At 55.8% G+C, this 136,488-nt stretch overlaps 7 protein-coding genes, 1 long non-coding RNA gene and 1 pseudogene across 16 annotated transcripts; 3 read left to right on the top strand and 6 right to left on the bottom strand.

The window, feature by feature from the left end:
* The first annotated feature begins 10,515 nt into the window (after nucleotides 1-10,515).
* Nucleotides 10,516-38,688, top strand: LOC143172208 (carbonic anhydrase 9-like). The gene is given in 9 exon segments (XM_076361449.1): nucleotides 10,516-10,540; nucleotides 32,527-32,697; nucleotides 34,919-35,061; nucleotides 35,816-35,839; nucleotides 35,842-35,914; nucleotides 36,215-36,270; nucleotides 36,632-36,784; nucleotides 36,933-37,074; nucleotides 38,657-38,688. Coding segments are annotated over 9 exon segments (819 nt in total).
* A 994-nt stretch (nucleotides 38,689-39,682) lies between these two features.
* Nucleotides 39,683-44,591, bottom strand: LOC143171924 (gamma-secretase subunit Aph-1b-like). Of its 2 annotated transcripts, XM_076361107.1 has the most exons (7): nucleotides 44,394-44,591; nucleotides 43,182-43,352; nucleotides 42,061-42,134; nucleotides 41,781-41,903; nucleotides 41,304-41,431; nucleotides 40,896-41,019; nucleotides 40,547-40,654 (listed from the first exon to the last, which is right to left on the bottom strand). In XM_076361107.1, exons 1-7 carry the CDS (start codon nucleotides 44,504-44,506, stop codon nucleotides 40,617-40,619), a joined length of 771 nt encoding a protein of 256 aa, XP_076217222.1. In that variant the 5' UTR covers nucleotides 44,507-44,591; the 3' UTR covers nucleotides 40,547-40,616. The 2 variants fall into 2 exon arrangements, with proteins under 2 accessions (XP_076217223.1, XP_076217222.1); XM_076361108.1 differs by lacking the exon at nucleotides 41,304-41,431 and having other exon boundaries at nucleotides 39,683-40,654.
* A 3,142-nt stretch (nucleotides 44,592-47,733) lies between these two features.
* Nucleotides 47,734-62,181, bottom strand: LOC143171873 (tropomyosin beta chain). 7 transcript variants are annotated; one of them, XM_076361001.1, is made up of 9 exons: nucleotides 61,996-62,181; nucleotides 61,004-61,129; nucleotides 54,325-54,458; nucleotides 53,129-53,246; nucleotides 52,935-53,005; nucleotides 52,618-52,693; nucleotides 51,901-51,963; nucleotides 51,109-51,178; nucleotides 47,734-48,039 (listed from the first exon to the last, which is right to left on the bottom strand). In XM_076361001.1, exons 1-9 carry the CDS (start codon nucleotides 62,107-62,109, stop codon nucleotides 47,957-47,959), a joined length of 855 nt encoding a protein of 284 aa, XP_076217116.1. In that variant the 5' UTR covers nucleotides 62,110-62,181; the 3' UTR covers nucleotides 47,734-47,956. The 7 variants fall into 7 exon arrangements, with proteins under 7 accessions (XP_076217116.1, XP_076217114.1, XP_076217118.1 ...); XM_076360999.1 differs by lacking the exon at nucleotides 52,618-52,693 and adding an exon at nucleotides 52,093-52,168 and having other exon boundaries at nucleotides 61,996-62,175; XM_076361000.1 differs by lacking the exon at nucleotides 47,734-48,039 and adding an exon at nucleotides 49,980-50,790 and having other exon boundaries at nucleotides 61,996-62,177.
* A 3,370-nt stretch (nucleotides 62,182-65,551) lies between these two features.
* Nucleotides 65,552-100,814, bottom strand: LOC143171887 (talin-1-like). 2 transcript variants are annotated; one of them, XM_076361050.1, is made up of 57 exons: nucleotides 100,770-100,814; nucleotides 94,763-94,926; nucleotides 92,404-92,501; nucleotides 92,041-92,170; nucleotides 91,690-91,842; nucleotides 91,231-91,373; nucleotides 90,680-90,807; nucleotides 90,132-90,192; nucleotides 89,733-89,837; nucleotides 89,258-89,413; nucleotides 88,913-89,014; nucleotides 88,623-88,699; nucleotides 88,261-88,441; nucleotides 87,504-87,617; nucleotides 87,065-87,173; nucleotides 86,345-86,553; nucleotides 86,129-86,227; nucleotides 84,097-84,264; nucleotides 83,431-83,725; nucleotides 83,163-83,329; nucleotides 82,663-82,791; nucleotides 82,205-82,318; nucleotides 81,863-81,976; nucleotides 81,563-81,697; nucleotides 81,274-81,402; nucleotides 81,061-81,163; nucleotides 80,774-80,982; nucleotides 80,566-80,685; nucleotides 80,202-80,399; nucleotides 79,727-79,866; nucleotides 79,534-79,627; nucleotides 79,274-79,363; nucleotides 78,976-79,098; nucleotides 78,663-78,806; nucleotides 78,178-78,339; nucleotides 77,949-78,089; nucleotides 77,511-77,692; nucleotides 77,028-77,160; nucleotides 76,805-76,906; nucleotides 76,521-76,691; nucleotides 76,181-76,330; nucleotides 75,958-76,059; nucleotides 75,714-75,833; nucleotides 75,278-75,424; nucleotides 74,174-74,340; nucleotides 73,746-73,929; nucleotides 73,360-73,485; nucleotides 72,983-73,099; nucleotides 72,717-72,902; nucleotides 72,495-72,602; nucleotides 69,393-69,498; nucleotides 69,127-69,251; nucleotides 68,696-68,821; nucleotides 68,497-68,559; nucleotides 68,058-68,240; nucleotides 67,204-67,329; nucleotides 65,552-66,574 (listed from the first exon to the last, which is right to left on the bottom strand). In XM_076361050.1, exons 2-57 carry the CDS (start codon nucleotides 94,890-94,892, stop codon nucleotides 66,443-66,445), a joined length of 7,626 nt encoding a protein of 2,541 aa, XP_076217165.1. In that variant the 5' UTR covers nucleotides 94,893-94,926; nucleotides 100,770-100,814; the 3' UTR covers nucleotides 65,552-66,442. The 2 variants fall into 2 exon arrangements, with proteins under 2 accessions (XP_076217165.1, XP_076217166.1); XM_076361051.1 differs by having other exon boundaries at nucleotides 72,717-72,872.
* Nucleotides 100,815-101,209: 395 nt separating this feature from the next.
* On the top strand, nucleotides 101,210-106,169 carry LOC143171947 (cyclic AMP-responsive element-binding protein 3-like). Its single transcript, XM_076361131.1, has 10 exons — nucleotides 101,210-101,240; nucleotides 102,317-102,454; nucleotides 102,533-102,806; nucleotides 103,079-103,191; nucleotides 103,420-103,512; nucleotides 104,096-104,202; nucleotides 104,700-104,768; nucleotides 104,925-105,009; nucleotides 105,148-105,229; nucleotides 105,681-106,169. The coding sequence occupies exons 2-10, from the start codon at nucleotides 102,317-102,319 to the stop codon at nucleotides 106,052-106,054; spliced, it is 1,335 nt and encodes a 444-aa protein (XP_076217246.1). The 5' UTR covers nucleotides 101,210-101,240; the 3' UTR covers nucleotides 106,055-106,169.
* A 4,213-nt stretch (nucleotides 106,170-110,382) lies between these two features.
* Nucleotides 110,383-111,923, bottom strand: LOC143172149 (avidin-like; annotated as a pseudogene).
* A 2,018-nt stretch (nucleotides 111,924-113,941) lies between these two features.
* Nucleotides 113,942-118,198, bottom strand: LOC143172148 (avidin-like). Its single transcript, XM_076361409.1, has 5 exons — nucleotides 118,127-118,198; nucleotides 117,000-117,213; nucleotides 116,421-116,541; nucleotides 116,094-116,153; nucleotides 113,942-113,981 (listed from the first exon to the last, which is right to left on the bottom strand). Exons 1-5 carry the CDS (start codon nucleotides 118,196-118,198, stop codon nucleotides 113,942-113,944), a joined length of 507 nt encoding a protein of 168 aa, XP_076217524.1.
* Nucleotides 118,199-123,841: 5,643 nt separating this feature from the next.
* LOC143172207 (avidin-like) lies at nucleotides 123,842-125,744 on the bottom strand. The gene is made up of 5 exons (XM_076361448.1): nucleotides 125,668-125,744; nucleotides 124,778-124,822; nucleotides 124,451-124,593; nucleotides 123,986-124,106; nucleotides 123,842-123,904 (listed from the first exon to the last, which is right to left on the bottom strand). The coding sequence occupies exons 1-5, from the start codon at nucleotides 125,742-125,744 to the stop codon at nucleotides 123,871-123,873; spliced, it is 420 nt and encodes a 139-aa protein (XP_076217563.1). The 3' UTR covers nucleotides 123,842-123,870.
* A 1,065-nt stretch (nucleotides 125,745-126,809) lies between these two features.
* Nucleotides 126,810-135,284, top strand: LOC143172133 (uncharacterized). Its single transcript, XR_012997302.1, has 2 exons — nucleotides 126,810-127,402; nucleotides 133,457-135,284. It is a non-coding gene; the product is annotated as an uncharacterized LOC143172133 (long non-coding RNA).
* Nucleotides 135,285-136,488: the final 1,204 nt, after the last annotated feature.

The following is a 136,488-nucleotide window of genomic DNA, read 5'->3' as shown; positions in this document are numbered from 1 at the left end:
CTCTTCTGTACAGGTTGTTGCACTGCTGAAGCATCTGAGCAGCTTCTAGCTATGCACCGCACAGTATGACAAACATCAGACTGTCATATGCTGTGCCTTGTTCTCATCCGTGGGGAGGATGTGTGGGTAGTGGGGAATGAGAGGATGCAGCTTTCAGTTCATCTGCTTTAGTACCTGGTAAAGTAGGTGGGATAATGCAATGTCTCTAATGCTCTTGATAAACCCTGTGATGGCTGATTATGGAAAAGGTTATCCTGTGGGCTGACACCAAGGAAATATAGTCTACTGCAAAGAAGAGCTTTGCTTTTATTGAGTAGTTGTTGTGGTTTAACCCGGCAGGCAGCTAACCACCACACAGCTGTTTGCTCACTCCCCCCCCACCAGTGGGATGGGGGAATCGGGGAAAAAAAAAAAGTAAAATTCGTGGGTTGAAATAAAGACAGTTTAATAGGACAGAAAAGGAAGGGGAAATAATAATAATAATGATAAAAGAATATACAAAGCAAGTGATGCACAATGCAATTGCTCACCACCCGCTGACCGATGCCCAGCCAGTCCCCGAGCAGTGGTTGCCGCCCCCCGGCTAACTCCCCCCAGTTTATATACTGAGCATGACATCACATGGTATGGAATATCCCTTTGGCCAGTTTGGGTCAGCTGTCCTGGCTGTGCCCCCTCCCAGCTTCTCACTGGCAGAGCATGAGAAGCTGAAAAGTCCTTGACTAGTGTAAGCACTACTTAGCAACAACTAAAATATCGGTGTGTTATCAACATTATTCCCATCCTAAATCCAAAACACAGCACTATACCAGCTACTAGAAAGAAAATTAACTCTATCCTGGGTGAAACCAGGACACCAGGGAAGCTGAAAACTTGCTGATTGACAAGCCTTTGGATTGCTTCCTTGTTCGGATCAGCCAGAGCTGACCAGGCTACACCCTGATGTACAGGTAATGAGCCTTGCAGAGAAGGAGAAAGAAGGTCCTAAACTGAGCTATGCATGGCTGGAGGAGTTAACCTCCTCCACAGAGGAGTCCATTGAGGATGATGCTCAGCCTCTCCTGTTGTGGGTGCCTCAGACAGTTTGGAGTAGCAGACAGGACGCTGCGGAGTATGTCTCTTGCCAAAAACTAGATCTGTTTGTGGGTGGGGTGCTGTGGCTCCAAGGCATGCAGGATGCAGGTCCTGCTTGGGCTGTGCTATATGGCTGAGTGGGCAAATCGGGTTGGAAGAAGCATTGACTGGAGCAGAGGAGATGAGTCTAGAGGAGGGCCTGAGGAGAGGCAATCAAAGTGCTACAAGGGCATGGTCTTCATACAGCATCAGGAAAGGGGTAGGGCAGAGTTGTAATATGGACGACAGGCATGGGAGGCAGTACAGTCTGCTGGGGTTTGGATCCGGCTGCCAGGGTTCTCCTGCCCCTGTCACTGACTTTGGGGAAAATTCTGCTCCTCCAGCACCTATTAGCACAGCGTGTGACACTCCAGGATGGAGCATCTCCTGCATCTTTGTGATATTTGTTACTGTGGCTCCTGATCACACCTGGTCTCTTCAGACAACAAGTGCAGAAAGCAATGACTGGGTCCTGGAGAGATGCTGCGGCCCCGTGCCATGACTATTTCTGTCTGTCCATCTCCCCAGGGGTGAAGGCCACTGCAGACACTACACGATCGAGATGCAGCCCAATGCACGCTATGTCATTCTGGGGGAAGACCAGGCTCACGCCTTGCTCACTGAACTGGTTCAGTATCACCAGACTGTGGGCATCCAGCCCTTCATGGAGATACTGACTGTTCCCTGTAGGCAGGTTAATGTCGAGGATCTGCAGCAGGAAAAGGGGATGGGGCATGGACTGTGTCCTGAGCTGATAGAGTCACTGTGGCAGCATCTCTCTTGGGGGTGTCCCATTCTGGCCAAGCAGCTTGGCCTCTTCTGCACACACCAGGGAACGCTACTAGCTGGGCACTGGGGAGTCCTGGGGTGGGGGAGAGGCCCTGGCGGGTGGGTGACACTTCCCTGCCCCCTGAATGTCAGCAGTGGTCACAGCTGGGTTATTCTTCTTTGTGCTATTTGGGGTGTGTGGAGGGTCTGCAAGCCGCTGCTGAATCCGCTCTTCCCTCCCTCAGAAAAGCAGTGAGAGTTTGGATTACGAAGACCTGGAGTGCCTCAGGCTGGGTCCACCAGTGGCCGAGGAGGAGGAGACCCCTCCAGAGGAGCAGCCCTGCCTCTCCGGGCCTCCTGCTGGCAGACCCGCTCTGCAGTCAGGAGCAGCCACGGTTCTCAGACGTGTGTGGTTCAGGAGGACCAAGAATTGCCAAGAGCAACAGAGCCTGGACAAGAGCAGGACAAAGCCAAGCCCAGGCAAGGAGGGAGGCAGCCAGTGGGCCTTCCCTCGCCTCCACTCTTCCATGCGCCTGGCGATGCAGGAAATCCAGCAGGTGAGCTGGGGCAGCTCCAGCCTTCCAGTGCATATCCTCTGCTGCAGCCTCGTCACCCATGGCTGTGGTGGGACACATGGAGCTGCCTTGCCCAGGGGCAGGAGAGGAGGCTTCCACAAGTAGCGCTTGGTTTCCTAGCTCCTGGGTCACAGGTTTTATTCAGTGGTCTTGGGATCAAGACTGTGCTCATTGAAAGTGCCAGGCTGGGGGAGACCCTGGGAGAGGCTCGCTGAGATGCCCAAAGAAAAGTCCACAACACAAGGGGCTGTGATGTGGCCAGCCACCCAGTCAGTGCTCCTCTAATGCTATCTTTCTGCTTCTCACTGCAGTTCTCTTCCATTCCCTTGAATGGCTCCTGTACAGAGCTGCAGTTGAGCCCTCAGCATTGAGGATGTACAGCCCAAGTGACATGGTAAGAGGAGATGACGCACAGGAGGGCAGACAGCAATTTCAGCTTCCCTGGGAAATGGAGGAGCAAAGGGGCTCTTCCCCTCCTACCTGCTCCACCTGGAGCATCTCTTGGCCAACAACTACCTAGAAATATAGCAGGAAAAACAGAGAGCAACTGCCAGCTTCTGTTCCAGGACTGCAAAGAGACCAGGAAAAATGGGAACAATCAGCATAAGGTTGGGTTCGTAGCACCTGTAGTGCACAGTGTGCTTGCAGTACAATAACAAGGCTGCTAGAGGGAGTTCACAGTTTGTTAAAGGCTGCAATTCAGAGGCCTGGGGCTGAAAGGATGACTACTATCAGAAAGCATATCTGCATGCTACAACAGTCAGCTGCAGTGGCTTAATGTTGTGGAGAGAGGCACATATCAGAAGTGGGTGCTGGGCAGAGAGCCCGGGGGGGGGGGCGGTAGCAGAGGCAATGAGCCGAAGGCAAGGCTGAGAACATAAGAAAAGGCAGCAGTCTGTGAGGATTTTAAATAAGGACTTTAAACAAGGTCTCAGCAGCTGGAGATACAGCTGGCTACTGAGGCTGTAACATACTGGGCGGGTTATAGGAGTATATGAAGGGGGCCAGGAAGGGCCTTCTGACACAGCTGGCTATGCCCAATGTGCTAATTGTCTAGTGGATGCACAGCTCCCCTGTGCAGCCAGTGGGTAAATCCCTGTCCCATTTGGTTGCTGAAGTCAGGAGGAAGCAGTAGTGGAGCTGTTGTACACCTCTGGAAAAATCTGGATTTGTAACAGCTGGAAGTGGAGAGGGATCAGAAAAGCATGCTGTTGGCCGCAGACTCACTGGGGGGCTTGCAGCCCTGCACCGGGATTGCCAAGTTCCCTGCGTGGTTCCGCTCCCAGGAATTCGTGTTGGAGCAAAGCATTTTAGCTGGAGCCTGTCTTGTCTTCCTCTTGATGGCTGAGAAAATCCTCTCCTTGAAGTGTTTAAATCAATTGCTTCATTCCTGTATGTGGGTATTGATGTACCCAGGGGATGCTCCTTGTGCCTGAGGTTAGGCAGAAGACAGACAAAACTTGTGGGATCTGCATAGATGACTGCAAGTGTGTCATACTGGGCTTGCTGAATGGAGCTCTCCTTTTATGTCCTCCACTGAGTTATGTTTCCTGACTTTTTTGCAGGTCAAAGTGGCTCAGCCCTATCCTCTTCCAGTGCTGCTGGGCCTTGCATAACTGGGTAAACATAGCCAGACATACAGCAGCCTTTTTTTAGACAGGACTGCTGCAGAAATGAACTTTCTTCAGCACTCAGATGGTCTCAGTGGCTCAGACTGCAGTATCTGGACCAGTCTCATTCTGGCAGAGGGGAGAGGATGGGAACAGTCACACTCTGCACAGATCCATAGTGCCTGACAGTCTGCATGTCAATACTTCAACGTGCCTGGAGCCCCCTCGCCTTGCACTGTTAATAGTCACAAACTGGATATCTCCCAACAACATGTTCTCTCACAGATACCTGTACTGATTTCCTACCTCTTTCTCCTCAAATCTTCTGTCTCTGTTTTGGTCCTGTGTATCCGCTGCTCTGGGTGCAAGGGAAGCTGGGCTTGGGCTTGGGCTTGGGCTTGGGAGGTCCTTGGGTGTGTCTTTTTTTGCTGAGTGAAGGAGCACTTGAACAAGAGCTGAGACAAGGGATAAGATCATCTTTCTGCAGAGGGAATTTCCTGCCCTTGCATCAGTGTGCTGGCATGGTGCTCCCCATTCCTTAGCCAGAGCTCGTCAGGGAATCATTGGTGAAACCCTCTTGTTCATCCTGGTTGGAATCACTACAAGTCCGGGCTGGACAACATGCTGCTTACGCTGAGGGTAGAGGGCTTGAAACCTACAGGTCCATGCTACTTATGTATTTTCTACCTTTTAAAAAAAAAAAAAAATCTCTTTTCAATTAAATTCTTCCTCTAAGGAGAAGCTCAGTGTTTTCTTTGTTTCTGTTACCTGCAGTCAGTTCAGCCACGGACTACAAATGGAGGAGAATGGCTAACGCCTCTGAGGGTAGACACAGGATCATGTGAAGTGTCTCAGTGGAGAAGCTGAAGGCTCATGAGTCAGTAATCCTGGTGTACAACTGCCACCTGTAATAGTGCTCTCCTCCCACGCCAACCTCATCTCCTCATGTATGCCATGGGCAAGACCTCCCCTTTGCAGCCTGCGCTGAGCTCCTTCTGGCTCAGCATTTCCCCTGGCAGATCCCTGTGCACTGGAGGACAGCCATGCTGCCCACCCTGCTTCACCCCTTCCTGGGAGGCATGAGTGCGGCCGAGTTCCTGTTGCATAGACTAGCACTGTGGCCAGAGAAGCTTATTAATGTGATACAGGATGCTTGTGGCAGATCTTAGCTCTTCCTTTAACCACTGGACTACTTTCCCTCCCCTGTGCTCTCCAGAGCAGTAGTACTGAGCTGCACTGGGTCACAACGGAGCACTGCTGGGGACCAGGCAGGGAAGCAGTGGTTGTTTTAGCCTGATGTCCTGGCTCTCCCCAGCATTGCCTTGCAGCGTTAACACACCTTTTCTCTTCCTTGTGCTGGGTTTTGGCAGCTGCTTTGAGGCTGTTCAGGACAGAACCAGTCTAGGCAGTCAAAGGCTGCTGTTTGCAGAGTCTTCCTGGCTAAGCCCAGGGGCATTTTGCTGGGCAGCTTTGGCCCCTGTGCCAATGTTCTTGGCTTCCTCCACCACTGGGCAGCTGGAAAGCCTGCCTTCTGGGTAGCACGTAGAACTGCTTCATGGCCAAAACATTTCTAAGAACTCACTAATGCACAGAACTGAGACATGTATGAGAAATGCATTTCAGTAACGGAGCTGATCTGTAACTCTTTCCTAGTTCCTGTGCCACAGAGCATGGTGTAAGCCCAGGGCTAAGATCCAGCTGCAAAACGCTGTTCGCTCCTGTAGCCTGGCAGAGATAATGCTGAACCAAGGAGGGCTGTGAAGAGCTTTCCCCCAGCAGCTGCCTCCAGTACCTCCTGGGTGCTGCTGCAGGCACAGCTCACAAGCGATGCTGGGGGGAACATCAGGGGAGGGTCAGGACACTTCTCTGGTGGCTATGCATGGCACATCTCCCAGCAAGCTTCCCAAAACCAAAGCAGATTGATCACAGATTTCTTTTGCCCCTGATTCGATGGGTGGGAAGTAGAATCACAACGTGGGCAGCCAGGAGCCTGGCATGGACCTGGGCAGTACATCTGGGCTGGCAGGTCAGGTTTCTTCCATGTCGACTACTTCTGCTTTTTCTGTGACATGGCAAGAGGAAACCAAGGGAAGAGAAGGGTGAGAAGCTGCTAGGCTGAGGAGGTTATGCAGCACTGGAGGCATTGGCATGATTTCTACAAGGCTCTGGTTTGCAGGAGCATTAGCAAACACTCAGTGATCTGCCTATATGCAAGGTCTAGCCAAGCTTCTGGAGGGCAGTCTGGCTAGTGCTGGGCTGCTGTAGGGAGAAATGTGTGCCAGAAATGGGGAAAAGCTGGGAGAAGAGCTGGGAATACAGTAGGCTGCTGAAGTATAAAATGCAGATTTGACATCTCTAGTGTGGTCTTTGCATGCATGCTTTCAGCTCATGGCCAAAGTCAGGCTCTGGAGCTTCAGCTCTGTGTGAGAACGTGTTACACTGAGGATTTCTTTCATCTTCTCCATGAAGATGACCTTCTCCATTGAAAAGGAGCAGCTGCATGAGCAGCCCTATCTCATTTCCTACGGTAGCAGCTTGCCTTGTGGCACTCAGAAAGTTATATCTTAGAAAAAGCAAAGAGCAAATTGTGTAAGCCAAGGTGGAAGGCCGTTCATGTTATATCATGTTATAGTTCAGCTGGCGTGTGATGAACTGAATGGGCTGTACTCACATAAAAGGCAAATATCGGGCTGTATCAGGCTGTGTGAACAGGGGCAGCACCCAGAAGAGGGCCTGGCAGCCCACAGGTCCCCTGAGCACTGCATTTCATGCCCCATGGGACTTCAGCTGAACTCAGAGAGGAAGGTCAGGAAGAGAAGCCCAGGCATGGGGAACTGGGCAGAGCCGGCACCCAGGAAGGCAGGGAGAGCAGCAAGAAGGATCTGCAATCCACAGGAGTGAGAACTGGAAGTGCTAGAGGGACCTCTGGGCTTGGAGGCTTGGGAGGTATTTTATTTCATAATCTGTCTGTGCCTTCCTAGTCATCCGTGTCCCCCCCCGCCCCCATCCCTGCAACTGGTGCTTCAGTGCATCCTTTAGAGAGCTTCCCTAACCTGCCTCCCGGCTTTTGCAGAAACTTATCTCCCTCTGTGCTTTACATCTGAATGATCTTGGCTGCAAACAACATTTTAGATAATCACCTCTAGGCTAAGATCTACTCCAGATCAGTCTTGTTCTGCCCAAACTAAAGCTCTGGCTTGCCTTTGGCCCTTGAGGTAGCTGGCCAACAACTCCCCATCAGGCTGGCTAAACCAGAAATTTTCATTCTTCTCTCCTTCCATTCTCAACCCTTCTTGCTCCCCCTTTTCCCAGCTCTGCTTTTTCCTCTCCTCTCCTCTCCTCTCCTCTCCTCTCCTCTCCTCTCCTCTCCTCTGTCTGGCCATCATCTTTGATGTAGACTTGAGGTTTAGGAACGTGAACCCATGACCCAAGGACCAGTACAGCTCAATCTCTTTTCACAAAACTGGCAGCCCTTGTGTTGTTTGCTTTCTTCCTGGGCAACGCTATGGTGTATGTTGACATGTTTCCTTCCCCAAATGTGTTTTAAAGACCTATTTGGCCCTCAGCCTGGACAAGGCTCTCCACGCTGCCCTTAGCCTCACTCCAGCCTATGTAAAGTGACTGTGAGTGTTGTAACAGCATCTCTGAGATACCATCTTTTCTATCTTCTAGTTAACACTGTTGTCCAGACCAAATACTCACATGGTATGCCATTGCTTTGCAGCAACATTTAGGACAGGCTACTTGACCAGGGCTTTGCTTCTCAACTTGTTTTTCCTGGTGCATCACAAGAGCATAGAAACTACTGTCTGAGATGTAGGGGTCAAACCAGCACAGGATTCTGGCCATGAAGGTGGCCAGTGGGGTATGCTTGGAGCAGATTGAAGAGCAGTGTAGGCATAAAGCCATGCTTCCTCTGGTACGTGTTTCGAGCAATATTCAGTTTAGTCATACCCTGAACAAAGTAACCTTCTGTCTAGCAGTCCTTGCTGGGTTGCTCTTCCATAAAAGCATCTGATTGCTTTTGATAAATTCTAGACTATTTGCCTCCATAACAGCCTTAGGCAATTAATTCCTCAGACTTACGATGCATAGTGAAGAAGTACTTAAATTTGTTTGGTTTTTAACCTGCTATGTCATTATTTAATCAATATGCCCTTGTTTCTATACTATAAAACATCACAAGTAATCGTTTCCAAAACACCTCCCTCACTGCACATGATTTTATATACATCTGTTTCTCTCCCTTGGCTGTCTTCTGTCCTATGCATTTGATTTTCTTTTTTCCCTTTTCTGCCCCTTCTTAATTCCACTGTATCTTCTCTGAGAGGGAAAGGAGAAAACACAGAGCCGACCCCCAGGCCACTTCCCTGAGTGGGGGTAACTGGTCTGAACTCTCTCCTTATGCAGGTAGAGCTTCTCCTTGTAAATTACTTTACATCTACCAACACTGACTCTGTCAATTTATCGTCCAGCTATTCATTGTGAGATCTTTCTTGAACTTTGCAGTGAGTGCTCATTTTCACTACACTGCAGACCTTGGCCTCACCAGCAAACTGTCCCATCACTGTTCACACCCTTTCCCAGACCATTTAGGAATACAGCAAAAACCACAAGCCCTGGCACAGATCCTGGTGGGACAGCACTGGTACATTCCTGTCTTAAACACTGACCATTTTCCATTCACTATCTTCTGCCTTGTTATTAACCATGGGAATAAACATGTCGTGGAGAAGAGGGATTAAGGACATTTGGTGTAGGACCTTGCTGAAAGTGTTTTGGGCATCCAAGTACATCCATCTATCCAGCCACACCCATGAAACAGGATTCCTCACTCCTTCAAGGAGTGAGACATGACTTCCTTCTGCTAGAGTGGGGTTGTTTCTTCCCCTTTAATCCCATTTCTCTATGTGCCCAGGAATGCTATTCCTAATTCCCAGTGTGGAACTCAGATTCACAAGCCATAGGTCCCCAAATTTACCTAAAGCCCTTAAAAAAACAAAGCCCCAACACTGGCATCTCATTTGCCTCCTGTCATTCCTCTGGTTTCAGGCTGAATTAAGCAGTAGGTTGCATGCTCCATAGCAGCTGAGAGATCTGTGTTTAGGTTCCTCCAGAACTCTTGGATAAATGCCATCTATGTCATTTACTGTTAGTGTTATAAATTTGTTTTGAAACATACCCTGCTGATGCTTTCACTTGAAGCAGATTATCCCATTCGTCCCTGTAAAAGGAGGCTGCAGTGTGGGAATTTCCCTTTGTTCCTTGATAGCGTGGACAACTCGTGCTTTTCTGCTATGCCTCTATCTTCTCTGAATGGTCTTTCACACCTCTGTTATCTGTTCACTCTCTGGCAAGCAGTGTGGAAATGTTTTTTGTATTGGGGTGGTTTGTGGTTTGGGGTTTTTTTAGTTTTTCAGCTTTAATAACTTGCCATTCGCAGCCAACTTTACACGGCAGATTACACACCACTTAAGATTTCATCAGTTTCACCTTGAGCTCCTTTAAAGCCATTTTGGAGGAGGTTGGGACATTAAGCATCCAATGAAGGTGCAGGATTAAAGCCCAAAGCAGCACCATGGTCCTGCATCCAGCAGCAAAGCTATGGCCAGTCCTTAGCCCCTTCTGCGGTACGTTCACACCTGAATGAGGCTCTGGGCAGTTACTGACCCCGCTACCATTGCATTTTAGGATGCTGCTGACTACAGGCCCACAGATGGGCATGTTCACAGCAGGGTCCCTGGAGGAAGTGTAGTGTTTCTGAGGCTCGCAGCTGCTCTGGGACAGGGTAGGCTGGGCTGGAGGTTTTTCAGCTTGGGTTTTGGTCTATGCTTTGAGCTTGCCATGTCTGGGGTCAGCTCTTAGCATCACAGATCCTGGCAGTTAACAGCTGGGGGAACCCCTGGTGCAGTGCAGATTTTGTTCCCAAAGCTGTGCTTGGCTTCCAGTCAAGCAAAAATGTTTAGCAAATTAGGAAGAAAGACCACTTCACAGTGTCAGGAGTCCTGGGAGAGCATTTCGAAGGGCTTCTCCTGCTGCTTTTGTGCCTCGGAGGTGTCTGCCAGCAACTGAGCCCTGCTGTGTCCGTTGTGGTGGGCATCAGCACAGCTGCTGAGTCTCTGCCAAAGGCATCATCTCACCCAAATATTGTCCGGGCTGGAGTGACAGCAACCACACAGCAAGGGCCTGCCAAGCTGAGGCTGTGCCAGCCTCACCCCACTGCATGTACTGTGCTGGTAGGAGCACAGGGCGAAAGTGGCAGGTACTGTGGGAGCTCTGCACAGCCCAAGGACAGTGCAGTGGCTCCCCTGGAGGAACTGAGGCTGTGACGCCATGCAGATCCCAGTTAGGAGTAGGCAGTTATCATTTTATTTTAAGGCTGTAAGAGATAACTTGTTTATTTGTATGCCTACAGGTTTGCTGTTATCCCGGATGGGGAGTGAAGGGGAATGGACTGCAATCCCAACGGGATAGGTAAGGCCAAGTACTTGCCAGTGCAAGGACACAGAAACACTTCTGCAGAAGCCAGCCTGGATCCAGCATGGTCACCCCTGATCCAGAGCTACTACACCTAACACTAGCTGTTTCCTGCAGAGCTGTTTTTATGTGTGCACTGTGCTCCCTAATGCTGAAGTTGCATGGGGGGGGTGTTAGCATGGGTGCTACTCCGGCTCCAAGCCAGCTCTGCACCATGCTGCTTGCATCGGCCAGGAGTGTGGGGCACCACATGGCCTCTGCACAGAGCTGCACAGGTGTCTTGGTGCACAATCCCCAGCGTTTTGAGATGGAATTGCACAGATACTTGATTCAGCTCTTGTGAAAAAGCAGCTGAGCTTTTTCTAGCCTGGAAAGCAAACTATGAAGATGTTTACTGTGTCTTGGCTGTGGATGGAGCCACCTCTGTGTCTTCACATCCACAGCATGGTTAATCTGCAACTGTCCTCAAACAAGGGAGAGTTGGAGTTTTGGAGGGGACTTTGTATTTGAGATAGTGCTGCAAAACATGACCCTGTGCCATCGCCGACAACATTCAGTAACATTTGCCTTTAGCTTTCAACTGCAGTTCTGTTCTGGTTTCATCCAAATTGAGGTGCTTCTGTTCTGGTTCTCAGTAACTAAATGCAGGACTTCCAGCTCTAGTTCCACTTCTCCATAACTAAATTTTTCATTCCTCTGTAACCTGTCTCAGAGAAAGAAGAAAGAAAGCTTCTCTGGAAGCATCCGATTTCTCTGAAGAAGCTTCATAGGACATGGGGAGTGGCATGTTTGTGTCAAGGGCTCCAAGAAGATGTGCCATTTTTTCTCAAGACCCGTGCGATCAGCCTGTCTAGTGCATGCATCCTCTAGCTCTGTAGCTTCTGTGACCTGCTGCAAACACAGGCCATTCCTCCAGTCCTGGGGTGGAAGAAACTTGGCCAGTTTTCATCCAGATGGCTAACGGCTGAGACAGGGGACAGCAGTGCTAACACTGCATCAAAGGCTTAATGAATTCCAAAATCATGTGCTCCACGTGACAGCATTAATGCTCCCCTTCAGCAGCTCTTTTGAAATTCAGTTAAAAACACACTTGTCTGACAAGTTCCCAGAGCTCGTTACTGCTCTTTTGATCCTGTTATCCCCTCGTGGTTCTGCTGCAGCAAGAGCGAGAGGCCGGGGCTGGGTCTCTGCTGGGCTGAGCGCTGAATGGGCCCCACAGCTGTCCCCTAGCATTAGCCTGGCAGTGGGCAGCAGAGCAAGGAGAGCAATGCTGCCAAGGCTGCCCTGCCGACAGGCAGCTCACAGAGGACCCGGGAGTCCCAGCTCTGGGGTGGGGTTTCCTTGTTGTTTTGCTGGGGTTTGCTAACTTCAGTTTTTCTCAGACAGATTTTTATCCTCCATTGAGGATACAGTTTGAGAAAGAGGCTGGTCTGCAGCTTAATAATAAATGGCCTAGGTTTCTCTGCTGTCCTGCTTGAAAATCAGCAGCGTGTGTAGATGACTTTGCAGTTGTCCAGGTTTTGTACTTAACACCTGGTGCATTCTGCCTGCACTGGCCAAACTCAGTGTGATGTTTTACAGATCTTTTCTACTTCCTCTTCTCATATATATGTATATACACATATATGTATATATGTAAAATAGTCATGTAGTTCTGTGTTCTTTCTAAGTTTCAGTGATTAACATCTTTGTTCAATTTTATCTTCTCACTGTGTTGACACTGGTTTGTTATACTGTGTGCAAGAGCAATTAGCACTTGAATGAGTCCCTCCCTGCCTCTCCCCAGTCCAAAACAACCCGGTTGCTCTTCCTTTGCCCCCTTCGTGTAAACTGTATCCCTTTCTGTAGGGACTGCTGCCAAAGGAGATGGTTGATCTAGTTGGCCTTGAGTAGGAGAGGAGAGTCTGCTGTTTGCAGAGGGTTTTTCTTTGGCAGTTGGGGACTGTCTTTAGGTTTGAATTTGTAGCATGCTTCCCCAGAGCTTTGGCTTGGCAGAGTCCTATCTCTGCCATCCTGGTAGGAGCTGAAAGGTCTAGAGCTTCTTGGAAGGGACAATGTCAGTCCAGATCAAATGCAAAGGGTCTCCATTGCTCTCCAGTGTTGGATGCATATAATGTCCGTCAGCAACAACAGCTGGATATAGCACCGAGGAGCTCTTCTGTGGGAAGAGGTAGATAAATTAGGGCATTAAGTCTCAGCTCTGTGATTGCCTGACTTAATGACTTAATTTGTTATTGCTAAGTGTTTTGCTAACTCTTTTCCCCTCTAACAAAATGGGTTCTGATTTGTCAGATAAATAAAATGCTGGAAGACTGATTGTGGGAGGAGGGAAATACCAGCATCTGATGTAACTAAAACCGTACTCTCTGCATTCCTGCTATAATTATACCTGCTAGAGAAGAGTCTCTGCATAACAAGAAGGTCTATTTAAATTGCCACCAGGAAAGGACTCGTCAATTCACGGTGTCTTAAGCCCGTAAGAGACCACAGGAATACCTGCCCAGACCTCTCAGATGGCCCAGGGGAAAGCTTTCATGCAGTCTTCACCACATCGCATGAGGCCTCCTCCCGGGGCTCAGGAGGACCCAGAGTACGTCGGCTCTGCTGCTGACTGGTGGCTTATGCCAGGTCATTCTTCTGTCTTCTCAGACTGTCCACTTGAGGCCATGGGCAGAGCCCTCTGGAGCGGGCAGGTGCTGAAGACTTGCCACCGTCAAAGTTTTGGGGGTTGGTTTGCTTTTAACCTTTAAAATGACACCGTAAATTCTGCAGCGGGTTTAATGCCAAGTCGCAGAGATCAAGGTGTTCACAGGAGCTGTAGAGCTAGGGCAGTTGTGCTCCTGCTGCCCTTCTCCACACAGCACGATCCCACCCTTCGCCTGGGCTGCTTCGGCAGTGCGGCAGCCTACGCCAAGTGCCCTGGGCCACCTCCCCGTTCAGGGACAGTCTCCTGCTTTGGTGGCTCTGGGCTGTCCTGGCATCACTTGAGCAGCAGTGGGAACTGGTTGCTCCTATCTGCACGGTGCAGAGCATCTGCCCTACTTCTGCTCCCCTAGGCAGCTGTGTTCCTACCAGCTGCAGCTGCCTACTGATACCACCCATGCATCTCTCTCTCCTGGGAGCACATTGCTACAGCGCCTGCACAGACTTGCAGTCTTGCTGTTTTGGGCTTTTCCACTTGCTTGGCAGGTCAGGGCAGATGGACACTGGTATCGTGTGGGGCTATGGGTTTTCTTATGCTGCCCCTGATTCCCTCCATCTTGCATTCCTGCCTGGGGCAGCAACATTGGTTACACTTACCACAGTATGTTGCAGTGTATTGGGTTTGCGTGGCAAGGTTTTGGTAGCGGGGAGGCTACAGGGGTGGCTTCTGTGAGAAGATGCCAGAAGCTTCCCCTATGTCCGACAGAGCCAGTGCCAGCCGGCTCCAAGACAGACCCGCTGCTGGCCAAGGCTGAGCCAATCAGCGATGGTGGTAGCGCCTCTGTGATAACATATTTAAGAAGGGGAAAAAAAACCTGCACAAGAGAAACTGCAGCCGGAGAGAGGAGTGAGAATATATGAGAGAAACAACTCTGCAGACACCAAGGTCAGTGAAGAAGGAGGGGGAGAAGGTGCTCCAGGCGCAGGAGCAGAGATTGGTTCCAAAACACAGCACTGTACCAGCTACTAGGAAGAAAATTAACTCTATCCCAGCCGAAACCAGGACAAGAACCGAGATGAAAGAGTACTAGATCTCCCTTGACCCTGCGGTACCCTGGCCTGCTATGTGTTAAAGAGACCTCCTATTTTCTGTCTGCTGGCTTCCATGCAAGCAGCACCAGAGATGCTCAGAGCATCTGAGCTCCAGAGCTCAGCTTCTGGAGATTTTTGACAGCTGAACAGTTCCCTCCCCTTGTGAAATGCCCTGCTAGGCTGACTGTCAGGAGCTGCTGGTGGGAGTTCTGCAGAAACTGGCTCTAGGTGGGGGTAATCTCTGTTTTGGAGGTTAATACAAGGGCCCTCTGGTAAAATCCCAGCTGCACTCAAAAGCTGTCAAAGTGAGGATTAACTGTGAGGCCTGAGTGGCCTGGATCTCTTTGAAAGCATGGCCCATGAAAGCCAAGCATGTGGGCAGGGGGCAGGGCAGGCTTAAGAAATGAAGGAGTTTTTCCTGGAAATCCATGTGCTGGAAAATGGTCTTGAGTCCTATAAGCAGAATGGTATGAATTCCTACCAGGATGCTGTGCCAGGAGGAGCTAATGCTTTTCCAGCCAAGGATCCTGGACCAGTAAATGGGAACAGGGAAGGGATTCTTCCTCCATGAGCAGTTTTGGTGAGGCTGAGACTGACGTAAAGGGTCCTGTTCTGGTGTCTACACCTTTGAAATAACTTTGATGGAAAATTGGAGAGGGCACAGAAAAAATTACAGACTGCTCTAAGGCTGGGAAAATGCCCTTCAGAGAGAAATTTAAAGGGCTTCTTTTGATTAGTTTATCAAGGTGACTATTGAGAGGTTCTTTGTTAGGATATGGGAAAATACATGGCGACTGTTCAGAATCCTGAACTAACAGCAAGGCAGAACGAGAACCAACAGTTTGGTGTTACGGTCAGACTAATGAAAAACGGATACGAAGCATGTCATTTCAACATCCATTGGAGATTCCTAAGGGAAATCCTAAGTCCCCTTAAGTTTTTGGAGCTCTGTCGTTTGAAGGTTTCTGATCAAACTATGTGTTTCCCAGAAGCGAAGCTTTAATCACACACAAGCTACTGGGCTCAGTACCAGGGGTGACTGGATAAGCTGACGCATAGCCAGGCAGAATGGTCTAGTGAGTCTTTTTACAGCTGTAAGTCTATAACTGCAAACTCTGCTTGTTCTGCCATGGGTGTATCCTACCCCCCCATCCCAGGTACTTCCTATTTTGTTTTAACTGCTTTAGGTCAATAAGACACTGTCACAGGAATTCAGAGTTGTTATTTTTAACTTGCTGTCCCACAAATTCCCCTTCCTTTAGATATCTGGCTTGTGGTCTTATGGCCCCAACAGAGGTTTTGTTAGACGATTTCCCTTTTTGGAGAAACTCTTAAGGAAGAAAAAGTCACCACGCAGGACAAAGTATCCCGATGCCAGTGATCTGCCTGAGTAGCTCTAACCAGCATCAAATATCTTCTCAGTAGTGAAACATGTTTGGTTTCTAGGGGTATGGAGTTTGCAGTTCTGGGGAAATGTTTACCAGGAAGCATTTCACAACTTTCTGTAAATTACAGACAAGATCCTCAACTCTGCTTATTTCTTATTCATTGAGATGTCATTTCTCTTTCCCTAATGCCAGTTCACACTGTGACAACAGATGGGGGAGTAACTTGGTAGTTTCCTGTGACTATAACACACTTCAGAGTTTGCTAGTGGCTTCTAACAGAAGCCACTTGTACCAGCCACTGCTCAATTTAGACATCCAGGGAACTAGCCTGAGTCGATGGTCATTAACATTGTTTCTTAGACGTGGGGAAATTATTGTATACAAGCTGGTTACAGAAAATAACCTTATATTGAGTGATAAAAAATTAATTACATAAAGTAGAAGGTTAAAAATGTTTACAATCAAGATTCTTAATTTCAAGGACAGCAGTTAGAGAAATAAATTACAGAAACTAGTTAATGAAGTCACCTGGATTGAGAAGCATGAGGACTTGGCATGGAATAGAGTGGAATGGAATTTTTTTGTTCACTTAGTACAAAAGCTGTCTGAAACATGTGTCCTGAATAATGTGTAAATATTTTAGGGGGCCAACTCCAGCCCTCAGTGGTTGTATAACTACAGTGAATGATACTGAGAATGAACAAAGAATCTGCTAGCAGCAGTAAAAGCAGTGGATCAGCAAAGGATGCTGTGGCTTGGAGGTGAAGATGCGCACGGAAAAACCTAAGAATCGTTCCCAGGCAAGACCCTACAGAGGAAACTCTAATACTCCACAAAAGGATCTTTAGTAGTATTTGAAGGGGATTGGGGGAACAACAGAGGGGAGATGGCCCCTATGTAAAGAATAAAAATTAAACTTCAGGTGTGACTCCACAACTGAAGTATTTGCCTCCGTGTTGCTAGACATAGGAACAGAAGCAGAGGACCCAACAAAAAGCAAGTATAAGAACAGACCACCCCATCCAGAATAAAGCTCAGAGATTAAGGCATTCAAATGGCTTGGAGTTCACAACCTGAGAGCTGAAAGAAGAAACAATCAGCTTGCAGGTCTGGTGTCCAGCTGGAGGTGGTGCCACAGGAGAGAATAATAAATGTACCTCTCTTTCAGTGGAGAAAAGGGATCTAGATATCTTTAGATGAAGGAAAGTTATAGAATAAGCAGGAAGAAGGATAAAATGGAATACATATTTGCTAAAATTATTTTGTACCAAACTAATCTAGTATCTCTCTGGACAAAGGAAATGTTCTGGGTTACTTTACCAGGATTTCAATAAGTTATTTGATATAATTTCAGGTGTGAGTATTAATTAAAGTGAAGAGGATAAGGACTGTAAAGTAAAGATTTAATAAAACAGGGAAAAATAACAGGTTATCTCCAGAAAAGAGGCACTGAGCAGTAAAGAAGATATTACTGAAGTTCCTCAAAGATTGGTTTTAGGACCCACTTTCATAAATACTGTTGTTAGGGACCTTCACAAAGTGTGAGAATGTGCCAATTAAATGAAGCTGGGAAACACTGCTGTTGCAGTTGAAAATCAAGCTATTGCAGCAGGGTTGTGAAGACTGTCTGTAGTAGCATGAAACCTCATATTCCTGAGTGCTGATGAGCTGCTAATGAGAACTCCTGATATAAACTAGCATAGGAAAACAAAAAAGAAGAGCAGGCAAACCACTTGATTGTGTGCTTGCTATGAGCAGTTTCACGTGTAGCAGGAGAAGTATTTTCCATACAGATTAAATGTATAGTTTAGCATGTGTACATTCAGAAAAGATTAACTAAAACTTAAAGAGTTGCAGAGGGTTAATGGGATCGGGAGAAGAAGGGGCATTTATTTTCTGATAAGCTAAGCTCTTTTGGACTTCTGTCTAACCTTTCAAAACACAGTTTGAGAAGGGATAGAGTTGCTGCCTATAAATACATCAGGGAATAAATGCTACCAAAAGGGCAGCCTTCACATAGGAACAAATAAATACATTTTAATGGAAAAATCAAAGACGATTCATAAACACTGAGGTTTTATAATAAACCCAAGGAAGTACAGGGCAGGAGGAGGACTACTGCTTTCCATGTATAGCTCGAGCAAGTCATGAGGGAGGCCACGTAGTTGCTTTTTACCAAAGGGGGATTGGACTCGGTGCCCAGGCAAGTGCTGTCAGTCCTAATTTGCACATAGCTATAGGTAAAATCTTGTTCTGTTTGCTGTAATTAAAAAGATTGACTTATTCACTGCTTGAGAGAGATTATGGTGCAGCTCACTGTTCTTGGAAGTGTTTGCCAGCTCCAATTCTTCACATTTTTATCCTGCTGGGACAATGCTATAGCTGGTGTTTGCCAGCAGCTGCTGGGGGGGTTGCTTGCCTACCTGGAACAGACTGACACGGGGGTCCAGAGGCTCCTATGTAGAACTTGCCTGAAGTCAGACTTTCTAGTTTCCAGAAGTTTTGGTATTTTGAAATTCAGATTTGGAAGCAAATCTCTTAAAAATAAAATAAAATTCAGTTTCTCATTACTCAAGATTTTTTTTGTTTTTACTGATAGGTAACAATGAATGTGTAAATATTATACATTGTAATTGTATATAGAAACACAAAAATGTATATTTTTAAACAATCCCTACTAGAGCTGCTAGAATTCATAGCTCCAAAGCAGCTGCCATGCCACAGGGGTGGCCCTGGTCCAGGAGCTCTCAGGCCAACCAGTTCCTCTGGCTACTTGCTTCCTACAATTTGGTTACAGAGAAGAGCTGACCAGGATCTGGCCAGACTGGGTTTAGAGCCCCATAACACAGAGGTGCTGGAGTTATTCTGAAATTAGGAACTATTATCCTGGAAAATCAGGGGACATCAACGAGCTGATTAACACTCTCGCCTCCTACCCTTAGGCACTGTAAGTTGGTTATTTGCTGGAGATAAGCTATGCACTGCAGCAGTGGAGGGCTTGGGGGGGCTGACGTTACAAGCACAATAATATACAGTGTGATGGAGCATTTGCTACAGGGATGTGCTGGGTTTCCCATGTAACATGTGTGAGGGTGGCCCCACTCCTTCAATGAATGTCAGCAAGGTGTATACTTTCGCCAGCTCCTGCTAAATTTCCTACCTCTGTAATGAAAAATATACTTACTAGAGCACTTGTTCATCACTGGTCCTTGGAAGCCTCCCTTCAGGTAGCCTAGCTGCTGTCTAGCCTTGTTTTAACAACATATATAATGAGAGTGGTCACCAGGCCATTCCTGTTATGATGGTGGGTCTGCGTGTTCCCATTTTAAGAAGGCACTCGCTTTCTCCAAACGGCTTTCTACATAGAAGTAAACTGCTTGTAAAGTTTGAGCAAAGTCTCTACTTCTCTTTTGGATGCTGAAAAAAGGAAAGCTATAGAGATGAAAGCAAAAACAATTGGAGGGAGACATTTCATGCAACTTTTGCAATTGCAAAGCAGAGTCTAATATCACCTTGAAGGAAAGATTATTATTTAGGCAATTCTAACCAAATCTCAGTAACAAAATACAAACTGCAGGTGCCAGTGTCTGGGATTCACCTCAGTGAATGGCATAGATCGGTCTGGTTTCATCTGGAAGTCATCCAGTGAACATCTAAATCGTGAATAGGCACAACAGCAGCACTGATGAAATAGTGCTCATTGCTGTTACATTAAAAGTAACTGACAATAAGCCCATACAAGAGCTCAGGAATTCCCGTGGGAAAGGATTACTGGTACAAATTTGAATCAGGCCCAGAGTCCTAAAGTTCTTCTAGACATCCAAGCCTCTCCTTAGCATGAGTTAATTTTCCTGGGAATGACGTCTTTTTCATAGAATCATAGAATCATAGAATCATAGAATCATTAAGGTTGGAAAAGACCTCTAAGAACATCGAGTCCAACCGTCAACCCAACACCACCATACCCACTAAACCATGTCCCTAACTGACGCATCTACACATCTTTTAAATACTTCCAGGGATGGGGACTCAACCACTTCCCTGGGCAGCCTGTTCCAATGTTTCACCACTCTTTCAGTAAAGAAATTTTTCCTCACGTCCAATCTAAACCTCCCCGGCGCAACTTGAGGCCATTTCCTCTCGTCCTATCGCTAGTTACTTGGGAGAAGAGACCAACACCCACCTCGCTACAACCTCCTTTCAGGTAGTTGTAGAGAGCGCGATGAGGTCTCCCCTCAGCCTCCTTTTCTGCAAGCTAAACAACCCCAGTTCCCTCAGCCGCTCCTCATAAGACTTGTTCTCCAGACCCCTCACCAGCCTCGTTGCCCTTCTCTGGACACGCTCCAGCACCTCAACGTCCTTCTTGTAGTGAGGGGCCCAAAACTGAACACAGTATTCGAGGTGCGGCCTCACCAGGGCCGAGTACAGGGGCACGATCACTTCCCTACTCCTGCTGGCCACACTATTTCTGATACAGGCCAGGATGCCATTGGCCTTCTTGGCCGCCTGGGCACACTGCCGGCTCACGTTCAGCCGGCTGTCGACCAACACCCCCAGGTCCTGTTCCACCAGGCAGCTTTCCAGCCACTCTTCCCCAAGCCTGTAGCGTTGCATGGGGTTGTTGTGGCCGAAGTGCAGGACCCGGCACTTGGCCTTGCTGAATCTCATACAGTTGGCCTCGGCCCATCGATCCAGCCTGTCCAGATGGATCCAGATGAAGTCAAGTGCACACGACCCATGTGGCGGAAGTTTATAAGGAGCGCACCATCATCATATGCCAACTCATTGGCGGTGATGACCTGGAAAGATGGAGAGGAACAAACGGTGGATGAATTGGCTGGTCAACTCCAGCAATAAAAAGAAAGTCTCTCATCTTCCCTCATCTCGGCTGTGGAGAAACTGTCCCGGGAGTTCCAGCAACTCAGAGAGGATAGGTCCTACTCCCCACCTGTACGGACCAGTATCTCGGCTATTAGGAGTCAGCGTTCTTTTGCTCGAGAGAGAGAGAGTATAAAAGGTACACACCATGGGGTACCCTATGGTTTTACCTGCGTGACCACGGAGAGGGCATGAGGAAGTGGGACGGAAAACCTACCTCAGCCCTAGGGGCACGGGTACATGAGTTGCAAGGGAAAACAATCACAGAAGGGGGTTCTTCCAGGAAAATGGCTGCTCCAGTTTCCAGCGGGCAGTTCCCCAGAGAGAGTAGAAGGGCTGATCTTACTCCTGATCTTAATGAAGAAACTTCTGACTCGTACGTACAAGAAATGAGAAATGAGTACTGTGATGAGGATTAGAGGGGCCCTGCCTCCAGCCAGGGGGAGGAAAGGGACAACCGGGTTTACTGGACTGTGTGGATTCGGTGGCCTGGCACATCAGACCCACAGAAGTATAAGGCTCTAGTAGACACCGGTGCACAGTGTACCCTAATGCCATCAAGCTATATAGGGGCAGAACCCATCTGTATTTCTGGGGTGATGGGGGGATCCCAACAGCTAACTGTATTGGAAGCCGAAGTGAGTCTAACTGGGAATGGGTGGCAGAAGCACCCCATTGTGACTGGCCCAGAGGCTCCGTGCATCCTTGGCATAGACTACCTCAGGAGAGGGTATTTCAAGGACCCAAAAGGGTACTGGTGGGCTTTTGGTATAGCTGCCTTGGAGATGGAGGAAATTAAACAGCTGTCCACCTTGCCTGGTCTCTCGGAGGACCCCTCTGTTGTGGGGTTGCTGAAGGTCGAAGACCAACAGGCGCCAATCGCTACCACCACGGTGCACCGGCGGCAATATCGCACCAACTGAGACTCCCTGATTCCCATCCATGAGCTGATTTGTCGACTGGAGAGCCAAGGAGTGATCAGCAAGACTCGCTCACCCTTTAACAGTCCCATATGGCCAGTGCGGAAGTCTAATGGAGAGTGGAGACTGACAGTAGACTATCGTGGCCTAAATGAAGTCACGCCACCGCTGAGTGCTGCTGTGCCAGACATGCTAGAACTTCAATACGAATTGGAATCAAAGGCAGCCAAGTGGTATGCCACAGTTGATATTGCTAATGCGTTTTTCTCAATTCCTTTGGCAGCAGAGTGCAGGCCACAGTTTGCTTTCACTTGGAGGGGCGTCCAGTACACCTGGAACCGACTGCCCCAGGGGTGGAAACACAGCCCCACCATTTGCCATGGACTGATCCAGACTGCACTGGAACAGGGTGAGGCTCCAGAACACCTGCAATACATTGATGATATCATCGTGTGGGGCAACACAGCAGGAGAAGTTTTTGAAAAAGGGAAGGATATAGTCCAAATCCTGCTGAAGGCTGGTTTTGCCATAAAACAAAGTAAGGTCAAGGGACCTGCACAGGAGATCCAATTTTTAGGAATAAAATGGCAAGATGGACATCGTCAGATCCCAATGGATGTGATCAACAAAATAACAGCCATGTCTCCACCAACTAGCAAAAAGGAAACACAAGCTTTCTTAGGCGTCGTGGGGTTTTGGAGAATGCATATTCCAAATTGCAGTCTGATTGTAAACCCTCTCTATCAAGTGACCCGGAAGAAGAACGATTTCAAATGGGGCCCTGAGCAACGACAAGCTTTTGAACAAATTAAACGGGAGATAGTTCACGCAGTAGCCCTGGGGCCAGTCCGGGCAGGACAAGATGTAAAAAATGTGCTCTACACCGCAGCTGGGGAGAATGGCCCTACCTGGAGCCTCTGGCAGAAAGCACCAGGGGAGACTCGAGGTCGACCCCTAGGGTTTTGGAGTCGGGGATACAGAGGATCCGAGGCCCGCTATACTCCAACTGAAAAAGAGATATTAGCAGCATATGAAGGGGTTTGAGCTGCTTCAGAAGTGATCGGCACTGAAGCACAGCTCCTCCTGGCACCCCGACTGCCGGTGCTAGGCTGGATGTTCAGAGGGAGGGTCCCCTGTACACATCATGCAACTGATGCTACGTGGAGTAAGTGGGTCGCCCTGATCACGCAACGGGCTCGAATAGGAAACCCAGTCGCCCAGGAATCCTGGAAGTGATCATGGATTGGCCAGAGGGCAAAGATTTTGGATTATCGCCAGAGGAGGAGGTGACGCATGCTGAGGAGGCCCCAATGTATAATGAACTACCAGAAAATGAGAAGCAATATGCCCTGTTCACACTGATGGGTCCTGTCGTCTTGTGGGAAAGCATCGGAGGTGGAAAGCTGCTGTATGGAGTCCTATGCGACAAGTTGTAGAAACTGCTGAAGGAGAAGGTGAATCGAGCCAATTTGCAGAAGTAAAGGCCATCCAGCTGGCTTTAGGCATTGCTGACCGAGAGAAGTGACCAGTGCTCTATCCCTATACTGACTCATGGATGGTGGCAAATGCCCTGTGGGGGTGGTTGCAGCAATGGAAGCGGAGCAACTGGCAGCGCAGAGGCAAACCCATCTGGGCTGCCGCATTGTGGCAAGATATTGCTGCCCGGGTAGAGAACCTGGTTGTAAAAGTCCGTCACGTAGATGCTCACGTACCCAAGAGTCGGGCCACTGAAGAACATCAAAACAACCAGCAGGTGGATCAGGCTGCTAAGACTGAAGTGGCTCAGGTGGATCTGGACTGGCAACATAAGGGTGAATTATTTCTAGCTCGGTGGGCCCATGACACCTCAGGTCACCAAGGAAGAGATGCAACATACAGATGGGCTCGTGATCGAGGGGTGGACTTGGCCATGGACACTATTGCGCAGGTTATCCATGAATGTGAAACATGCGCTGCAATCAAGCAAGCCAAGCGTTTAAAGCCCCTCTGGTATGGAGGACGATGGCTGAAATATAAATATGGGGAGGCCTGGCAGATCGATTATATCACACTCCCACAAACCCGCCAAGGCAAGCGCCACGTGCTTACAATGGTGGAGGCAACCACCGGATGGCTGGAAACATATCCCGTGCCCCATGCCACTGCCCGGAACACTCTCCTGGGCCTTGAAAAGCAAGTCCTATGGCGACATGGCACCCCAGAAAGAATTGAGTCAGACAACGGGACTCATTTCCGAAACAACCTCATAGACACCTGGGCCAAAGAGCATGGCATTGAGTGGGTATATCACATCCCCTATCATGCACCAGCCTCTGGGAAAATTGAATGATACAATGGACTGTTAAAGACTACACTGAGAGCAATGGGTGGCGGGACATTCAAACATTGGGATACGCATTTAGCAAAGGCCACCTGGTTAGTCAACACGAGGGGACCTGCCAATCGAGCTGGCCCTGCCCAGTCAGAACTTTTACGTACTGTAGATGGGAATAAAGTCCCTGTAGTGCACATAAAAAATATGTTGGTGTCGTGGTTTAACCTCAGCCGGCAACTAAGCACCACGCAGCCGCTCGCTCACTCCCCCCCGGTGGGATGGGGGAGAGAATCGGAAGGGTAAAAGTGAGAAAACTCATGGGTTGAGATAAAGGCAGTTTAATAGGTAAAGCAAAAGCCACACACGCAAGCAAAGCAAAACAAGGAATTCATTCACTACTTCCCATGGGCAGGCAGGTGTTCAGCCATCTCCAGGAAAGCAGGGCTCCATCACGCGTAACGGTTACTTGGGAAGACAAACGCCATCACTCCAAACGTCCCCCCCTTCCTTCTTCTTCCCCCAGCTTTATATGCTGAGCATGACGTCACATGGTATGGAATATCCCTTTGGCCAAGTTCGGTCAGCTGTCCTGGCTGTGCCCCCTCCCAGCTTCTTGTGCACCTCCAGCCTTCTCAGTCGGTAGAGCATGGGAAGCTGAAAAGTCCTTGACTAGTGTAAACACTACCTAGCAACAACTAAAACATCGGTGTGTTATCAGCATTGTTCTCACCCTAAATCCAAAACACAGCACTGTACCAGCTACTAGGAAGGAAATTAACTCTATCCCTGCTGAAACCAGGACAGTATCCACCCCTTATTCTATACCATCTACGTCATGCTCAAGTCCCATATTTTCCAGTGCAACCTCATTAACCAACCACCCCGCTTTCCATCCTTTGATATAACACACAGATATCATTCCCTTAGTCTATGGACCACCCTTGTGGAATGTCTGTAAAATGTCCAGAAATGTCCATGAAATATCCATTGAGTTCATTTAGTCCGTGACTTTGGGCTCCATCTGTGATGGTGGTCACTCAGGACAGAAGAGGTGGTGTGTTGCGTGGAGTTACTGGGTACCAAAGCCAGCTCAGGTCAGGTCACTGCTGCACTTGCACTGCTTCTTGTAAGGCTTGTCCTCCACTTGTTCGGGTGGTTCCTGCTATAGTAATTCCTATAACACGCAACTCAAATCATGGGTTACAACAATTTAAAGGTATTTCCATTACAATCTCCACCCCTGGTCCCTTTGGGCCAGGTTATAGGGTTTAACATTGCAATGAACTCCTCCCCTTGCTCCTAGCCTGGCTAGCAACAAGGGGTTTCTGCTATAGTAATTCCTATAACATGCAACTCAAATCATGGGTTACAACAATTTAAAGGTGTTTCCATTACAATCTCCACCCCTGGTCCCTTCAGATTAAACCATAGGGTTTAACATTGCAATAAACTCCTCCCCTTGCCCCTGCTCTGGCTTGGACTTATCCACAGACTGCAGTCCCTTAGGGTAGTACCTGCTCCAAATGGAGCCTTATCTATGAGCCACAGTCTCTCCAGGGGTACGCCTGCTGCGGCATAGACTTATCCACAGTCACTTTGAGATGCACCTGTTCCAGCACGGCCTTCTCCATGGGCCACAATGTCTTCAGAGATATACCTGCTCCAGCGTGGCCTTACTCGCAGCCACAGTCCCTTCAGAAGTAAACCTGCTGTAGCACAAACGTAACCGCGGCCACAGACGCTTCGAGATGTACCTGCTCTGGCATGGGCTTATCCACGGCCACAGACGCTTTGGGGTGTCCTGCTCCCGCATGGACTCATCCACAGGTCACAGTCCCTTCGACTCGAGTTCACACTGGAGTTCCAGCCTGTCCAGTACAGCAGCACAGAAACAGCAGGGATGCCCTGGCCATCTGCCAGCCCAGGCACATCGCCATTGCGTTATCAAAATGTTCCCAGGCACAGCAGAATACGATGATAAGCAGTACAGCGGTACAGCAAGCAGTGAAAGCAAAAAACAGCCACTAACGAGCATTGGACTCTAATATACAGTAAGGCAAGCAAGCCCCATGGCAAGCACAGGAGCCTGCCAATTAATAGCTAAACAGCTATAACAGGTATAAATTCGATCTAGCACATTCCAATCAAACCTGTCATTATCTCGAACCCTTCGAGCCCCACGTTGGGCGCCAAAAAGGACTGTCGTGGTTTAACCTCAGCCGGCAACTAAGCACCACGCAGCCGCTCGCTCACTCCCCCCCGGTGGGATGGGGGAGAGAATCGGAAGGGTAAAAGTGAGAAAACTCATGGGTTGAGATAAAGGCAGTTTAATAGGTAAAGCAAAAGCCACACACGCAAGCAAAGCAAAACAAGGAATTCATTCACTACTTCCCATGGGCAGGCAGGTGTTCAGCCATCTCCAGGAAAGCAGGGCTCCATCACGCGTAACGGTTACTTGGGAAGACAAACGCCATCACTCCAAACGTCCCCCCCTTCCTTCTTCTTCCCCCAGCTTTATATGCTGAGCATGACGTCACATGGTATGGAATATCCCTTTGGCCAAGTTCGGTCAGCTGTCCTGGCTGTGCCCCCTCCCAGCTTCTTGTGCACCTCCAGCCTTCTCAGTCGGTAGAGCATGGGAAGCTGAAAAGTCCTTGACTAGTGTAAACACTACCTAGCAACAACTAAAACATCGGTGTGTTATCAGCATTGTTCTCACCCTAAATCCAAAACACAGCACTGTACCAGCTACTAGGAAGGAAATTAACTCTATCCCTGCTGAAACCAGGACAGTTGGGGAAAACAGTTTGGGTTATTCCTGCCTCGGGCAAAGGCAAACCCATCCATGGGATTGCTTTTGCTCAAGGACCTGGGTGCCCTTGGTGGATAATGCGGAAGGATGGGGAAGTCCGATGTGTACTTCAAGGGGATTTGATTTTGGGTGAGAACAGCCAATGATCGGAATTATGTGATGTTAAGTACTAATTATAGTTATAATAGTTATACTAATAATACACAGATATACTAATCATACTAATAATATTATATGCCATACTAATGTTATTACAATAAGAATCACCCAGACTAATGAAGAATAACTTCAGTGAAACCAAGCAAAGCACAGTGATGATGGTACCAGAACTGACTTCAACATGAAACAATCCAACACCACATACCATCTCCGTCTTTCCTGCCCTGGAAGATTATTACGACAGATGGAGCCCGAAGTCATGGATTAAATGAACTCACTATGGGGTGGCCCATAGACTAAGGGAATGATATCTCTGTGTGTGTGTATATATATATATATATAAAAAGAAACGCAGGAAAAGGGGTGGTGATTAATGGAAATGTACTGGAAAATATGGGACTTGAGCATGACGCAGATGGTATAGAATAAGGGGTGGATATTGTCCTGGTTTTGGCAGGTATAGAGTTAATTTCCTTCCTAGTAGCTGGTACAATGCTGTGTTTTGGATTTAGGATGAGAACAAAGTTGATAATGCACTGATGTTTTAGTTGTTGCTAGGTAATGCTTACACTAGCCAAGGACTTTTTAGTTTTCCATGCTCTACCGACTGAGAAGGCTGGAGGTGCACAAGAAGCTAGGAGGGGGGCACAGCCCTATGGCCAAAGAAACATTCCATACCATGTGACGTCATGCTCATTACATAAACTGGGGAAAGCTGGCCGGGGGCGCCGCTGCTCGGGGACTGGCTGGGCATCGGTCGGCGCGTGGTGAGCAATTGTACTGTGCATCACTTGCTTTGTGTATTATTATTATTACATCATTATTGTTGTTGTTGTTGTTATTATTATCATCATTTTATTTCAATTATTAAACTGTTTTTATCTCAACCCATGAATTTTCTCACTTGTGCTCTTCCAATTCTCTCCCCCATCCCACCGTGGGGGAGCGGGGAGGAGTGAGCGAGCGGCTGTGTGGTACTCAGTTGCCGACTGAGGTTAAACCACAACAGGTCTCCAGGCTGGACTTGCAGCCTGTGCTGGGACTTAGACCTGCTCAGGGATTAGCTTGTGTCCTCACCCCTGTCCTCTGTCCCCCTCCCTCCCCATCCTGCCTGGCCCTGCTCTCCCACCATGGCTTGGGGGGCTTCTCCACGGTACCTGTGATGGGCATTGCTGCAGCTCTAGCGCAAATGCATCCCTTCCTGCCACAGTGGTGGGCAAGGCCCCAGCACCATCATTCTGCTTGGGACTAGGGGCTGGCTCAGACCTCCTAATGCCCAGCTCAGTCTTTACAGGGGTCCTATGAGGGGCTGGCGAGGTGAGCCTGGGCTTGCACTGGCCCAAGGTGTGCTAGAAGCAGCCCCTGTGGTGCAAGGGGAGGTTTTGGGGGCATCAGCCATGCTTATCCCAGCTATGGCGCTGCGGAGAAGCAGCAATTTAAGCAGTCTCCCCAGCCGTGTGAGCTGGCTCTTTGCAAGGCTGTACCAGCACAGCTACAGCCGGGAACCCGTCAGACCTGTGGCTGTGGGCTCACATGATCCCAGCAGCACTGTGGCACCTCGCTCGTGGGGCTTGGGTAGCAGAGCAGGCAAAGTGGTAGGTCGATACCCGCCAGCGGCCAGGCTGTGCAAGGCAGCAAGTCTGTGATGAGCAGCAGCTCCTCGGCCTGCCAAGTCCATTTCATAGAACCATAGAATCATTAAGGTTGGAAAAGACCTCTAAGATCATCGAGTCCAACCGTCAACCCAACACCACCATGCCCACTTAAACCATGTCCCTAAGCGCCTCATCTACACATCTTTTAAATACCTCCAGGGATGGGGACTCAACCACTTCCCTGGGCAGCCTGTTCCAATGTTTCACCACTCTTTCAGTAAAGAAATTTTTCCTCACGTCCAATCTAAACCTCCCCGGCGCAACTTGAGGCCATTTCCTCTCGTCCTATCGCTAGTTACTTGGGAGAAGAGACCAACACCCACCTCGCTACAACCTCCTTTCAGGTAGTTGTAGAGAGCGCGATGAGGTCTCCCCTCAGCCTCCTTTTCTCCAGGCTAAACAACCCCAGTTCCCTCAGCCGCTCCTCATAAGACTTGTTCTCCAGACCCTTCACCAGCCTCGTTGCCCTTCTCTGGACACGCTCCAGCACCTCAACGTCCTTCTTGTAGTGAGGGGCCCAAAACTGAACACAGTATTCGAGGTGCAGCCTCACCAGGGCCGAGTACAGGGGCACGATCACTTCCCTACTCCTGCTGGCCACACTATTTCTGATACAGGCCAGGATGCCATTGGCCTTCTTGGCCGCCTGGGCACACTGCCGGCTCACGTTCAGCCGGCTGTCGACCAGCACCCCCAGGTCCTTTTCCGACAGGCAGCTTTCCAGCCACTCTTCCCCAAGCCTGTAGCGCTGCATGGGGCTGTTGTGGCCGAAGTGCAGGACCCAGCACTTGGCCTTGCTGAATCTCATACAGTTGACCTCGGCCCATCGATCCAGCCTGTCCAGGTCCCTCTGCAGAGCCTTCCTACCCTCAAGCAGATCAACACTCCCACCCAACTTGGTGTCGTCTGCAAACTTACTGAGGGTGCACTCAATCCCCTCATCCAGATCATTGATAAAGATATTGAACAAGACCGGCCCCAGTACTGAGCCCTGGGGAACACCGCTCGTGACCGGCCGCCAACTGGATTGAACTCCATTCACCACAACTCTCTGGGCCCGGCCGTCCAGCCAGTTTTTTACCCAGCAAGGAGTACACCTGTCTAAGCCGTGAGCCGCCAGCTTCTCTAGGAGAATGCTGTGGGAAACAGTGTCAAAGGCCTTGCTGAAGTCCAGGTAGACCACATCCACAGCCTTTCCCTCATCCACTAGGCGGGTCACCTGGTCATAGAAGGAGATCAGGTTGGTCAAGCAGGACCTGCCTCTCATGAACCCGTGCTGGCTGGGCCTGATCCCCTGGTTGTCCCGCACATGCCTTGTGAGCGCCCTCAAGATGAACCGTTCCATAATCTTCCCCAGCACCGAGGTCAGGCTGACAGGCCTGTAGTTCCCCGGATTCTTCTTCCGGCCCTTCTTGTAGATGGGCGTCACATTGGCAAGCTTCCAGTCATCCGGGACCTCACCCGTTAACCAGGACTGCTGATAAATGATGGAGAGCGGCTTGGCGAGCTCCTCCGCCAGCTCCCTCAGCACTCTCGGGTGGATCCCATCCGGTCCCATAGACTTGTGAGCGTCCAGGTGGCGTAGCAGGTCATTGACTGCTTCCTCTTGGATTATGGGGGGTTCATCCTGCTCGCCGTCCCTGTCTTCCAGCTCAGGGGGCTGAATACCCTGAGGATAACAGGTCTGCCTGTTAAAGACTGAGGCAAAGAAGGCATTGAGTACCTCAGCCTTTTCCTCATCCTCGGTGACAATGTTCCCCCCTGCATCCAATAAAGGATGGAGATTCTCCTTGGCTCTCTTCTTGTCATTAATATATTTGTAAAAACTTTTTTTTGTTGTCTCTAACGACAGCGGCCAGATTGCGTTCTAGCTGGGCTTTTGCCTTTCTCATTTCTTCTCTGCACGACCTAACGAGATCCCTGTACTCTTCTTGGGTTGCCTGCCCCTTCTTCCACAAGGGGTAAGCTCTCCTTTTTTTCCTGAGTCCCAGCAAGAGCTCCCCGTTCAGCCAGGCCGGTCATCTTCCCCACCCGTTCTTCTTACGGCGTACGGGGACGGCCTGCTCCTGCGCCTTTAAGACTTCCTTCTTGAAGAACATCCAGCCTTCCTGGACCCCTTTGCCCTTCAGGACTGTCTCCCAAGGGACTCTCTCCACCAGCATCCTGAACAGGCCAAAGTCTGCCCTCCGGAAGTCCATGGTTGCGGTTTTGCTGGCCCCCCTCCTTACTTCACCAAGAATCGAGAATTCTACCATTTCATGGTCGCTAAGCCCAAGACGGCCTCCGACCACCACATCTCCCACCAGTCCTTCTCTGTTTGTAAACAGCAGGTCAAGCGAGGCACCTCCCCTGGTAGGCTCAGTTACCAGCTGTGTCAGGAAGTTGTCTTCCACACACTCCAGGAACCTCCTAGACTGCTTCCTCTCTGCCGTGGTATATTTCCAGCAGACATCCGGGAAGTTGAAGTCCCCCACGAGAACAAGGGCTAGCGATTGAGAAACTTCTGCCAGCTGCTTGTAGAACGCTTCATCCGCCCCTTCATCCTGGTTGGGTGGTCTATAACAGACTCCCAGCAGGATATCTGCCTCGTTGGCCTTCCCCCTCATCCTTATCCATAAACACTCAACCGTACCATCATCACAATCGTTGAGCTCTAGACAATCGAAACACTCCCTAACTTACAGGGCCACCCCACCGCCTCTCCTTCCTCGCCTGTCCCTTCTGAAGAGTTTATAGCCATCCGTTGCAGCACTCCAATCGTGAGAGTCACCCCACCATGTTTCTGTGATGGCGACTAAGTCATATCTATCCCGCTGCACAATGGCTTCCAGCTCCTCCTGTTTGCCGCCCATGCTGCGTGCATTGGTGTAGATGCACTTGAGCTGGGCTATCGATTTCGCCCCCGGCATTGGCACGCCACCCCTAGGCTCATCTCTAGTGAGCCTGGTTTTATCCCCTTCCCCCTTCAAACCTAGTTTAAAGCCCTCTCAATGAGCCCTGCCAATTCATGAGCGAGAATCCTTTTCCCCCTGTGAGATAGCTGGACTCCATCTGTTGCCAGCAGGCCCGGTGCCATGTAAACCTCCCCATGATCAAAAAAGCCAAAATTCCACCGATGGCACCAGCCCCTGAGCCACGTGTTGATCAGGTGCGTTTTCCTGTTCCTTTCAGTATCCTTCCCTGCCACTGTAGGGATTGAGGAAAACACTACCTGTGCTCCTGACCCTTCAACCAATCACCCCAGTGCCCTGAAGTCCCTTTTGATCGCTTCAGGACTTCTCTCTGCAACCTCATCTCTGCCAGCCTGTATAACCAATAGCGGGTAGTAATCAGAAGGCCGTACCAAACCAGGGAGCTTCCTAGTAATGTCTCTGACCCGGGCCCCAGGGAGGCAGCAGACTTCCCCGTGGGATGGATCCGGTCAGCATATTGGGCCCTCTGTTCCCCTCAGAAGGGAATCGCCTATGACAATTACCCTCCTTTTTTTCTTAGCAGAGGCAGTCATAATGCGTGAGGCTGACTGCCTCACCCTAGGCAACCCCCTGGACAGACCTTCATCTACATCCTCATTTGCCTGGCCCTCTAGTTCCAGGGCCCCATATCTGTTGTGTAAAGGCAACCGGGAAGGTGAGGGAGGCCAGGCAGGGGTTCACCTGGCACCCCGAGCAGGGACCTGTTTCCATTCCCCCCCATCACTTAGGTCCCCTCTTTCTACCTGGTGGCAAGAGGGCAGGGGATCCTCTGCTTCTTGTGGAGCCTCCATCTGCTGCCTTTGCCTGAGGAATGGTAGGGTATGGCTCCAAATTTGTAGATGTACAAATGTACATTTGTAAATGATCATCTGTAAATAAATAATTTGTAAATGATCTTCTTGTGCTCTTCCCAAACACCCCTAAAATAGACTTTCCTGGCAGCTCACCACACTCTGAGACCTTTCCTGATACAGCTGCACGCAGTCACATGGTGGCACAGAGCTGTTGCCAAGCTAACTTGGTGGAAACTAACCTTGTATGCATGGCTTATTCCCTGGCCAGTGCCCTTCCCCGCCACCCACCAAACCTCCTTTCTGGCAGGTTCCTTGCCCGGGTGGTCTCACTAGCGCTCCCTCCCTCCCCGTACCAGACCAGGAGCACTGGGGTGTGGACTACCCGGGCTGTGTGGGCACCATGCAGTCGCCCATCGACATCAACACGGCCAGGACCATCTTCAGCCCCCAGCTGCGGCCGATCCAGCTCTCTGGCTACAGCCTGCCTGCCAATGAGAAGTTCAAGCTGAGGAACAGTGGGCACACAGGTGGGTGCAAAGGCACAGGCTGGAGCACAGGCAGAGCCTGCTTAGCCTTTCCTGGCAGGACCAGGCTTCTCTGACACCCTTCCCCTGGGCTCTGGGAAGGGGATTCTCTTGCAGGCTGCAGTCACGTTGCCTTCAAGGCCAAAAGGGAAGCATTGGGCTGCTGAGCCTGTATGAGTCCATGTGCTTTCCTGGCTGGAGGGGAGAAACCAGGAGATGGAGAACTCACCGCTCGCTGCCTTTGGGAGGTCACTCCAGGAATTTGTTATAACCCATGTTTCCTTTAAAAATGTGTCCCTGGTATTTCTGATGCAGGTTTTCACAACTGGTTCCTCTCCTGCATTTCACTTTTAAAGGACTATTCAGTCTCTGATGTGGTTTAGCCTTTAAGGTACCTACCTCTCAGTCTTTTAGGACACAACATTGGCCAACTTCTTTAAGTCTGTGTTTTAGGATGCTATCTCAGGATCTTAAGACGTTTTGTAGGTTTTCTTTTTTTCTTTTCCAATTTTAGAATGTTTTTTGGAAAGTCTGGACACAACTTATTCACATTATTTTAGTATCAGTCTCACCATGCCAGATATGGAGGGAAAAACCCATCTCCTTCCCGCTCACCATCCCACAGCTGGGGATGGTGGTCCTGGTTGCTACTGGCTCTTTCTGGGAGCACATTGAGTGTTTTGTGTGTGCGCTGGTGTCTGCCAGTCCCTGAGCTAAGAAAAGCTGGCGGAGACAGGGACTTAAATTCACTGAAGGTGTGATAAGGCACCTCCTTGCCCTGGTAGCTAGCAAGATGGAGCTGACATGTATACAGCAAACTCAACAGGTCGGACTTGCTGTGCATGGTCAGATCAGCCACGCAGTGCATGTACAGAGCTTTATATTATTGCCTCCTGCCCTAGAGTGCCTGCAGAGTTAAACTAGTTGCTATTTTAGACACTCTGGCATCTGGTGTTGCTTGGTGTTCAGAAAAGCAGTCAGAGCACTTTCATTGGGGTGGGGTGGGGGGAATTAGTTTCTCGCATGCTTATAAGATGCCTTTTTTTTTTTATTCTGGCAACTGTCGGTCTGCTTTATGAAAAGCCATAAATAAAAAGTTGCAAGTCTACTAAGATATTTGTACAGTTACTCCTTTTTGTAATATAAAGTATATACACTGTATAAGCTTTTGCAAGGATCTGAAAATGACTCTGGTAACTAGTAGAAGGAATGTACTGATTTAGATATACAAAAGAAATGTAAAACCAGATAAATTCCCAGGGAGGGAGCAGTCTCCCGCTTCTGGTATTTGAGTTTTGTATCTCTGAGCCCAGTGGCAGGGAATGCCACAGAGGACAAATGACTCATCACAGCCCTGTTACATTGTTAATCCCAAATCTGTGCCCTAGCTCTGTGATGTGACTAAGAGACACTTCACCTATAAAGGAGGAGGTAGGAAAAGAGTTGGTTTTTAAAAATGAGGAAAAAGTGCTTAGAAGGATAGGACAGCCTTTCTCAGGGTCCAGGGATGCTCCTGATATTTTTGCTGCATGTCCAGGTAACTCAGCTTTTAGATCTGCCACACTGCTGTATGAGTCCAAGATACCTGGCTAAACCACATTAAAGTAAAAGGCAAAACCAAGTATGTATTTACTGTACCCAGAGGCAAATTTTTAGCTCTAAATGATTTCAGAAGATTTAATGCTTCTGTGTCACTAGCTCCAGTGCTGGTCAGACACTCACAGGCCCCTTTGTTTGAATGGTCCCAGCTCACCAAGTGCTGCAGCTCTCTGTCCCCAACTGTCCTGCTCTCATAGGTATTCACCACTCTGCCAATATCTTTCTCCATGAATTTTGTCCACAGTCTCTTTATATTATTCTCACTTACTGAATAAATTGTTGGACAACATCTGGCTTGGAGCTGGCCCCTGGGAGTCTCTGCGGGGGGGGGGGGGGTGGAGTGGGCCTGTTCACTTTCCAGCATTTTCATAGCAGCTATTTTTGAAGCTGATGTATTTACCAGGGTGTCTCGCTACCTGAAGCAGAAAGTTGAAGCCTGTTGCATTGGCACAGCTCTGGGCATTGACCCACCCATAGCCTCATTAAATATGGAAAGCAAGCTTGTTTGTTGTGGCAAATTTCCACAAGCCCAGGGTGACTCTTTCCCTTGAGACATCTCTGTGTACCTGTGAGATGGACTGGGCTTTGTGTTTTACTGACTGACCTCTTCCTTCTGCCCTTGCAGTTGTCCTTGAGCTGCCTGAGTCACTGGCCATCACCGGTGGCTATGCCCAGCAGTACCAAGCCGTGCAGCTGCACCTGTACTGGGGCTCCCTGTTGGGACCTGGCTCGGAGCACACTGTCAACGGGTGCCGCTTTGCTGTGAAGGTAAGGAGCCCTCGTGGCGGTGGATGCATCCTTTCCTCTCCTGGTAATGGAGTGCTGTCCTGCTCCTAGCCCATGGTCCTGGTTGTCACTGGATGAATGCTGTAACCACTTGGCCAGGATCCCTGCTCCCCGGGCAGCTCTGCAGCAGCAGAGGTCAGTGTAGGAGCCCACACTTTGGTGCCAAGTGCCCAAAACAAGAGCCTGCAGTGCAGAGGTGAGGAGGAGACAGGATGCTCTGCCTGCAGGTGGGCTGGGGCTGGCCATGTGTGAACAGTGCAGCCTGTCCCTGTGCTGCAGCCCGGTCCTGGGCTGATGGAGCAGGAGCCACGGCGGTCCCCAGGCTGGGGGAGCCAGCTCCCTGGGCAGCTGCGAGCAGCCTGCTTTGGAAGCTGCAGGGACTGTTTACTCTGTACACACTGTCCTCCTGCTCTGCAGATCCCATCTGGTTTTATTCCTCCTTCACTAGTGCTGTCCTCAAACCGAGCCCATCTCTGCGGTATGACCCCCTGGTATCTAGGGCAGAGTACTGGTTTGCTGTCTGTGATCGGGGAAGTTCCTGTGGGCAGCCCTTCATACTTGCTGCTTTGCAGTGGCACACTTTCTCGGTCCCACCAGCATATTCCCTTCCTCAGAGGGGTGCTCGGCATGGGTGCATGTCTCTCCCAGCCCTTGCTCCGGCAGGCTAGAGCCCCATGGGGGTGAGTACCTTCTGGAGGTGCCCATCCTGCATCAGGGTTGCATGTTTCCCTTCTAGATCCATGTGGTCAACTACAACACCAAAAGTATGACAGCTTTAAGGAGGCAATGGTCCACCCGGATGGCCTGGCCATACTGGGAGCCTTCCTGGAAGTGAGTCCCATAGCTCAGCCCTGGGCAAGAAGGGGTAGGAACAGTGTTGGGGGGGGAGTGGGACTGGGGGGGGCAGAGTCAGGCACAGTTTTGAGGACAGGCAAAGGCGCAAATGTACCTGGGGAGAGAGGGCAGTACCAGAGGGCAGGGCAGCCCTGATGGGAGGAAGGAGTCACTGGGACAGGGTGCCCCTCGCAGGGAGCGATTCTTCCCTGCTGGCACTACCATCACCACCCGGTCTCCGTTCGGCCCCTGTGCTTGTCATTTCTGTGGGGTCTCTGTGTTGCAGGTTGGGCCAAGGGAGATCCATACTATCAGGAAATACTTGAGCATCTGTACAAAATCCAAAAAGAAGGTAAGGCCCTGTCCCACCTAGTACTTGTCTCAGGGGCTGCAGCCCAGCAAAGAAACCCACTGCACAGCAGAGAGGCTGCAGCAGGTGTTTGCCGTGTGTATGTGAGAAGGGGAGCATTGCACAGCTTGTACAGAAACAGCTTTCCAAGGTGCCCTCTGCTCGCATGTGCTTTCCCCTGCCTCCAGGGCAAACCTTCTCCAGCACACTGGGTGCAGCAGGGTGGACCCTGGCACATGTGGTGCCAGGCTGGGCTGGGGGGATGCTCCAGGTCAAGTCTGTTCCCATGATCTCCATACTGGTCCTGCCTGTTGTTCTCCAAGGAGTTGCCCCACTCTTGCTCCCATGGTGTTTCTTCTCCCTGGCGAGGAAGTCTTGGTGCCTGGATTAAACATCGCAGGCCTGCTGCCTGCCAACCTGAAACTCTACTTCCACTACAATGGCTCTCTGACCACCCCTTCCTGCTACCAGATGGTGAAGTGGATGGTCTTCAACCAGACCGTGCTGCTCACTCATGACCAGGTCCAGGTCCATCAGGTTAATGAGCTCTGTACTCAGTCTTACCCAGCCTCTCCCCGCAAGTATGCACCATCTGCGTCAGTCCCCTGGGGCTTGCCTGGCTCCCAAAGGTGGGACGCACCCTGCTCTGCTCATGCTGCTCTCCTTCCAGATGTCAGTGCTAGTGACAAGCCTGAGGAACAACAACAGCAAACCTCTGCAGAACAATTTCCAGCTGGTGCAGGACCTGCATGGGTGACAGGTGCTGGCAAGTTTCCAGACCACCCTCCTTTTGGCGAAGCAGCTGTCTTCTGGTAAGGAGCGTGTGAACATGCTCAGGCTGCACCCAGCTGTGGGGACGGGGCGAGGAGCAGGAGTTGAGGCTTCGTGTCTCTTTTGGAAATGCAGCATTTGCATGGGTTAGCCCTGCCCGGCAGGTGACTTGTGGCAGCATTGGTCTCAGGGTCCCGCTCTCCCCCATTTCTGCGCTTGTCCCTCCCTGCATGGGGAAGATCGGTTTCTAGGAACTATTTTGTCCTTGGTCTTGCAGAAGCAATAGTAGCACAGCTGGGGATGTACGGTCAAGGGTGAATAGCCAACTCCTAGCATCCCAGCCAGATTCTGCATCCCCAAACACAATAGCTAAATTCGGTAGGAGCTGCAGAGGTACAGGCTTGCAGTGAGCACCACACTGCCAAGTGCCAAGACCTGCAGAAAGGGCAGTGCAGGGGACCCCTCCTGAAGGCTGTGCTCCACCAGTGGGGCAACGCAGCCATCCTGGCTGGGCGCACAGTCCCCTGCCCGACGCATCCCCATCTGCCTGTCCTTGGTTTGTCCTCAAAGGCCTTTCTTGCGTTGGTGGTTTCCAGTGATGAGTAGAAATTCCTGTTAACCCTCAGGTGTGACTATCACTGCATCGCTGAATTCTTGCCCGTTGCTGCTCTCTGAGGTCACTGGGGTTTTTCTGTCCAACAGCCTGTTCCTTTTCTATTTTGATGGCATTTCCTACACCTTGTGTCAAGGTGACTAATAATAGAAACAGCACACAGGCTTGGTCACAGGCCCTTGGGCAATGCCTCAGTAACCACACACCGGTGTACTTCCCACCTGCAGCCAGCTCACTAATGGCCATAGGCTTTTAATCATGTGGTCTTCAGCCTGGCTAGCAGTTTCCCATGTGGCACCACATCAAATGCTTCACTGAAATAGGGAGAGATAAAATCTACCACATTTTCTTTTGTCTAGAATATCACTTATCAAAGAAGGATATGAGGTTAGGCTGGCATGCTCTATCTTTGGTAAACCTGTTTGTTGGAAAATATGATAAAGTATCTATTTACCTCCAAGCCTTTCTTTCGCTACGTTCTTGCAGAAGCTGTTCCAAAGCCTCCAGCCACTGAGGCTAGGGCAATGGGGGCTGGCAATGGCCAGCTGCCTCCTCCCGGGGTGCTACTCACCATCTTGCCGCAGGCAACTGTCCCTGTGGTTGCTGCCTGCCGTGCTCACCCCATGCCCCTCTCCAGGGTCTCCTGCAGGGCTTGGTGCAGTCATGGGGTGCTGCGGTGCTCTGCTCCCTGCCTGCCTGCTTCCTGAGCGGTGGAAGCTGCGGTGGGGGAGTTTCTGGCTAGACTCAGTGAGGCTTTTGTGTGGGCTGTGGTTCAAGGAATTTTTTTTTTTTTTTCTCCTTCCTTTCCCTTAATGTTTTTGGCGGGGTGTTGGGGCCAGGCTTGCGAGCTGCTGGGGATGCAGAGGGCAGCTCTCCCCTGTCTGCTCACAGGCGATGAGGAATCTTGCAGGCAGCCCTGCTTTGGCAGCATGGCCTGAAGCCCTGCAGGCTTGACACTTCCCTCCCCAAACACCTCAGGCAACCTCTTGACTGTGCTGTCTCTCTTCCAGGTAGCGATGGCTCAAAAGCAGCAGGTAGGTGAGGTACTGGCCCGAAGGAGGGGAAGATGGCAAGGGAGCATACCTGCCTGGGAAGGGGGGGTGTCCTGGCAGCTGTGTGCATCTACACAGCAGCCACCACCGACAACACCGTGTGAGCCCCACACCTCTGTGGAGGTCCCGGCCCTGCTGGCTCAGCCTGCCCCACCCCACCTCCCCTCACTCCTGCCCCGGGCTGAGGGAGGGCCAGTGCTCCAGCATCCCCTTGGCCACACAGGCTACCCACATGGACTGTTTGCCTGGGGCAGCGTCTGGCCTCAGCAGATATTTTTGTTATTTAAAAAAAAAAAAAAGGTTAAAATGTATTTAAAAAAAAAAAGTAAAAGCCTCCCATGGTGCCAGCTGTCTCTGCTGTCCTAGTCTGAAGCTGTGGGGCAGGAACAGGCACTGGTGGAGCTGGACCTACAGTAGAGGGGTGCACAGGGCTCCCTTCCTGACTGGCAGAGACAGCATCAGCCTCTCTGCCCTGGGCAGAGCACTAGAGCAAGCAGTGCAGGGCTCCTTGCACAGCCTGGCCCTGCTCTCTGTCACTCTGGGACTTCTTCCTCTTATTTGTGCAAAGTGTTGGAAAAACATAGCCGTGGCTTGGTAGGGCTGGAGAAAGGCAGAGCTGAATGTTGGCAGAGCCACAGCTTCATTGCTGGCTGGCCCCCGCCCAGCTCCCCTCTAGCTCTGATGTAGCTAGAGCGGTCCCTGACCCATAGCTGCCTCCTACTTTTCCTGGCAGCTCCAGCACAGCCAGAGCCAAGCCCTGGGGAGTGCCGCAGCCACACTGAAGCCAAGAGAAATGGGCTGGACCTGGGAGAGGGGAGTAACCTGCAGGTCTCTAGCTCTCAGCAGCCTCTACCTCAAAGTGGTAAAACCAGAGATGGACAGAGCAGGAGCAAGACCTTCAGGCAACTGGGGTCTGCAATTGCCAGACACCCCCTGCAGTCACACCAGCAAAAGCCACTGCCACCAGCAGTGGCACACACATACCCCTACTCACCTATGGTACTTCTTTTTATTGGTATAAAAGCCCACTGTGGACTTAGTCCTGAGCCTGATGGCAGTTTCTCCCTCCCAGCCTTGTGGTACAGCATCAGGATTGGTGCCTGCCTGAAAAATCCCCCTCCAAGGGCAGGAGGGGGCAATGATCCACTGGCATGGCCCCCTGAACCCCCCTTCCCAAGCTGTGCTGGCATCAGTTGCGGGGTTGCATCTCCTCCCAAGCCCTCTGCCACCCTCCATATGGCACTGTCTTCTCCCATCCTCCTCCTGCCCTGGAGGCTGTCAGCCCCCTTGGGTCCCCCAGTACCGGTGGCTGCTCCCGACACACCATCCTCCCCTGTCCGTCCCTTCCCATGCCGGGATGCCAGCTCACTGCAGTTACCGCAGTCCAGCGTGGGGGGGCGTGGCTCCCAGGGCAGCAAGGCTGGGCCAAGAGGCAGAGAAAGTATCACCACAGCAGTCAGCCCTGGCCCAGAGCCTGGCAGCGCTTTGCAAAGCCACTTCCTCCACCCTGCGGTGAGGAGGCGGCACGGGTTTCCCCCTGCCCTGGTACAGGGGACAGCACATCTTCTGCGGCAGGGGGGGAAGCGATAGGTTTCTTTGGGCTCAGGCCTCCAGCAGTCCAAGGTAGCATCCTTCCCAGGCAAGCTAACAGGCACCACTCACAGCAGGGTCAGCAAAGCCAAGTCTCCCAAAACTGAACTGTTCTCTGGGGGCTCCCAAAGGGGTGGCAGAGCGAGCCATCCCCAGCCACACCGGTCAGCTGGCTGCTGCAGCCACACCCCAGTGGCTGCCCTGCCAGGACTGGCCAGGGTTCACCAGTCCAGGAGAAAAGATATTGCAGAGAAGATGATGGCTGTTCTTGCTGCCAGGACGGAGGGGAGAGCAGGGGTGGCTGGGGACAGGAACATCCCACGGGGCCTCAGGATTCCAGCTGAGGGCTGGCTCCGCTCCGTAGACCTGCGGGAAGCAAGAGGGGAGGGGGAGCAGTTTTCACCAAACTCCTTACCCCATCCACTTCCCCCAGGAGAGGCAACAGTCTGACCATGGCCCCAAACCCCAGTGTCTCCTCTAATCTGGCAGCCAAGGGGATGATGCCCTTGCTCCAGCCTCTGGGGCACCCTCTCCCCGCCCCAGCAATGGTCCAGGTACCCAGAGGAACTTGCAGGGTCCCCTGTCCCCATTACAGAGCAGGACTTACAGAGCAGGAAGCGCTGCAGGTTCTGGGCAGAGCCCCCTGAGAGCAGGTAAGCCCAAGTGGCGGCGGTGGCCATCAGCAGGTAGGAGGGCACCAGGCTGCCCATGTACAGGGGGTTGCAAAACGTCTGGGGAGAGAGGTGGGAGAGGGAAGGGGTGAGTAGGCAGGAGAGGATAGGGCCAAGACAGGTGGCAGTGTCACCACCTCAATGAGTGGAATGGGACAGGGGACACCAGCTTTGGCATTCAGTTTGCAAAGGGCCTGTCCCGTGCGGGGATGGCTGCAAATCCCCAAAAACCAACTGCTTCGCTAGTGCCGAAGGCTGTTGCCTCCCCAGCACAGAGACCAGCACACACCACAGCCATCCCCGAACATAGGTCCCAGTGCAGAGCTCCATTCCCAGCTACTCACCGACCCCGAAACAGCAAGGTGCATGACGATGACAGCTGTGATCTCCCACCAGTGCTGGTGCTCACAGCCGTGGAAGAAGAGGATCCCCCAGAAGGTGTGAAGGAAAATCAGCACCATGGTCATAAAGGCTGCAGGAAGCAGCAGAGGGGTATCACCAGGGAGCCACCCGCCCTGGCCCAGCCTGCAGGCTCGGGGAGGGATGGAGAGGAGCTGGGAAAGGGGAATAGGGGCACTGCTGGGTCAGACTGGGAAGCGCTGGGAGGGATAGGGGAGAGGAGCAGGGAGGGTCGCGGGACAGAGGGAAGGGTTTGGCACAGAGAGATGTGACAGGGGACCACAAAGGGCTCAGATGGGTACGGGGAGTGGCAGCAGGGTGCAGCATGGAGGGGAGAGCACAGGGGGCTGAGCCCCAGCCCCCCTGAGTCTGCCGCCTCTGTGGTGGGGCAGAGATGTGGGCGAAGGGTGCCAATCGCTCACCTGAGGTCAGGAAGTAGAGCTGCGAGTCCCCGTGGATGCCCACAGTGCCGGGCCCTAACGTGTCTGCCAGGAGATTGATCATGGAGAAAGCACCGCTCATGAGCCCAAAGCCCACGCCAGCCACTGCCGGGACAGGGATGCCATCAAGCTCTGAGCCACCCAGGGCCACCCCAGGCACCTCCCAGCCCCTCGGGGGACCCAGCCAGCTTCAAGGTGAGAAACCTCCCTTTCCTCCCAGCGCCATGCCCAGCCCTGCCTGGCTGCTCTGCGCAGCACTCACCGTATGCCATTTGCTGGATGGAAATGGGGGAGCAGCCATCCTCGCTGAGGGCCACCAGCCCCTCAATGGCCTTCCTGCAGAGGGGAGAGCACGCTGGAGGCTGGCACAGCCTGGCCGCCTCCCGGGGCATGGTGCAGCACCAGGACAGAGTAGGTGGGAGCCAGGGTCTCACTCTGCACCATCCCACCATCCTGGTAACCTCCCCATCACTGAACCACACCACCTGCTGTGGAGAGCATCCACGGGACCACCCTGAACCACCAGACAAACCACACATGTGAAAACCACGTGAAGCCACATAGAAAGATTTCCACAGAGGGATGTGAGTGCAAGCCAGCCCCACAGAGCAGGGGTGGGACGAGTGGGATGTCGGGTGCAAAGCGAGCAGCACCCCCGCACAGAAAACAGCCCCAGCGCTGGCAGCACACGCCAGGAGGGTGTACCTGATCTTGGCAGTTATACTCTTAGAAGATGTTGGAAAAAAAATGGAGAGGGTGCAGAGAAGAGCTCAAAGAGCTAGAAAAATTCTTCAGGGGGAAAAACTGAGAGAGCTGGGCTTCATAAGTTTTATCAGCTAGAGGTGCGGCAGGTGAGGAGGATGCCAGATGACTCCACAGCCCTGGGAGGACAGCAGCATTTGCAGCCAGAGATCCACAGGCAATGAAACGCAGTGGTTTGTGTTAGAGGCCACTCCACGGAGCTCTGCTACCCTCTGCCTGCCCACCTCCAGCAACGCCCTGCCACAGGGAGCAGTGCGAGCCTGCGTACACGCCCCTCCCCAGCCTTCCCCCAGTGGTGGGGCAGAGAGGATGTTACATGTCCTGCAGCAGCCCAAACCCACAGCCTACCTGTGTCAGGGAGACACTACCAGCCACCTCAGCCCTGGGTCCTCCAGACCTTAGGGCTGCTCTGCTCTGCCACCCGAGACCCACATGAGGTCAACGTACCAACACAGGTACTACCCGCGTGCTCCCAGCAAGGACTGAGGTGGCTTGGTGCCACGCTCTGCATCCCCCCCCGCCCCCCGCCCAGGAGCTCCCAGCCAAAATCCGGACCCACCATAGCTGGGGGGGCAGAAGGACCATCCGGCCGCACTGGAGCAGGGTGGAAGATGCCCTTACCTGAGGAGCTTGTAGTAGAGGAAGCGGAAGGCCTCCTGCAGCAGCACAGAAAACATCACCCCAAATATCAAGAGCCCCTTCTGCAACGGCTCATCCAGGGGGTTGCTGGCTTTAACGGCAATAAACCAGATGAGGGAGGAGAGCAGCAGCGACACCAGCCAGAAGAAAGCCCTGCAAGAGAGAGAGCGCCTGCTGGCACCGGTGCTGTGCCAGGACTGGTGCCGGTGCCAGTGCCATGCCCATGCCCATCGGCACTATGCCTGCAACCCTTTGCGTTGGTACTGGCACTGGCAGCAGTGCCCCAGCCTTGCCCACTCTCCTATCAGTACCAGCGCTGTTCTGGCACCAGTGCTGGGCAGGTGGTGCCTGTACTGGTACCGCTGCTGTGCCTGCACTCTTCCTCTGCTGGTAACCAGAACTGGCACCAGTGCCCCTGCCAAGCCCACACCAGTACCGGTGCCCATACCAGTGCCCCTGCCAAGCCCACACCAGTACCAATACCAGTGCCAGGCTCATATCCACGTCAGTACCAGTACCATACCCTACTGCTCCCACAGTGGTACTGGTACCACTGCCCCTGCTGTGCGCATGTTAGTACCACTACCGACCCTGTACTGGTACCAGTGCTCTACCGACCCCATACCATTACCAATACCAGTGTCCCTCTCCATCATGCCCATGCCATGTGGTGACCACAATGGTACCAGTACAATACCAGCACTGGAGCCCCTGTCATGAAAAGAATGGCACCAGTATGAGTACTGGTGCCCCTGTTGTGCCTGCAGTGGTACCAGTACAAGTATGGATACTGGTGCCCCGTCACATTCGCAAGGGTAGGAGCACCAGTACTGGTGCTCCTGTCATGCTCACAACCATACCAGTATGAGTACTGGTGTCCCTGTCGTGCCCACGATGGTACCAGTAAGAGAACCAGTACTGGTACCCCTGTCATGCAAGCAACAGCACCAGTACAAGTCCTGGTACTGGTGCCCCTGTCGAGCCCACAACGGCACCAGCACTAGTCCCCCCATTGCGCCTCTGCCAGTACCAGTCACATCCCTGTCACGCCCATGCTGGTACCAGCACCAATACTGGTGCCATAACAGTACCGATACTAGTACCAGTGCCCCCTCCACGCCCACACCAGTACCCACGGTGGCACCAGTGCCCCTCCCGCACCGGTACCAGTGCCGGTGCCGGTGCGGGACTGACCCAGCGATAAGGATGATGATGCGGAGCGGGTCGCGGGCGATGGTGAAGAGGAAGAGGCCGAGCGCCGGCCCGAAGGCGATGAAGGTGCATCCGAAGAAGATGGCGAGCGTCATGGCAACAGGGCCCAGGACACAGGACCGGGAACAGGACCCGACGGCTCGGCTCGGCACGACACGACACGACACGACACGACTCGACTCGACTCGACTCGACCCCGCACCCCGCCTCTCCCTCCCCCACCCTTCCGGGGCCGCCTGACGTCACACGCCGCCTGCGTGCGCCGCCGCCGGCGGAAGGGCCGCGCTGGGCGGGGGCGGGGTCTGAGCCGGAGTGGGGCGGGGCTAGAGTCTGTTATGGGAGGGCACGACCTGCACCGGGGAGCTCAGGCCTGTCACGGGGGGGGGACCTGGGCCTGTCATGGGGAGGCATGGCCTGCACCGGTTGGGCAGGTCCTGTAATGGGGGGGGGACACCTGGGCCTGTCACAAGGGGGCACAGCCTGTACCAGGGGGCTCAGGTCTGTCACGGGGGGGCAAGGCCTGCACTGGGGGGACAAGGCCTGCACCCAGGGGAGTTTGGCCCTGTCACTGGTGCCCTCACAGGGGCCACCCAGTGAGGGGGGGCCCTGTGCTGCCCCCCAGGACCTGGGCCAGCGGGGGGTGCCCAAGCTTGGGCGAGGTGTGCTGGCTGTCCCCGAGGGTCCCTAGCTGCCTGTCGCCCTGCCACAGGCCTGCTTCGGTGCAGGGGGCCTCTGGCACTGCCTCCAGGGCCCCTGCAGCCCCCGAGCGTGCAGGGCAGGGGCCACGCGGCCCCACGCTGCTCCTCCTGCAGTGCCCACTCTGTACTCACAGCTCAGGCAGCGCAGCCCTGATGTGGGGCACGGTACCAAGCGCTGCATACGGGGTGTATGTAACTCATACAGAAATGAGACAGCACCACATGGTTATAACCATCTGCATTTTCCTCCAGCTGTGTTGTCCTCTGGTGGGATTGATAAATCGGTAATATTGATTATATTGACTGGGAGCTTCATGTGGCGCTTGGCTTTATGTGGCCTGACCTGTTCCGAAATCACCCAGAGCCCTGCAAAATCCACACAGCTCAGCAACGCGGCTCTTCCCGCCCTCACCCAAACATCTCGGGCTGTAAATGCGGGGACAATCACACGCAAAGGAGGGGCTAGGGGGCAGCAGTGGTTTGTGTCTGGCTCTGCGCGGCTCAACATGTCTCATCAAAATGTGTCTGCGATGCTCTTTGTGTGGTCCTTCCCCTCCGGCACGTAGTTCAAGGATATTGAACAGGAAGGATTCAGAGATGAGATGAGGCACCAGAGCAATGAGAAAACTGGAGTGCAGAAGTGAGAGGCTGCCGGAGGTTAATGTGGTGGTTTATCAAAGGGGTGGCAGTCCACACCAGGGCTGAAAGCACTTCAGGGAGATCTTCAGTCTGTCAGGCCAAGATAAACAAATCCAAAGGTTGAAATTCAATGGGAGAGGTGCAAGGGGAGGGAGAGAGGAGGGGACAGGCCCTGTGGTCCTCAGCATGGGTCTGAGTGGGGAGACATGCCTCCAGGTTGAGCCCCCCTGCTGCCCGGCCTCCCAGAGCTTCCCCTGGCCTGCATCTTTCTGCAGGACCATAGGGGGAAGCAGATGGGTGGGAGGATGGAGAAAATGCAAAGCTTTGCTCAACCGTGAAAGATAGATAGCCTCACATCTTTGGGGCAGAGCATCACCTGGGAACAGCAGCCAGGATCTCACTGCCAAACCACAGAAAGTTCAGAGGGAAAAAAAGGCCCTTGCAGTGGGGTGTAAACGGTTAAGTTAAATGGACTGGTCCAAACCAGGAGGCTGGGCAGCTAATAGGGAAAAACACTGGGTGTAAAAGGGCTTTTTGTCCCATCAGGAAGGCAAGGGGGCACAGAGGCTGGAGGCAGGGGACCCATCCTTATAAGAGTGCAGGGCAGGCTTGTTTGCAGTGTGGGGCACCGCTCGCTGGGACAGGCTCCCACAGAAGAGGTGGTTTTGCACTCTTGTTCCTTTCGCAGCCAGACAAACCCCTGCCTGGAAGGTGCTTTGACCAAACAACAGAACGGCTCAGCTGATGTGCTGTGGAAAAGCAAGGAGGACCCAAGGAGGAGCCACAGCCCTTGTGCAGGGCCAGCTCTGCTGGACAGGACAGCTGTGCACCGTCCTTCCCCTCCAGCACGTCCCAGGGAGGGAGGCTGCAGCTCCTGGCAGGTCCTGCACCCCAGGAGGACAACCAAAAAATGAGTACCCCATGCAAGGAGAGCCCTTTTCCCTGTAGGAGAAGGTCTTGGAGCCACGAACCAGAGGTACTGGGCCAGGGTGGGGGCAGGAGGCCAGCCGCACCTAGGCAGGAAAGAGATGCAATCTCACCACCCTCCTTTCCTGAGCTGAGAGGTGCAGCAAATAAAGGAAAGCAGATAACGAAAGCTATCCCTGCCGGCCGCTCACTGGGGCAATGGCCTGGCTCAGCAAGGGGTCAGCATGAATTATGTTTCCTGGCAGCGTGAGGCTGTGCTTTTAGAGGGATATTTGCTGGGTAGCATGGGACAACAGGGCTCAGCGCACATCGTGGAGGGGCCCAAAGCGGAGGGCGGGACTAGATCATGACTTTGGGCATCCCCAGGGAATCCAGCCTTTTTTGGTGACAGCGATGAGACACATCCTGCCACTCTTCTCTTTGTGTTGGAGAAAACACAGCAAGCCAGGAGGAAACTTCCTGAGCGCTTTGGAAATTGGTTGCCTACTGCATTAATATTTGCTAGTTTATACAGCTGTCCTTCATGCAGGCGTTCAGCGACTGGTAATAGAAAATGCAACTAGTACGTGGGGTAAGCAGCTAACCACAGAGCTGGAGAAGATCTTGGTAAGTAATAGTGTGTGCATGCATGGTCACGCTTGTATGCGTGCTCAGATGGCATCATGAACATGAACCATGAAGCAGACTCCATGAAGAGATCAAAGACCTTGTGGCTTCCCCAAGTGCCAGGCAGGTAACATGCCAGCTGTGGAAGGGGACACGCCAGTGTCATATCTCTATCACTGTGCACTTGAAGAGGATGGTCAGTTTGGACTGAGCTTGAGACTTGGATGTTTTCTGTGCACCCCAAGGAGGTGATGGAGATGTGGGAACACAGCCCAAACCGTGCGTGTTATCGCTCCCAGCCCCCCACAGCCATGGAGGACATCCTTACGCTGGCCATACCTGCCCTGGACCCAAGACCCTGCAGAGCCTCCTTGCGTGAACTGGGCAGGGAGACCCCCCACCACGTCTCCCAGTGCCTGTGCCCGCCTGCAAGGACCAAGCACACCCATCCATCTTGTCAAACTGCTTTAATATTTGGACATGAAGACAGGACAGAGCCAGTCAGGCTATGCACAGACAAGACACCCCCTGAGCCATGGTGTAAGGCTGCAGGGCTTCCCTTCTCAATGGGTGTGTGGATTTGGCCAAGATGCAGTTCAGCTGATGATGTCCTGAGTGTGCCAGTGGGGTGCATGTGTGGGGTAGGGAAGAGGGACAGGGGCTCCCCAGGGCAGCTCAGAGGTTGTTCAGCTCCAACAAGGTCTGATCCAGGACCTGGTGGATGCCCACGTTCTCCTCTTTAGCACTGGCCAGACTCTCTGTGAACACAAGGGACACGCAGCTAGCCATGGACACGGACACAGCCCAAGCATACCCAGGCACAGCCGGACCCACGCACACCACACCAAACACAGACACACACACATACAGACATTTCAGTACGGCGCCAGCCTCCAGCCACATGGGGTGTCCCTGCGGAGCAGAGTCCGCGCAAGCAGCCCCACCGTCGGCAGGGATGAGTCCAGCCACTCCGAGATCGCTCGGGGCGGGCGGTCCCCGCTCTTTGGCATTTCCATGTTCCCATGGTGCCCCATTGCCCATGGCCAGGCCCTCCGCAGCATGGATACCGCTGATGGGTACCCCTCCCTGGCCAGCCACCAGCACGGCCCCGTCTCCCTGCTCTGCCCACAGCACGTCCTGCCCTGGGGCATCACCACCGTCCAGCTGTGGGCTCGCACACAAACCCTTGGCCAGCAAAAGAGGAGAGCCAGTGCCTGCTGCATGACCCAGTGGTGCTCCGTGAAGAAGAGTGAGACAGCAGCCTGGGAAGGCGGGCAGAGAGGACAGCAGAGAGAAGGAGCAGAGCTAACAAGGCTGCAGGGATGAGCTCTGCTGGGCAGCCTGCTGCCAAGGCAGCCTCCTCCGGCACTTGCTTCCAAACAACATCCTCCTTCCCTCTAGAGACGGGGATGGGACAAGAGCTCTGCCCACCCAGCCCCATCTCCCAGCGCCCCAGGTTTGGGGCAACGGGTGCCGTTGGGTCCTCAGCTCCTGTCCCAGCCCTCCCAGCACCCTGCAGGGACCCTGCTCCGAGGGGATCCTCCCTGCATAGTTTGGGGTGACCAGAATGAGGGGGGGAAGAGGCTGGCCGCCGACTCCTGGGACAAGGGAAGGAAGGCAGTGATACAAGCCACCACATCCCTCCCTGGTGGGGCCAGACTGATGCCGGGGGACAGCCATCACTGCGTGGGCACCCCAGGAACCCTTGTTCCTTTCCCAAGAAAAAACAATCAGCTCCAGAGGGCTCCTCGTCCCCCCCAAGCAGGGCAGTTACCCCCAGGGGGATAAGCCAAGGCTCCACGCACCACCTAACCCCAGCGGGGAGTGGGGAGGGGCTCCCAGCCCCAAGCCAGCCTGGCCAAAACGAGGCAGGGAGTGGGGCCGGTGGCAGCCCGGGTGCAGGAAGCTGGGCTGGGGCTGGGAGTTCTCAGCAGCTCAGTTGTTAAGTTCAGTAAGGATGACCCGCAGCTCGTTAGTGAGAATGCGTTTTTTCTCGGCCTCCTGCTGGGAGCGCTCTAGAGAAAATGAGACGTCAGTGCAGCAGAGGGAAGAGAGAGAAAAAGGCAAGTTAGTGAAAAAAGACAGTGTTCCCCAAAGCCCTCGCTGGAAACCCTGCTGCTGCCCAGCCAGTAGCGGGGAACGAGCTGGGCCAGCAGGAAGAGGCAGCCGGTCCTGGGGCAGGGACAGGGCTGCGGGTCCATCAGTTCAGGGACAGAGTTGTGGGGCAGGGTAGGATGCTGAGGAAGGAGGAGGAGGATGATCAGGGACCCACTTAGGGCCAGGGATCGCTGCTGAAGGGTAGGGTCAGCCCCTTCGGCGTGGGAGGGTGATGCAGGAGAGATGCTAGGGCTGAGACTGCTGCTTGTGGGCAATGTCGGGGGGGGGGGGGCAGGGAATGGACAGGACCAGGTCTAACCCTGCTATTTCAGGCCAAGAGTCATGGAGAAGGTGGCATGAGATGAGGAAAGCCGTGTCCGAGAGCCAGGGGGTGGTGGGGGTCATCCCCTGGGCCAAGGCACAAAGGGTCCCATCCCACTCAGCCTGGCAGTGCAGGAGCTACTCAGGGCTCAGCCGTGGCTGTCCCAGGGGTCCTGCAGCTGTGAGCTGCCTGCAACCACCTCCTACCACCTGGCTGCTGGCACCCGCATGAGACAGGCAGAAGATGAGGGACAGAGCAGCATGAAGAAAACAAAGGAGAAACAGAGGAGAGAAAATGCTTTATTGAGACCAACTCAGTAACCCAGAGAGACAGAACAGAAAAGAAAAAGTAATGAAATGCAAACTGAAGAGCGATGTGCAAAGGACAGAAGGGAGGCAGGGGCAAGGGAGGAGCAGGGGTCTGGGGGCTGCCTGCCTGCACAGCCGGACCTCCCCCTCCGTCCCCCGGGCCTAAGCCCTCCTCTCTGTTTTGGCAGTGGAGGTGCCGCTTCCCCTGTGCGGGTCTCCCCCACCCTGGGCTCAGCAAGCAGAACCAGAGGGCTTTGCTGGGGGGATGTGGGGGGCAGGTGTCCCCCCAGCACCAGAGCTGTGGGGTCCCCTGCTTGTGCTGCCAGGGAGCCGAGGAGGGAGCTACTGAAGCAAAGGGCTCCTGGGCACAGCTCTGTTCCCCACCAGGCAATGCTGGGGCATGGACCTGCAACTGCGTGGGCACTGCCCACCCAGCACATGGGTGTCCTGGGGGCTGCTCCCCTTCCCTGCCAAACACCCCTAAGCACCTACACCTCGTCTCCCCACAAAGAGGGGTATTGCGGAAACACCCCGGGCCAACTCCTGTCCCAAAGGAGCTGATGGACAGGTGTGGGCTGGGAAGGACAGAGGGGACAGAGCAGGCAGGGAGAGCGGTAGGATGGCCAGGCAGGCAAGCAGCTGAGCTGGGGAGGAGTGAGGCAGGTGGGGGGGGTGTGGTGCTGGTGCCTGGTGGGGGGCTCAGAGAGAGGTGATGTCATTAAGCGCATTGTCCAGCTCCTCGCTGATGGCTTTGTACTTCATCTTCTGTGCATACACTTCATCTGCAGGCGGGGGGCAGGCGGTGGAGCAAGGTTGGGGGGCGGGCAGCAGAGAGAGAGAAAGAGTGGCTGTGAGCAGGGGGCCGAGGGCAGTGGGAGCGTGTGGGCACAGGTGGTGTGGATACGGCCCTATTCCCCACCTGAGGGCAGAGCCACAGACCCCAGCAGCTCTGTGCCCCCACACCAGACACCACGGCATCCAGCCTCCCCCCTCCCAGGACACCTGCCCACCCCCTCACCCCGGCCAAGCCCTGTCCGGCCCCACATCCTGGCCAGTGCTCCCCAGGAAAGAGGGACACGGGGCCGGTGAGGACATTTTACCTTCTAGATCATCGATGGTTTTCTCCAGCTTTGCCACAGACCGCTCTGCAAACTCCGCCCGGGTCTCAGCCTGCAGGAGTGCAGGGGGGAGAGGGTGAGCTGTGGGGCACAATGGAGACAGTGCAGGCTGCACTGCACCCCAAATCTGCCCCATCTGCATCTCCTGTATCCCCCCCCACGAGCCCTCCCCTGGGAAAGGCAAGGGACAAGGGCCCCATGGACCCCCATACCCTAAACCAGCAGCAGGGGTGAGAGCTTGCCTTCAAAGGAGGAAGCTGGGCAAAGTGCCTCCACATTGGGCTTCCCCGTTTATCCCAACCTGTCCTGACCACCAAAAGCAGAGGCATCATGGGAGCCCACATGCTTCACAGGTTGCGTGTGCAACCAACACTAGACGGATCACCCCAAATCGGACATGGCTTGAAGTTGGTGTGTGCAGGGCATGAGCTCCTGCCAGCACATGTCCTGGGAGCAGGACACCACGCGGGGCAGAGGCGAGCAGAGCAGGAGCAGAGCACAGCATGGGGCTGCAGGATGCACCCCAGCGGGGCTGTGCTCCATGGGGATGCAAACACCAGCCCTCCAGATGGGACAGGGACCCTCTCCGGGGTAGCGAGACCCCATGGGGGCATCCCAGACCCAGCCACCCACCACGCTGCAGGGCTGCAATTTGGGGAAGGGTGAGAGGACACAGGCATAACAGGGTCAAAACCCACATGGGATGGCAAACATGAGTTTGCACCGATGCAGTGCCAGCCCCTCTCTTGGGGGTGCCAGCCCCACACCCCTTACCTCCTTCAGTTTTTCCCCTAGAAGCTTGATTTCCTCCTCGTACTTGTCCTCCTTGGTGGAATACTGCAGAGACAGACGGGCACCCGTGAGTCCCACAGGACACCTCTGGCCATCCTTCGCCCCGGTGGGGGACCCCAGCACCCCCAGACCCCATGCACTCTGCCCAGCCCCAGCAGCCCCGCCGGGTCCTACCTTGTCAGCCTGGGCCTCCAGGGACTTCAAGTTGTTGGTGACAATTTTCAGCTCCTCCTCTAGGTCACCACATTTACTACATCCCAAGCAGGGGCCACCAGGTGGGGGAGCAGGGCCAGGGGGCGGGTGAGAGAGGGGAGCAGAAAGAGCAGGCATGGGGAAGGAGGAAAGAAAGAGAGAGAACAAGTTGAGAGGAAAAAAACTCAGGCAGCGCAGGTGGAGAAGGAGCAGAGCCACTGCAAGCGGAAGCTGCCGGGACGCATCCATTCATCTGTTCCTCATGCCTCCTCGCATGGACACCCCGTGCATCACTGCCAGCTGGGCTCCCACCAGCCCCACCAAGAAGGAGAGCAGGCACAGAGGGATGGAGGAGCATGCCCAGCCTGCGCCCACCGGAGAGGGAGGCGAGGGGAGGTCGGTGGCAGAGGCAGCGGTGCAGAGGAGAGAGGTGGCTCGCACGGTTTGAGAGACAGCGACAGAGAGAGGGGGGCTGCTGCACATCGCCCTGTGCCCCTGCCCCAATACCTCTTCCTCTGAGGCAACGAGGGATTTGAGAGTCTGGTCCATGGTCTGCAGCTCTTCCTCCAATTGTCTCACTCGGCTGGGGTGGAAGAGGGGCACCCCGGGGGGGAACAGCAGAGAACAGGGTCAAGGATGTGCTGCCGGCAGGCTGGCATCCCCCTGCCCCCAGCCTGCGAGCCCAGGGATCACCCCGACAGCAGACCCTGCTGCTCCCAGGGAGAGACATCCCCATCCCCACGCGGACACACAGCCACCCCCAGCTGCCAGGGACTCAGGGCAAGGGCTGTGTGGGACTGCTGCCCGCTGGGAGCCCCACTCACCTCTCCGCCACCTCTGCCCTCTCCTCTGAGCGCTCCAGCTCTCCCTCAAGGACAACCAGCTTGCGGGCGACCTGTCGATGGCAGCAAGGGGTACGTGTCAGCCCCGCGCTTGCCCTGGTTTGGGGCACAGGGCTGTTGGGAGGCAGCCCTGGGTGCCGCCAGGGGGATCAGCACTGGGGGAAGGAGGCATGCACCTCCTCGTATTTGCGGTCAGCCTCCTCCGCTATGTGCTTCGCCTCCTTCAGCTGCATTTCCTGGAGCTCCATCTTCTCCTCGTCCTTCATGGCCCTGTTTTCGATGACCTTCATGCCTCTGAGGAAAGCCCAAGCCAGAAGATGTTACTGCTATGGGTCGAGGTGGCACCTGCACCTCCTGCTCACCCACTGTGCCCTGACCCTGCCATCCTCCAGCTCCGGAGACTTGGGACACCGGCACTCGCAGGCCACCTCACGCAGTAGGGCGACACCAGCGGTACCCCAAGGATGCTCCTGCACACAATTAAAGCAGCAGAGCTGACCCCAAGGCCACCCCAGGGCCGTGTCCTGGAGTGAGATGTGGCCACGGTGCCTCTCAACCAGGCAGGTCCTGAACCCATCATCTGGGGGGGTAAAAATGTGTGCAGCCCAGGACGAACTGGCTGCAACCTCCACAAAAGCAGCCTGACAGGCCAGCAACCTTTAGGAAATGCTAGAAAACATCCCGTGGCAAAGCCTTTTCCCATTCAGGGGTGATGCTCACAAGCAGGGGGTCACCAAACCCCCACAAATCCCCGCGGCAGGGACTCCTGCAGACTCTTCTCCTCTCGCTCAGATGCTATTGCTCAAACTGGTCTTTGCCAATGGAGGGAAGAGCTCACGTAACCGTCAGGAATGTTGTGACATGTCCGGGCATTCCCATAAAACCTGAGTGCCCTCGCCTGCACGGCTCCTGCCCAGTAAACCTGCTTGCCGTGAGGATGGGGAAACACTCTGCAGGACTTTTTTTGAACGAGGCTGGTTCGTTCTCAAAGGTCAACCGCAGTTCCCAGGCGCAGAAGTCCCCTCCTGGGCTGCTGCTCAGCTCTCGAGTGGAGGAGGCTGCTCTGGGACAGAAAACAGGCTCCGAGCACCCTCTGGCTTCGGTTACAGACTGATATTTGTATAAGCACCAGATCAAATTTTTCAGGATTTTATGGGTGCCCTGGAAATTTCAAAGCATACCAAGAACACCCATATCTGGGGGACTTCTCTGCATTGTGGCTTTGCTCTTTCCCTTCAGGGTCTGCAGGAAAACCAACGCAAACCCCATAAGATCACTTCAGGGGGATCCCCAAACCTCACTGCAAAACCAAGGGGGCTGCCGGCAATCGAGGGTGACCCGATGCCACCCTCGCTGTCCCTCCCCATCACACCTCTCGCTCTCATCAGCTGCCTTCTCAGCCTCCTCCAGCTTCTGCAGAGCGGTGGCCAGGCGCTCCTGGGCTCGGTCCAGCTCCTCCTCCACCAGCTGGATACGGCGGTTCAGAGAAGCCACTTCAGCCTCGGCCTGGGGGAGCAGAAACCCCTCAGTCAGCCCATGTGACATATATATATATATAGCATTTTTGGCAGTTACAGCTATCCAGAACACCCCTTGGCACTGTGCAACAAGCCCGGCTGGGGCACGCATCCCATCGCCTTTCTATAGGGACAATGGGGCTCTCTCCATCCCTGGCGCCCTGTTTGACGCTGGCTCCTCCCAGCCACGCAACCCGAGCCCAGCACGTGCAGCCCCTCCGCCGCATCCTTGCACCTCCAGCTCCTGCCTTGGAGAGGGACGAGGTGCATTTGCCAGGGTAGGGTGGCCAGAGCGGCTGCACCATCATGGGAATGGTATTCGGGGTTTGCAGAGCAGTGAGTAAAGGGGGAGGAATGCCCTGTGCGGCTTCGCTCCCAAAAAGGAGATTGGAGTTGCTTGTGGATTTCCTGTTTACAGAGGCAGCAGAGCGAGCCGGGAGCCTCTTCTGCAGGGACCCCCCCGGCCCTGTGCAACGGGGCAGCCTGAAGCTGAGCGCGGGCCCCCTCCCAACTCCTCCCCCCAGCTGATGTACAGCGCATCGCTGGGGGACAATGCAGCGAGTTGCCCTCAGCAGGCTGGAGCCCGGCCAAGCCACAGCCACCAGGCCCACGGGACTGGGGTTCCCTGCTTTCCCAGGCTCCCCACACGTGGAGCCAGGGCCGGCCAGGAGCAGTGGCCCTGGCCCCCACCAGCCCCTCGATGCCTGGCCCCGCACTCTTTCCATTTGGTAAAGGCCTCCTGCCTGCTCCATCACCACCGCCTCAGCAGCTCCTGGCCCTGCTCCCTGCCGGGGGGGGACTGTGGGGAATTAAAACCCCAGATGCAAAGAGACGAATGGCAATGAGACCTCGCCGCAGGGAGCAGCCCCATGCACCAAGATGCAGGGAGGCATGCGCCAACCTGGGGGATAATGTCTCCTGCTTATTCACAGGCTGGAGCAGGCCTGGCTGGCTGCAGCACCCAGCCCCAGCCGGCCTCGTGCTCCAGCACCGGGAATGCCCTGGGGGATATTGGCCAAGCAGGGGGGCCATGGGAGCAGCGAGGGGCTGTCACCCTGCGCAGCCCCGCTGAGTACCCGTGGTCCCCTGTGGCGAGCTGGCAAGGTGGGGACGGGCGCAGCTGGCATCGCTCCAAGCGGGGCAGCCCAGCGATGTGCTGGGTGGGCGGCTAGCCCCACAGCTGGCACAACAGCCACCTCCGCCCTGTGAACACCCTCTTTCTGGGCTCACCGAGAGCTCATCCCCAGCCAGACCGCCCAACGGGGGGCTGGGGCTGGCCCCCGCCAGAGCAATGCTCTGCTTGCGGCATCTGCCTCACCCCAGCAGGAGCTTTTTTCCCCAGAGAATCATCCCCAAAGTGAGTCAGAGCTGCCCAGATGGACACTTGGGAACATGAGCTCTCTGGCAGCACCCAGTGACCGGGGAACCTGATCTGCGGCTGCAGGAAGGGGCTATTTCCTCTGCACACAGCCCAAATGACAACAGCTCGGGTACCGCACCCAGCTCTGCCACCCTGATATGGTGAGGATGTTAAAGGAATGGGCATAGGAAAAAGAAAAAAAAACTCACAAGCTCCAACAACAATAAAAAAGCCAAACCAGGAACAAGCTGCAGCCTGGAAATGCTGTCCCACTGCCACAGAGTGGAAATTTTGGCCCATGGCAGTGCAAAAGGGTGGCTTGTCCCCGCAAAGGGACACACTGGAGAGCCAAAGGCTCTGCAACTGCTGCGGCCCAGACTGCAGAGCCTGCTGGAAGCCAGACAAGAGCCTGGGTGTGGGATTTTTAGCCATGCACACAGCCGGCCTCCGACGGAGGGGATCCTTTCCCAGGATCTGCCCAACCCCAAGCAGAGCTAGCCGCTGACTGCTCCCCCGTGCCCCACCAGCCGGGGAAGCCCTGGGAAGCCCCACCGCAGGGCACATCCCTAGCAAGACCCATGAAGGAGGCAGCTGGAGGAGGCAGCTCGGAGGCAGGGACGCTGCCGCGGCACCTGGATGGCAGCGCCCTCCAGCTTCCCCGGGACCTCCCGGCGCTCTGCCCCGGGGGCAGCCAGCCCGGCTACCGGGGCGGGGGGGGGAGCGGCCGGAGCCAGCCCGCGGGGAAGGATGCCGGCGGCGGGGCCGGAGCCGGTGGGGCATCCCGGGGAGCTGCCGGGGCGCCCCCCGCCCCGGTGGCTCCCCCGCCCTGCGCCTTACCCGCTCCCGGGCCTGCCGCTCGGCATCGGCCTCCCGCTGCAGATGCTCGGCGCGCTCCTCCGCCTCGTCGGCCACCTGCTGCAGGCTCTGGATCTTCTTCTTGACGGCGTCGATGGAGCTGGTGCCGGCCATGGCGCGGGGCAGCCGGCAGGGAGGCCGCGCCGCCGAGCCCTTTGTGGGATCCGCCCGGCTCGGGCAGGAAGCGATCAGGCAGCAGCCGCTCCCGCCGCCCGCCCTGCCTCCATCCCTTCCTGCTCCTCCTCCTGCTGCCACGGACCGACCTGGGCCGCCGCTGCCCCGGGCAGCGCACACAGACCCCCGGGCAGGGTGCACGGTGCCCACCCCCGGCAGGGGACAGTCCCCCATCAGGCGGGGTGCACAGTCCCCCCCACCCCAAATAGGACATAGTGTGCCCTTCTGGGCAGGACACATGGTCCTCCCCAGGCAGGGGTCACTGTCCCTACCCCCTCAAGGCAAGATGCACAGTGGCTTCTGGACAGGGCACACCGTCCCCCCACCCCAGGCAGGGTGCATGGTGCCCCCAGGCAGGGCGCATTGTGCCCCCCAAGCAGGGTGTATGGTGCCCCCCCCCCGGCAGATGCACAGTGCCCATGGGCAGGGCACATGGTGCCCCCAGGCAGGGTACATAGCGCCCCCTAGGATACAGGACACAGCCCTCCCAGGCAGGGCACATAGTCCCCTCCCTGGGCAGGGTGCATGGTGCCCCCCAGGATACAGGACATAGTCCCCTCCAAGCAGGGCACATGGTACCCCCCCAGACAGGGGTGCATAGTCCTACCAAGCTCCCCCAGAGTGATAGAGAGGGGCCCAGGGAGTCTGGGGGTGCCAGAGCCTGGCCCCTGCGAGCCCCCATGGACACAGGAGCAATGTACCCATGGGTGCTCCCCAAGCTCTGCCCCCCACACCCCCTGCTGCAGAGCTGGGGGGGTCATGGGCTTTTGCCCCATAGGGGCCATGGGGCAGAGCCACTCCCAGGCATCCCCCCGGGGAACCTGGGGCTGGAGCTGCGGGGCACAGCCAGGTCCCCAGCAGCCATCCCACTCAGCCCCTTGTCTTCCGCCCCCCCAAGCGGGGACCTGGCCAGCAGGCCTGCAGAGACCCATGGGGCCCACGGAGTCCCCTGTACCCCCCAGCTGCCCTAGGGGCTCTGCCCCATAGGGGAGGCTAGTCCCCAGCTCCCGGCTCTGCATCCTGGCCGGGGCACATGCCCTGATCCATCAGGAGGGGCTGGTGCTGGTGGCACTCAATCCTCCCTTAAGGAGCTCTGACAGCTCCCGGGCAGCCCTGGCTGCACTTCACACCTGCCTCCAGGGATGCCAATTCCCGGGCTGACCCTGCCGGCTGCCCTTGGCTCCGGGGTCAGGGGGCCTGGGGGGGACCCAGCCACACCGCCAGCAGAGCCCTGCAGCCCCGCGTCCCCCTGCCAAGCGGCGGCAGAAGAAGTGGCACTGCGGGGTCCCCTGGGAGCACATGGCCTCGGGCTTGGCCCCGGTCCTGGCCAGTCCCGCACCGCTCCCAGCCCGACGCCTGGGTGCCGAGAGCGCTCCCAGGCCCGCGCACGGGGCCCGGAGCAGAAAGCGGGGTCCCCGCCAGCAAAGGGGCAGGGGTGAGCTGGCTGCGGGCAGGCAGGGGGTAGGTTGGGGGGCAGCCACCCGGCTGGGCTGGGTGCCTCCTGCTCTGGCCCCAGTCCTGGCCAGTCCCGCACCGCTCCCAGCCCGACGCCTGGGTGCCGAGAGCGCTCCCAGGCCCGCGCACGGGGCCCGGAGCAGAAAGCGGGGTCCCCGCCAGCAAAGGGGCAGGGGTGAGCTGGCTGCGGGCAGGCAGGGGGTAGGTTGGGGGGCAGCCACCCGGCTGGGCTGGGTGCCTCCTGCTCTGGCCCCACCCAGGGATGCAGTCACTTCCCAGCAGAGTCCTGTTCCCTCCCACCAGCTTAGGGAATCGCCAAATAAGAGCAAAGTCTCAGCCTGGAAGAGCAACCGGGGCGGGAACTTAGGTGAAGCCTTTGGGATCATGGCCTGGGAACTGCGGAGTTTCCCTGAGTCCCTGCTGCACCCTGCGGGGTGGCCAGGGACAGGCCACCAGCTGGGGATGCAGGGGGCTAGAGGGGGCTGCTCTGGCTAAACCCACTGTCCTGGCTGCACCGTGTCCAGCAGCCCCTGCCAGCATCCTGCCGTGGGCCCCACAGGCTGTCCCTCCTGGGGACAAGGAGGTGATGGGGCCACAGTGGCCTCGCAGAGCTGCTGGGAAGGGGCTGCCAGTGCCGTGGAGCTCTCCGGTCTGTGCCACCATCTGACCCCCCTCCAAGTGCCTGGGGAGGTTGCATTTGCACCCCTTAGTGCAGTTCCTGTGGGCTTCGTGTGCTGCCACCCCATGCCGGAGGCAGGGCAGTGCCAGAGCAGGGGGAGATTTATTCTTTTAAGGCATTTGTTGACATTTTTTCCAAGACCAGGAGCCTGCCTGGATCGCTGTGATGGGCCCTGACCTGGCCGAGGGATGGGGACGCTCTGTGCTCACAGGCACACACTGTCCTGGCAGCCAAGGGGGGCACGAGGGTCCCTGGGGAGGCGGGTGGGTGGGCTCTGGGGGTCTACCCTGCGCTTCCTCTGCTGTGCCTTGTCCTGGGGAGGAGGTAACACCAGCCCTGGCACTTAGTGCTGTCAGCACATTCAGGTCCCTGGCGCGGGGACCTGGCGACTCCCAGTGCCCCGCACATGGCACAGCCTGTCCAGGCTTCGGCATGGCCCCGGGGTGGCTGTGCTGGTGATGGGCTCCCAGCCCTACCCGCAACACCTGCCTGCAGCCAGCCTGCCCTCCCTGACACTACAGGAGTGCTCCTTCTCCATGCCTCCCCGTCCAGCCCTTCCCTGGAGGGGTTGGTGGCTCCCATCCCCCGTATCTGCCTGGACAGGATTCTCCTTGCCAAAGCCCACAGACTTGCCAAGCTGCTGGACCAAGAGCACAGCAACGCACCCTCCCTGCCCGGGATGGTATTGCACGGCCCGCTGCCAGCAGCAAACTGCTCTGCACCTCGCGGCCGAGTCTGCCCTGTGCCACCATTTGCCCCTTCCTCTGAGCCCCTCACTGGGGACATCCCGTCCACGCTCAGCCAGATCCTGCACTGAGCTTGCCCTGTCCCGCACCAGCATGGATCCAGTCAGACCAGTACAGACCCCCGCTACACACGGCAGCCGCCCTGCCCAGCTTGACGTGTCTGCCCCACGCCAGGATAAATGTGCCCTTCCAGAGGATTTTTAATGTTTTAACTATTTGGTTTAGTATCTAACTAAACTGGGGCAGGTCTGTAGGGTCAGCAAACAATGCTGGGGAGCCCCCCAGCCACTCCCCGGGGGCTCCGGGGACTTGGGCTGCTGCTGCTCATCCTTGTCTGCTTGCCCCTGTCCTTGGCGACTGCCTCAGAGATTTGACGCATCTCCCCCATTTAGCTCCATAAACCAGCTGGGATTGAATTTTTTGTTCTCAATCCTAAAAAGCCTGGCCATGCCCTGCTGGCCGCAGTCCAGATGGCTCCCCTTTAGCTTCTCCTCCAGTTTCCAGGGTTGGTTTTCATCAAAGAAGGGCTGGCTATCAAAAGGAGGATTTATTTATAGGGTGTCAAATACCCTGTGTGGCACCGCAGGTCATTATACCCTGTTCCTGAGCAGCTCCGTGGCTGCACACAGCTGTTCCACCCTTCCTCCTGGCCAGGCACAAGCCAATTTCAACACCTTCCTAACATCTCCCTGGCAGGATCCATTTCCCAGGAGAAACATCAGTCATGGCACTAAATAAAACTCTTCCTGGCCTTGCCCTTCCCAGGGTACGGGGTGGCACATTGGACCCCAAAATGACCGAGCCCCCCCCACGCACCCCAAGCATCCTTCCTCGCAGCCAGCTCTCGGCAGCTGGCCACAGGCAAGAGCTTTTTCCATTTCTCTGCTCTTTTTTGCTTTCCTGCCAGTTTAGCAAGCGCCACAGACTTTTTTTCTACAAGCATCGCGGAGGCACGTGCCCGGGGACTGATGACACAGCTCGGGACACTTGTCCCTGTTAGCTTTGGGGAGCCGGGCAGGCAGCTGCCCACGAAGCTCCAGAGCTGACCAAGCAGTGCCTGCCGCAGCCTGCCTGGCCCCCGCACCCTGAGCAGGATCCAGCCAGTCCCTGCCCTGTATCTCAGCCGGGTTCAGTGTCAGCGTCGCAGGAATGGGATCCTGACAGTCTTCCCCATGGACACTTTCCATATAAGGCCCCCCTCTTCCTTCACCCCCCCCGAGGTCTGGCACCCGTGCAGGGGAGGAGTTGCTGGCACGCCTACGTACGTCTGTAGCTTTCTTCTCTGCCTGCTCCAGCTTCTCCTGGGCCTCCTTGACGGACTCAGAGTACTTCTCCACCTCATCCTCAGTGCCCTTCAGCTTCTTCTGCAGGCCCTGCTGTTCTTCCTCCAGCTGGAGAAGGGACGGAGGGCAGGGGTCAGGGGGGATGGTGGTGCCTGCAAGGCTGGGGAGGGGATGGCCACCCTCCTCCTGGGGTGGCTGAGGCTGGGGGCAAAGCAGGAGCATGCAGACACACTCACTCTGTCAACTTTGGGGCCACACATCCTTGGGGAGCCCTTGGTTCCCAGGGCCAGAGCAGCCCCCAGCATCCCTGAGCCTGGCGGGGGTAAGGGGGGGGGGGGTGGGCTCCCTCCCTGTGCAAGGGACTGGAGAGGCCCTGACTGGGGGACACAGCTCCAGGGGGCACAGAGAAGGTCTCCATCTCTGTGGCTGGGGTGGGAGTATGCTGTCCCCAAGGGTCTCCCTGGCAGAGGGATAGGGAGGTGGCACTGTGGTGTCCCACTGAGACATAGTATGTTTGGGGGGGGACTGACATGAGTAGTCAGGGGCAACAGGCTGGAGTGCTGGTCCCTGGGGATGGGCACCCAGCAAGGTGAGGTCCCCAGGTACAGGCACCCAGTGGGGTGAGATCCCAAGGGCTGGGAACCTGTAGAGCTGGAATCTGCAGGCTGGACATCCAGTGGGGCAATGTCCCCAGGGCAGAACACCCCTAGGACAGGGGTCCCCAGGCTGGACACCCAGCAGGGGCAGATCCCCAGGACCGGGCACTCCTAGGGCGGAGGGTCCCTAGGCTGGACACCCAGCATGTGGAGGTCCCCAGGGCTGGGCACCCCTAGGCGGAGGGTCCCCAGGCTAGACACCCAGCAGGATGGGGTCGCCGGGGCTGAGCACCTCTAGGTGGAGGGTCCCCGGGGCTGGACACCCTTAAGGCAGGGGTCCCTGGGCAATGCCGGGGGGGGGGTCCGTGGGACACCCACCTGCTTGCAGCGGTCCTCCGCCTGCTTCTTGTCAGCCTCCGCCTGCTCGGCGCGGTCGATGGCATTCTCCTTGTCCAGTTTCAGCATCTGCATCTTCTTCTTGATGGCCTCCATGGTGGCGGCGGGGCGCGGGGCGGCGGCGGAGCGCGGAGCACCGGGGGCGGCGGGAGCACCGACACTGCGCCCCCCGCTCCGCCGCGCCGCCTAAGAGCCGGGGAGGGGCCGCGCCGGGCGGGGGCTGCCCCGGCACCTCCCCCGCCGCCCGCCAGCACCTTTTAGGGACAGGCTCGCCACCGGCCCCGCCGCGCCGAGCGGGACGGGAGGGCGGCACCCCCGGCGGGCACCACCGCAGCCCCGGCGCCGGGCACCCACGGAGGCACCGGGCGAAGGACACCCCGGGGCAATGCACTAGGGACACCCTGGTGGCACTGTGAGAGGGACACCCGGGGGCACTGCACTAGGGACACACTGGTGGCACTGTGCTAGGGACACCCCAGAGCACTTCGGTATGGGCATTTCTGGTGGCACTTCTCCAGGGACGCCCCAGTGGCACTGGGCTAAGGGGACACCCTGTTGCCTCTCACCACTGTGGGGAACATCCCGTGGCTGGCCCTGAACTTGGGACACCCATGGGCTGGCAGTGTGCTGTTACCATGCCCCAGGGACACCACCAGCCATCCACCCCCAGGGCCTGAGACCTGCTTCTGCTCCGGCCAGAGCTGTCCCTGTGCTAGAGGACACCGCACGGCTGGCACTGTCCTAGGCACACCCTGTCACTGCACCCTGGGGCCTGGGGGACCCTGCTTCCTGACACTGGCTTGGGGACACTCACAGGCTGATTGCACTCAGGGATGCCCACAGGCTATGATTGCAGTTGGGGACACCCATAAGCTGTGATTGCAATTGGTGACGTCACAGGCTGGCAGTGCACTCAGGGACACCCATGGGCTGTGATTGCACTTGGGGACACTGTGGGCTGGCACTGCCCACATGGGGAAAATCCTCCAGGAGAGAAGCAAGCCGAGCCCCCAACCTCCCTGTCCAGCTCCTGTGTCATGGTGGGGCAGGAGGGCCTTGGCTCCACACAGGCTCCCTGGCACCCATCTCCCCACTGTCTTGCACTCTGGTGCCACCGTCCCTGGCACCCACGAGGACACCCGGCCTGTGCACAGCCCATAGGGTGGCATTTCAGGGTGACACAGGGTGCACAGGCAGCCCGCAGCCCCGCTCTGTCTTTCTGCTCTAAATAAACTGTATTCCACAGGCAAAAAAATGCAAACCTTTCAGATCCCGGCTCCTCCAGAAATAACACGCACTTTAATAACACTCGTAAATGCTTCTGGTGCATTCCCAGCTGCAGAGAGAGCTTTGGACCAGGGGGGCTGGAAGGAGCTGGCAGAGGGGCTGCAGGAGCTGTGTGGCACATGGGGAGGCTGGGATGGGATGGGATGGGGACAGGAGGGGTGCACGGGCTCCCCTAGCCCATCGCCCTGGGGCTGCATCCAGCCCTTGCCTGCCGCAACTTTTCGGCACCAGTACTCCAAGCAGAGAGGAGCAAAAAGTTTTTGAGAGCTGGAGAAAGTGGCTTTCTAGGAGTGCTCAGCCCTGGGTTGCAGGGGGCATAGGAGGGATGGGAGCAGCCAAGGACCGAGGGGCTGCTGGTGCCACGGGGAAAGCAGCAGAAGAGCTGCTGCTGGACTCTGGAGAGCAGCTATTAATACTGATGAATTAGGCACATATTTGGACAAGGAGAGTCAGTAACTGCCAGCACGTGGCTTCTGAGGGGAGGGGGAAGATCCATCTCCTGTCATTCCTGGGCAAGGATGGATGGCTTTCTGTAAGATGCTTTGGCCTGGAGCAACTTCATAGGCTCAGAACTCAGGGGAAAGATGATGTGCACGGTGTGAGCAGCCAGAAAGGGCAAGGCAGGGCTTTAGCCCTCTAATGTCCCCCCTGAAGGAGCAGTTCCCCCTTGCTGCCCGCTCCCCTTTGCTCCAGGCATCAGGGCCACATCCGACCAGCACAGCTAGGGCCATCCAGGTGCCCAGGCCCACGAGTCTGCCCTCAAAGCTGTCCTCTGGGGTGGCCTCCAGGACAAGAGGGTGCAGAGGGACGTGAGTGTGCATCCCTCCCATTGCTGCCCCATGCCCAGCCCCACCCCAGGCTAAGGACTCCAAGAACAGGGATCCCCCCTCCATGCCCCACTCTAGGGTCTGACCACCCCTCCCAGGGAAAGGCTTGTCCCACCATCTAACAGGAACTTCCCAGGTGCAACTCGTGCCTCAGTGTCTCACCCCATCCCTGGGCTCCCTGAGAAGTCAGGCTGTGGCTTCCCTGCCCACCTCCAGCTCAGCCAGATTTGGGTCCCCATGGAGGTGCTGGCACCTCATGACTGCAGCGTCCCAGCTCCAAGCCCCCACGTGTGCTTGCCCAAACCTGCCTGCTAAAATAACCCCTCGCTCCAGTGGAGGAGATTTAGGGGTCTGGGGCAAATCGCATCCCATATCCCTCCTCTGGTGTTTGTGCCACCACCCCTTGCCTGTACCCCAGCCTAGAGGACATGGCGGGGGGGGGTGCGCTTGCAGCCCCATGTCAGGGGTGCCGGAGCTCCCGTGGCCCTGAGCTGCCCAGATGAGGTCGGGACCACTGCTGCACCACACCCACTCACCGTCTTTGCTGGCTGCTCAGAGGGGCCCCGTGCTGACTGGTACCTGGGCGAGAGCCTGGTGCCAGGTTAGGCTAGCACAGATTGTCAGGGGACAGCTGGGAGGACTGGGATGCCTGCAAAAGCCATAAATCCATCCCGAAGCCTGGCCAGGGGTGAGCATCCCAGGGGGGACAGCCCCTCCACACCCCCAGGGACATGCCTGCGGAGGGACAGGGGGTCACTGGTAGCGATGCTACGGGATGCTGCCTTTGCTGCTCGTGATGCTTGTAGCTCATGCTGCTGTGGACAGGTCCCAAGAACAGAGATTTGCCAGCCTGGCTGTGTCTCTGCCCCACCACTGTTTGGGCCCCCCAAACCCCTGCTGACTGACAGGGTAGGAACAGGTGGGGACATGCTCAGGGCAGCTGCCACCCACACAGGTTGGCCCCGGGGGGCTATTTTGGGGCATGAGCTCAGTGCCAGCAGCCGGGAGGGCTCCAGATGCATTCCCGGCCCTGCTGCACACCAAGCGCTGCCGCTTTCCCACTGGTGGGCTGCTGGTGACCAGGGGGCCCCCCACCTGCACCCCCATAACACCCTACCCAGGGATATTTTCGGCTGGTGGCAGGAGTATGGCCAGGAACCTGTCCGGTCACGCCTGAAGCCCAAATCCCCCAGCAACAAAATCCCCAGAGCCCCCTTGCACAGTGGTAGCCCCCCAGCAGCACCTGTGAGGGCTGGCACATGGCTGGCAGCAGGGATCGGGCCTGCCGGGCACCTGGGGCTGGACATGCCTCGAATATTTTCCATGCTGTATAAGCACTCACACAGCATTTCCCCCCCCCCGGGAAGGCAGGTGCCCATAGCAGCCCCCCTCTTTCTCCTAGGGGGTCCCATTGATATGGAAAATAGGAAAAACAGATTTTATTGATGAACGTGTCTTTCCAAAGAGACAGTGACAGGCCCCAGCCCAGAGCCTCAGGGAGAAGTTGGTTTCCTCCAACATTTAATAGGTGAAGCTTAATAAATGAATGCTGAAAGCTGCAGGCTCGATACTAGAGAAATGGAAGAGTTACAAAAATACTGCAGATCTTGGAAAATGATGCAGGCACTTGGGAAGGAGGAAGAGGGGAGAGCTGGCTAGGGCCACAAGGCAGGGAAAGCCCAGTGGGAAGATGAAGAGCAGCTCCAGGGGCAAACCCATCGCATTCCCCCACCCCCAGTAGAGGCAGTGCAGCTTCCAGCCCCCATCACTCCCAGGAGGGGCCCAGGCTGAAGAAAATGCTTCCCAGGGAAGCTAGGGAGGAAGAGAAAGAGGAGGAAGGAGGAGATTCAGCCAGCAATAAAGCATTGGAGGTGAAAGGCGGCTCTGTGCAAGAGCTCAGCAAGGGACCACGCTGCTCCCTGCACCCCATCGCACAGGAGAGGACAAACCACCCACCTCTCCCCTCCCATGCAGAGGAGAGAGAAGAAGCACAAGTAGGAATGATGAAGGCACACAGAAATATCCCCTGCACTGGGGAGCTCTCCAGCCCCCTACCCTGGGGCTGGTGAGTGAGCCCTGAGCTGGCGCTCCCACCCCAGCTGGGCCTCTCCAGGTGCTCTGGCTGTGCCCTGGGTGCGTGTGGGAAGGTGGGCTGGGCGGTAAAGGGGAGTTGCTGGTGCGGCGCTGCCGGGGTTAGTCCCAGCACTCTGGGTGCAGGCAGAGCTCTAGTCTAGCCCAGGCAGCCCTTTGGCTTGAGGCAGGTCATCTTAAATAGGAGCGAGGGGTGTGTGGTGAGCAGGGGGAGGGTACAGGGCTCAACTCTGCTCCTCGTCCCGCAGCTCCGAGGGCAGGAACTTGTACTGTTGCTGCCGGATAATGGCCAGCTTCTTCCGTGCCTCCTCCAGCTCCCGCTCCTTGCGCAGCATTTCCTCTTGGGCAGCGATGATCTGCCAGGAGAGCATGGCGAGCGCCCTGGGGTCACAGCTGCCTCCATCAGGGATGGCCAGAGCCTCCACTGTGGCAACGCCAAGCCCAGAGCCAGGCTCTCGGGCTTCCGCTTCCCCCCCCATCACAGCCACAGTCTCCCTAGGCTGGCGTGGCCCTGGGCACGAGGGCTACTGTCCCTATGGTGGGACTGCGGTCCTCCAGAGATAATGGGGAGCAGCAGAACTCCTGGGGCTCAGCCCCACACACCCTGTGGAGGGTCTTAGCTGCAAGCCCATGGCCAGGAGGCAGCGCTGGGACCTGTGGTAGACCATACCAGGCAGCTCTCACCCCTTACCCAATGCTCTGCCCTTCACATGTGTCCTGGACACTGGGATGGTACAGGCACCACACCAAGGAGAAGCCAGGGTGTTACGCTCTGGGGAGCGTGCATGGTCACCAGCTGTGCCCACTGCTACACATGGCAGGACAAGGGTGAAGCCACAGTGTTTAATTGGTGTTGGGTGGGATGGGTGCACCTGCAGCATTTTTTTGTGGCTCTCCAAGAGACATGCCCTGTGCCGGTAGGTGGTAGGACATGCTCCTGAGACAGGCGCCACCCCTGCTCCATGAGAGCGGCCCCACTCCTCACCTGTGCAATTCCCCCAACCATCTTCTCCTTCACCACCACTGTCTCGTCATGGTCCTGGAAGGCAGCTGCCTTCTGTGCTGCCTTCACCAGATTGTCTGACGCTCTCTTCACCGCATTGCCGGCAGCCTGCAGCAGGGAAGAGGAGGAGTGGCAGCGTAAGTCCCAGCCCCAGGGCACGACTGCTGCCTGGGGGGGGTGTGAAGGAACCCCTGCCCCAGGCCAGGCTGGCAGGCAGGAGAGGCAGCCGGGAGTGCTGGGAGCTGCAGGCAGGGATTCCTTTATATGGCTCGCTGCCACACCACTACCACCCACTCATGACCATTTCAGGCACTGCTGCTCTCAGCTGGGCTCTGGCTCCCATCTGAGCTGTGGGGCAGGGACTGGGGGGCAGCCCTGCTGACCCTCCCCAGCCCTTTGCCCTGAGGGACTGGCGCTGGGACCCCGTGTTAACCCCCCAACATGTGGGCATTAACCTCTTGTGTGCCACAGCCTCTGAGGATTAAGAGTGCTACAAAACATGCCCCCCAAACATTAACCTCTTGAACGCCAGGGATCCAGTGCACACATTTCAGGCATTTCTGTGCCAGTTCATCAGCCCTGAATGCCCCCAGGCTCAGCAGCCCAGCATCACATGTATGCCCGGCACGCAGTAGCAGTAAAGTCCAAGCTACCTGGAACTTGCACCCCAACAAGCTCCCCACTTATACACACAGGCAGGGAGCGTGAGCCTTGGGAAGACACCTCCACTGTGGAAGGCCCCATCCTGAAGTCCCACATGCCCTCACCCCACTCCCACCCACCTCTCAAGCAGCTGGGAAGAGGCAGCTGGGGCTGGAGGGCAGCCTGGGACTCACCTGGAGCCGCTTCATGGCCTCTGAGTCATGGTCAGCCTTCACCTTGCAGGCCACCAGGAGCTGTGCTGTGGAGGCAGCCACCTGCTTGGCTGATGAGATGAGCTTCTCCTCACTGGCATGGCCCTGCACCGCTGCATTGGCAGCTTCGCACAGGTTGTTGGTGGCAGCAGCCACCATGCGTGCCTGTGGCGAGAGAGGCTGTCAGGGGGGGTGCAGGAGCCTCCCCTGGAGAGGATATGCCCAGACCGGCCCCAAGGAGGTCGTGGGACATGGGATGGGGATGACCAGCTTCCATGCTGTGTCTCAGCTGGTGGGAGAGGGAGCAAGAAGCGAGGCTGCTTCTTCCACAGAGGAACACAAAGGCAGAGCATCCTCATCTTTGCAGCAGGAGCAGAGAGGAGGGTCCCCCCCATCCCACAGGCATGACCTTGATACTCACAGCTGAAATGAGCCCCTGGGACCACTGTCCATCGTCCACTGCGTTGGCAGGGATGGTACCCACCTGCGAGGCAGGAAAAGAGGAGTGAGGCTCACTGCCCCGCACACCCCCTGCCACAGGGCCTGAGGGCTGCAAGCAGCCCTGGGAGAAGGGAGAGCCCACCACAGCCCTAGATTTTCTTTCCCCCTTCCAGCCTTACCTTTCCTTGGGCCACTAGTTCTCGCTGGGCTGCTGAGGCTGCCTTCACCAGGGCGCTCGTGGCTGCAGCAATGGATTTGGCAGCTTCCAGGATCTGCTCCTCGAAGTTCAGACTCTCATCTGCTTGCTGTGGGCAAAAGCAGGGTGTAAGTCCCAGGCAGGGGTGCTGGGACAGACAGGGCAGAGCAGGAAGATGGCTGCGGGGGGCTGAGGGGGGCACATATAGAGCTAGATTAAAGGCCATGGGGTGCAGGAGGGTGCGGGCTGCCTGAGGAAGGTCCAGCTGGGGATGTGGGAGGCAGCAGGAGCACAGGAAGAGAGACTGGCTGTTGGATAGGGTTTCCCACACATGACCCTTCGCATCTGGCTGAGGCCCAGGCAGGAGAGCCCCAGCCCACTCCAAGCTGAACATGGGGCTCAGCACCACTACACCTTGGGCTTGGCCCTTGGTTTCAGCTGCTCCAGCTTCTTGGCTGCAGCCTCAATGGCAGCTGCTGCCCCCAGCAGCTCATTCTCAGCTATGACGGTGGGGTCTTCTGGGTCAACCCACTCTGTCCCTAGAAAAACCAGGAAGCGAGGCAGGTTAAGCCCGTGTGCAACCTCATTTCTGTCTTGCCCTACCTCCTCCAGCAACTGCTGAGCCTTCCACCCTAATCTCAGTCCTTAGTCCTGCCCCCTTGAGCAGGACCTTTCCTTACCTTTCATGGCCTCGGCTGCCTGAATGAGCTCGGTGACAGAGCTGGCCACATGTTTGGAGTAGCCTGCCAGCTGCTGCTTCAGCTCATGAGTTGGCTTCTGCAGGATCTGCGGGGAAGGAGCAGAGATAAGCACCTGGAAAAGAGGGGGTCCCACTGGCCTGTTTGGGGTGCGCTCCCCAGGGAAGGAGAGTGGGATCCCCCAGCCCCACTGCATGTATGTATGTATTGGCATTGTCTGCAATGCTTTCTCAAGTGACCCTGGCTGGTCTCCTCCTGCCCGAGGATGGGATGAGCATCCACAGCTTCTGGGACATCTCACAGACAGAAGTCCCTCAGTGCAAGCCTTCCTGCACTCAGTGGCTACCCCCTCCAGGATTCCCCCCCCCCCCCCAAAAAAAAAAAAAAAAAGTATTTCAAGCTCCAGAAGCATTTCCCCGTCGCTGTCCCCATTTTGGAGGTTTGTCTGCAAACACAAGCTGGGCAAGGGGGGGGACCCTGGAGCCATGTCCCAGCCCAGGAGGGCTGGCCCCACCAGTGCAAGGTGGCAGGCAGAGCCACAGGGGTCCTTCACTGGGGCAGGGGGGCAGACATGCACATACCATGGCACGTGCATGTGCACACATGCAGGGTCCATATGTGCAAGCAGAGCTCACTGCTGGCCTGACTCGCACTGCACAGGCGGCAGCCACCCCATCAGCTAGAGCAGGTGTGAGTACACATGTACACACACACACGGACCCCGGGGTCCTTGCAGACACACGCAAGTGCCACCCCAGTGCTGGGTGGGGCACGCAGACACGCCGTGAGCAAGGCTCATGCTGAGGTTGGACACCGGCAGACACCTCAATGTCGCCTTACTCACCAGCTGACAGGGAGGGAGGGAAAAGAGAGAGAAGGCAGTAGTGAACACCCCGGCCAGGAAACATGGGTGCTGGGGATGGGGAGCACAGGAAGGTGGGTGCTCTCTGGTGGGGGGTGAAGGGCAGTCAAGAGGAGAGGTGGGAATGAAGGATCAGAGGCTGCAGGTGGGGAGCCGTGCTGTCAGCATTAGCTCATACTTCAGCCTCGGCAGGGCCAGGGGAGCCAGGGTGCCCAGAGGAGGCTGGCTGCCCAGACCCAGAGGCTCCCAGGGCCGGAGGAGCCACCTACACCCAGAGCAGCCACAGAGCCACTCTCCTCCTCACCCCCCTTTGCACCTTATTTCTCCCCACCCTGAATTGCTTCACTGCGGTTTTCAGCTACCAGATATCTCTGCTTTTGAAGAGAGAGACCTATCGTTACCAAATACCAAGTCCCTGTGGAGGTTTGAATTCCTTCCCCTCCCCAGTGAAATATGCAGGTTTTCCCACTCTTCTGCCAGGAGCCATGTTTTCCATCCCAAGTCAAATAATCCCCTTTCTTGAATCCTAACCATGCTTGTTTGCTCTCCGTGTGAGGCACTGGTTCCCATGGGGACCCAGCATACAGCAATGGTCTTGCTGCTGCCAGGGAGCAAGGCAGCATCGCATCCGCCATCTCCCTTCCCATTCCCCTACATCCTTCCTGCTCGTGGCTTTCCAGGAACCTGCTGCCCTCTGATAAATGCGACCCATGCACTTCATTCCTGCCTTCGCAGGCCAGAGTGCTGCGGAGGCTGGGGGGGGTCGTGACTTTATTCTAGACTTGCTCATGTGGGGCCATCCCAGCAAAGTCACTAGAGCTGCACGTGGCTCGGATTCCCCGAGCTGATGGCACACAGCGACAGACAGTTTACCCTCATAAGCGCATCCAGACAAAATGCCACGTTAAGTCTGCTGTCTGCTCTGATGACGTTTTTAAAACTGCTGAATGATCTCTATCAGGAGCTGAAGGCAGCCTGGAAGCTATGAGCTTACTAAGATGCACCTCCAGTGAATGTTTCAGGGGATGTACTGCATGTATGATATTCAAGAGATGCCACATGGCAGCTGGACGGTTACACCCAAAATACAGCAGAACAGCATGTTCCTGCAAGTAGGCTGACCTCGGGCACTGCCACAGTAAGTCATTAGCCCAATCATCTGTTAACAACAGGTCAGCCAGAGAATTTTTCCTTAGCACTACAGCCTTGGCTGCGATGACTTATGCGTGGCTAAAGCATCTTCCAGACAGACATTTGATCTAGATGCAGAGGACTGAAAACTCACTGCTCCCCTTGGAACTGTACCCCAGTGGTTACCTCCTTCGGATAAAACCATCCTTTGACCTCCCCTCCACCCAGCTTCAATTTCTAGCCATTGATTCCTGCCCACCTCCTCTTTGTGCTGCCAGCGCTGGTTACCCTCTGCCTAAAGGGGCTTTTTCCCTGTGGGAAACCACAGTCTGAGCTCCACTGCCTTGTATCTGGTGAACCTGAATGGCACACTCTTACCAAGCCCTTCTAACCAGCTCAATGAAACCCTGCTGCAGAGCTGACTCGCCCTCAATCTTTGTCCTGACCCCAGTTCGAGGGCTCTCACAGCTCCGTGGGTGTGGGTCTGTGCATCCCTCCAGCGCCCTTGACTCCACCTTTGTGATCTTGCCAAGAATGCAAACTGCTGGGAGGACTTCACTGGATCCTTTCTACCACTCTCTTGGTTAATCCGGTCTTAATTTGCTTCTTGTAAGCTACACTCATCTTGTAGGACAGTTAATTAAAGCAGCCAGCTGAAGTCCTCAGGACTAAGCTAGAGGAAGACTGGATCAAAAGGGTGCAGCTGGCACTTGCAGTCATCACCTCTGCCATTGCAGGCACTGCCCCTCTCCCACTGGCTGAAGTCTCTTACTCCTACCACTCTCACTGGAAGCTGCTTCAGGATTTTGCTCCCGTGTTGTCGAATTTCCAGTCTCCACCTGTTTACAGCCAGTTAATCTCCATCTGTTGTTAGCCAAATACCTTTCTTCAGAGCCTGTTCATCTCTCTGACATCTGCTTCCATGGCAGGGGCTTGGCCACATGCTGTGCCAGCACAGGCAGTGAAGGGGGCCGTGCAAAGACCTCAGCAGGAGGAGGTGCAGAACCCAGAGGACCTTGGGGGTTTGGGGAGCACCCTGGCATCCATGGGCAGCCTCTGCACACCCTAGGAACCGGGGCGAGGATACTCACCACCAGCACATGCTCCAGCAGCTCCAGGTAGCCATCAGTGCACTCCTTGCCAAAGCGCAGTGCCCGCTGCCGCACATCCCTGCTCACCTCCGGGTGGTAGGTGGCTTCCTGAAACCCAGAGACAACAAACCCCGATTCACATCCAGGCACCTCCCCTGCGGGGTGCATGCTGCCCCCACAAACCTGTGCTAGACCCACAGCCCCTGCTGACCCCTGCCGTACCTTGCAGGCACGCAGCATATCCGCGATGGCACAGCGGCTCAGGTTTGCTGTGGTGATGACGTCCTCCTGCCGACATGAGTTGCCAGTGGCCACTGCTTTGGCTGTGGCCATCGTGATGCCTTTCGTCATACGGATGAAGTCCTCCGGGGTGGAGACCTTGGCAGGAGGCATGGGGGAGGAGAAGACCTGTGAGGCAAGAGGCAGCAGTGAGGTGTGGGGGCAGCCAGTGGGTGGGACGGCAGCCGCGCTGCCATGGCTGTACTCACTGCCAGCTCTTGGCGTATGTGCTCTATCGTGGCCTCCAGCGCCCGTGTCCCTTTCGTGGCCTCGTCCTCGACGGCCTTCACTGTCTTCAGCAAGGAAGTGACATTTGTCACCATCACCTGTGGAAGGGAGAAGAGCACCAGGTGAAGCCCCATGCAAGCTCTGAGCTGCTGCCAGCACCTGTCCCTCCCTTGTGGTTTGGTCCAAAACTGCCCCATCCCCATACTCCACTCACACCACCTCATCTTGTTTTCCCATCAATGCCTCCTCTGTATGTTGTGCTCCACTTTTTATGTGCCACTTCCTCCCCCCTTGCCCTGACTGCCCCCCAGTTGTCCCCCTGCCCCATCCCCTCCTTCCCATCATGTCCAGCTCAGACCTTGGCAGAGTTCTTCAGCTGGTAGACAGCAGGGTCATCCCCAGCTTTGCCAGCAGCTGCCTTGGTGGCACTGATCAAGTCCCCAAGTGCCTTGGCCACATCCTTCACAGCATTGATCAGGACCACCTGGGGGAGAATAAGACCAGGGCAACAGCTTGGCTATAGTTACACTCAGGCTGGGGCTGGTGTGTCCCAGCAGTGGGAAATTTAGACACCCCAGGGCACATGGTATACACGGAGTCCAGCTCAGCCAGCACCAGCCAAAGCTCAGCCAGCCCTCTCCACAACACAGAGTCCAGCCCAGAGCACCACACACCACCTTCAACCCTCAGCCCCTTCAAGCAAGCTATGACCAGCCTCCATTCACCCCACACACCCCATCCCACCTGAGTCTCTGGGTCTTCAGATCCCAGGCTGGCAGCACCCAGCTTCACCACCTCTGCCAGGTGGGTGATGGTGGACACAGAGGACTGGGCAGCCTGGGCTAGCTTCTCCTGGCTGGCCGTGGCATTCTGCACCAGCACCTTGGTGTCCTCCACCAGCGCCTTGGCTGTCTTCAAGATGCCCTCCCTAGGGAGAAGAATGGAGTCAGAGAGGACACAGCCCTCTACACCCACACATGCTCCTTAGGGTGTAGAGAGACTCTACACCCTGCCTTCTGTACATACGAGCTGGAGGGGAAACAGAGCCAGCATGACCTGAACTTGCAGCTCTCCTTGGGGCTGGTCCACAGCTCAGAAAGACGGGAGACTGCAGGACATGGCCTGCCCCCCCATCTCTGGCTGAGCAGAGGCTGGGCAAGGTGCCCAGGTACCTGTGGTCAGCGAAGGTCTCCGAGTTCTCCCGATTGAGGGTTCCTGCCGTGGCAAACATGATGGTGGTGTCAAGGTCAGCAATGATGCCAGAGACGGCGCTGGCTGCTGTGATGCAGGCTTGCGTCCCACGGTTCCCAGCCTGCAGTGCTGCCAGCACGTGAGACACCTGCAGGGTATGAGCAGGGTGACTGGGGGAGCAGAGCAGGTTCAGGTAATCCCCACCGCACCTCCCCAGGACGGAGTCGCTTCACACCAAGGAGGGGAACTGGGAATTGTGTGGTCTGGACACCCCTTCTTAGCTTCCATATTTTTACCTTGTACCTATTGTGTTTGGGGGTCCAGGAGATATTGGACTCTGCTACTTTCCAAATGAATAAGGTTTACACGATGGGCATCAGAACATCGCAGCTCATTCCTTCTTTAACTGCTCAACTCAATTTCTGTACTTGGGCAAGCACTCATAGGAGAACATGTTTCCTGATGGAAAGCAATCTTGGAAAGGAAGGACCTGCAGGAGGCCCTGAGCATGCAGACACGTGCCAGGCACTATGAACAAGTGTTTGTTTACTTTTGTAACCTTGCTTACAAGCATTGCTGCTCTACCCTTATCAACTAGAGTTTTTTAGCCGTATTTTTGTCTGTTATTCAGAAGTGTGCTCTTTAGATTGACTGACGGGCAGGATACTTTCCACCATGCCAGCAAAAGGTACAGGAGAGATCGATCATCCAGCATGAGCTGCAGGCTGACTAGAGATGCAGCAAATGCTACACCCACCACTGCAAGAGCCGATTTGGAGGGCCTTGGGCTGCCACCAGTGTGTAGATTAGTCTTCCCTGGCAGGACATCATCAGCACGTCAGCAGGCAGCACCTGGATGTCACACTCACCCATCACAGCACCAACTACTGTTACAAGTGCCTGGAGAGGGGGATCCATCCTCCACCCCATCAACTGAATCAGGCCAGGGCAAGCGTGGCTGAGAGAGCCGACAGAGCCCAACAGGACCAGGGGAGAACCCAGCACGGTGGCTCTAAGGGCACGTGGCTCAATCCAGCATCCCTCCCACCTTGCCACGCCACTGCACCTCTCTCCGGGCCGCTCACCTTCTCAGAAACCTTGCGCGCGCTCTCTATCAGCTCCTTCTTGGTGTAGGCATCACTGGGGCTGCACTGCAGGGCTCCAGCCCCAGTGACCAGGGCAGCACAGTCGTGGCCCAGCTCCTGCACCCGGTGCTTGATGTGGGAGCCAATCTGGAGGGGAACACATGTGTGAGAGCGCCAGCAGGGAACTAAGCCCCGCATCCGTGATACCCGCTGGGAAACACCAGCCACCCCCACCCCAGCTCCTCTCTCCCAATCCTCCCAACTCAGGAGGAGGAAAAAGGAAACATGACTTTGCTCTGCATTTCCACACCATGTTGCAAGGGAGGTGTGAATGCTGCCTGCCCCCAGCTCCAACGGGAGGTTTGAGTGTCCCCGTCCTCTGCTCTCTTGCCCCAGCAGATCCTGCTCTGCCCCATGGCACACCCCACGCTCGCACCTCCTCGTTCTCGGCGGTGAGTGCAGCCAGCTTGGCCTCTTGCGCCAGCTGCCCGTAGTCGTTGGTGAGCTGGTTGGCCAGTGTGCCCAGCTCATCTGGGTTGGTGGTGGATTTGGTGACCTGCCGGTGGAAGAAGAACAGGAGATGGAGGAGCCCTACGCTGGGACAGGCAAGCAAGGAGGGTGGTTGCCCTGCCTGGGTGGCAGGCACTGCTTTCTGTAGTGACAGACTTGCTTGCACCCACCATCTCCTGTACAGTCACTGCGATGGCCTTGGCTGTCTTCACCATCGTGGTCTGGTAGTCTACAAAGGTCCCCTCTGGCTCGCCCATCGGCCCCTCGTCCAGCTGCAAGAGACCATCAGGAGAGTCTGGCTCCAGCCCCAGCCCAGAGACCTTGTAGGGTTTGACTGACTCTTCCTCTCCTCCACCCCCAGCCCTGACCAGGTCCTCTCCATGCTCCCCTCACCTGGTTGATGGCCTGGGTGATGGAGTCCACCATGCCCCCCACGACACCCGCAGCGCTGGCTGCCTCGTTCAGGGTGGTGGTCAGGTCCTCCACCGCTTCCTTCATCATCTGCATGGCCTCCTCCAGAGCCTCCTGGGTGTGGGCAGCTTGCTGCAAGGATGAGCCAGAGTGAGGGAAAGCAGGCAGCAGCTCCCCTCCCGCTGGGGATGCCACACACTTACAACAGCCCTGGCCAGGTTTCCGTGTCTGGCATACGTGTGTGCAGCACGCAGCCGAGCCTCTCATGCAGCACCCACATGTGAAGGGGAGCATGCTATCGACACATGCCCCTCCTGCTCACCTTTGGGTTCCCACCAGCCTCCTTGGCCATATACAGCATCTGCAGGGCGGACTCAGCCAGCGTTTTGGTCTGGTCCAGGAGATTCATCTGCTGCTGGTGGTTGGGTGTTTTGGAGGCAGCGCCAATAGCCGCTATAACAAGAGGCTCAAAGTACTGAGCCATCTGGGACACCTAGGGAAGAGCAATATCAGCACCAGCAGCTTCCAGCCCCGGCTGCCTCGCGCTGCTACTCCACGTGCACCGAGTGCCTTGTCAGCAGCTCCCCATCACCATCCCCACATTACCTTGTGCCCCAGCTGTGAGGCCTCAGCCTGTGCCGCACTGGCCACGGGCTCAATCAGGTTGCTGATCTCCTGAATAGCCGTGATCATCTGGTTGTGCAAAGCCTGTCGCAAAGAGAGGGCGTCACGTGAGGCTGCAGCGGGGCCGGGGTCACCGCGTGCTGCTGGGAGCCGGGGGAAGGACACCTGCCCCAGTTGAGCTTGCAGCAGCGTGTCCCCAACCCACCTCCTGGGAGGTATCTTCTCGGGGGGCCAGCTGCTGGCTGATGGCAGCGAGGGAGGCCTGATCCACCTCCCGCATGCATCTGTTCAGCACCTCGATGGCCTCGTCACACTCCCGCTGTCCCGGAGCTTTGTCCCTACATGACAGATGGATCAGCCCTGGCAGGCGCTATGCCACCCCTTTGCCCCTGGCCTCAGCTGGTGCTGGCGAGGGACAGGACTCCTTCTCCTGGGCCAGGGGCAACCCGGTATCAGAGCCCAGGCACACCGGCACGTGTCCCCATCAACCTGCGACAGGGCAGGAGGAGCAGCTCCTGTACAGGATGAGGGATGGCATCCTCCATCCCATCCCTTGCCTCCCCCCCGGCAGCAGCTGAGGAGAAGATGAGCCAAAACATCCCTGGGGATGCTCACTTGGAGTAAGCCTGAGCAGGGGTACCCACCAGTGGGGACAGGGCCATGGCCAAGCAGGCAGGACTTGCCTCACCTCATGTTGGTGATCAGCTTCTTGATGGAGTCTGAGACGGTGCGAGAGTGGCTGGCCAGCACCGACCACTGTGGCGGGTTCTTGGGGTTGACAGCCAGAGAGCGGGCTGTCTGGATGAGGCCGGCAGAGCTCTCCAGCATGGTCTTGGCCGAAGAGATGATGGGCTCCATGGCTCTGCACCCCTGCACGGGGAGACGATGGGCTAGTGACGCACACGAGGGACTGTGCATGGGAAGTTACCCCGGGGGTAACTGCTCACCCCGGAGCAGCCCCTCGAAGCCCAAGGCTTGCTGCCACCTCCCCATCACCCCCCCCCCCCAGCTCCAGCCCCGCACTGGGACCCCATCCCAAGCTCAGGGGGAGGCACAGCTCCTCCCCACCCTTCAGCAGCCCCTGTCACAGCTGGGCCATCCCCTCCCTGCCCCTGCAGCATCCTACCTCTGGGCTGATCTGGGCAGGAACAGTGGCAAACTCTGGGTTGGAGGCAAAGGCCGTCAGGTTATCCACGGCCTCTATGAGAGGGGTGGTGGCGGCGTGGCACCGCTCCCGGTTCTCCTTGTTGAACGCACCATCCAGGGCCTGGTGTAGAGAGACTGGGGCAGTTATCCAGCCCCCACCATGCCCCAAATCCCATCCCCACCATGGCACCCCAGCAGGGAGACCGCACCTTGATGGTCTTTACCAGGTTGGCCGTGCTGTTGGCCACCTCCTTGGCTGACTGGACGAACTGGCGCTTGGCCACAGGGTTGGCGGTGCGGGAGGAGGCCAGGCGGCACGTGTTGCACAGGGCCGAGGTGTGCTTCGCTACAATAGTGGCTGCTGACAGCACCTGCAGGGAAGAGCAGGGTGAAGCAGGACCCACCGCATCTCCCCATCCCCACAGCTCTCCCTTCCCGCCAGCCCCACACAGGGCACCAGTGACCACAGAGGTCCCTCCTGGGACCCAAGAAGGATTGTCAAGGTCCTGCATGTCCATACAGCCCCCCCATCTGGACTGTCACTGTTGCCAGCTGGTTCCCAGTACAGCTGATGTGGCCTGATGAGACACTACCCATAATTTTGGCCAACTCTTGGGACACAGTTCTTCCCGCTAGCCTCACACTCCCTTTTGTGCAAGAAAACGCCCATAACTGTGCTCCACCTCATGCTCACCTGGGACTGGGTGCAGGCAGGGTCCACCAGGTTCTGGCAGGCCATCTGGATGGCTTGGTTAGCTCTGGCAAACTGAGTGGGGTCTACCAAGCCCTGCTGTCCAGCCTGGCTGTTGGGGTCTGAGACCCCCACAAGGTAGGCAGCCTGGGAGCACAAGAGAGGCAGTGAGAGCTTGCATGTGGTGCTCAGAGCAGGCATGGGCTAGGGAGGTGGCTAGCAGCACCGTCCCATGGGGCCAGGCTTGGAGGGGCAGGGGAGGGGTGTGTATGGCAACTGTGCACCAGACTCAGGGCTGGGACAGAGTGCGTCTCACCTGGGCAGCTGCCTCCGTCAGCCCACAGAGAGCTTTGGAGGCGGCACTGATAGACTCGCCGAACTCAGGCAGTTTGCTGTTCTTGGCATTCTGGGAGATGCCAGCCATGGACTCGCCCAGCACCTGCAGGACACACCACGCAGCAGTTAGAGACCACCTCCCGCTCCCGCAGTGCTCCCAGGCTCAGAGCTCACTGTGCTTTATCAACGGGGAAGGAACCACCTTTCCCTTTTGTCCCCACATCCTTCCCAAACCTTCCCATCTTTCCCCAAACCTCCGCCCCCAGCTCAGGGCTCACCTTGGAGTTCTCCATGACACTGTCGAGGCAGTTGAAGTAGGACATGTCGTTGACAGTCTGGGTGGTGTTCTCCAACAGCTCCTTCACCGTCTGCAGAGACATGGCTGTCACATCCAGGGAAAGGGTCCATGCCCTCCACTTGCACCTCCTCTTCGCTCCCTCCCGCCCCTCGCAGCAGGGTGCAGCTGCCCCCTCCTCACCATCTCAGCACCCCAGCCATCTCAGCCCCTCCACTGCCTTGGCGAGATGTGGCTTCTCACCTCCAGCTCCCGCAGGGCATTGTCACACTCTTTCTGGCCCGGCGCCTGCTGGGTGCACATGGTGATCAGCTGGTTAATGCTGTTGGTCACGGCCCTGCCGGGGACAGGGGAGAGAGACCCATGGATCAACGCTGGCTCCGTCACCCGGCCCCACTGCTACAGCAAACAACTCACAGGGAACGGTTCCTCCTACCATGCCGCTGCCGCCAGCTGATTCTTGAGATTGGGGGCCGCAGGGTCAGCAGAGAGCACCTTTGCAGCCAGCAGCAGCTTACTGGAGGACATGGAGATGCTCTTCAAATTTGACACCACTTGCGCCTGGTCTTCCTTATTCTGCAAGGAGCCAAGAAGAGTTACCTGCAACAGGTTTCCAAGCTCCACACCAATCCTGGGTCTTCTCCAGCAGTTTCCAAGCTGAGCTGGTTCCCTTCATCCAACTTGTCCGCCAACAGTAAGGATATGGCAGCAATGCTCGCTGAACCAACCCAAGCCACTTTCCCCCTGCTGCTGCAGTTTTGCACAGCCCCAGACCCCCATCTCACCAGCTGCGTTGGCCACAGCCACCCTAGCCACCACTACCTGGCCACCTTGCCTGCGGTCAGCTGCCTTCCCAGGCACCCCAAACCTCTCACCATACCCAGGATCCCCCAACGGGCATTTGCTCTCACCGGGGACCGGCTGGCCATCTCCACTCCTGCCTGCAGGAACTCATTGAAGTCCTGCCCAAATTTGCCAGAGGATGTGGCCAGGTCTTGAGGGGTGCCACGTGATGCCTGCACCAGCTCGTTGGCAGACTGGTTGAGCCCCGCAGCCGCCCGGTTCAGCTGGCTCTGTGCCTCCTGGAAGCTCTTGGTGCTGGGAGGGAACTGGAGGCAGGGAGAGGGGTTAGGAGAGGCGGTGAAGAGGATGGAGATGGAGAATGAAGATCTGGCACCTGCTTGGGGACACGCTAGAGAGGAACCCAGCATGGACGGACCGGCCTGCACCCCTACAAGGCTTCCCCCCTTCCCCTCCCACCCTGGCTCAGCTCACCAAATCCACGAGCAGCCTCTTGCTGGCCTCTCCCACCATGCAGATGGCAGCGTCCACATCCCGCTGTCCTGGCAGACAGTTGACACAGCAGCTCAGGGCCTGCGACACCGCCTTGGCCACCTGCGGAGAAGCAAAGAGTGGTCACCGTCCCCTGGCCAGCCTCATGCCCTTCCCGCAGGCTGGCAGGGGGCACCGGGGCTCCCCCTACCTGGGCCAGGTGCTGCTGGCTCTCCGGGTCACCAGGCTTGGCCACTGCTTTCCGTGCCTCCTCAACGAGATTGTTGGCTTTATCCATGACATCGCCAGCGCATTCCAGCATGGCACTCTGCGCCTGCAGGTCGGGGGTACTGGCCGCCACACCACGGGCAGCCTGGCTGAGCGAGCGCAGGGCCTGGGCCACCTCTCGGGCAGCGATCCCTGGGGGGGGGGTGGAGAGGTCAGTTGCTGCTGGTGCAGCCCCCTCCCCTCTCCTAGCCCCGGCGTGGAAACCAGTACCTGTGTAGTTCTCATTGCCCTGGGCCACTTCTCCCAGGAGGTGAGCGATGGTGGAGCTGACGGCTTTCGTGCTGTTCCCCAGGTCCTGGGCACACTTCTCCATCTGCAAGGGGGATGAGTGAGGACGTGCTGGTGGGCTGCACCTCCAGCCTCCACCCCAACGGCTCCCCTGCCCCAGCACCCATCCCACACCGCCCTTCCCCACGCCCTCACCGTCTCTCCCGGCAGAGGCTTGAGCTTGCTGTCACGGGCAGCTGCCTTAGCTTCCTGCAAGTCCCTCTCCAGGCTCTGCACGAGACCCAGCGCAGAGTCTATCTCCAGGGGTCCGCACGCCTCCTGAGCCTGCGATGGGGGAGAAGGGAAAGTGAGCGGGGCAACCACCGAGCCCACCCTGCCACCGCAGAGACTGTGACCTGCCACCAGGCTGTCCCCATTGCCCCGCCGTCCCCACCCTGCTCTGCGTAGCCAGGGTTCTGCCGCATGATGGGACCCAGCCTCTCACCTTCTGGGCGGCCGTGCGGAGCTCGGCCAGAGTCGCAGCCAAGTTCTTGGCACACTGGCTGAGCTGCATTGCAGAGGCTTGGTCCGTGATGGTGGGGACGGTGGCCTTGGCTGCAGCTACCATCTTCCCACCGGGCTGCCAGGCCAAAAGAAAAAGCCGTGAGAAGGGGACAAACACGCAGCATCTCTCTGCTGCCCATGTGCAGTAGGTTTCCCGGTATCTTAGGAGGGCCAAGCACGGTATGAAAGCTGTACCACCCGCGCCAGAGCCAGCATGAGAGGCTCCGGGCAGTGTGGGTACCTGCAGGAAGTTCTGGCTGGCAGCAATGAGAGCCAACTGGGCGCTGGGGCTGTCTGGCTGGGACCGGCTTCCTCGCACGCCCTGCACCAGCATTGGGATCTGCTCTGCCACCACCTGCCAGAGAGGAGGGTCACTGGAGAGGCTCAGTTGGAAGGAGACGGCGCTCCCCACGGATCACGGATCTAATCTGGGACCAGTGACTGGAAGATTGGCTCCCAGGGGAGCTGCACGAGGACCCCAAGGTCTGCCTGCCCACTGAGGCCGAGCATGGAGCCCTGGCACGGCTGATGGGAGAAGGGACAGGTGGCGCAGGAGATGCCAGGATCAGGCCCGGGCCCTTACCTTGCAGCTCTGTATCAGCTGCTGCTGCGCGGCAGGGTTCTTGTTGGAGGAGGCAGCGTGCTGCGCGGCGGCGATGGTCTGGGTGGCGGAGGCGGCGGCTTGCTTGGCTGCATGCTGATGGGGGAGGCATGGGTTAGCACCGGCAGCAGGGCAGCCTACCCTGGAGCCTCCCTGCCATGCACCGGGGCCCAGCTCCCCTTAAGCTTCTTCTCCCGTGCCTCCACCTGCGACAACAGAGCATCCCCAGCACCCTCGATGCCCGGCATCCCAAAGCAACGTGGTGCGCACAAGGGAAGGGAAGGGAGCAGTAGGGAGGTCTCTGCGGGATGCAGCATGGACGCTGTACATGAAAAGGATTTTATCCCTCCGGAAAGCTCAGGGACATGGGGGCTCCCAGCCAGGTCTCGTTCACTGACCATGCCTGCTTGCCCTCCACGGCCCCTTGCCCAGTGTCTCACCTCCAGCTTGTGCACAAGCTTCTTCTTGATGGCATTCTGGGCTGCGGCATTGGTCGCCATGCGGAGCCCCTCTGCTGCCTCACGCAGCCGCTGCTGCTGCTCCTCGCTGTCCGGGTGGGCTGCAGCTCCCTGAAGAAAGCAGGAAACCCATCACACCTTTTGCAGGGGCCACTCGGTCCCTTGTCCTCCTGACAGCAGACGGCTGTGCTCCGGCTTGATGCCGGGGGACACCCCCGAGGCAGCCCAGCTGCTTACAGTGCCGGGGATATGCCTGAAGCTTCTCCCAGAGAGCTCGGCAGCAGGAGAGCTAACAGCTCCTCTGCTACCACCCGCAGCTTCAGGAGGAGCCCCACTCCATTGCACAGGTCCTTGGCTCGGTGCAAGACCTTACTCCAGGAACTGCTCCCTGACTCAGAGGCTGCTCGCCCCCTCCGCAGCACCAAGCCAATGGTGTTGGACGGGGGCCAGAGCCAGCACACATCCCCCTGCACGCCACAAACCTTCGCAGCCTCCACCATCTTGGCGGTGGCATCAGCCAGGATCTTGGCCGCACTCAGCAGCTTGCGTGAGTTCTCCAGGTCCGTTTCTCCCTCTGCATCAGCTTTGATGGCATTGACAAGGTCAGAGGTGGCCTGGGCCAGAATACGAGCCTGACGCACCATTTCCCCTGGGAAAGAAAGGAAGGGTGGCCCATTAGCAAGTCCCACGGGCTCCCCGATACCTCCCCACCCACCGTGCTCTACCCCGGGTGCCATCAGCCGCTCTCACCTGCATCACCCATGGAGCTGAATATGTTCTCGGTGACGTTGAGGATGGTGTCAGTGGCCTGGTCGTAGCGCCCGACGGGCTGCCCACCCGTGGCGTGCTGCTTGATATGCTGCAGCAGGTTGTTCAGGGCCTGGGTGACAGCTGTGGCTGTCACCCCCACCTGCTTCAGGAGCTGGTCATCGCTAGTGGCCGCCTTGGAGGCCTCCACGCAGCCCTCCGCCGACTTGGCCACCAACTTGCCAGCCTCGATCAGCTGCTCCTGGCAGACCGGGGAGCTGATTGTGGGAGCCACTACCTGGAGGGGAGGAGGAAAGGCCGGGCAGCGAGCGTGGTGTGCTCCTTGTAAGAGCCGTGCAGGGAGCAACCTGATCTAGTTGAAGATGTCCCTGCCCATGGCAGGGAGGTTGGACTAGATGACCTTTAAAGGTCCCTTCCAACCCAAACTATTCTATGATTCTAACTGTCCCCAACTTCTGCTCCTCCAAAGAGGATATTCAGCATTTGGGGGAGGCAAACGCCCGAGGCAGCCCATGCTTCTGGTGCCAGACCCCTAACATCCCACCTGAGGACATGTGGTCCTGGCACACCTACAACCCCACTGGCTAGAGCTGCCACCACCCAGGTGATGCTTGCAGCCACGCCGAGGCAAGGGTTAATGCCGCTTACCTTGGTGCAGGCCACCAGCTGGGAGGTGGAGAGGGCGCACTGGGTGGCAGCAGTGATCACCTGTGTCTGCAGCACCGAGTCCTCAGTTTTCTGAGCCACGTTCTTGGCTTTGAGCACCAACGCAGCGGTGGCACTGGCCACCGCCTTCGCCAGCTGCATGAGCATGTCCTGGGGAGGGACTGAGAGGGTCAGCGCAGGAGCACCACCAGCAGGGGGGAGGGGGGGCTTTCATCCACCCCAGCCCAGCACCAAACACCTGGAGTAGCTGGCAACACCTCAAACCCATCCCTACCGCGTGCGACAACCAGCACGGTGAGGTTGTAACTCGGCTTCAAGCCGCAGCCTGCACCGCAGCACCTCCTTGCACCAGGACGCTGCCATGACCACCGCCCAGAGCAGCTCGGGCAACACTCAGCATCACCCCAACACCCATGACCTGTTCGCTGCCCGCTCCCCAGGCAACAACCTGCACTGAGTCCCTGACTGTACCACAGCGACAACCTTCTGTGAGGCACTGCCAGCTTCGCACCCCACACTAGGCTCTGGCCAAACAACAGGCACAAGCCAGTCATGGGCACAGCTGCACTGTGGGCAGCATCCAGTGCTGTCCCATGGCACTGCCCACCCATGGGCTCACCCCACCAGCAAGAGGCAAGCAGGAGCTGCTGCCCACGCTGGTCACCTGTACTGCAGGCATGCCAGCTATTTTCTAGCTCTTTAGCGACAGGCTACATCTCTGCTGTCATTCCCGGGGGCTAAAGGAGGGGTATGACACAGCAACCAGCCTCCTCTCCCCCAGGGGCAGCAGGGAAGGCATGGGGCCACCCTGCCAGCACACAACAGGCAGCGACCAGCACACGGCAAACTGCTTCCCCACCGGGCACCAGACCCAGCCCCACAGTGAGTGGCCTCACACCCCGTGGCAGCTAAGCCTCCGGCCACCAAGCCAAAAATGTCACAGCATCCCCTCACCTCCTGCAAGCCAAGACTACTCCCACTGCAAATCATCACCCTTCCAGACAGGAGGAAAGGCTGGAGAGCACATGCACCCAGCTCAAGTCCCCAGACCGCAGCATCCGACTGCGGCAAAGAAGCGGCCACCCTGCCAGAGGAGCCCAGGGAGGGAAGTAGATACACTCGGATCTGGCAGCTGCAGGGCAGAGCACCCCACATGTGTGCAAATTGTCTTCCAGGTCTTAAATCCACCCTGTCCTGACACTGCTGCCTGGCTGTGCATGGTCCCCTGCCCTGGTGCTAGCTTTTCTGCTCCCCTTGGCTCTCTGTCCAGGCTTTTCTGCTCGTGATGAGGCCATGTGGCTGCAGTGAATGGAAACGCCTCCTTTCTGGAGTCCGTTTTGGTCTATACTATGGCTAGATCCCCCTCCCCAGCATGGTGTGCTACCTCCCTTGTGCTGGAAGCAGCAGTCGTGGGAAAACAGGCCGGCTGGAAGCCAGCTCAGCCAACACCCCCCCCCCCCCCCAAAAAAAAAAACCACCAAAACAAAACAAAAATCTCACAAGGCTCCAGCCACCCTAGTTCCCTGATGGGGGGCAGGGGCCGGCAGGCAGGAGCTGAGGCGGCTGCGAGGGAGGATTCCTGGGGCAGTACTTGCCCAAACAGTGACCCGAGTGCATGGACTTCTGAGAGCTGATCACCGGAAAAGCAGATTTTTTTGACAAGAGCCCTTCTCCAAAGAGTTCAGCTGATCGTCCCCAGAGGAGCACTCCTCACATCAGAGAGGGCAGGGACCACCAAGCCATGCCTACAGCCCCCTTTTACCATCTTTGGGTCAGAGGCAGGCAGGATCCAAGCACGCCGGCTTTCTGAGATCTACATGGGAATCCACAAGATAAGAGGCATTATATCACAGCGGCTCTAGGGCCAGAGATGGGCAATGGCCTGTCCCTTCCCTCAGCAAAGTCACCACCATGCACCGGGCCAAGCTTTGGTCTGAAGCCCTCCTGCCGGTCCTGTGCAAAGGCTGATGGTTTTAGGGAGCAGGTGTCCCTGGGTGCCGCCGGGTGCACTCACCTGGAACCGAGGGTCAGTGTCACTCTCCCCAATCTGCTGCAGCAGCTCTCCGCTGGTCTGGCCCACAAGGCTGGCAGCCTGCAGGAGATTCTGGCGAGGCTGTGAGGAATGAGGCAAAAGCAACGCCAGGCTCATGAGCAAGCCCTAAAAACTCTCTCGATGGTTCCCCTTGGCTTCCACCCACCTCTCGGCCCCACCACCCCTCCTGCCCCCCACCTCAGCACTGGCAGGCTGTGCTGTTTTCAGCAGGTCCGAGACAGCGCTCGCCAGGTTTTTGGCTGCCTGCAGAAGCTGCCGCCCATTCCCTCCCTCGTCCTCCATCAGTGCAGCCAGCAGCTTCACGCCCTTGGACATCTCCGTCAGGTTGGAAGAAATGGTGGTGACGGCACAGCCCACGGCGGTGTAGTCCGTGTCCGCTGGATCCCCTGCACAGGGAGACTAGTCAGGACAGGATGTGCTTCAGTGATGCTCCAAGAGCATCCCCACGCCTGTCACCAATATGGTCCTCCTTCCCAGGAGCGGGGGGAGAGACACCCTGGCTCCTAAGCCCGAAAGACGGTCGCATCGGCTGAGTTTGGGCAGGAGAGCATGGGGGAAGGAGAGCTGCACCATGCCGCGGCTGTGCCCGGAGCTATAGCAGGGACTGGACAACACGCTCCTGGTTCAGAGGATGGCAGGTCAGTCAAGGACTGGGAGGAAGGACTGGGCTGGACACAGGCAGGGATGTTGGGGGATGTAAAGGCAGGGCGAGCTGCGGGGGCACGGCCAGCTCTACAGGCACATTAGCAGCAGTTGGGGCTGATTTAGCTCTAGCTAGGGCAGGCTGGCTCCCTCCATTCTTTGATGGAGGGCAGGAGATGCGACCTTCAGCCAGACAAGAGAGACCAAGCCTTCTCCAGAGACAGGGGCATCCCTTTTCTCCAACCCTCCATATACCTGCAGTGAGGTTGACCACCGAGGCTGTGCCAGCAGTGATAGCATCCACTTGGGAGTGGATCTCATGCTTCGACTCATCCATCTTGTTTTTGCGCCAAGCTTTGAATGCCTGAAATTGGGAGAACAAGGTCAGGAGGTGATGGTGGAGGTGGGGAGCTGCATCCATGCTCACACAGAATGATGCAGGAGAGAAGAGACAAGAAAGAAGGAAGAGCTGTCACCACCCAAAATTCCCCAGCCCATCCTGACCAAGCAACATGACCAAGTGCCTCCCTCCGCTCCTGCCCCCAGAGCTGGATACAACCCCACCTCTTTGCAGGCAGCAGATCTTCCCAGGAGCTGCTGACACCCCTCCTAGGAATGTGGCCAGCCTCACCCAGCCTGGCCAGCAACCTCCAGCGAGGCTCCCCTCAGCACCCCCTCTTCACCCGGCACTCACAGCATCCTGCCCGAGGGGTGGCAAGGTCTCGAAGTCATCCAGCGTGGCCTGGGCTGCATGCACAGCCTGCATGCTGGAGTTGATGGTGCCAGTCAGGGCTTGCTGGGCTGATGTCTGCAACACAGGGACAGACTGAGGTACGCCAGGGGCTCCATGTCCAGGCTCAAATATTCAGCTCACGCACCCCCCCCACCCCCCCACAATGTGGTGTAACATGCTGTCGATGACAGTGCTCTAGGCAAATGCCTCCACAAAAGGGGGGTGCGCACAGCAAAAAGGGGGTCTCCCCTCCGCACCTCCCCCTGGGAAATGCCCCAGCCCACTGCAAAGCATCTGCCCAGGATGGGTATGAGTGAGTCCCGCAGTTAGGCAGCTCTTAGGGAGCAGATGCAGAGGGACCTTTTTAAATGCTTCTCCAGCTGCAGAGAAGGATGCGGGGGATGAGGGGGGGGAAACCAACACCAGGCACAGGGCTCTGCTGCAAACCATGGCACTGATGGGGCTGGGCACAGCAGGTGGCACAACCTGAAGGAGAGGCTGTGGCTGCCAGCCAAGGGAAAAAGGCCAGGGTGGAGCTCAAGTTTGCAGGAGGACACCAGCTCAGCCAGGCCAGCAAGCGCACGAGGCCAGCACCACAGAGCCCCTGCTCTTCACGGCAAGCAAACGCCTGGCCATGGACCCAAACAGACAGGTCTACGTGAGCCTGACGGGCACCTCTCGGAGTCTGTGCCCTATGGTGGGCGCGGGGAGAGCTTACCAGGGGAGGCATGTGCCCTCGGTGCATCTGGCCACTGGTGATTTGCAGTTGAGCCTGCGGCATCATGCCCACCTGGAAGTTTTCCGGCCCTCCAGCCCCTGTCCGCATGATGGCTGGCAGGGCCACCGAGCCCAGCTCTGCCTTGCCTACACGGTTAAATTGCTGCTGCAAGACGGTCGACCTGAAACAGGGAGAAATACCAGGTCAAGGGATGCCCACAGCCCCAGCACCAGGCTCTCCAGGAGCACTGCTGCCGAAAGACTGGCAGCTCTTCCTCCAGACACACTGTGCTGCAAGCTTGGCTAGAGCCCGCTCTCCATTCAACTTCTGGTTGGCAGCTAACTTGCTCCTAGAGGACTTACTTCTTTGGAGACACGGAGTCTTCCAGCATGGTGGACTCCTCATCCCCCTCCAGTCCAAAGTGGTCTTTGCTCTTTTTCTGCAGAGGGAAAGAGAAAACACGTCAGCCAGCACACACCTCCCAACCTCCCCCTCCTCCCACAGCCCAGGCACCATACCAGGGCCACGGGGTCCCCCTGGCAGCACCGTGTGCCAACAGCCGTCTGGAGACAGCTGGAAGGGGCACCCTGCACCCCTCTCTGGAGAGGAGACTGTTATCGGTGCCCGGCTGCCCTTCCCAGCACATCCTCACCTTTTTCAGGATGATGTCGATGTAGCCGGCAATCAGCTGGGCGATCTGCTCCCCCTCCGTCGTCTGCACCGAGTAGTAACCATCCTGGTAATCTCCAAAATCCTGCAACGGCACAGCACAGGGTAGCACCGGAGCAGGGCGCTGGCAGCTATCTTGAGCCCCTCTGGTATGCACTAAGCACCCGGTGCCGGCCTCCAAAACAGAAGCCAGGGCTGGGAGAGGCACCGGAGGAGGGCAAGGCTGTCCCACCGCAGGGCAATACCCAAAAGAGGGGTTGGCATGAGAGCAGGCCCCCACAGGGGCACCACCAGGGAGGCGGGGTGGAGGACCAGGGCTGGCCCCTACCAGGGTGAAGCTCTTGGGCGAGGCTGCCCAGCGCTTGATGTTGGTCAGGCTCCACTCCTGAATCACTTCCTTGGTCTTCTCATCCACACGCATCACACACTCTTTGGTGATCCCCAGCAGCCGCGGCACCAGCTTGTTCTTCCCCTTCATCTTCTCCTGCGGGCCACAACAGAAGGGTTGCGGGCTGCTCCCAGGACAGAACCGTTCAGACAGAGAACTTTAAGGCCTCCTTTGGCTACCAAACACACCCAAGGCCACACTTTCAGGTGGTGACAACCATGACATGGGGCTTGAAAATGAGAAAAAGCATGAACCAAGAAGTGGGAAGGCAGCGCACAGGGAAGGCCAAGAAGGACAAGCAGATAGTGGAGACGCAGGGAAAACTGGAGCAACATGGGTTGATGGGTAGCAGCTCAACAACAGACGGAGAGATACTGGAGAAGGGAAATTTTGGCCAGAGGATCCACTGCTCTACCTTGACCAGGAAGAAGGAGACCCCATAGGTCTTGAGGGAACGGGCAAGTTTCACGTAGCGAACTTTGGCCTCGATCTCGCTCATGTTCCCACAGTTCTTGTGGGCCTGCAACAGCAAAGAGAAAACATCACACTAGCTCCACGGTCCCCTGGCTGTGCTACCATTGCCCTGTCATTGCCTTTCCAGGCTCTCCCCACCTCACCGGCGTCCCCTGCCCCTACTACAGCATCCCTCTGACCCTCTGAGACCTCAGGAGCTGCCTTGTCTGCCCACCTACAGCTTCATGCTCCTATTTCTCACCCACCAAGCCACTACATGCTGCCTCCAGGGACAAGAACAGCCTCAACCTTTGGCAAGGAGGAGCAAGAAGCCCAGGTCTTAACACCCCCCTGCACGTACCATGAAGATCTTGCGCTCCCCTTTCTGCTTGATGTACTCCTTGGGCAGGAAATCCTTGAGTCTACCAAGAGACAGCCAAGCCAGCTGTTAGTGGCAGAGCCCGAAGCCTGCATTTGTCTTCGCCTACAAAGAGGCCCAACCCAGAGCCTTAGACAAACCCCTGGCCAGGGAATGGGCTGGGAGTTTTTGGGAGCAGGAAGGATGTGGGAGAGGTTGCTGCAGTAATGAAAGCTGCCCCAGGAGCCACCCTGCTGAGAGCAGGGTGGAGGTGCTAAAGATGCAGCCCCTTGCATGGCATCAGGGGAGGCTGTACGGCGGGCTGAGGTCCCCCCCCATCAGAAGGGGAGCTGGCTGCATGTCCCAGGGTGGCGCCAGAGGGAGCAGGACGAGGGGCTGGCACCCCTTGCAGCTGGCGTGGATCTCCACGCTTGGGCACCATGCTGCAGGGAGGAGAGGAGTCACTCCAGAGATGTCTGCATCCCCAAGCGCTGTGTGCCAGCTGCTTGAGCTGCCTAGAGACAAGCCCAGGGGCTCCCCGGGACACTCACTCTAGAAAGCCCGGCTTGTGCTTCTGCTCATTGTGTGGCCCGAACTGGATCTGGCACTGGTAGCCGGCAAACTCGCAGGCTTTGTCAAAGGAGACAGGGTGGGAACCGTTAAGGATGTCATCACGAGCCTGCGTGGGAAGAGAAGACACCGCTGTTGGCTGGGCAGCAACACAGCCCTGCCACCACTCCCCTCCACACCAGGCAGGACCTGTTTTCCAGACAGAAAAGAAGTGGCCGTGAAAAAGAGGAGGATCTAGGGGCAGGCTGTCCCCTACAGGGACCATCACCATGCCTGGGAGAGGAACAGCAGCAGGACTTCAGGATTGTTCCTACCAGGCAGAGGAGACATGGGATCCCCTGGGGAGCTCTATAGAGTACACAGAGGGCAGGACTGGGATTGCCAGCATTGGCTCTTACCCAGGAAATCTCTCCCGGGAGATAACTGGGCATCCTGAAGTGCCCCCATGGTGACTCCTGGCCAAAACCCTCAGCCACCAGCCCTGACGGGGCTGGCACAGGGCAGCAGAGAGAGGTGCTCCAGGGAGCTGTACCTGCACGTAGAGCAGGTTAAGCTGCACAGGGTCTCGTGAGTCCACGTTCTGGTCAGAGTAGAAGAACTTGCGCCGCAGGAGCAGTGTTTCATTGTCGTCAATGCCTTGCTCACGCAGGGTCCGGCCGTGGTCCAGCCAATTCACTGCAGGCAACACCAGAGCGTGAGCAGGGACGGACACCCAGGCAGGGCTGGTCCCAGCCCTGGGGCTGCTCGCACAGAGCAAGAAATGGATGTCCGTTTGGTGCATCCCGGCTCTGCCCTGGGCCTCCACACAGAAGGAGAGACTCCAAGGAGCGTGGGCACATGTCCCCTCATCACAGTCCTCTCCACTCCCCTGTGTTGGGTCTTCCCCTTGCGGGGGGGAGGGGGGAGCCTGCTCCCCTCCCTGCCCACCAGCTCTTCTCCCCGCTGCCTTTGGCACAGGCTGACCCCGTCCCCAGCACGTGCAGGCACGTACACTCGTCATCCGTGTGCAACTTCTGCTTGAGCTTCTCCATCTTCTTCTCATCTCGCAGCAGGGTCTTGTCCTTCTTGAGGGTGCCGGTAACCTCCTCCTTCTTCTCTTCCATAATCTCCCGAACAAGTGAGTACTCATCATAGTTGGTGATGCCTGCAGGAGTGCAGAGGACCGAGCTCAGCACAACATCACTGCCAAATACAGAGCCTGGAGTGACGCAGCATCATGCACCCCTCGGACATCCCTGCTGCCAGGCTATCTGCCACAGAGCTGCTGCTGATACCCCCCACCAGACGCTGCCATCTCTCCCCACCTCCCTTCCTCCCCCTTGCTGCTATCCCCTTCTCTCACCGATCCGGGCACAGATTGTCATGAGCATGTCTGTGACTGTTTTGGAGTCATCCACCATCACCGTTTTCACTGTCCCATCCAGCATGCGGATCTTCAGGGGCCGCTGCTTCTTCTTATACTCCATGGTGTCCTGTGAGCACAGCAGAGCACAGCTCCCAGCAGTGGCACCGGCACAGGGTGCCCGCATCCTGCCACCGTGCCGACAGCTCCCATCTCCCCAGTGCAGTTGGGGGGGGCATGGGGTACATCCAGGCACGATGCAAGGCAGCAGGGCAGGCACCCACAGCACTTCCCCACCGTGGGCATGTCTGACCGCAGAGCCGAGGCAGGTACCAGCTGGAAAGATGTGGGATGGATGCTTACCCCGTTGCGAAGCATGTAGTAGTCCAGAGCCTTCCCAGCCTCCAGCCAGATCCCTTTCTTTGGGTCTTCATCCGAGAGGAACAGCCCAAAATCATTGGCTGAAAAACAGGTAAAGTCTCTGCCAGGGTAATCCTGAGCAGGACAGGGCCACCAAGATGCCAGCCTGCACCCAGGAATGTGCCTGCAGCCCAGCACGCAAAGCACAGCAGTACTGTGCATGCTGGAGCCCAGCAAAAAGCTGGCAAGCGAGCTTCAAGGTACTTTTTACCATATAGTTATCTATGGAAAAAATAATCTGAAGCATGCCTACGCAATGCCAAACTTGGAACTGACCACAACTGAAGGAAGAGCTTGGAGTCGTGGTTGACAGCTCTCTGAAATCTTCAGTACAACGTGTAGCAGCGGCCAAAGCAAGGTAGTAAAACGTTAGGCATCACCAGGAAGGGTGCTGGGAACTGGTCTATAAAACCTAGGCACATCCACACTTAGAGTACTCCATGGTGGTGTGGTCTGCACCTCCCCAGAAGGACACAGCAGAGTTTGAAAAGATACAGAGATGTGCAACTTATATGATGGAGCCTTGGTACGAGGGACTAAAGGAGCTGGGATTCCTCCGTTTGGGGAGGAGGCTGAAGGAGGACAGGATCGAAGCTTACAAGGTCTCAGAGGTGGTGAGAAAGTGTAGAAGTGCTGTTCACCAAATCCTGCTCCCTCAGGGCTGGGGTACCCAGTGAGAGTGCTGCTGCTGATGCCCAGGCAGTGGCACCCCAGCTTGGACCCACAGGGATGGCCCCATCTTCTTGCTGCAAGAGGCCAGGACCACGCCTGGCTTTGCCCTGGGAAAGGTCCTTCTCTACCTTTCCAACAACCCCACGCCACAGGCTGTCTTGGCTGGCTGCTAAGTTTATAATGAATCAGCTCTCTGCAGAGAGGGACAAATTCCTGAAGCATCCTGCTCCTGCCTGGCTAACACTGATGTTAGGATCCTACTAAACAGGGAGCAGAAAAATCACTGAGGCTTGCCTTTTTTTTTTTTTTTAATTTAAAAAAAAGCTATTTTCAAAGCAAATTCTAAAAGGATAATTCTAAAGCACAGAAAACTCAGTAGCTTGCCCCAGATCCATAGCTTGGGCAGGGAGAGGCGCTTCCCAAGACAGAGCAAGACCAGGGCTGGAAACCTACACCAAAGTTCCCCCAGTCCAAAGGTCACAAAAAAAAACAGGGCAGCTCAAAAAGGGACCCCTGAGTGCCACTGGGTAAGGAGAGCAAAGAGAAACAAAAGCTGCAAGGAACCAATAAGAAAAGAAAAGCAAAGCTGTGAGGAACTGAAAAGGAACTTGGGAATAAGCAGTTCCCTTTAAGGCTTTCCCCTTGCCCTTTTTTTTTTTTTTTAATAAGCAGGCTGGCTCACACCCAGGAGCAGGAAATGCAACGCTCCTTCCAACACCGTTACAGCCCACATCCACATAAACATCCAGGCCCTCTCTGAAACCCGTGATCCGCCAGACCACGTCCCACAGGCCAGCCAGGCACCGCACGAGAAGGCATTTCTTTTCATCCATGAGGAATTCGCAGCTCCCAGATGTCGCCGTGCTCCCCCTCCTCTTCCCACAACTCCTGACCTCCTGTTTGCTGCCTGCCTGTTGCACAGCTCTCCTCTGTGGCAGAGCCGCTTTCAGAGGCGGCAGGGACCCAGGACAGCCCCCAAGATGATGTCCCAGCGCTCCAGCCCTCCCATCCATACCATGGACAGGCCACATCTGTGTGGGCACGAATCGCATCATGAGCTCATGTGCCATAAGCTTACTTTTGAGTCTTGCAGCAGCAGGGAGATATTAGAGCTGAGAAAGCTTAGCAAGGTAACGGAGCACCAGCACAGAGTCTGGCAGAGAGCTGCCAGGGGGGACAGACCTGACGGAGGACTATATATTCCCCCAGAAAGGAAAAATTAACTTATATGGTTTATTAATGCTCACTATGACCCCTGCGACTGTTTAAACCCACCTAGTTCTGGCTAGTGGTGATGAATGCAAGTAGGAGAGAGGAGCAGAGACAGAAAGGGCAGCAGGCTCAAAGAGCTCAATGAGTATTTCACTTCCAAATGTGTTTTCCTACCTCCCAAGCCCCCAAATTTCTTCTGGGGTGTCAAGGAGGGAGCCCAAGGAGCTCAGCCCCTCGCCTCAACTGGGCAGGAAGACTTGGATCTTGTTCCCCCCACCCCCCCGCTGCTCTGTGCCAGCTGGGAAAGCCCAGACAGGCATGGGGACAAGAGAGGAAAGGGAAGCCAGTGAAATGCCAGGAGCCAAGCCAGGGTGGCCCTGGCACGGCAGCATGGCGGGCAGCCCCACTGCAGACTTACGCTGTCCCATCTGGGCCTCGGGCACCCGCTCACGGATCATCCGGCAGGCATCGTACACCATGGTGGAGGGCTCGAACTGCATCGTCTTCACCACGTTGCCGATGCTGATCTTCAGCGAGAGGGCGACCATGGTGGCGGTTCAGCTGTCCCCACTCCTGTGTCACCTGCCGGAAGAGACAGCCAGGTTAGCTCTGACTGCTGTCCCCGTGCGGTCCCCTCCGATATGCAGGGTCCTTCCTCTTCCTCTGGCAGCACCTCTGCTCCCCAAAAGCTGGGACCTGGCTTCTAGCAGCAAGCAAGGGCTGCACCCCGTGCTGGTGAGCCTGCGAGGGGGTCCCGCTTTCCAGCCCCATGCTGACCCCGGGATCTCTGGCCAGTGTTGGGACCCTTGTCTCCCCGTCCCAAGGTCCCAAAGCCGATTTTGCTCTCCTGCAAGAGCGATGGCAGCTGGTACTCAGCGGAGATGCTGCCAGCAAGGAGGAAGCGAGCATTCGGGAGCATGCAAGATAAGCTGGGAGAGCACAACGGAAGGGGTTATAATTAAACCTGCTGTGACACAGAAGCCACAAGAGGAAAACCAAGCTTTGACCTGGAGCTGGTAGGGCCCTGCCCCAGCTATCAGGGCCCCCCATGTCGCCAGCGGACGGTGCTGAGCTGGCAGCCTGAGCACAGAGGGACCCAGAGGGATGGAAAAGCCTGGAGTCGCTCGGGGAGGTGAGATAAGGGTACCAGGCACTGAACTCGCCCATTAAAAATAATTACCTGGGGAAAGCACCACTCATGCCGAGTACCACATTGGCGCTTGGAGACTGGGGTCTACGGCAGCAGCTGTGGCACAAACCCAGGGCAGGGGAGCCCATGCACAGGGCAATGCGCAGGAGGGCGAGGGACACAGCTGCTGCAGCTCTTGTTGCAAGGGTACACGAGAGCTGCACCACGCCATCTGAAATGGGCCCCAAGCTGGGTCCAGCTTGAAGAATCAGCTTCAAGCTTGAAGGACTGCATAGATCAGCTTCAGAGCAAGCACCCCTCAACAGGGTTCTGAAACACCAGGTTTAATAACACCTAATTAGAATGACAATATTATTACAGCAGAGCAAAATCAGAAAGAAATAACACAAGGAGGTTGTAAATAAGCCCCCCCACTCGCCTGCTGCGGCTTGTAGGGCGAGCCCTTTCCTTTGGGTTTACCCGCCGTGCAGAAGCTTTCAGTGCTTTCCCAGGTTGCTGCATGCCTTGGGGTCCCTGCACCAGGTCCTTCTCCCTGCCCTGCTGCTCCCTGCCCTTCTCTGCATCCCCAGTCCCCGGCCAGCCCCAACCCGACGCTCTCCAGTAGTGACACCCCTTTTCCTCTCCCTGAGAGCCTGCTCATGGGGAAGAAGTCTCCTGCTCTGCCTTGACCCAGGCTGCCTTGTCCTTAAACCCCAGCTGGTAGGAAGACACAAGAGCACTGGCAGGATGCACCATATCTGCTTGTCCTCTTTTAGATTGATTTTCTCCTACCAGGCCTCCTATTATGGCTGTCAGGGAAAGGTTACCGGCCACGTGCATCTTCAGCCTGGCCTGGGAAGGTTCTTAGGCAAGACTTGCTAGCAGCCTCCCTCACCTGCCTTGCACCACAGCAGCAGATGGCAAGCCTGCGCATCCCTGCCTGGCACTGCCGGCTTCGGTCCCCCACAGAAGGGGGTACACTGGTGTGGGCTGCTTCCAACCGCAGACCCAAGCAGGCTGGGGCAGGACCTGTGATGGATAAAAAGTTCCTGCATCCGATTTTGGGCAAGAGCGAGTCAGAGCAAAGAGAGATGGAGGGCAGGGGTCCTGCTCCTGCAGAGCCACAAAGCCGGGTGGGAGGCAGGGACAGAGGAGCTTGCCGCCTCCGCCAGTACATGGAGCTGCTCCAGCTCCGCATTCCTGAGCCGTTCAGCAATGTTTCTGCAGAGGCCCGCAGCCCCCACTGGCTCTGCTGACGAGGAATGAAATGTATTTTGGGTCCGGAGCGAGGGAGCCCGCTGGCAGCGGGAAGGAGGCGGCAGAGGCACCCACGTGTGCCATTGCTGTCCACCCAAAAGCACCATCAAAGCTGCAGAACCGAAGGGACGAGGAACACCCTGCCATAGAAAGGGCTTTTTGAGTATTTCATACACAGGGCAGGCTGCTGCAGTCACCAGGCCAGTACTCAATATCATCTCTATATCTAAAAATATTCTCGAGTTGAGCATAAAGCTGCTCTCTGTCCCTCTGCAGGAAAAGGGGAACATACCACCACCAGGACAAGGTCAGAGACCACGAAGGAAGAGGAGGGGAGGATGCCGGATGGCAGAGAGGAACCGAGATGAGCCAGGCCATGCCAGTATTGCTCCTGCCCTGGCCATTTCTGCAGCCTCCTCTTGCCCTCCCAGAGCCACGCAAAATCAGGCGCTGCACCAGAGGCACCCCTTAGCATGCCCTTCACAGGGGCCACCACGCTTTCCAAGACCTCACAGGAGGATGACTGCTCAAGCCTTCCTACTCCCGAGCTCTTACAAAAACGACAGAGCTTAGAAGGGAAGGTGCTTGCAACATCAAGCAAGCCCTCGGAGGAAAGGGAGATAAATGGTTCATTTTAATTCCCATATTCTACGGAAACGGTTCAGGCTCCAGCAGTTGAACTTTGCTGACATCAATGTCTAAAGCAGAAATGCTCTCTGCTGCATAAGAAGTACACCTCCTCAAACCCTGGAGAAATTTGTCAGTAAACATGGCAATTAATCACACGGGGTTTGCAAATCTGCCCGCACACCTCCTCCTGCAAGAGGGCACCGACGCAGGGCTCGGCCCCTGCAGACCTCTCCCCTCCAGGTACCACGTGGGGAAGGAAAAGCCGGACTAGACGTAAGGGACAGGACAGTATGGGAGCCCGGTACTGCAAACCGGAAAAATAAAGGAAAAGGACAGCAAAATTCAAGCTGTCCCTCTGGGAAAAAAAAAAAAAAAAACAAACCACAAAACAAAAAACCCCCAAACAAACCAAGTATCGATGAACACACACCAAATTTCTGCACTGGCTCGCCTCCAGAGCAAGCAAACCCATTCGCAATCGATTGTCAGTATGCAAAGGCAGATAAGGCACCAGAGCAGAGAGCTGGCCAGCTGGCAGCCAGATTAAGGCACTTTCTGCATTTTATGGCAAGCTGCGTGCAACCCTTTGAGCTGCAAGCATGCTCCTGAGCCAATCCCAAAATGGGGGCGGGGGGAAGAGTTCTTGGTGGGGTCCAACCCCCTCGGGAGCCGTCCTGGCTGCCTCCATCTCACCCCGCACTAGGTGAGCAAAACCATCATGGTGGTGGAGGTCTCCTTGCTTGGGGCTCTGCTTAAAGGCAGGGCCAGCACAAGCAGGGACAGCTGTGGGGAGCCAACGCTGCGACAGCCCGAGGAACCACTATGTCATTGCCGGGACCACTGAGTGAGTTTTCCATCACATGATATAACTGCTATATTTGTATCGGCTGAGTTTAGCACTGCGAGAACGGTTACAGAGGTTTTATCTCTTAAAAAAAAAAAACACAACAACAAAACCACCCAAAAAACACACAACCAAAATTCAATAGCATCAAAGCAGCCTGCTGGCGCACTCACAGCAAGTTTCCAGAACAAGCCACAAATCTTCAAACACAACAATTTCGCCATTTTTAACGTGCCCTTTCTAAGGGAGACTCCGGATGAGGTTTGGGTTTGTTGGGTTTTTTTTACAGCAAGGCCAAATTTCATTTGAGAAAGGCCCTGCTCTGGACCACCCCCAGGCTGGGGGTGAAGCAGCACCGGGAGCTGGCTGCAGGAAGCTTTATCAGCTGCAAACCGCCCCACTGCTGGGGCTTTCCACAGGCACAGGGCTGCCCACCCGGCCAGCACAGCCAGGCAGGTCCCAGGCCACCGCGATGCCTGCCAGCAGCAGCTCTGCCCACACACCAGTGTTTACACAACAGCAGAAGGAACTAGGTCAAAAAATAACCCAGTAAGCCACCGGATCCGGCTCTGGACAGGTCCTCCAGTATGGGACCAGTATACACAGCCACAGCAGGCACTGGAGGCACGGGTGGCTCAGCCTTCCCATCAGCGTGAGGCTGAGCCAGCAGCCCTGGCCAGTGACGATGCTGCATACTGCTGAGCCGATTCAGCCCACTTCCTCTTTCCCAGCTGTGTGGCCACATTGGACGGTGAGATTGTTTCTTCCAGCTGGGGCCAAGCTTGCTCCTGGGGAATGTAAATGGCTGGTGAGCCTGGCCCCACGGCACCTCTGCGACCACCCAGCTATTACCTGCAGCTGGGGCAGGAGCATCTTCTTGCCCCCGCAGGAAGGACAGCCCTGCTCGGCATGGGAAACAGGCAGGAGATGGGTAGTGGGGCTGGGGGAATCACAGCTACAGCTGCAGGCAGCCCACAAGCTCACCCGCACTGGGGTGAAGCGGCTCTGGCCATTAACCGCTGGTGTTTCCCACGCATCCCCAGGCCTGTCCGCTCCTGCCAGGCATCCCCTGCCCTCCAAAGGGAGGGGGCACAAACAACGGCACCCCCCGGGCTGCCCACCACCAAGGCAGGCACAGGGGCAAGCAAGGGCAGGAGGACAGCACACTCAGCCAGCAAAAAGGAGGGCACCCCACAGGTCCCTGTTCCCCAGCCTTCCTGCTCACCTTCCCCAAATCTGCCAGGACATGCCACTTCAGGGTACACCAAGCTCCCATTGCTGCCATTCAGTGAGCAAGCTGCGCATTCAGCTGGTGCTCACCACACAGCATCATGTACATTGCACAGCAGTGGCCACTCATTTAGCACTTAGGGAGTTTCACCCCATGGTCTACGGGGGGGGGGGGGGAGGGAGTTCAGACCCTTTACCGGGCAACCTGTGAGCTCCAGCAAAGCTAAAGATCCCAAAAATACATCCCCTCCCCTTCTCAGCAGTGAGACACAGGGAGAGAGGAGAAGGGATTAAACAATTATTGCTACCAAATATGGGTCTAACAGCCAGCAATGAAGCCATGGCAGAAGCACGTAGACATCCTGCCAGCAGATTCAAAGGGCCTGGGAGCTTGCAGGGGTGCAGGCAGGAACCAGCAGAGAGCAAGGCTGGGCAGGGAAAAGGCAGAGGACGTGGCAGGGTTTCCCTTGCCCGGTTAGCTGCTCCAGCTGGGGCACGGTGGGGACCCGCGCTTTTCCCTGTTGGGGGTCAGTCCTGCTCCACCACACTCACCCCAACATCATGCATCCCACCCCAGCACCCTGTCCCGGGGGGGGGAGGGGGGGGAGGGTTGGGTCACAATCAGCCTTCTGTGCCAGGACGATCATCGGGAGCTGCCAGGGTTACCTCCCCTGGTTGCGTCGCAGCTGTGAGGAGCGCATCCTCCAGCGTCCCTACCCAAAACCACACTGCGGGCCAGAGACACCCTTCCCACTCGCTTCCCCCTGCGTACAGGCAGGGCGGGCAGGAAGGGCAGCAGGAAAGCTTCACCACCATAACCGACCGGTGCCAAAACTCATCCCCCTGGTTTGAAGGCCTGTGGCCACACCCAGGCCTCTCCCGCTCAGTCCCCGGGGACCCCCGAGGCAGGGACAACAACCAGGGCCTGGTGAGTGCTGACTTCAGGCCGAGGCCTGTGGCGGCTATTTTGGGGCAGGACAAGGACAGGGCCGGGATTAACGGAGCCAAGGCCAGGCCCAGCCGTGCCTGCCCACACCGCCCCGGGGTCACCAGCACTGGCGGGTGCCGGTGCCCGGCAGGAGGGTGCCGCCAGCCCCAGGGGCAATAGGGCACGCCCCAAAACCAGGCTAAGGCGTGACCGTCCCCTCGAAAGACCCTGGGATGACCGCAGCCTCTCCTCCCCGGGGAGGCACCCCAGTGGGAGCAGGGAAGGCTCAGCCCCGGTAACCGAGGCGCTGCTCCCCCCTACCCCCCTGTAAGCGGGGGGCTCCCCCCAGGACATCCGCTTCCGGCAGCCCCGGGTTACCAAGACCCCATGCCCCCCCATCCCCATACCTGTGCACAGGCAGGAACAGCGCAGCGGCCCCGCCGAGGCTATGCGGAGCGGGGCGGCACCGCCCGCTTCCCACCCCACCGCCCCCCGCCGCGCATGCGCCAGGGCACCGCGCGCCGCCGGGCGACACGGTTCGGCACGGTATCCTGGGGCTGCGCTCCACCCGGTCCCCCCGCATCCCGGCCCCACGCTCAGGGCTGCGCGCTGCCCGAGCGGCACAGCAGCCGCACTCCGCCCACTGCTCACACCCCCGAACCCCCACCCAGCATGGCCCGGGCACCCCCAGCTGTACCCCCACGGCCGCCGCGCGCTCACACCGCCCACGCGCCGTCGGCCAATAGGCACCCGCGCCGGCGCCGCCGCGTCCCCCCTGGGAGGGGCGGGGCCGCCGAGTGTGCGCGGCCTGCTGGGAGGCGGGTGACGTCACTGGTGGTGCGTTGGAAACGCGCGTGGCTGGGTGGTGTCGCGCTGAGGTGAGGGACGGGACGGGCTGGGACCGCCGCCCTCCCCTCACTCCACCCGAGTCTGGGGGCCCTGCGGGGCGTTGGGCGCGGAGGCTGGCGGCTAGGGGGAGCTCGCAGCCGTGGCGTGGCCCGCCGCTGACAGCCCGCCGGTGGGGTGCCTGGGGCCTCGGTCCTCCTCCCGCGTGGGGCTGTGCTGTCAGGCCTCGTGTTGTGCTGCCCGGCAAGGACTCGTTGGCTGCAGGCTGTGCCCGTGCCCTAGGCAGCGACACGCTGTGCTTGTCTGTGGGTCAGCCCCATGGCTGGGGCTGTGAGAGGTTTTTTGGCTTCCTTTGGGTGGGTGTCCAGGCAGGGGGAACGGTTCCTGCCCTGCATGCTCCTGTGACCCTTCTACCTTACGTGCTGTTGTCTCCTCTTGTTCTCTTCCTCTCCTTGCTGCCTGCCCAGTACATGCTTCCTAGATAGATATTTCTCATGTCTGTGGAAACAACAAGCCCCAGCATTGCCTGGACTCTGCCCATCTCCCCTTCCTTTCACTGCTCTGCTTCCTGCCGGCTAGACTCTGCTCTCCATGCCATCTGGCAGGGCAGCCCTGCACACCAACTTCCTGCTCCTAGGCAGCTGGCACAGCAGCCCTGTGGCTGGAGTCTGCCCTTTTTTTTTTTTTTTTTTGGTGGGGTGTGACACCTGTCAGCTGGATCTGAAATCTTAACGGTGCTAATGGGGAGGTTGTCCCAGCTGGCTGCGTGCCAGGGGTACAGCACCTTCGGGCTTCAGTGGAATGGCAGGATCTTGCATACCCTCCATGGCAAAAAGTCTGGGGTCCTTCAACTTTCCCTCTCCTTCCTGCAGCTTTTGTATTCTGGGTGGAGCCTGGCTCCCGTGGCTGGGTCCCAGTAGTCTGGTGGGGCCACTGGTGCTGTTAACAGCCTTGTTGGGATGGTACTCATGGCCTGGTCATTGCTGCAGGGCCCTGGCAGCTGTTGCCATTGCATGGGGAGACTTTGTTAGTAGGGGCTTGAGTGACATCCCAAAGGAGTGCTGGTGTCTCCCCCGGGGCCTGTGCTCACTTTGGATGTCTTGCTCAGATGTTGTGCCCAGAGGAATTGGCTGCCCTGGCAGATGAGGACCTGCTTGACTTCCTCCTGAAGGATGATGCTCCCCGTCCTGAAATCCCAGGGGAGGAGAACAGTCTGCTGGAAGACTGGGGCCTGCCAGAGCCTGAGGTGAGTTCTTCAGGAGGAATTGCTGCTGGGTTGTGGGGAGGTTTGGCTCCCTGCTTATTAAAAGCTTTTTCTCTGCAGCTCCTGAACAAGGAGATGGATGACTTAATCAGCTCCCTGCTGAGCCCCTTTGAAGACGAACCAGGCATGCTGCAGGGTTATTCGCCTGCTGACAGTGACAGCAGCATTTCTGAGGATCAGAATCTGTCCCATAGCCCTGGCAGTGACTTTGCCAGCAGCCCTCAGAGCTCAGACATTGTGCAGTTTGATCACAACTATTCCCTCCATCGAGATTGGCCTGTGCTTGAAAGTGTGAGGTCTGAAATGGCAGAAGGAGATGTTTCCATTGACCTTGGTAAGTGATGTGCGTGGGCTCTATCCTGGCTACAGGCAGAAAAGCAGTCCCACATAGGGGTTTTTGGAGAGGTGCAATGGAGAAATTTCGACCATTTCGACAAACAGACTTGGACCACTCAAACCCTTCAGCCAGAGTAGGGGTCGAAATGGAGAAAGCTGAGTTTGGTGGCTTTCTGCTGCCATAAAATTGTGGTTTTGTGCTACTCAAAGCTGGTTGGTCAAGTGCTGCCTCACTGAGGCCCGGAGCTTGACTCTCCTTTCCTTCCCCAGAGACATGGATGGGTTTGGAAGGCACAAGTGAGGCGCTGGAACAAAGCTCCAGTTTCTCCATTGCTGTCGCTGTGGATGCCGGACCCCAGCTTGTGCCCAGAGCCACCGTGCAGGTACTGACTGCCATGCCTTAGGAAGCATGTGGGCTCCAGCCTTTGCTTCTGCTCACATTTCCCCTTCTCTCCTGGCTTGGCTCCTGTGAGCGATATCTCAGAGGAAAGCATGATGCTGCTTTGGGAGAGCTGATCCTGGTTCTGTAGGCTTTCTGCATGCTCTCTCTGCCCTGGGGTGGACTCCCTTTACTTTGTGTTCTCAGTGGGTGTATTTTTGCTGTTTTCTAGTCTGACTTCCCAGAACTGGTCCTGACAGAGGAGGAGAGGCAGCTCCTGGAGAAAGAAGGTGTTTCATTACCAACCTGTCTGCCACTGACCAAAGTGAGTCCTTGCTACAGCCTGTCACTCCCAAACAGACTTGGACCACTCAAACCCTTCAGCCAGAGTAGGGGTCGAAAATGCAGGATGGTGCCTTGGTTGAGAGAGTTAGCACCCAGGTGCTGCGTTCAGGACAGCATGTGGCAGGGCTTGGTGTCTTCCTCCTCCCTTCAAGGCCCGGGGGGTGTCCACATGCACAGCATCCTCTGCTTTGCTAGCCAGATACGAAGAGCAGCAAGACCTGGCTGCTGTCAGTCTCCCCACTCGCAACTGCTTGCAGGAGGCAGTTACACCACGAGTGCCTTTTTCTTTCCACTTCCCTCATCTTATGAGCTGCGTGCTTTTCATCTCCCTTAGGTGTGCCTCACTCTTCTGGTACACTGGGGAAGCTGCTGGCCTCATCAGCAGGCCAGAGTTTGCCTTGCAGCTTGTGCAGTTCATTCAACGGTGTGGGAGGGACAGAGGACAAAAGCATGTGGGTTGCTGCCTTTCTAAGCAGGGCTGAGCGCTGAGATGTATGCAGGATTTGCGAGGGTTGGATTGCCAATGCCCTGGGGTGGCTGCTAATGAGAAATGGCCCTTGCAGGCTGAAGAGCGGCTTCTGAAGAAAGTGCGTCGGAAGATCCGGAACAAGCAGTCAGCCCAGGATAGTCGTCGCAGGAAGAAGATCTACGTGGACAGCCTGGAAAACAGGTATGGGCATGCAGCAGCCATTCTGTGCTGCTGCTGGGGTCTTGCCACCCTGGGCAGAAAGTGAGGCTGACCCCTGTGGTCATATCCTGCCCTGCTCTCTCAGGCTTGGAGATGGCCCAGAGCTTGCTCCGTTTGAGCCAGGTACTGGCCTGCCAGGTCCAGCGTGTTCTCCAGGTTAAGCTAGTTTGTAATACAGTCTGGTGTCGCTGATCTACAGGGCTGGTGTGCTGCTAGGAGCAAGCATCCTTAGGGATCAATCTGGCGCTTCTCTGCAGGACTGGGCAGGGCTTACTCTTCCCCAAACCTGGTATGAGATGTCATTCTCTGGGCTTTGCTCCAGCTGGTGGTGCCAGGTAGACCCCAGGAGCACTTGTAGCTGCCCCAGCCACCTGGAGTTGGTGGCTGATTCCCTGAGGGAGAGACTCTGGTGGAGTCCCTGCTGTTGACTAACAAAATCTCTCTGTTTTTCCCCTGTGCTGTTCATCTTTCCCGGGAAGGGTGGCAGCCTGCATGGCTCAGAACCACGAGCTGCAGAAGAAGGTGCAGCTGCTGCAGAAGCAGAACATGTGAGTTCTCGTTGTTGGACATGGCAGGAGATGTGGTGGGGAAGGTTGCTTCCTCTTCTTGGGATTGTGGTCTGTCCCTGGCTGCAAAGGGGCAGGAGGGGAGTGCAGCTCTTGGTTCAGCTGCTGTGTTAACCTGCATTGCCTGCTCTCCTGCAGGTCACTGCTTGAGCAGCTGCAGAAACTGCAGGCCTTGGTGAGACAGTCCACCACCAAAACTACCACAGCAAGCACCTGCATCATGGTGAGTGGCTTCAGCCCCAGTGTCTGTGAAGGGGTCTTTGCTGTCCCCATAAGTCTGGGAGAGAGGTGTTTATTGCGGCCAATGATGCCTATCCATGTCCTTTGCTGAAGGCTTTGCTGATCATCTTTGTGTTTCTAGGTCCTGGTTCTGTCCTTCTGCCTCATTCTCTCCCCCAGCCTCTACTCATTTGGGAGCAGAGTGCCACAGCCGGAGCTCAGAGGTGAGTGCCCCGGGGGCTGAGGCGTGTTTCCAGGTGAAGTGCTGCCCCCTGGGGCAGAGCACCTTCCTCGGAGACAGCCTGAACTCTGGGGTGCCTCCAACCCAGCAGCTCCTTGCCTGGGATGACCACTTGGTTTGGCTTTGCTGTCTCGCCCCAGCTCTGGACTCTTCCTCAGTCCTGTTGCAGAGGCCCGCCTGGGGGCAGGGCCCTGGGCCAAGGACAGTACCAGAACTGGATGTATCCAGTCCCTCTTGGAGTACAAGCTGTGCTTGTGCCTGGCGGCTGTGCAGCATCTTCTCCCTGCCTCCCCGGGAGGAGGCAGCCCTAGTTGAACAGTTTGTTCCCCTCTCGTGGGCTCTGTGGTGGCCCATGCTCAGAGCAAGACTGTGAGAGGCTGGTGTGTCCCACTCTCAAGGTGGGAATGACAAGGCTGGCTCTACCTCTCTTGCAGTGCTGTCACGGCAGATCCGCGAGTTCCCAAACCAGGTTAGGCAGGCGGCACCTGATATGCAGGAGGAAGCTGCGCTGGAGAGGCTCAGCCCAGAGCCTGAGGACCCCTCGTTGTTGGGCAGCCTCAATCAGTCATGGGAAGAGGGACAGAGTCCACCCAAGCCCAATACCAGATCTGCTTTCAACAGCAACTCATCCTCTGACCCTCCAGCAGCAGCAGGCTCTGAGCTGGGCCCTCCCCAGCCTCAGGAGCAGCGCTCCCAGAATGACCCTTTGCACACGGCGGTGCCGGCAGCGTGGAAAGCCAAGAGGCAGGAGTGGGTGGAACGTACTGCCAGCATTGTCATCCAGCAGCACCGTGCTGATGAGATGTGACTGCCGCCTCCTTCTGCCTGTTGGGGTGACACCAGGCACCCTGCTGGGCAGGGACAAGCAGAACTGTGTTAACAGATAATCTATCAAAGCAGATGCTTTTGAATACTCCTGATTGCTGGCAGCTCAGAGGGTTTACCAGGGAGGAATCATTTTAGGGATGACCTGATTTTACACTCTGCTCTGTATATCCATAGCAGGACCCTATCTGAGATGGGGTAGGAAATTGTGGGAACTTTGCTACGGCTGCTGACGTGGCCTGCAGCATATGGAGGGTGAAGGCAGTTGGGCCTGAGGTGCCTGTACCTGGTCTGACTGGAGGCAGGTGGTCATGAATGCTGCTGCCCTGCTTCTTCCCTGCCCAAGTGGAGGTGAACAGGCTGGGTCCTGCACTTCTTACCACGTCTGGTGGCCACAAGTATCTGTCCCTTGTCCCTTCCCTTTAATCCTGCAGTGTTGCCTGATTTCTGGGTGTGAGATGGTGAGCTGACCTTCAGTGCCCTGGCAGGGAGCGGTCCTGCCATTGCGACAGACCCTGTGTTTCCCCTGTTCCTGCTAGGTGTTGAGCCACGGGCACAGCTCCTGGCCTGGCTAGAGAAGGTGCTGTGGAGTCCCTCCTGAGCAACACATGCTGTTTCCCTTCGTAGGGGCTGAGCCTTTCATCTCCCACAGCCCTGGGAGCAGGGCTTCTGGTCCATGCCTCAGGGAGAGAAGGCATGCCTTGAACCGGACTGCTGAGGGGGCGTGGAGCAGAGAACAGCAGAGCTGTTTGCTCTTCTGAAGGCTTTCCTGGCCGCAGGCTGGTTTCAAAGCTGTGTCCTCGTGTGCCCAAGCTTTGCTGCGCTGGCTGGTGAGGCAGTTGGTCGGCTCTGGTTGCACCCCAGGTCTGTGCAGAAACACTTTGAGCTGGCAAGTGGTGTCTTTCCTGGAGTGCAGCTTAGTGGTACCTGTTGAGCATCTCTCCTTGTCCTACTTCAGATCTACACTGGTGAGGACATTTCCTTATTAATGATGTGTAAATAAATATTAATGATGTGTAAATAAAACGTGCCCTCTGTGCAACTGGGCCCTCCATGGTTGTTTTGGTGCAGGGCTGGGCTGGCTGGTGGAGGCTAGGGGCTGAGCCAGGGGCTGAGAGTGTTGTGGGAGAAACCCAGTGGAGGCTGGGAGGTGGACCACCCTTGTAGCCTAACAAAGGGGAGTGGGTGCTGCCTTCCCTTCCTGTGGCTGCGGCTGTGCAGAGGGGCTTGTCGAGGCACGGTGCACGTTTGCTGGGCAGTGCTCTGCTCTCACCCCTTCAAGGGTGACACCCTTGAAACACTTTTGGAGACAAATGGATGTTGTGAGCATCCAGCACCCATGTGCAACCTGTGCATGCTGAAGTTGCTGGTGTAGTGGAAGCGAGCAGCTTCCCTTGTAAGAAGCACGAGGAGTCGGTGTCTGCCCCCACCGCTGCTTTTGTAATGGGGAACTGCACAATTGCAGGAAACAATGCAGAGCCAGGGTGGTGAAACAGCCCAGTCCCTTCAGTCGGGGGCTGCAGAGAGGGCTCTGTCTGCTGGGTGGTTGCTAAATCAGGGCTGTGCCCTGGGTTTGGTTGGGATCGCTGGATCCACGGGAGGCACTAGCAAACCCTGAGGTCAGACTGCTGAGCCCAGCACAGGGTTTGGGGGCATGGGAGCCCAGTGAGGTGATGGGTGCAAGCAGCACCGTGCTTGCAACCCGCCCAGGAAGCAAAGGGCACTTGTGCAGACAGATGAGATGTAAAATTGAGCGCTGTGTCTCTGCCCGTGGAGGAGAGACAGCCAGAGGGTGGCTCACCCATGGGCTGTGTCTCAGGACAGGTGACGGCACGCTTATAACAGGATCAAGTCACAGCTCTGCTCTGCCCAGGGAGGGCAGCCCATGAGCATCCCCAGGGAACCACTGAACCTTTTTTCCCAGGAGCCGTGTGGTGACAGGAAGGTCTAGGACCCTGTCCTTGCTTTCGTTTCATTTTTTGCAGTTCAAGGCCAGGGTGCGTAATGCCACTGATGTCACCTGTAGTCCCTGACCCAGCGCTAATTAATATCTGTATGAGTCATCCGAAATAAAACAGTGATGTTGCCAGCAACACAGGGAGCGGCCACCAGAGCTGGTGTTTGGCCAGGAGTGAACGGGTCAGCACCATGCTCTGCAGCAGTCTGACTTGCTTGGCCAAATGTCAGGAGGGGAGATAGCTCTGGGAGAGCGGGCAGGGAGTCAGGCAAGCACAGCGGACTCTTCATCAAATGCAGCCAAACACGAGCTCCTGCCACTAGGTACTGCCCACACCAGCCAGCACAGCCCTTCCATGTGGAAAGATTGTGGCAAAGGCTGGGATATCTCAGAGCCCAGAGCTGGTCCCGGTACTGCACTGGGAGTTTTGGAGATGGTTGCTCTGCGATCTCAGCCCATGCTGTCCCAGGGCTGCTATTTTTCATTGCTTTCTGTGTTCTTGCGCCGGTCCCACAGTGAGCGGCTCTGAGCCAGTGAGAGGAAGGAAGCCCAGCCTGGGCCTCATGCCTTGGGTTAAGGGGCAGCGATGATAAAAATGCCCAGAATGAGTCCTTTGACTGAGGAGGCTCACACTTTGTTTCCATCAGGTAGAGGAACAGGAGGAGCCTGGTATCTCTGCAACCCTCCTCTTCCTTGCTGCAGACCGTCCATGACATCTTTTTTCCTTGCTGCAGGGATCAGAGCGCATGCCGTCTGTGCATTGTGCACTGCCTGCATGCACACGTGGCCTCCACATTCTGGCTTAGGTTGATAGACGTTACGGTCCCTGCTTGCCCTTCCCACTGTGTTCCCTCTGTTATTCCCGAGGTCGAATCATATCCCATGCGTGTCCCCCAGCAGGTGTCTGCATCAGCAGCATGGGAGCGTGCCGATGGACCAGAAACATGAGCCTTTCGGGGCAAAATATTCTGCTCAGCCCTCGGTAAGTCCCATACAGGTGTTGCCAAATGGAAACCCTCTCTTTTTTGCTCGGTGACTCCCTGAGTGTTGATAGTGCCATTTCCCTTCCATGGTAGCAGCTTATATTGAAAGTTTTTGAAAGTGTGAAATGAAATTTGTCTCCTATTGCTGGCTGTGTGACTGGTACAAAACACCTCCTGCTCACAGTTTTAAAGGAATCAGGGTTTCTCAGCGAGGTGAGAATTTCAGTCAGGAGCAGAAGACAGACATATCCTCCTTTCCAAGGGAAACCTAAACCACACGTTAGCATCCATCCTATTTTTATCCACTAGCACCAGCTGCTGGATATTGGTGGAAACAGAAAATCTAGCAGAAATCTGAGCGCCCGGTTAAAAAAGAAGTTGGAAATACAGGGATGGAGCCACCACCTTCCCCCAGCTCCTGAAAGTGGACACCTCAGCTCCAGGGCTGTTGAACCCCCAAGGGAGCTGGTCGTGTCAGGACCGCTTTGGCAAGGTGTCTGAGGCAGAAAGCAGGTTGGGCTGGGATGCCTGAAAAGAAAAAAAAGCTGGTGCCAGATGCGTCCTTCCTCTCTTCCCTTTCCCTGGCCGCACACTGTGTAGCAGGGGCTTGGCTGGAGACCCCCGCATGTGCATTGCTCAGGGGACATGGCCACGCCAAGGGGGCTCTCTTGGGACAGGCTGTTTGGGAGCTTTCTCCACCCCTGGTGCAGGAGGGCGGTTGGCAGCCGGCTGCCGCAGCACATCCACCGGGGCTGGGAACAGGAGGCTGCCGGCTCTGCAAAAGCCATTTGCAGCTGCCCCGTGCGTTCGGGCGCCAGAGAAACTTCCTCTGCTCTGCTCACACGGGGAGCGCGAGCTGCCTGGAGCCTGCCTCGGACCCCACAGTGTCCCACTGAGGCTGTGCCTCATCCTGCCACCTGAACACAGCCTGGTTTGCTCTGCACCCTCTGGGGATGTTTGGGAGGGACCCCAAGGGACAAGCTGCCCACAGCACAGCGGCAGATTTGCAGGCACAGCACTGCTGCACACTGCCAGGGAAGGGACATGGGACAGCCTCCATCCCCAGGGACCCTGCTGCCCTCAGCGATGATGCATGAAGCCTCCCCATGGGAGGGTGGCTGTGGGGCAAGACAAACCCTGCAGGTTTGAAGCAGGGCAGAAACCAGAGCCAAGCCCTACATCCCCACAGAAACCCTTTATTTTGCACCTGGTCCCCAGCCTTCATACTAGGCTGAACTTGCCTGGGAAAACATGAACCCGTGGGCTGAGGGCTGCTGAAATGCAGCACGTCAGCATGGGTAGAGCCTGGCCGGGGGGAGTGCTGTTTCCTTGCGGGCCTGGCCTGTGCCTGCTGGATTTCCCCACTCGCTGTTATTTTATCCGGGTGAAAACGCTGGTGCCAATCCTGCAGGAAACTCCAAATCACTGTGGTTCATTCAGCTGGGGTCATCTATGCTGTGGTGGTGGGTACAGAGGGGAAACCTGAGGGGGGGCACTGTGTCCTTGCTGGGTGCTGAGTGGGATGTCCAGGGCTCCAGCACCCTGTGGCGAAGGCTGCTCTGGGTGCTGGCATCATGCTCTGCTCTCTCCCCCCCTGGGCTATGTGTGAGGGGAGTCCCAGGGGGTGCAGCTGGGGCCAGACCCCATCCTGGGCTCACCCAGCCCTGGGACACACCTGGGATGCAGGAACTGGCCAGGTCACAGGGATGCTCCTTAGCCCCTGTTCATCACCAGTGACAAACCCATTTCACCCTTCTGGTCCCACTGTGCCTCATGCCATGAGATTTCTCCCCTCTCCAGCCCGGGGCACAGGAAAGCTCGGCACAGTGGTGGCCAGGACCCGGCACTCACCGAGTGGCTTTCCAGTCCTCGGCAGGGCCCTCGGCTACCTCTTGCAGGAGCCACAGGGTGTACAGGGTCTCTTCCCTGTTGGTGCCCACATAGCACTGGCCCAGGAAGGCAGTCGTCTGGGCTCTCTCTGAGTCTGGAAGGGTCCGAGGGGGCATGAGCCAGGGCAGCAAGGCATGAAGCCACACCCCCTGGGTCCCGCTGGCATCCCCGCTGCAGGGCGATGGCCCCCTCCCACCTACCTCAGAGCTGCCAGTGCATGGTGAAGGAGAAGGTGGGCTGTGAGACCAGCCCTGCATCCTGCTGGGACCCCTCCAGTGGTGAGGTGAGGATTTCGGGGTTGCCGGCCGCAGGCCCCGGCAGGTAGGAACTGAAAAAGCTGCCGTCCTTGCTGAGGATGGACACAACCATCCGGCAGCTGGTGTCACTCCACCAGGACTCAGAGAGGAGGCACTGCAAGGCCAGTGCTGTGGCTCGGGGTACCTGGCCAGGCAGGGGAGGCACCCTGCTTCCATCCCACCACCCTGGCTCTGCCCTGGGGGACGCACCGTGGACCCCATGTGAAGCTCATGCCACCAGCATTGCCACCTCGGCACAGGCATTGCACCCGCGGCACCAATTGCCTTCAGTCTAGCTGTTGCTCTGGGCTGTTTGCTGCTCCCACCCAAGGGAGAGTCTCCCAGCCTCCCCATGCTAAAGCGGGATGCGCTGCTTTCTTTGTGCACTTGGTGGGAAATAGAGTTTCTCTGGGGCATGGCTCTGTTTGCCTGTCTCTGGACAGATTCCCACAACGAGGAGCATCCTTGCATGAGTGATCACTCCCTCCTGGCCTCTCCGCAGCTTCCTCCGGCATCGTGTAGTGCTGGTCCCACCAGCTCCAGCAGTCCAGCCCCGGCTCCCTGCCGAGCACTGCAGCCCCCAGCCCCAGCCCTTGGGGTGTAGCAGGGTGCCAGCGCCACGTCCCCCATCACCACCCATCCCTGTACCTTCCTCTCCACAGGGGCGATGTGCACTGCCAGGGTGAGGACCAGGGCGAGGACCAGGGCGAAAGCACCGCTCCCCATGGCCACGGAGCTGCAAAGTGCCTGGCACAGCTCCCTCCCAGCCCCACACCCCGGCCCCCTTTATAGGGCTGTAACCGGGGCACAGCAGGCACCGGGCTGGCAGCCACGGGGTGGGCAGCCAGGTGGCAGGGTGCCTGGGACAGGTGAGGTGAGGAGGTCTGTGTGACCCAGGCAGCGACAGAGGAATGCAGGGATGAGCATGGCTGTGGAGAGAGGCAGGGGCAGTGGGGTGTTTTTAAGGCCCTAATAGCAGTCTGGAAAGCATCAGCTGCCTTCTTTGGGAATTCATCTGTGCATGCAGGCTGGAAATTATTACCTGTTTAAACATTTAACTGCTCCCTGCTTTGCTGGTGCCACTGCCTGGCCAGGGTGTCACCCATGTGGTGCCGGGGCATCCCTGGCAGAGGCAAGCTGCAGTGGCTGCAGTGCTGCGCAGGAGGGAAGGCTCACCCTGACTTCTGCTTTAGCAGCAATAACATTTCCCCAGCATCTTCTGCATATCAGCTGCTAATTTTGCTGCTTTTGCTTTTACAGGAGTTAGAGGAAGAAGTAACCACAGCAGGACACTGGGGTCCAAGCAAGTGTGTTTACTAAACACACTAACCTTCCTTGTGTTTGCATCGCTGTTCTTAGGGGCTTTGGATGTGCACAACAGGGTGTGCACTGTCCCTGTGCGCCCGAGCTGCTGCTCTGCTTCCTGCAGTGCCCAGAGCAGCCATGGGGCTGCGGGCAACCAAAAATTAAGGTGGGATTCAGGTGCCTAAATACATGCCATCTCCAGGACGGCAGTGTCTGGGGCACTGGATGGCACCAGGGCTGTGGTGTGTGTACTGGGGGTGGTGGAGTCCCACACTGGGGTGGCAGGCACCACCGCCCACGCCACTCAGTGCCTGCCACAAGCCCCGGCACACCCCAGGGCCCCACTGCTGCTGCTGCTGCTCAGCGCCTCTCCCTCCAGTCCGGGTGGCCCTGAAGGCTGGGGCGAGCGGAAACCATCCCTCTCCTAACACATCACTCCTCCTTGTTGCCTTTTACACAGTCCCAAACTCACAGGCTTTTCAGAAAGGCCTGAGAAATCCCTCCTGGGGGCTCTCTTGCCCTTGCCCTGGATGCCACACTCCATCCTTTTGGCCTGACACCAGCCCCTGCCTTTCTGCGCTGTTTGGCAGGGACAAGCCGCCCTGTTTGAGGTGCCAGGGAGGTGGCAGCCACCACTCCATGTCACACACAGCAGCGTGCACCGGCCTCGCTGGAGCTGGGCCAGGCTGGATGGACTGTATGTATGGATTGTGTGCTGGTATCCCTGGTGCTGGGTTATATTTGTAACACTTCTGCAAGAGGCTTCGGGTTCACCCATGGACCTGCCAAAAACCTTGTGTCGAAAGCACAAGCTTGGCAGATGTCCACAGAAGCAGATTGAACGGCACTGCCAAAATGCAGTAACAGAGAAGGGTAAAATCTCTGGTTGTAACCCAGAGGGATGGGATGGGGGCTTTGACTGTGCATGTTTTACTTAAGGTGCCGTGCAGCACAAAGGAAGTGCTTTACCAACATCTCACATCTATCAATACCGTTACCTCCATCACCCAACTCTATAGGGAGTCCTGGGGCTGGAAAGGCATCTGGTGGGGATGGGTATGAAGGCACCACAAGGCAGGCGGCTGGATTCAGAATGCCGATGTCACCTCTGCCACTGGTGGGCAGGCATGGAGTGATGGCGCGGGGTGGAAGTTCTGATTAGGATAAAGTGGGAAATGATCCCAGAGAACTGGATGAGGGTAATTGGGGGGAATCCAGATGTCCCTGGGGAAGGGCAGTTGTGGCCAGCAGATAGCAATGAGCCCTCCCCTCTGCAGGGGGACCTGTGGGGACAGAAGCTGCCTCAGAGGGGGAGCGAGGGCAGTTTTTTTAAAAAAGACAACCACAGCTGACATGATTTTTAATTTTTTTTTTTTTTTTTGACATGAGAGGCTGATTTTGCTTGCCTTGGGGGGCCAAGTTGCAGCCGAAGCATGCTATCACAGGGTGGGCAAAGCTGCATCCTCGCAGGATGGTGTCCTGGTTTCGGCAGGGATAGAGTTAATTTCTTTTCTAGTAGCTGGTACAGTGTTTTGGATTTAGGATGAGAACAAAGTTGATAACGCACCCATGTTTTAGTTGTTGCTAGGTAATGCTTACACTAGCCAAGGACTTTTCAGCTTCCCATGTTCTACCGACTGAGAAGGCTGGAGGTGCACAAGAAGCTGGGAGGGGGCACAGCCAAACTGGCCAAAGGGACATTCCATACCATGTGACGTCATGCTCAGTACATAAACTGGGGAAAGCTGGCCGGGGGGGCCGCTGCTCGGGGACTGGCTGGGCATCGGTCGGCGGGTGGTGAGCAATTGTACTGTGCATCACTTGTTTTGTGTATTATTATTATTATCATCATATTATTATTATCATTTTATTTCAACTATTAAACTGTTTTTATCTCAACCCACGAGTTTTTTCTCACTTGTGCTCTTCCAATTCTCTCCCCCATCCCACCGGGTCGGGGGGAGTGAGCGAGCGGCTGCGTGGTGCTCAGTTGCCGACTGAAATTAAACCACGACAGTCCTTTTTGGACACCACTTGCGTTGGTGGTATAGTGGTGAGCATAGCTGCCTTCCAAGCAGTTGACCCGGGTTTGAGTGGCCGCAGGGCCTGTTGCCGGCGTCTGAGTAGCTGCAGTGCATGTTGCTGGGGTCGGAGTGGCCGCAGGGCGCGTTGCCCGGGTCTGAGTGGCCGCAGTGCGTGTCGTTTTACTGTCAGAGCCAGAGACCTTCTCTTCCCTTTGAGGGTACTGAATGGTGTTGAACAGGGCTCGGTAGGCATGGGCCAGGCCCCAGCACGTTGCAATGATCTGCATCTCTCTGGAGTTGCCAGGGTGACAGCATACTTTGTCCAAATATTCTACTAACTTTTCAGGATTCTGCACTTGCTCAGGGGTGAAGTTCCAAAACACTGGGGGTGCCCATTGGCCTAGGTACTTGCCCATCTTGTCCCACACACCCTGCCACTCATAATTATTCAGCCTTGGGGCAGATCTCTGGATGATATTCTTAAATTGCTTACCAACTTTAGACAAAACCGAAACAGTATTCCCAAGAAGTATTAATAGAAGTATCTTAACTGCCCAAGGATGTTCAAGATACTGAAAAGTTACTGTAATGAAGGAGGAAACATCATAGAAGAAGGTAGTGACACTGCCATTCTGTATTTCCTCCGTAAAAAAACTCTCAGAAAAGTTACTGCAATTGCTAGTTGTCTCCACGAAATGGTCTCCGTGGTACAGTAACGGCTTCATTGCGAAATTTACATACCACACTAACGTCAAGGTCAATGTTCTAAAAACAAACCTCACAAGCGAGACATCACTATTCACTGCAGACCACAGCAAACTGCAAAACCCAACACCAATCTTTAACATGTACAGCAGGAAAAAGAGCGCGATGCAGATTATACAAATCAATATCGAGAACAGAGAAACCAACATTGTGACCCACAACCACTAACAGATATAAGTTCTTTAATACACTCCGGTTAACCTGTTATTATCTCAAACCCTTCGTGCCCCACGTTGGGCGCCAAAAAAGGACTGTCGTGGTTTAATTTCAGTCGGCAATTAAGTACCATGCAGCCGCTCGCTCACTCCCCCCCACCCGGTGGGATGGGGGAGAGAATTGGAAGAGCACAAGTGAGAAAAAACTCGTGGGTTGAGATAAAAACAGTTTAATAACTGAAATAAAATTATAATAATAATATGATGATAATAATAATAATACACAAAGCAAGTGATGCACAGTACAATTGCTCACCACCCGCCGACCGATGCCCAGCCAGTCCCCGAGCAGCGGCCCCCCCGGCCAGCTTTCCCCAGTTTATGTACTGAGCATGACGTCACATGGTATGGAATGTCCCTTTGGCCAGTTTGGCTGTGCCCCCTCCCAGCTTCTTGTGCACCTCCAGCCTTCTCAGTCGGTAGAGCATGGGAAGCTGAAAAGTCCTTGGCTAGTGTAAGCATTACCTAGCAACAACTAAAACATGGGTGCGTTATCAACTTTGTTCTCATCCTAAATCCAAAACACTGTACCAGCTACTAGAAAAGAAATTAACTCTATCCCTGCCAAAACCAGGACAGATGGGGACAAGCTCGGCAGGATCTTTCCTTTTGGGGTGCGTTTGCATGTGAAGACATTTCTGCCCACCCTGCGGGGAAGCAGAGTTCCCATGGGATGACCTGCAGACATGACCCACTCAGGGGTGGCCCTAAATGCCCCCCCAACTTGCCCTGAGCAGCTGCCAGATGCCCCTGTCCAGGGCAAGCCCCTTGCCAGGAGGCATTGGCATCCCCGCTGCAAATCCATGCTGGGGGGGTTACTAGGGGTGGTCCCTTCACCCAGGGGGGTGCTCATCCTCGGGGGTCCTGGGGAGGCCCCCTCTGTGGGGCTGCTGCCCATCGCATCCCCCTGCTACCTCGTGGCTTTCCAGTCCTCCTTGAGGGACCCAACGGCTTCGTGCAGCAGCCATGTGGTGGTCGGTGTCTCCTTTCCGCCTGCATCCATGAAGCACTGCCCCGCGAAGGCGGTGCTGGCATCTGGGGGAAGCACTTGGTGAGGGGTTAGAGGGGGATGGCACCCGTGCTGCTTCCCACCCTTCCCCGGGGTCCTCCTGGCGACAGCCATGTTCCCACTCCAACGGCCATGCACCCACCCAGCCCATGCCCGGGGGAACCTGCCCTTCCCCAGCGGCTCCCTTGGGCGAGGCAGGCTCTGTGACACTGCATCCCCGTGTCCTAATGAGATCCGGACCCACCATGGGCACCTTGGGCTGCCTGGCAGGGATGGGTGCAAAGATGCTGGGTGAGAAGGGGTTGCCCTGTGCGAGCCCAGCATTGCCTGTTAGCCCCATGCTGGCCAGGTACTGCTGCCTCCCTCTACTTAGCTGCACCAAAGCATCACCCAGCAGACTTTCCAGCAGAGGAAAATTCCTGCTGACCGCCTGCCTGGCTCCCGGTGTCCCCGTGGTGCCAGCCCCGGGTGTCCCAGCACTTACTGGAGAACTTGTCCCAGAGCACAGTGAAGGCAAAAGTGGGCCAGCCCCCCTCGCTGGGCTGCTGCTGGGCGCCCTTCAGGGGGGAGGCGCAGGCACAGCTGCCGGCAAGGGTGACCCGCGTGAGGTATTTCCCCTGGAAGTCCCCATCGTCCCTCACTGCCAAAATCTCCATCAGTGAGTCCTGCTCATTCCTCCACAGCCCGCTGAGCTGGCACTGAAGTGACATGGCCACAGGCCCTCTGCCCCCACGCATGGCACAGAGGGGGACCCCATCCCTCCCACTGCCCCACGGCTCGAGCCGCGAGCCCTGCTGCGGGTGCAACTGCAGGGCACGGCTCTCCCTGTCCCCAGTTTGGGGAAATGCTCCCCCAGGTGCTGCCGGCTGCTGAGCAGATGGTACAGCCTGGCCAGCACATCCCAGCCCATCAGCATGCATGGTGCCCCCGGGCACAGACCCCGTGGGAGGGGATGCCCTGTGCATGGTACCCCTGGGCACAAAACCCTGTGGGAAGGGATGCCCTGTGCACAGTGCCCCAGACCCTGTGGGAAGGGATGCCCCGTGCGCGGTGCCCCCAGGCACAGACCCCATGGGAAGGGATGCCCTGTGCGTGGTGCCCCCAGGCACAGATCTTGTGGGAAGGGAGACCCTGTGCACAGTGCCCCAGATCCTGTGGGAAGGGATGCCCCGTGCGTGGTGCCCCCAGGCACAGACCCCATGGGAAGGGATGCCCTGTGCATGGTGCCCCTGGGCACAGATCTCATGGGAAGGGATGCCCCATGCATGGTGCCCTGGGCACAGACCCTGTGGGTGGGGATGCCCTGTGCATGGTGCCCCTGGGCACAGACCCCGTGGGAAGGGATGCCCCGTGCATGGTGCCCCTGGGCACAGACCCTGTGGGAAGGGATGCCCAGTACACAGTGCCCCTGTGAGAGAGAAGCTTTGTGGAGGTGGTGACCGGGTGGCTGGGGGTGACCCAGAAATACCCTGCCCATTGCCTGGACTAGGTGCTTGCAAAGCTCTCCTGCTTGCCCCAGCCTAAAATGGCATTTAAGAGAAGACCTCCAGCTGCCCATGCTGCATCCCAGTGCCATGTCTGCCACGTCCCCATCACCACCCATCCCCATACCTTCCTCTCCACAGGGGTGATGCACGCTGCCAGGGCCAGGGTGAGCACCAGGGCGAAAGTGCCTCTCCCCATGGCTGCAAGGCTGCAAAGCGCCTGACACGGCTCCCTCCCAGCCCCATGCCCCAGCCCCCTTTATAGGGCTGTAACTGGAGCCCTGCGGGCACCAGGCTGGCAGCCTCGGGGCAGGTAGCTGGGTGGCAGGATGCCTGGGACAGGTGAGGCGAGGAGGTCTGTGTGACCCAGGCAGCGACAGAGGAATGCAGGGATGAGCATGGCTGCACGTACACTATCCAAGGGGCTCTGCCAACCCATTCCTTGCTCCATGACGGAGCCCTCAGGGTGGGCACAGCAGCCTGACACTGTCCCACTGCCACCATCCCACTGCTGCCATCCAAACACAGCACTGCAACGAGCACAGCCCGACCAACTCTTCTCTGCTGCATTGAAGGGTGGTGTGTCTGCCCATGGGAGTTTGTCCTCATGGCAGTCCCCTCCTGTGTTACAAGTTTCTGCTGCTGTTTCTAAGCCATTTTTCTCCTGGCTGTGCTGGGTTTTCCCTGCATCTGGGAGCTGTGACTGTCACTGCAGCACGAGCTCTTGGGCACCCCTGAACTAATCCCTCTTGTAAGTGCAGAAGGGCTTTTCTGGAAGATATGTAGATATTAAAATCTGCTTGCCCCTGCAGGAAGGGATGCGTGGTGCCCTGGGCACAGACCCCATGGGAGGTGATGCCCCATGCATGGTGCTTTGAGGCCAAGCAGGGCACAGCTCCACGGTAGAGTCCTGTCTGAGCTTTCCCAAGGGGTCCTTAATGGTACGAGACCATACCGAGGATGGGCGGGTGGGCAGGGGTCCTTGGACCACCTGGCTGCTGCATGGGGACAGGCACAGCCACCTCCTCTGAGACATCTCTCCAACCAGGTGAACGTCGCTGCTGACGCTGCAGGGGAAGACAGAGCTGGCACCTGGCTGTGTCCAGGTCAGGAGGGACCTCTCTGGACCCTGCCCTGCACAGGGGATGAGCGTCTGCTTATAGCATCCTCCAGAGACACATCTGGCACCAGGAGGGCCACTTTCCTCCTCCTTGGAGAGCGAGATGCAGTGATGCTCATGTGCAAATTGCACTTTGTTTTTAATTAGAAAATTATAGTAGCTGCCTTCAGATCCCATCCCGGGGACTTGCTCCAAAAGCCCTTGGGGTCCCAGCACTGCTCTCCCTCGCTTGCTGCCTAGCTGGCTCCCAGCACCGGCACCCACCCCTGGGGCTCAGTGCTCCCCCCAGGGGCTCCATGCACAGAGCAGGGATGGAGCAGCATCCCACGGTCCTGTTCTGCCCGGGGCTCACCCACTGGCTTTCCAGTTGCCCTCGAGGCTGTCAACCTCACTTCACGTGATCCACGTGGTCCTCAGTATTTCCTTCCCATCCTTGTTCACGAAGCACTGGCCCACGAAGGCGGTGGTGGAGTCTGCGGAAGGGGTGGGAGGTGGGAGAGGGTGCCAGGACGAGGGGTTTCCCTTTGTTAGGCAGCCAGCTTGCCAGTTTGGGAGTGGGAAAGGCTGCTTGCGGGTGGGTGATGTTTCCCTCCCCAGCCTCCTGCCCCACTGGGACCAGAGATGCAGCACTGGACAGGCATGGGATATGCGGGGCATGGGGGGATGAGCCCAGCTGAGCCTGCATCCAGCTCTGCCTCACCTCATCCTGGGAAGAACCTGCTTGGACAAGAGCCAGAAGTGGGGACCAGGAGGTGCCACCAGTCATGCAACTCTGGGGTTGGGGATGGGGCAGGGCAGATGGATGGCAGGCAGGGCGGCAGGAGTGGGCACCCCGGGAGCTACAGCCCCGCTGTCTGCCTCCGTGCAGTGTGCCAGCCCAGACCTGGCACCAAATCTTACCTTTGGCTGCAACACAGTGCTGAGGGATGCTGTGGTCAGGGTGAGGAGGAGAGTGATGCTAAGCCTGCCCATGATCCTTGGGAGTGGGAGCTCGCTGCTGAACTGGGTGTTGCCTGGCTTTGTGGAAGGGTGCCCCGGTTCCCGGTCAGCCCCAGGAAGGTCTGGGGACCTGGCCGAGGAGCTCCTCCATCCTCCCAGCATGATGATCCATGCTCAGCAAGGCTGCAGCCAGAGCTGAGCCAAGGAGAGAGACAGAGGAGCAGAGCAGGGTGTGTGGTCCCGACCAGGGGGCTGGCAGGAGTGATGACCACACGGACATGGCAGAGGGGGCAGGAGCTACGGGACTTCATTTATAAGTGAAGTTATAGGCTTGAAAATCAGATTTATTCTTTTGTCGTCACTGCAGCGTGGCTTGGTACCGACCAGCCATGGAGTCCCTGGGTGACCTGGGAACTTCCCAGCTCCATCTGCTTAGGTGGGACAACAGCTGGATTGAGACAGATGTTGGGCACTGAGACATTGGGCACTGAGATGTTCAGTGTTGAGACATTTGTAAACAGTTGCTAGGAACAGTCCCTGCAAGAAATGGTCATGTAGGATAGTCTTCTGCATGCGGTTAAGACATGTAAATGCTGTTTCCCATGTAGCTGAGACAAGCAGTAGTGATGGATCGTGCATGCACTGGAGCATGGCCAATAGCCGGACAAGAGCTGAACAGGGAGTGGTTCGGGGAGTCTCACCTGACCCTGCTGGAGGTGCTGCTGCAAGGACCCCTGCAACAAACTCCTTCTCCATCCAGAGAGTGACTGACTGATCCCCTACGTGAGCATTACCCCATGCCAAGATCCCAATAAATTAGTTTTTCTTTTTTTAACCAACACACTACCTGTGAGCACCTGTGCAACACAGACATGGCAGCAGCGATATGCTGTGTGTGATTGCAAAGTGCTTCCTGCTTCCTCCAGCTCCCTGTGCTTCCAAAGGCGTTCACAGTGCGTAAATGACCACAACCAAGGCCTGCCATGCAGGAGCAATGGCTGGTTTTCCTCCCAGAGGGAGGTCTGCAGTGGGGCTGAAGGGGACCCTGCTGCTCAGCTTTGCTGTGCCGATGAGCCTGAGCTGGAAGGAGAATAGCGCTGGGTTTGCGGCTCAGAGAGGCAGAGCAGACATGAGCAGCGTGCAAAGCACTGCGAGCAGGTCTTGCAGCTGGGTAAAACCCAGTGCTGATGAACACCCAACATCCATGGGGAAGCATCCTCAGCCACAGCCCCCCAGAACCCTGCAAGCACCCCTGGCACACCACATCCTATCACCCCAAAACCGAGATGCTAGGTGTGTCACAGCCTCGCTGGGTGCCCTCATATAGGGACTGGCCTTGCAAACAGCTCTGCCAGCCTGTGCCCGCTGCGTTTCTCACTGGCACCGTGGCTGCCCGCAGGGGTTTGCAGATCGCTCAAACCACAGTCAGCACTGCTGCCTTGCTGGAGCGCCCCAGGACTGCTGCAGAGCTTCCTGGGAGCCCTGCCCTGGGGAAATGTTGACATGAAGGCAATAACAAAGTCAGGAGGACTGTGGTAAAGCTGCAGGCTTAGCAGGATGCCCCACCGCTGAGCTGGCCATGCTTCAGGGCGAGAGCACAGTCCCGTGGCCCCTCTGCCGCCCTCTTTCCTAATCCCCAGGTTCCTCGAAAGCAGGTAAAAGGCTGCACGGACTCAAGGATCCTGTAGCAGAGGGCTGATGTAAAGGCACTCTACTTAGAAAGGCTGTAAAGGAACCAAAAAAGCTGGAGAAATTCCAAGGAGGCACCAAGAAGGAAACAGCAGCATTGCTTCAGAAGCAGAAGATGCACCCAAGAGAGTGTAGTGAGAGACTAATTTGTGCCAGAGCTTAGCACTAGTGACTAAAGTAAATGAAGCCTTAGGCCACATGAATTGTACTTCAACTTCTGTTTTTATCTATGGAAATGTAACCGGTAGGTAAGGAAGTATAAGTAAAACTTTAAGTACAGGTTATTCTGTAACAAAAGATAAGGAAATGTCTCAAGACACAGACAAAAAGGGTGCCTGGAGGCTGCGAGAGCAAATCAGAAGACGACAAGACCCCAGACTCGGCGAAGAGGATTGGATGAGCAGAAGTGCCATCAGGAAATCAAGCGACCTATAGAGACTATAAAATCCGGTAACAATCGACAGGCAGGGTCCCTCTTGAGAGGCACCCAGCTCGAGCTGTAACTACTATTGGATATTAAACATAGCAGAAGAAGGAACTCTGTTTGATTCTTTTATTAAAGTGGAACCTAGGGACGAGCCCTGTTGAGGTGGCATCCACTTAATTCCTACCACGGTCTAGGTGGCAGTGGCATAATTCCTACCATGGTCTAGGTGGTGGCTGTATAATTCCTACAACAAGAGAAAACGTGAAAAGCAAACCACACGCAAGTCCACAACAAGGTGGGCCAACACAAAGAGCAGGTGGAAAAACTTGCTAAAGCCGCGGATGCTGTTAGCAAAGCTCTCCCACAGCATCCGTGGCAGGAAAGCCAGGGGAGCAGTGGGAGGTGGCAGCCCCGCCAGCCCGCTCCTGCCTTTGGGCTGCCCAAATCCCAGGCAGGATGTGGCATGCGGCACCGTCCGGGGTTATTTTGGGACCAGGCAGCTCAAGGACCAAGTTTCGGATTCAGACCCGGAGCTGAGTTTCCTGGAAATCATTTGTTTCAGCTGGAAGGGGCATCTCAGGCAGCACCGGTGCTTGCCCATTTACAGTAAGTCACAAAGTCCATCAGGCAGGGGTTTGGGGCTGGATTTGCCGGGCTTCCCCTTTCCAGTAAATCACACACATTTCCCTAGGAAGAGGTTTGGGGCTGGATGTGCTGCAGCTACCGGTGCTGTGCTGCCGGCGTGGAGCAGCCCTCGCCACTCGCCAGGAGCACAGGCACAGCTGGGACCTTGCACCTGCCTGCCCGAGGGCTGCCTCAGAGCCGGAGGGGCTCCCAGCCAGCTGGGACTTGCACTCCCAGGGGTGCAGAAGGGCCCCCCAGCTTACCCTCCCATCACGCTTGCCCAGCACCGAGCAGGGAAGAGCCAGTGCTGACCCGCGCTTGGTGTCAGAGGGTCACTTTGGGGATGCGCCATCCCTGTGTCCCCCCCCCTCGCCTCTTGGATGCAGTGCCCCAGGAGGAGGGAGCCCCTTTGGGAGCAGGATCGCCCAGAGGGGAGGGAATCCATCCTCCCCAGCAGGAATTAGGGTTGGCTGGAGCCTGACATCGTGTCCTGAGCTGGAGCCACTTTGTTTGGCACTAGCGGCTAATCTGTACTGAAAATAAAGTCGGACTTTCTTGGGGCAGAAGGAGCACCTGGCAGGAGAAACCAGACAGCAAGTGTGCCTGTGTAGAGACTGTCTTCTCCTCCGTGCTGGCTTCCCAAAGACCTTTCCTGGTCCTTACCTTACCCACACTGGTTGCCCCTCTCTCTTTGGCAACCTGCAGTGATCTGCAGCGGCTGCAAAGCCCCTTTGGGCTGGAAAAGGGGCTTTCTCAGGGCCAGTCTCTTCCTGGAGTAATGGGGTGAGAGCTTCGCCCCGCACCCACCACAGTGCTTTAGCCCAGCTTCCCCGGGACATATCCACAGACTGCGCAAGGTTGGATTTAAAGAAAAAAACTTTAATTTTATTTGGTTTTTTGGGGGCATCTTCCTCCAGAGCTGATAACAGCCCCGATGCTGGTACACACTGATGCTGCTGAGGGGTCCCCCAAGCCCGGTTGGAGCTGGGGAGCCAGCAATTGCTCTGCTTTCCACCAGGTTGCAAGAGTGATAAATGCTAAATGGAGGCCGAGAGGCTTCTCCTTCCTCCCTTCAGCCCATCCGAGTGAAGACATTGCAGCCGGTCCTGCGGGGAAGCAGAAGCCCATCGGTGCCTGGCTGGCAGAGGGGCATGCGTCCCAGCCGGGCCAGGGGTCCCATGGCTCACCTGATGGCTTTCCAGTTGCTGGGCAGGGAGTCGACCTTCTCCCGCAGCAGCCAGATGGTCTGCAGGACCTCCTCCCCGCCGGCCCCAGCAAAGCACTGGCTCACGAAGATGGCTGTGGAGTCTGGGGGAGTGGTGGCCGCTAGCATCCCAGCAGGGTCCCAGCTGCTTTTGGGGCTTCACAAGCACCAGCGGGTTTAATGCTCACGGAGCCTGGGTAGGTCCCAATGGTTGCAGGGAAACGCTCTGCAGCAGAGATGCTGTCAAAGCAACTTTTGATGCCTGAACAGTGTTTCAGGTCTCCTGCTGTCTGCAGACACCGGCCAGAGTGGGGAGAGGTCGGGGAAGGACAGATTGGGGACAGGAGAGGAGGGGACAGAGGGATGTGGGGTGGGTGCTGGGACCTGCCTAAGCTCCCCTTCCCATCCCCTGCCCCATCCGGGCACAGCCGCCACTGCAGCTACTGACCAGAAAACTTCCAGTTGATGGTGAAGCCGAAGGTGCACTGCCCGTCCTCACCCAAGTGCTGGGAGCCAACGAGGGGGGATGGCTTGATGGGTTTCTGGGTGTTCAACACAGTGGTGTGGTGCTCGCCGGAGAAATTGCCCTGGCTGTCGACAGTGGACACATGCATCCTGGAGCCCAGCTTGTTCTCCCACCAGCTGGTCAGGTCGTGCTGCCAGGGAACGAGCGGGCGTGTCCCCAGGGGCTGCCCGCACACAGTGCCTACCCCTGCCCTGCAGGCTGAGCCCCCTGCCTGCGCCCCCCCGATGCCCATGGGGTGCCGGCTCTCACCTTGCTGTTCCTTGCGGGGCGTTTCTGCTCACGGCCTGGCCACCACTTGGTGTTGGTCACCTTTGCCTCCTTCGCACCGGCCTTTCCCCCTCCCCAGGGATCTTGGCTGCCTGACAGAGGAGCTTGGAAAAGAAACAAAACACAGGGGCAAGCTGTGGGCAGCGGCACAGCAGGGTTGGTCAGGAGGGCCAAAAGCTGAGTAAGCCAAGCAGAAGGGGAAAGGTGAAGAGGAAAAGCTAAAGGCAGGAGTCCCAGACAGGCAGAAACACAGGCAGGACCCCTGCTCCAGCCCTGCCAGGTGAGCTGTGTGACCCCAGGACATATCTGCCCGTGCCTGTGGGAACGTGTGCTGTGCTCAGCACCGGTGCATGGTACTAGTGGAGAGCCCACTGGGACCGGCAGAGCCCTCAGGTCCATGGTAGGCTCCTGCGTGGCCAAGGAGGTGGCACAGCCAGTGCCCTGCAGCAGCCCACCTGCAAGGCTCCAGCTCCAAGCACTCCCCGTCCCCTCCCATGCCGCACCTCCCTGGGCAGGGGCAAGCCACCCCCTGGGGCAGGGTCCCCAGGTTACCCCTGCCCCAATTCCTCTGCATGTCCCCCGGGGAGGGGGTCCCCACATGCCCCCCCCCGCAGCAGGGAAGGAATCCCCATGCGCATCCCTCCCGGGGACACGGACAACCCCGGAGCATCCCTCCCCCTCGGAGCACCCCTCTCGGCAGGAGCTCACGTCAGTGTCCCCCCCGGAGCAGAGGGTCCCCCTGCTGCCGGGGACTCCCCCCGCGGGTGGGTCCTCCACGCGTGTCCCTCCCCCCCAAGCGCTGCAGCTCCCACATGTGCCCCCCCGGGGTGGGTCTCCCACGCGTGTCCCTCCCCGGACACCGGGATCCCCACGCGTGCCCCGTGGGGATCCCGAGGGCCAGGGCCGCCCCGACGGGCAGGGCGAGGGCGGAGAGGAGGCGGTGGCTCATCGGGCTGCAGCGGCGAGACCGGAGCGCACCGTGCCGGGGCCACCCTCCCCTTTATAGCCCGGTCCGGCCCCGCCGCTGCCTTCCCGGAAAGCCCCGGCCGGCACCGGGGATGTGCATGGGCGTGAGGATGGGCATGGGGATGGGCATGGATGGGGATGAGGATGGGGACAGGGACGGGCAGTGGAGGGGTGAGGATGAGGGTGCAGGGGGTGAGGATGAGGCTGCAGGGGCGAGGATGAGGGTGCAGGGATGAGGATGCGGGGGTGAGGATACAGAGGTGAGGATGAGGGTGCAGGGGTGGCTTTTGACCAGTTGTGGCTCGGCTGGTAAATGCATACCCTGGACAGGCTCTGGTCCATGCACTCCCCAGGAGCCGGGGGGGCCTGAGAGCAGCCCCAGAGCCCAGCAGGAAAGGAGGGAGAGGAGCAGAGGGTGAGAAAGGCTGGGGAAGGGCAGGCAGGGGCACCCTGCAAGAGGAAGAGGATGGTGGACAGGCCCTGACACTTGCCCAGGGCACTGTGTGCTCGCTACCCCAAAATCCCTGCCCCATCCAACAGTCTCTTCCCCCGGCAGCCCTGCAGCCCCCAGGCAGCAACCCCCCTCCAAGCCCTTTGTGCCTCTCCCTGCCCGTGTGGCTCCTGCCTGGGGTGCTCACGGGCACCCGAGTTAGGAGCTGAGAGTTAGGGATTAGAGAACTTGTGAGTTAGAAACTTTGTGAGTTGCTGAAGCGATGAATTACTGAGTTCACGTGTTAGATGAGTCCATGCAAAGGGCATTGAGCCCTTGTTTGACATGCTTGCTTGTTTTCTTTCCTAATGAGTGTATTGGGTTTTTGTGGCAAGGTTTTGGTAGCAGGGGGGCTGCAGGGGTGGCTTCTGTGAGAAGATGCCAGAAGCTTCCCCCATGTCCAATAGAGCCAGTGCCAGCTGGCTCCAAGATGGACCGGCGCTGGCCAAAGCTGAGCCAATCAGCGACCGTGGTAGCGCTGATAACATCAGCGCTCAGAAGTATAGCTCCAGATCCTCAAAAGAATAGAAGGGAATGATAACATCAGTGCTCAGAAGTATATGTAACACCCTGTAACAGTAATAGGAGAAGAACAAGGCCAAACCATACATCAATAGTTAACCTTTAAAGTTAACCTTTAAGAAAGACAAGAATGACTCAGACTGAAGGACGCCAAATTGAAGAGGTGAGCAAAAGGACACAGTGAGGAAGACTATTGACGACCACCAGAGGACCCTGAGAGACCACCAATGAACATAAGAGCGCATGCGTTAAAGACTTTTACATATGTTGATGAGTTCCAGGAAGTAACATGAATATGTTAATCATTACTAGGAAATCTAATGAATATGTATATTCTGATTGTATATAACTTCTGGAGTTGAACAACTTGGCGCACATTAGGAGGAGTGATCCCCTGTGCACCCAGCGCCACAATAAAGAATGCCTGCTTTCTAAAACTCCAAATTGAGTCTTAGAGAGTTTTTCACCTGCCGACTTACGGTAACAGTTTTGGCGACCCAGATGGGACACAGCTCTTGAGCCTCGACGGACCCTGGGATCGCGGAACCTCAGCCGGCACCGAGGGAATCTCGGAGAGGATTTCTCCCGATCCTCGGACCAAAGAGCCCCTGAGTGAAGAACACTGCTTTGTGAGTATTAAGACATTCTTTCGGAAATTTGGATACCTGCCCGTCAGACGCAGTGAAAGCTCTGCAGGGTTGGGTTTGGGACCCAAAATGGGGTAGTCCCCATTTGGTAGGGGTTAAATGTCCCCATTTGGTAGGGGTTAAACGTCCCCATTTGGTTTGGAAGGGGTTAAAGTCCCCGTTTGGTTTAAAAGGGATTGGAATTCCCCGCTCAAGGTAAATGTTAAGAGCAACCGCGGTAACAAATACTGTAAGAACTTGTCTATTATTGTAAGCATTTTGTCTGTTTGTTATAGTTCGTCTGTTTGTCATAGTGACTGGTTATTTGTGGTGTTGTACGAAAGACTTGTTTGTGTGTGTGATTCCCCATGTATAAAATGGGTGCCAGATCATCCACGGGTGGGGGAATTTTAAAGAAATCACCTTTGGGTTGTATTTTAATACATTGGAAACAAATTGCAGGATCCCCTGGTGGGGTCGCAAAAAGGGACGATCTAATTAAGTATTGTAATCAATGGTGGCCACTATATAAACTAGAAGATGGAGAAAAGTGGCCAAGGAATGGTACTCTGAATTATAATACTCTGTTACAACTAAAGCTGTTTCTAAGGAGAGAAGGAAAATGGGATGAGGTATTGTATGCTGATATGTTCTTTACATTAAGGCAGCATCCTGAGTGGCAAAAGGAGTGTGGAATCAATTTGGCCCCAACTGATCCTCTGGTATTGGCATTGGAAAAGGATAAGTGGAAGAGAGAAAAAGGGAGAGGGTTAAAGAGGTGTTGTTCGGCATGCAGTATTGGACAGAGATGTTTGAAGTTGACCCAGAATGAGCAGGAAGAGGATTTAGAGATGTTAGTGGCTCCAGGGTTGAGGCAGAGGCCTCAGAACCATGAACTTGAACCCTTAGGGGCAGAGGGTGGATTGGACGATGAGTCCGAGAGAAATGCTGCAGGGGCCACGCCGGTGGCAAGGAGAACTCGTAATCGGCAGGGAACTGCGTTGCAAGATCCGTTGAGACAAGCAGTAGGGAATGATGGTCCGGTTGTAGTGAAAGTGCCTTTTTTGATTACAGATTTAAATAACTGGAAAGCAGCTGCCGGTAGTTATAGGGATGATTCCGATTGAGTGGCTAGTGCTTTTGAAATGATAAAAACTCAGGATCCAGATTGGAAAGATATTGAAGTTATCATGCAAGTATTGTTTGATAGTACAGAGAGGGAGATGATTCATGAGATGGCAAGGACTCAGGTTGAAGCCCAAATAGCAGCAGGGACATTATCCTGACTGGGATCCTAATGATAATGGGCAGAAATTGTTATTAATGCAGTATCAGAGGTGGGTTCTGTTTGGTATAAGAAATGCTATACCAAAAGCGATAAATTGGTCAAAATTATATGAGAATTAAGCAGGATAGAAAGAAGCATCCCACTGATTTCCTAAATAAACTGAAGGGAGCTGCTCGGAAGTATACAACTCTGGATCCTGAGTCAGAGGAAGAAAAGAATCAGTTAACAACTTTGTTTATCAGGCAGTCTGCTGATGATATCCAAAGAAAGCTGCAGAAATTACAAGGAGCAGATGCCAGGGACCTGGGAAAATTGTTGGATGTGGCTTGGGTGATTTACAGAGATCAGCAGGAAGAAAAGGGAAATGCTAGATTGATCACGACACTAGAAGGAACCTATGGTCCTTGAGGAGGACCCAGGGGAGGATTTAGAGGTGGTTATCAAGGAAGAGGACGTGGTAGAGGATTCCCAAGGTCCCCAATAGGAGAGATACAGTGTGCTTATTGTAGAAAACAAAAAGGGGGCACTGGAAACGAGAGTGCCCATCGTTGCAGAAATTTGGGGAACAAGACACTCCCGTGTTAGCTGTAGAGGCAAGGGATTGAAGAAGACCGGAGGAATCTTCCCCAGCAGAACCTCTGGTTAAAATTAAGCTGGGGGAAGATGAAACTGAAATAGAATGTTTAGTCGATACAGGGGCCACCTATTTGGTTTTGAACACGAAGAAACATGAGTTAGGATATGATACTGTGAGAATTATTGGTGCAACAGGAAAGCCGGAGACGCGGCCCTTCTTTAAACCTCTAAAATTTAAAATTGGAAAACAATGGGTAACGCATCAGTTTTTGTATCTACCAGGTGCACCAAAACCTTTAATAGGCCGAGATCCACTAGAAAAACTAGAAGCTGACATAAAGTTCAAAAATGGAGAAGTAGAAGTGTCAATGCCTGAATCTAAATTTGTCCAAGCCTCAATATTATTATTGCAGGAAATTGAGCAGGTGGAAGGAAAAATCCCGGCTGAAGTTGAGGATGCAGTGATTCCTGTTGTCTGGGCAGGAGAAATACCCGGAAAATCAAAGAGGGCTGAACCCGTAAGGATAGACCTTATACCAGGATCAACACCAGTAAGATTGAAACAGTATCCCTTAAAATTAGAAGCTAAACTTGGGTTGGTACCTATTATACAAAAGTTTTTGAAATATGGGTTATTAAGAGAATGTGAATCTAAGTATAATACTCTGATTTTTACCTGTTAAGAAAGCTGATGGAAAATCTTACAGATTAGTCCAGGATTTGAGAGCAGTGAATCAAATTCTCCAAGATATACATCCGGTAGTGGCAAATCTGTATACGCTATTAACTGCACTCACTGAGGATCAGGGGTGGTTTACAGTTTTAGATTTAAAAGATGCCTTTTTCTGCGTCCCACTTGATTCCGGAAGCCAGGAATTGTTTGCCTTTGAATGGGAGAATCCTGAGACTGGAAGGAAAACCCAGTATATTATGGAGACAAGAAAACTGAAATGGAGTAATGCTACAGTATGTCGACGATATACTAATAGCTGGGAACTCCCAAGAGGAATGCTTGGAACTGACAGTCAGTTTATTAAATTTCCTCGGACTTAGTGGTTACCAAGCGTCGAAAGGAAAGGCCCAAATTGCACAGGAAACTGTAATATATTTGGGCTTTGAAATTCTGAGGGGACAGAGACAATTATGGATTGCTAACTATGGACTGATGGTAAAACCCTTGTACAAATGATTGAAGTCATCAAAAGGTCCCCTGCAATGGTCAAATGAAGATCGAAATGCATACATTCAACTCAAAAGAGCTCTGATGAAGGCCCCAGCTCTGGGACTGCCTAATTTAGAAAAGCCATTTGAACTATTTACTCATGAAAGACAAGCAATAGCCCTTGGAGTTTTAACCCAGCGGTTGGGAGCATATAAAAGGGCTGTTGCCTACTTTTCTAAACAACTTGATCCGGTGAGCCAAGGATGGCCGAGTTGCCTAAGAGCAGTAGCTGCAACAGTGTTATTAATACAGGAGGCTCGAAAACTTACTATGGGACAAAAGATAACTGTTTATGTTCCACACATGGTGACCACAGTATTGGACCAGAAGGGTGGACATTGGTTGTCTCCTAGTAGAATGCTGTCGTGGTTTAATCTCAGTCGGCAACTAAGCACCACGCAGCCACTCGCTCACTCCCCCCCACCCCCAGTGGGATGGGGGAGAGAATTGGAAGAGCACAAGTTAGAAAAAACTCGTGGGTTGAGATAAAAAACAGTTTAATAATTGAAATAAAATGATAATAATAATAATATGATAATAATAATAATACACAAAGCAAGTGATGCACAGTACAATTGCTCACCACCCGCCGACCGATGCCCAGCCAGTCCCCGAGCAGCGGCCCCCCCGGCCAGCTTTCCCCAGTTTATGTACTGAGCATGACGTCACATGGTATGGAATGTCCCTTTGGCCAGTTTGGCTGTGCCCCCTCCCAGCTTCTTGTGCACCTCCAGCCTTCTCAGTCAGTAGAGCATGGAAAACTAAAAAGTCCTTGGCTAGTGTAAGCATTACCTAGCAACAACTAAAACATCAGTGCATTATCAACTTTGTTCTCATCCTAAATCCAAAACACTGTACCAGCTACTAGAAAGGAAATTAACTCTATCCCTGCCAAAACCAGGACAATATCCACCCCTTATTCTGTACCATCTATGTCATGCTCAAGTCTCACATTTTCCAGTACATTTTCATTAATCACCACCCCTTTTTTTTTATATATATATACACACACAGAGATATCATTCCCTTAGTCTGTGGGCCATCCCTCTGAAACGTTTGGTGAGTTCATTTAGTCCATGACTTCGGGCTCCATCTGTCATAATAATCTTTCAGGGCAGGAAAGATGGAGATGGTATGTGGTGTTGGATTGTTTCATGTTGAAGTCAGTTCTGGTACCATCATCACTGTGCTTTGCTTGGTTTCATCGAAGTTATTCTTCATTAGTCTGGGTGATTCTTATTGTAATAACATTAGTATGGCATATAATATTATTAGTATGATTAGTGTATCTGTGTATTATTAGTATAACTATTATAACTATAATTAGTACTTAACATCACATAATTCAGATCATTGGCTATTCTCACCCAAAATCAAATCCCCTTGAGGTACACATCGGACTTCCCCATCCTTCCGCATTATCCACCAAGTGCACCCAGGTCCTTGAGCAAAAGCAATCCCACGGATGGGTTTGCCTTTGCCCGAGGCAGGAATAACCCAGACTGTCTTCCCCAGCATATTTTTTATGTGCACTACAGGGACTTTATTCCCATCTACAGTACGTAAAAGTTCTGACTGGGCAGGGCCAGCTCGATTGGCAGATCCCCTCGTGTTGACTAACCAGGTGGCCTTTGCTAAATGCGTATCCCAATGTTTGAATGTCCCGCCAACCATTGCTCTCAGCGTAGTCTTTAACAGTCCATTGTATCGTTCAATTTTCCCAGAGGCTGGTGCATGATAGGGGATGTGATACACCCACTCGATGCCGTGCTCTTTGGCCCAGGTGTCTATGAGGTTGTTTCGGAAATGAGTCCCGTTGTCTGACTCAATTCTTTCTGGGGTGCCATGTAGCCATAGGACTTGCTTTCAAGGCCCAGGAGAGTGTTCTGGGCAGTGGCATGGGGCACGGGATATGTTTCCAGCTCATCCGGTGGTTGCCTCCACCATTGTAAGTACGTGGCGCTTGCCTTGGCAGGTTTGTGGGAGTGTGATATAATCGATCTGCCAGGCCTCCCCATATTTATATTTCAGCCATCGTCCTCCATACCAGAGAGGCTTTAACCGCTTGGCTTGCTTGATTGCAGCGCATGTTTCGCATTCATGGATAACCTGTGCAATAGTGTCCATGGCCAAGTCCACCCCTCGATCACGAGCCCATCTGTATGTTGTATCTCTTCCTTGGTGACCTGAGGTGTCATGGGCCCACGGCCACAACAACCCCATGCAGCGCTACAGGCTTGGGGAAGAGGGGCTGGAAAGCTGCCTGGCGGAAAAGGACCTGGGGGTGTTGGTCGACAGCCGGCTGAACATGAGCCGGCAGTGTGCCCAGGCGGCCAAGAAGGCCAATGGCATCCTGGCCTGTATCAGAAATAGTGTGGCCAGTAGGAGTAGGGAAGTGATCGTGCCCCTGTACTCGGCCCTGGTGAGGCCGCACCTCGAATACTGTGTTCAGTTTTGGGCCCCTCACTACAAGAAGGACGTTGAGGTGCTGGAGCGTGTGCAGAGAAGGGCAACGAGGCTGGTGAGGGGTCTGGAGCACAAGTCTTATGAGGAGCGGCTGAGGGAACTGGGACTGTTCAGCCTGGAGAAAAGGAGGCTGAGGGGAGACCTCATCGCTCTCTACAACTACCTGAAAGGAAGTTGTAGCGAGGTGGGTGTTGGTCTTTTCTCCGAAGTAACAAGCGATAGGACGAGAGGAAATGGCCTCAAGTTGCGGCAGGGGAGGTTTAGATTGGATGTAAGGAAAAATTTCTTTACTGAAAGAGTGGTGAAACATTGGAACAGGCTGCCCAGGGAAGTGGTGGAGTCCCCATCCCTGGAGGTATTTAAAAGACGTGTAGATGAGGCGCTTAGGGACATGGTTTAGTGGGCCTGGTGGTGTTGGGTTGACGGTTGGACTCGATGATCTTAGAGGTCTTTTCCAACCTCAATGATTCTATGATTCTATGATTCTATGATTCTATGATTTCAGCCTGTACGAATTGATGTATGGACGACCGTACCAAACACCTGGACTGCCAGGAGAGATGCGAATACAAGGGGAGAATGATGCAAGAAATTACTTGATTGCTCTCGGGAAAGTTTTACGAAAACTAAATAAGTATGTAGTCTTAAATGAATCTCTAGGTCTTGATTCCCCAGCGCATCCATTCCAGCCTGGAGATTGGGTATACATCAAATCCTGGACTTCTGAAAAATAGAAAAGACCATTTCAAATCTTGTTACAGCCCAAAATAACGTTTGTCTAGCCCTTAGTTGTGTCCAGGCTCAATTGTGGATGCAATCTATGGTAGCGGCAATTATAAGAGAAGGGAAAGAGGGCACCTCACCCACCGAAATTCGAAAGGTAATTTGGGATAATGCAACGAAATTTGAGAAAGAATTCCAATCCTGGTGGTACTTAGTTAATTTCACTTTTGATCCCATCAACAATAAGGCCACAGCTTTTGTTTTAACAGTTCATAATGCTTCGGTATACACCATATACCCAATCATTGCATTAGGATTAAATCACAATGGAGCTATACTCTATCCATTAGAACATAGGGTATGGGCCCAACGAAATGGAAACAAATGGCAGACTGTTGATGTTAGTACATGTATTGTACGGGAACAACAAGGATTTATTTGTGAAAGTAACACCATTAAAGCCCAAGATGTGTGCCTTGACACTGAGCAAAATGACGTCTGTCATTTTGAAGTGCATCCCGATGCTCGAAACTATGCTTGTATATATTGGAAAGGGATGTGTTTGTATGAGAACCTTTTGTGATTTTATATTTGTAGATAATGTTACAGTAGATAATAGCAACCATTCAAATATATGTGTTTGCAACTTTACTAACATAATGGGATGTGATTTTAACTATACTGCTCCTGTTACCTCTCATCAGTTACTACAATCCAATTATACACTAAATGAAGATTTGTTACCTCCCCCCATTGGAATGAATCTCACATTAGTGAAAAAGTTGCTACAACATAATGATTTGTGCCAATTACTAGAACGAGTTCGAGACAAAGGACATAGAACTTTAATTACTGTACATCATGATGCGGAAGAAATACGCCATATCTTGGAAAGGGTGAAAAAGGATGGAGAACATCATTGGTGGGAAACTCTTCTTGGCTGGTCACCAACTGCAACAGGAATCCTGAACTTGATGCTCCATCCAATCGTTATTCTGATAATCCTAATTGTATTATGCCTATTACTGATATTAATTTTATATCTTAGAATCTGGTGTATAATGTGACAGTTATCAGCTAAGATAGAATATCTGAAAGAATTACAATATATTCATAACCAATAATGTAGTGAGGATTGTAGCTTTAATAGCTCCAGATCCTCAAAAGAATAGGAGGGAATGATAACATCAGCGCTCAGAAGTATATGTAACACCCTGTAACAGTAATAGGAGAAGAACAAGGCCAAACCATACATCAATAGTTAACCTTTAAAGTTAACCTTTAAGAAAGACAAGAATGACTCAGACTGAAGGACGCCAAATTGAAGAGGTGAGCAAAAGGACACAGTGAGGAAGACTATTGACGACCACCAGAGGACCCTGAGAGACCACCAATGAACATAAGAGCGCATGCGTTAAAGACTTTTACATATGTTGATGAGTTCCAGGAAGTAACATGAATATGTTAATCATTACTAGGAAATCTAATGAATATGTATATTCTGATTGTATATAACTTCTGGAGTTGAACAACTTGGCGCACATTAGGAGGAGTGATCCCCTGTGCACCCAGCGCCACAATAAAGAATGCCTGCTTTCTAAAACTCCAAATTGAGTCTTAGAGAGTTTTTCATCTGCCAACTTACAGTAACAGTGCCTCTGTGATAACATATTTAAGAAGGGGTAAAAACTGCTGAGCAACAGCAGCTGGGAGAGAGGAGTGAGAATATGTGAGAGAAACAACTCTGCAGACACCAAGGTCAGTGAAGAAGGAGGGGGAGGAGGTGCTCCAGGCGCTGGAGCAGAGATTCCCCTGCAGCCCGTGGTGAAGACCATGGTGAAGCAGGCTGTCCCCCTGTAGCCCATGGAGGTCCACGGTGGAGCAGATATCCATCTGCAGCCTGTGGAGGACCCCACACCGGAGCAGGTGGATGCGCCCAAAGGAGGCTGTGACCCGTGGAGAGCCCACGCTGGAGCAGGCTCCTGGCAGGACCTGTGACCCCATGGAGAGGAGCCCATGCTGGAGCAGGTCTTCTGGCAGGACTTGTGACCCCGTGGGGGACCCATGCTGGAGCAGTCCGTTCCTGAAGGACTGCACCCCGTGGAAAGGACCCATGCTGGAGCAGTTCGTGAAGACCTGCAGCCCATGGGAAGGACCCATGTTGGAGAAGTTTGTGAAGGATTGTCTCCCATGGGTGGGACCCCACGCTGGAGCAGGGGAAGAGTGTGAGGAGGAAGGAGCAGCAGAGACAATGAGTGATGAACTGACTGCAACCCCCATTCCCTGTCCCCCCTGCGCTGTTCAGGGGGAGGAGGTAGAGAATTTGGGAGTGAAGTTTAGCCTGGGAAGAAGGAAGGGGTGGGAGGGGAAGGTATTTTTAGATTTGTTCTTATTTCTCATTATCCTACTCTGACTTTTGATTGGCAATAAATTAAATTCATTTCCCCAAGTCGAGTCTGTTTTGCTCATGACAGTAATTGCTGAGTGATCTCCCTGTCCTTATCTCAGCCCACAAGCCTTTCGTTATATTTTCTCTCCCCTGTCCAGCTGAGGAGGGGGAGTGACAGAGTGGCTTGGTGGGCACCTGGCATCCAGCCAGGGTCAACCCACCACATGAGTTCATAAAATAAAGTTTAATATACAGGCAACGTTGTCCTGTGAATTTGAGCGCGCCAAACGGAGCCTCATCCTGTTCCACCCTCTGGCTGATGGGGCGACAGCCAGTTAGTGGGAAATATATGCATATGTACATATATACAGCATGGATCCCTCCAGTATCTGGCCTTAGCCACCCAGTCTGCCCAGTAGTTGCCC

This window comes from Aptenodytes patagonicus, chromosome W, assembly GCF_965638725.1.
Source record: "Aptenodytes patagonicus chromosome W, bAptPat1.pri.cur, whole genome shotgun sequence".
Lineage (NCBI taxonomy): Eukaryota > Metazoa > Chordata > Aves > Sphenisciformes > Spheniscidae > Aptenodytes > Aptenodytes patagonicus.
The sequence above is the reverse complement of the archived record's forward strand: the minus strand, read 5'-3'. Positions and strand labels throughout refer to the sequence as shown.

Coding starts and splice junctions, on each gene's coding strand:
- LOC143171924 (XM_076361107.1), bottom strand. CDS start 44,506: ATGACGCTCGCCATCTTCTTCGGATGCACCTTCATCGCCTTCGGGCCG. Junction 42,135..43,181: donor CTCTACTACAAGCTCCTCAG/GTAAGGGCATCT, acceptor TCCCCTCTGCAG/GAAGGCCATTGAGGGGCTGG. Junction 40,655..40,895: donor CCTGCAGCGCTTCCTGCTCT/GTAAGTCCTGCT, acceptor TGCTTCCCGCAG/GTCTACGGAGCGGAGCCAGC.
- LOC143171873 (XM_076361001.1), bottom strand. CDS start 62,109: ATGGAGGCCATCAAGAAGAAGATGCAGATGCTGAAACTGGACAAGGAG. Junction 53,247..54,324: donor GCAGCTGATGAGAGCGAGAG/GTGTGATGGGGA, acceptor GGCTTTCCTCAG/AGGCATGAAGGTCATCGAAA. Junction 48,040..51,108: donor AACCATCGATGATCTAGAAG/GTAAAATGTCCT, acceptor TTGTGTTCACAG/AGAGTCTGGCCAGTGCTAAA.
- LOC143171887 (XM_076361050.1), bottom strand. CDS start 94,892: ATGGTCGCCCTCTCGCTGAAGATCAGCATCGGCAACGTGGTGAAGACG. Junction 91,374..91,689: donor GTTGCACACGGATGACGAGT/GTACGTGCCTGC, acceptor TGTTGCCTGCAG/TGAATTGGCTGGACCACGGC. Junction 79,867..80,201: donor AGATGGCCAGCCGGTCCCCG/GTGAGAGCAAAT, acceptor GGCTCCTTGCAG/AATAAGGAAGACCAGGCGCA.
- LOC143171947 (XM_076361131.1), top strand. CDS start 102,317: ATGTTGTGCCCAGAGGAATTGGCTGCCCTGGCAGATGAGGACCTGCTT. Junction 102,455..102,532: donor GGGGCCTGCCAGAGCCTGAG/GTGAGTTCTTCA, acceptor TTTTCTCTGCAG/CTCCTGAACAAGGAGATGGA. Junction 105,230..105,680: donor GCCACAGCCGGAGCTCAGAG/GTGAGTGCCCCG, acceptor CCTCTCTTGCAG/TGCTGTCACGGCAGATCCGC.
- LOC143172148 (XM_076361409.1), bottom strand. CDS start 118,198: ATGGGGAGAGGCACTTTCGCCCTGGTGCTCACCCTGGCCCTGGCAGCG. Junction 116,542..116,999: donor GCTCTGGGACAAGTTCTCCA/GTAAGTGCTGGG, acceptor TGCTTCCCCCAG/ATGCCAGCACCGCCTTCGCG. Junction 113,982..116,093: donor GGAAAGATCCTGCCGAGCTT/GTCCCCATCTGT, acceptor TGCCGAAACCAG/GACACCATCCTGCGAGGATG.
- LOC143172207 (XM_076361448.1), bottom strand. CDS start 125,744: ATGAGCCACCGCCTCCTCTCCGCCCTCGCCCTGCCCGTCGGGGCGGCC. Junction 124,594..124,777: donor GCCCCGCAAGGAACAGCAAG/GTGAGAGCCGGC, acceptor CACTGTCGACAG/CCAGGGCAATTTCTCCGGCG. Junction 123,905..123,985: donor AGCAACTGGAAAGCCATCAG/GTGAGCCATGGG, acceptor GCTTCCCCGCAG/GACCGGCTGCAATGTCTTCA.